Genomic DNA, 144,179 nt, shown 5'->3' with positions numbered 1-144,179 from the left:
AGCGAGAATTTTCAGTTTCAACTGCAAAAGTGTAAACACGTCGGCTAACTGTATAAGACGACTGTGTGTATCAGCGGATACAATAGCTCTGCAAGAAACATGGTTGATGCCCCACGACTTAACATACAATACATTTGATGTGAGGATTTTGTGTATACTGGGACTTCGGCGGTGGATGCTTCGGGTGGAATACTGCGAGGTAGGCCTTAGGGTGCTTACATAAAGAAACAGGTTTCCGGTACAGAACAAAGAAAGAAACAGGTTGTTTACCTGTTTCAACTTACCTGTTTCTTTATAAGTGAGTGAATACGATTGTATTCAAATATTATACCTGCACTGATCGGTACCTACCCGTACAGGTTTGTCTGTACCAGAAACCTGTTTCTTGATGTAAGCACCCTTACGGAGGAGTGTTGTACAGTTTTACAGTGTAACGTCTAACAGCCATACAAGTTGAACTGTCTAACAGAAAGTTGCTTGTTTTTTCGGTTTATATGCCTAATAATTGCGTTGATAACATTGTTCAGTTCACTGATTGTTTGAGCGAAATAAATGCCATTATAGAAAACTGTGATAGTCAAGAGATTATAATGCTCACATAAATGAATTATTTTGTTGAAGTTTTGTGAGGAACAGTACTGGGCGTGCCGATGCGGTATTTTTATCTAGCGATACTTATACATTTGTTAGTGAAGCACACGAGTGTAATCGATGGCTCGACCATTGCGTTGTTACTAAGTCTGCCCTTCAAACGATATCTAGTGTGGAAGTACTGTATGGCACGTATTGCTCGGATCACTTTCCGATTAAGCTGGAATGTGATTGTAATTTGATTAAAACGAATGTTGTTACCTAGTAAGACTGATAGTAAAATAAGATGGGGAGAACGAGACCCAGTGCAGATTAAGTTAAAAGAAAAAATATGTAACTCACGGTTCTCTAAGATAGATTTCCCGTCAGAATTTATTAATTCGCAACATTTCGTATTAACATACTTCTTACGAATTGTCAGTACTTTAGAAACAAGAGCTTATTTAAAATTAAACTATTAATAGTTTTTAAGTTCTCTAGTAATCAGTTATATTGATTTCCTTATATACTTAATTATATACTCGCCTTAAAGACTGTTTTATGTACTCCCCTTATGTACTCCCCCTTATATACTCCCATTATGTACTCCCCTTATGTACTCCCATTATGTACTCCCCTTATATACTCCCATTATGTACTCCCCTTATGTACTCCCCTTATGTACTCCCCCTTATATACTCCCATTATGTACTCCCATTATGTACTCCCCTTATATACTCCCATTATGTACTCCCCTTATGTACTCCTCCTTATATACTCCCATTATGTACTCCCCTTATGTACTCCCATATTGTAATCCTTTGTTCTATAATACTTTGGTCACATCGCACGGAAAGACGGGGGAAACCTCGAGAGGCTAATCGTGACCGGCAAAGTGGATAGGAAAAGGCCTCGCGGTCGCAGCCCCATACGTTGGTCCGACCAGAACCGCACTGCTCTTGACTCCACGGTGCACAGTGCCCTTCACACCGCCTGACACAGAAACAGATGGAAGAATACCATACGTTCGAAGGTGGACACAGGGAGGTCACGACCCTCAGCATTGAGGAATTACGACGCAAGGAGGGTTGTAATCCTTTATCTTCTCTAATCTATAAATTTCCTTACGTACTCCCCTTATGAACTTTCTTATGTATCCACGAAGAAGGATGAATAAGTAGTGATGCAGCGGGTCTAAGCTCTTTAGCTGCCGCAGTGTAATCTGAATGGCCCTTCAAATGTTAGTTCGTTGAACTTTTCAGCTGTTAAGTTACTTGGTGCTGAGTTCAATGAAGATCGACAAATGTATAGAAATAATGTACATATTAAGTATAACTTTTCTGGTTGATTTTTACACCTTCTGTCCGAAAAACCCAAATATTTTACGGAACCCTATTTTTTTCCAAAATAAAATTTAGCCTATGTTACTCGTGGATAATGTAGCTTTCGAATGGTCAAAGAATTTTTAAAAACGGTCCAGTAGTTTTTGAGCCTATTCATTACAACCAAACAAACAAACAAACAAACAAACAAAGTTTTCCTCTTTACAATATATAAGTGTAGAAAAGGCTTCTGGGACTCCCGGAAACCACGTACACCCAGCCTACGCTTTGCTACGTGTCTGGCTACGAAGCTACGAAAGTTTTGCATCGTAGTCGCGTAGTCCAACCAACAATGTTTGAGCGATATGTAAATCACTTTACTCACACACGAATGATTCAATTGCACCTATTTCTATTTTTACTAAGAGATAATAAACTTGCAGCTACAATATTTGGTTGCACAATCTGTGGCTCTTTTCATCCATTTTGTGCAATCTAAACAGTTTATTTCCTACAAATATTTGCGTTAAAGCTTGAAGATGGCACCTTTTATTATTTAAACCAATTCACTTTCAAAGTAGTAAAACTTCTAATAAGCTTGTTATTTACACACATAATAGTTACGTGATTGCTATAAGAAAAATATATTGAATTTCGAATAAGATGATTCTCCTCAAAGTAGTCAAATATGAAATACTCGCTTCATCCAGTAAAAAATAGACAATTGCGTCAAAAATTTAAATAACAAACGTCGTAAAAGTAGGTATAACAAATTAACAAAAATAGAATGGCATTTTATCAGCGTCATTAAGTGTAAGTAGATATACAGGCAGATAACCTTTTTAATTTATACTGGCATCGAATTATAACTCATCGGGGGAGTGAATTATTTAATTCGGGATGAGGGCACTCCTGTCGAGCAGCTTATGTCTGTGCTTATGTACTTTTATTATATATTGTATGTATTTGGTACGTCGACTTTCAACTTGAACCTCTTAGTGCGTCATGTGAGCCTAGTGCTTCAAATATTGCAACGCCTGAATGGATCAATAGTTTCACTCGAGCACGTGGTATTCAGTGTTTGTTTCCATGACGACGCTGCACCTAACTTCAAGTTATTCATAACAATTGAAATATTTTCATCAGTTCAGGGGAAGTTTCATACTTTTTCGGAGAAATTAATAATAATATCTTTTAGGCATGTAATTATGTCTTACATTCTAAATAATTTTATCACATTTCTGTTAAAAAACATGACTAACCATCTAAAGAAAGTGGAATGAAATATTTTAACTTTAAAGGCTTAAAGAGATTTTCCAAAGCACTTACAAAACGCAGATCGTATTGAACTTTCAAGCGACAGACCACAGAGTTTAATGTTACATGGCTTACGCTAGTACTTATTGCTTTTAGGCTGACGAACTTTTTTGATGCGATCTCTTTAGGTTTATAGGATCCTGGTATTCTGCCACGTATTTTAGCCCACGTCACGACTTTACGCAGGCGCTCTGAGTACGAAACCACGTGCTTTATTTAAAGTTGGCACGTAAACAATGTGAAAACAGTATGTAATTGATGAGCAGCCAATTCTTCGTTTTATGAATACGAATGACTTTTTTTAGGTAAACTTCAGTAATTACAATGATTATCAGAAATACGATAATTTTATGTTACAATTATAAGTATTTTACTTGATATTTTTAAGCGTTTATTGCAAAATCTCCCGTTTTAGGTATGCATGATTGTCTGTAAAAAAGCGGATGCTTTTAAAAGGTAAAAAAAAAACAAATTTAATAATAGTTGAAAACATATTTTTTATATTTTTAAATGTTTTTTTTTTTATTTTTATATTTAATATTTAAAAATGTAATTTATATGTTGAAAAATAAATAAATGATAAGGAAAATGGTTAAAAACGCTCTCTTATTCTTGCGAACAAATAAATAAAATATTTTTTCAAGTTTTTTTGAAAACCTACGCACACCTTCTTTTTGTACATTAAGCTTGGCGTTTCGTTTTTATTTGTAGGATCCACAGAATTAAGTAAAAACTTTGTCTTATTTATATCAAATCTGTTTTGTAGTCCAGGAGAGCTTTCGCAGGAGCTAGTCGCCTTTGTAGTTTCTCGCGGTACTAGGCACTCATGAATTAATAGGAGTAGTAGCTTCGATAGTGCATATAACTGGAAATTGTAGTTGGTACGATATATGTTTTCCCCATTTCCCCATACATTCAGGTGGTGTTCGAAGGATGTGTTGCTAGAAGTACTGCCTTCTCGTATTCACTAAAGCAATTTTCACGAGTCTAGATAGAGATAGTGATAAAACCTCACACAGGCTGCCGCCACCCCCCACGTCATAGACTAGCTACCTACAGAAGTGAATTTTTCCTCCTAATGTTTTTTTAAAAATGGACTAGCGACCCGCCCCGGCTTCGTAATGCTATTTTTATGTACATTATTATACATATAAACCTTCCTCTTCAATCACTCTATCTATTTAAAAAAACGCATGAAAAGCGGTCGCGTAGTTTTGAAGATTTGAGCGTACAAAGGGACAGAAAATGTGACGTTGTTTCATACTATGTAGTAATGAGTTTCGTTTAGCTAAATGGGGTACTCGTCCTTTAGGGATTGTTCACACCAAACGTATTGTCCGCCGCTGACTGTGAGTATACTCACTGTCTGCCCCAGTGTGAACGTCGACTCAATCTGCAGTACCCGTACTCACCAAGCCGACAATAAGCTATAGCGTACGATGCGCTACATGTGTGAACAAAAGAATAGGCTCGTGTAGATTCACACTAGATGCGTACGCTGAGCGGCTGACTATTCTACACATAAAAGAGCTCAGTATTTGAACCCCCCAATCTTCATTAACAGATGCTATGTCTTCCCAAGCGCATCTTCGTAAGTTTCTATCACTAAATTCTTCTGAATTCGCATTCCAAATACATTCTCTAGAATGTACTTCTGCAATAAACTTTTCGGTGTCGAACATCGCGAGGTGTCACGTGTCACGTCTGTCCTCATTAAAGTTTGTTTCTCGAGTGTATTGCGGCCGAGGCGCGCGGCGGTGCGGGCGCGGCGGAGCGGCGCTATTCGGCAACTGCGTCCGCGTAGCCAATCCGCGTCCGCCGTGCATAGTCGCGTAGTAAAATAATCGGCCACTGAGAGTCAGCGACAACTGACGACGTAATAGCGTATAGTCGGTTCGGTGTGAACGACAATTTCAATATATATGGAAAAGCAATAAACTGCGTAACGCGCGCTCACAGTCAGCGGCCGACAATACGTTTGGTCTGAACGATGCCTTATAACCTAGACAAGGGTTTAAGGATGTCAAAAAAATATTTTGGTTGTAGAATAAATGCCCTGTTGTAAATGAGGTACTAAACAATAGACAAACTGTTGTATACAGTTTTGTTGGACATTTTGTACTTTTTAGAATATATAATGTACCTTCTAATAAACAATGCATAAATAATAAAATAATAAAATAATGTATGCATAACTACGACATTCAGTGATATACCTTCATTTAAAAGGTTTGACGTTGAGTTTGTAAGTAGAAAACATAAAAAAAAATATTCAACCCTTGAAGACATGAAATCATAGTCGTGTCTACTCTAACCCCTAATCTATGAAAATGGCTTTCGGGGAAAACTTGTACCAGTATTACCAATAAGTTAAAGTTTTCCAATTTTAAAGCAATTTACATAATGTTTGTTAAAAACGGAAAACAAAGTTTTGAGGGTTGATTTTTTAGCTGGAACTAAAAGCTGCGTGGTTAACGAATATTAATCTTTCATAAATAATCATCAGCACCTCGCGTGTGGTTACTACAGTGAGGTGTAAAGAAAATCTATACAAAATAAGAATATTATAATTTATGCCGAATGATGTTGGGTTTAGGTCATAACGAGCCGAGAATTATGATCCTCAACTTTTACCCAGTTTTTAGAAGACATGTAGGAAAACACCAATTAATATTGGCAATACAGATGACGTGATTGGTTGTAGCTCTCCCCTAGACCATAGCTCACTACAGACGTCCTTGTCGCTCCAGTACTAATATACATAAAAGACATTTTGAAATTTTAACCTTCGAGTAAATCTTAATTTCAAAATCTACAACAAAATAAAAATATATGAAAAATCCTTGTTCGATAAATCTACCACATGGTTATCTTAGATTGTGTGTAGAGGGAGTGAATTTCGCAGGAAAAAATATTAAAATTGAAATCCTGAATCGCGCAATCAGTGTTTTCCTGAGAGTTCGAGTGAAGGCAAATTTCAGGTCATGCTGTCGGAGGTCCGTAGCTTCTCAGGAAGCGGTTCTGTCGTTAGACCGTTATGAATGTAGCGACATAAAGTTACTGGTACTTCGTATGCGATCATCGACATACGCTGTTAAAAAAAAATATAAAAATGCAAAAAAAGAGATTCGTCTCGCCCCCACTGCAGAAGCTGATTTGACCTCTTTTGCCACTTTTGCATTTATTTGTTAAAGTTTACCTGAGTAATTTTTATCAATTTTGTTACATTTTTTATTTTTTTTGGTGATTATGAATACAACACAGAGCTTATTTGAAATTCGTTACGATTAAGGACTAGGTTCAGCGGTGGCAATTGACTGATGATGATGATGATGACGATGATTAACGACGTATGTAAACAAGAAACTTTTATAATTTGAATATGGACAACTTGGAAAGTGAAGTAGTTCATTGATATTAGAATAATAATAAAAGGTGCCATCTTTAAGCTCTGCCGCAAACAATTGTAGGCCGTGTGCTGTCTAGGTTCCACAAATTGATGAAGAGAGCCACAGATGGCGTGACCAGGTATATTGTACCCGCAAGTTTAATATCAATTGGTGTAAATATAAATAGGCGCAATTTAGAAAAATTCAAATTATTTTTAAAATCGTAAAAATGGGTCTCTTCTTGTAAAACAGAGCAACTTACCAAACTTAGTTTTGCTGTTTAAATGTTTTGAAGCGATTTAGATATTTTAATTTTTACAATTAAAAACAAAAAGGGGACTTAATATCCCTGCGTTACTAAATGTAGGCAAACCAAGAATGTAGTGCTCGAACATTCTTGGTTTGCCTACGCGACTACGACGCAAAGTTTTCGTAGCGTCGTAGCCCGATTTCGTAGCATAGCGTAGGCTGGGAGCAGTGCATAGTTTCCGAATAAACTGAAATCTGCGGTTGCTATGGATACGCCTGGCGTGCGAAGTACTAGAGCTACATGAACCAGAAGTGGTTCATTTGAAAACTTAACTATAAAAGCGGTTCAGTCGTTTATACATATAGAGGGTGGCCCATCCATAGGCGTCCAAAAGAAAAATTTAGAAGCTCTATGCTATGGGGTATCCGAATCACCCCCATGTATGTTCTGCGATTTTATGTACTTTTTTGCTAACACCTGAAAAAAAGCAGTTTGACTAAACATTCTAGAACTTACATAAAATTTTATCTGAAGTTCTAAATTACTGTTGGTGTTCAGTAGCAAAAAATGTTAAGGGCTTAAAAAAAATTAATAAGCGGTGCCAAAGATTTCTAAGCAGAACTCAGATAAAATGTTATGTCAATGTCACTATTATGACACTCGTCAATGTCAATATGCGTACATTCGGCACAAAAAATATATAGAGAATTTCAGTCTCGACCTCACTGCAGAAAATCCTTTGGCTACTTTAAAAATTAGTTTTGAAAAGTTAAACAAACAAAGTTGTTCATTAATTTTGTTAGATTTGGGTTTTCTGCTTTAGAACCTCTATGCATAACACAATGCAGAACTTATTTGAAAAAAAAAAAACAATTTTCCTTGTAGTGATCAGGACACGATTAGAACCGTGTGTAAGTCATAATATTTTATAATGTGGCAACTACAAAAACAAAGTAGTTTATTGCTTGCTCTTAAAATAAAATATTTTGGCGCGACTAACACGTGCTAATTTTAATTAAATATTAAACACAAAAGGGGACTTAATATCCTTGAGTTACTAAGTTCAATAGGCATGGCGAATGAAAAAAAATAATAAGTCAGTTTTTTACATCACCTTAAAATAATGGACGGGTATTTTTTCCTTTCTCCCACAATTAACAACGAAGATACAATACGATTGAATTTTGTGTTAAGTCACTTCTAAGTAAACATTTTAGACGTGACGTCATGAGACCCCATTTTGCTGTGTCATATCTTAGTAAATATTTAATGTTTTGTTGAAATGAAAAATACGTGTTTAATATTTTTGCCAATCCAAAATGTGGATTAAGTAATTCGTTCTATTTTATATTTTAACCTAGTCGTCACGCCTATTTTCCACACTCAAACATTCTTGGTTTGCCTACGCGACTACGACGCGACACTTTCGTAGCTGCGTAGCCAGCTGCGTAGCAATCCGTAAGCTGGGAGTCCGGTTTTCGAATAAGCTGAAATCTGCGGTTGCTATGGATACGCCTGGCGTGCGAAGTACTAGAGCTACATGAATGAAAAGTAGTTCACTTTAAAGAAGAACCTAACTAGCATTGTAAATATTGTGTTTTTTATATAACGAAATAAAATTAACTGATATGTTTTTTTCATAACTCATTATTTATTTCAAAGATATTAACGATATGAACTAAAAAGCGTCATAAAAATCATCCCAATCGCTGTCGACCGGGAGCGTAAGAGGCTGGCAGCTAAATTAAAATGATTTATCATCATCTCCCGAGCCTTTTCCCAACTATGTTGGGGTCGGCTTAAAGTCTAACCGGATGCGGCCAGCGTTTTACAAGGAGTGACTGCCTATAGTTAACCCCTTGGGTAACTGAACTGAAATGAATAATTATAAAAAAAAAAACTGATTTAAAAACATACTGATTAAATGAGATCACTAACTTAATAGTTTAATTTATTTGCATTATTCATAGCAGTTCGGAAAAAAAGATAGAAAATAAAATCAAAGATTTCAAATCAAATCAAAGTTTTTCACTATAATGGAATTCAAAACTTGAAATAATATAATGAACACACTCATTTAACATCATTATACAGTACGCGGTTTTGGCACTTTAAACAAAAGAATACAAATATTTGGAGCAATAAAACAACTACAACATTTACTCAATTTATAGTAGTAGTCCAGGAGTTTCAACCAAATCTCCTACACCTACAATCTTTCGTTCTACCAGGGGAGCATGAATTCAAAGAATTATTCCCATCCACCTTGACACAACAAATTGTACTATGTAAGTACACATAGATGAATAGACTTTCCCAGCTTGATTCAAAAGATGTACTGCCTAAATTAGTGCCTTCCTGTTCTGGTTAATGGGGATGCTGTGACACGAGAAAGAGGGAGATAGGTTTCCCGCTGTTTTAGGACTTTCCTGAGCTTTTGTTACTGTTAAGAACTTTTAATGAAAATGTGTTTGTACACATCGATTTAATAGACTTTCCCAGTTTGATTCGAAAGATGTACTGCCTAAATTAGTGCCTTCTGTTCTGGTCAAAGGGGATGCTGTGAGACGAGAAAGAGGTAGATAGGTTTCCCGCGTTTTTATTATGTTCCCGCTCTTTTAGGACTTTCCCGCGCTTTTGCTACTAATACAAACTTTTTAATTAAATGTTTTCAAGCTTTGTAGTTGATTCACCTTTTTAATTAACAGTGTGTATTATACATACATTTCTATATGAATAACGATTTAAGGAATAAATTAAAATCCAGAAAGTTAAGAAGAATATAATACGTGAAAATATAGCCATTGAAAAGTTATAGCACATTTTTGATATTGCTACGGTTGCTTAGCTTTCGTAGCCGTTTGCTACGCCGTAGCTATCGAGAAGTCTATTTTAAGATTGAGAGCTCTCAGGGGAGTTCTTTCATTTTGTCAACAGCACCAAAATATAAAAACGTGTATCTCATTTAGTATGCTAAAATAAATCTCAGATAATCGAGTTACTAAGTAGGTACACACAAACAATTCGCTACAATGTACATAATATACAAATTAATATACAATTTGCTATACATATACATGATGTTGTAATGTCTTTTTTTCATAAAACTACATTGTTAAAATACATCGAACAATGCTTGTCGTCGAAAAGCAGCGTTCGATATTTCATCGACACAAACACTAGGACGACAGGAATGGCAAGGATCTAGGGAACGTTATGAACTCTGTACTTTTTCGATATTTTCAAAGCAGGCGATGAATAATTTAGAAAATAAAGGGCAAAGGTGGGTTTGTTGTATGCGCCTATATTGATTATTAAAATAATAATATGTTATTTAAGAAAACGTAAAGTTTATCTGCTTTTCAACTTAAAAACAGTCCACTTCGAGTGTATTTGGGAGTGGCGTAACTACATTAGAGTTATGGTATCCTAGTATAGGTGCCGGCTAATAAAATGGCCGACATGATGACACGAAGACATAATACATATGTAGTGAGTGTTTCTTGAATAGAATAAGACAAGAGAGAAATTAAATCAAAATACCGTACAATACAATTGCTAAAAAAACTTTTTGGAAGTCGATTTTTTTTTTGTAAAAAGTTTTTTATTTTTGGCTTTTCAGTGACAAGCCATTACCATTACCTACTTAATCCGTTCAAGCTCAAGCTCTATTGAAGTTAAAACTTCATTAAATCTATTAAAATAAACCTTTTTGCAAAAAAAGCGGGCACCTACGCGAAATCTTGGTTTTATGGAGTTCACGTGTATTTCAAAGGGTTTTAATGAATGTAGTATGTTACTACCATCCAAAGGGCTAGCCAGGCATGCGTGAGAGTGTATTCTAAATTTGAATTTTGTAGAATTGCTAAGAAACTTTTTAAACGTTGTTTTAGACTAATTCCTGGTAGAAAGTTCGTGGGCGTTTTGAAAAGTTTTTGACGAGTTTTTCAGAAAAGTGATAATGCAATTTTAATTAATGATAACTATACCTTTTTGAAACATCAATTTTTTTTTAAACTATGCATATTTGATAAAATTTTCACCCGCTGTAAATGGTCTATGCTGATGATTGACGGCAATGTTAAGGTATTTTTGTGTAAAGCGTTCTATTGTTTAGATATTGTAGCCACGCGGCTTAAAATATCCCTTCCTTATAAATAAACACAATTTAGAGAGTATCAGTACTTTGGGCTGCAACAAAACCAAATTTAATAAACAAAACCAAAATAGCGGAATGCCACATACACTTCAATCGTAATTGAGTCGGGATTGGATCTCAGTTGAACGTGAATCGTATGTCGCTTAAGTAAAATTAGGAGAATCGGGCCCCAGTTTTCGATTCTAGTCCCCGACCATTTTGATAATATATCTATAAGTTAGATGAATCCACGATTACAATACACTTTCAATAATAGATTACGATAAATATTATTATTAAATATTAAATTAAATAGTGGAATATTAGATTCCATACACAGCATAAATAACCGAAGACCAATAAGTTTACAGCAATTTACGTACAAATACTGACACGATGTTGGTAATATAAAAACTTTGTTGTGAGGGTAAAGGAGATTGGGCAAGAATGTATGAAGTTTGGTCCAAATGTCCACCACGAACGAGACCTATATAATTAAATAGTCCACTTAATTTAGACTAACTTTTACTAAGAAAGTAAAAAAAAAAACAATGCCAAAAAAAAATTATAGCCAAAAATGTATTCTTCATTTTCGGTAGTTTTTGTATGTTATCATTATTATTTTTTATTTTATTCCACTTCCATTTCCGCATTTTATCTAAAACTAAGATGAGTAAGACACATTTGTTTATAAACAGCCCATATTTTTTTGCCCGATGGATGTACGAATCACTAACCAATAGAGGCGCCAGAAGTGCTTGAATATACTCAGCGGTTCCTGGATCTAAGAAAGTTCGATGTAACTGGTGGTGTCTGCTCTCTAATAATGAGCAATTCTATTTGTCAGAAGTTACAGAAGTATGAAAATCGAACATCACGAAAAGTAATTGAAAAAATGAAATTGAAAAAATCTATAAAATGTTTTATTTGATTTGGCTATAACTTTTTTCTGGCATTATATTTTTTTTTACTTTCATAACAAAACATGTTCTATATTTAATGGGCTATCTAGCCATATACGTCTCGTTCGTGGTGGACATTTGGACCGGAATTGCCCATTGTCCTTTATAACTAATACAATGCATCATCCAACGAACAGCAATGGAAAAATACAGTGGTGCAAGAGAGACAAATATATGATTAGCATAATTTACTTTAAAGTGAACTGTGCGACAGGCAAAACAAAAAGCATGCGGTAACCAATAACAAAAGCGAAGTGTTAACGCGCCTAATGAGCCAGGGGTGCTGAACCCGTTACAAAGTATTTTGATTGAAAATGTTAAATTAGAAAATATTATGTGTAAATATGTTTTATTCAATTTTTCATATTATTAATAAACTTTTTATTAATAATATGAAAAAAATAAAATAAATAATGTTAATAAACTTGAAACTAATTACATTACTATATTAAATGTGATATTTTATTAACAATGAAGGAATTAGAAATTTCATTTTTTCTAACGTGAATTTTACTAAACTTAACCCAAACTATTATATTATTTCTTTACAAAGAAGATGGATCAAAATTGCCCCACGTCCTATAACAATGTGACGTATCTCAAAAAAAAGATAAAAATCTTTAAAAAAATATGGCATACTCTCTAATTTATTTTTTTTACACCTTCATATGAAAAAAATGCTTTAAAAATTGTTCAGGCGCCGTTATGAAAACATCGTTCATAGGACTATTTATGGACTATTTTACTAAATTATTTTTTTGTTGGATAGGGTATACCTCACAGGTGGTCCCATAATCGTCAGGTCAGGATCTGATGATGGAAACCCTGAGAAATCCAGGGCAACTTTTGAAAGTTGTAGCCATGCGCAGGATAAAAACTTGACTATAAGGTGTATGTCTTATAACACTATGCAACAGTATAGATTTGGAGCTGACCTGATGATGGAGACGAAAGAAGGTCGAGGGAACTCGACAACCAAATATGTAAACTACCTCCTGTTTGTGCTTATATTGTTTGTATTGAATAGACCTTTGCAACAGTGAAGGTTTGAAGCTGATTTGATGATGGAGACCAGATAAGGGCGAGGGAACTTGACAGCTGAATATGTGAACTACCTCGTGTTTGCGCTTATATTATTCGTATTGATGAGAACTTTCCACTTATGCGGATAGTGACAATTGTGCTTGTCACTGAAAATCCAAAAAAAAACTTTTTACAATAAAATAAAACCGACTCCCAAAATCACTGAAAAGTAAAAAAAAAACTATTCTTAGGAGCATCGGCCTAGAAGTCGGTGGGAAAATAAACTTAGGTACGTCCATTAGACACCGACTTCTGAGGTAGTTCACATATTTTATTGTCGAGTTCCCTCGACCTTCTCTGGTCTCCATCATCGGGTCAGCTCCAAACCTTCACTGTTGCAAAGGTCTATTCAATACAAACAATATAAGCCCTAACACGAAGTAGTTTACATATTCGGTTGTCGAGTTCCCTCGACCTTCTTTCGTCTCCATCATCAGGTCAGCTCCAAATCTTCACTGTTGCATAGTGTTATAAGACATACACCTTATAGTCAAGTTTTTATCCTGCGCATGGCTACAACTTTCAAAAGTTGCCCTGGATTTCTCAGGGTTCCCATCATCAGATCCTGACCTGACGATTATGGGACCACCTGTGAGGTATACCCTATCAAACAAAAAAATAATTTAGTAAAATAGTCCATAAATAGTCCTATGAACGATGTTTTCATAACAGCGCCTGAACAATTTTTAAAGCATTTTTTTCATATGAAGGTGTAAAAAAAATAAATTAGAGAGTATGCCATATTTTTTTTAATATTTTTATCTTTTTTTTGAGATACGTCACATTGTTATAGGACGTGGGGCAATTTTGTATGGATTGTGATCCATCTTCTTTGTCTAGTTTTATTCAGCAAACGTTTAGATTCAGCAGTCAAATGGTCATTAACAAATATTTTACCGGTGGAATCTTGGAAGTCCAGATCTTCAGCTTTTATTATCTTCATTTTCCGTGCAGATGCTATGAATTCTTCCTTCACATATCCTTACTAATATTATAAATCGGAAAGTGAGTTTGTTTGTTTGTTTGTTTGTTTGTTCCGCTTTCACGCCGTAACTACTGAACCGATTGCTTTGAAATTTTGCAGACGTAAAGTTAGAAGTCCGGATTAAATAATAGGGTACTTTTTATCCCGAAAAAAATAGATATTCCCGAGGGAAAACAAAAATATTGTTTGCTTGATGGATGGATTGTAGATGGCGCTGTGTGTCGTTTAAAACAAGGTAATATATTGCAAACGAATATAAACATGTAAATTTAGAAGCTAAATGATACGATAATGAATCCCCGAAAATGAGGAATTCCCGAGGGATGATGTACAATTTGTTTAATCGTCTAAACTGTTTTTTTTTACATCTACTTATATATTGCAAACGAATATGAACATATAAATTTAGAAGCTAAATGATACGATAATGAATCCTCGAAAATGAGGAATTCCCGAGGGATGACGTACGATTTGTTTTATCGTCTTAACTGTTTTTTTTACATCTACTTATCCTGAATTAACTATAATTCAACGAATTACTAATTGGTATAAGTATTAGTTAAGTTATTTCGTTCTTGAGGTATGCGATAGATGGCGCTGGGTGTTTTTAAAACGTGGTAACGATGTGTTTTTAAAATACATAAGAAGTGGAATGATAGCTTTTTAAAACGTGGTGACGTTGTTTTTTTTAAGATACGTAAGAAGTGCAATGATATCTCGCGCTTTAACCTGTAGCTCATTGTTCAATCGCGAGCTTCCCGATAGCTCGATAGATGGCGTTGTGCTTTTCTGTATCGTGGTGTTAAGGTTCGCCGCGAATTAGTCTGTTTTGAAATCAGTGGGGCCCAGTAGCGCCAGGGCCAGCCGCGGCTGCGGGTTGTTCGAAAGAGGTACCGCGGCCCTGGTATATAAAAGGCCTAGGATGGAACACGACGATTTTAGTCAGTAAGAGTCTGACACTCCCTCACCGCTGCTAACCCACAGCGGGAGGGGTGAACCGAATTCCACGCGGGCGAAGCCGCGGGCGGAAAGCTAGTCTGTTAATAAAACTCACAATAAAAGACTTCTCCTTCGAGTTGTACGTAGGTATCCTAGATATATAATTTATTTGGGTCTTTGGAAAATTATAACCCACTGTCATGCTGATCTTTTTAACAATTTGAAAGAGGTTCTCATCTTTTTTCTGAGGCACACCCTTTCATCATCATCATCATCATCATCATCATCTCAGCCATAGGACGTCTGAACATAGGCCTCCCCCTTTGATCTCCACAGATACCTGTTGGAGGCGACCTGCATCCATCGTCTTCCGGCGACCTTTATAAGGTCGTCTGTCCACCTTTATCTCAACATTATTAAGGCGCGATCTCTGCTCACTATTAAAAACTTGAGTCTGTAATTCACCGACAGCTGAGTCCAGTAAAATTTTGGTCTCAACAGTACTCAGTTTGCCTGCGATTTCTGCCACCTGAGCATTAGAAAAATCAAGCGAAGCTTTGAGGTCTAGGATCTTATCCTTTATATCCTTAATATTCTCAAGAAGGGAGATCAGTTAACTTGAGCTTTATTTCTTGAACTTCTCTTAATATGCTCTCTAAGGATACCTACCTGTTCCTTGCCAAAAGCCGGGGCAGGTGAAGTAGGTCTGCACGATGAACATTTCCAGGCCCTTACGATCAGCACCCAACCTCTTCCAGCCAGATTCACACATGTAGAACATTGAGCGCCGATGGAGAAATCACAGTTGCATAGTGCACATTTATTCATTGTGAACGCAAAAAGGTTGACGATCCCTGACAACTTTGTAGAAACGTGCTACTTAGACGAGTGTCCACACAGTGACACAGAACTGTTATAAAAATCTCTAATCACCTTCTAAGCAACATTTTGACTAATCACTAGCCCCCTTACTTTAAAAAAATCTGTAATCACCTTGTTAGCAACATTTTAACTAATCACTACTTAAAGTCTTAAGTAGTGATTAATTGTTAGTTAAGACATGCTTAAGCAACGTTTATAAATAAGAATTTTCTTAAACAGCCCTTAAGTATTACTTATTATTTAATTCAAGTTTATAAGTAAGGCTGTTAATGTTAAACTACAAAACTAAAGTTAAATTGCATGCTGTAATGTTTTTCGCCCATCAAAAGATGTCGTTACTAGGTGGGGGGCGTGGCTTCCTGAATCACGCTATTAAGGCCTTGCCAAATAGCAGCCTTGCATATACCAGGACTGCATAAACCCAATGCGGTAGTTTGATGCTTTGGGGAAGTAGTACTATGAAGTTATGACTTAATATTTCTTGTCAAAATTTCAGGAATAAATTATATAAACTTGACTTTATTTTGATTTTAATTAACCTTGTTCTACCCTTAAAAGTTTTTTGAATAAAGAAATAATTTTTAAGCATTTCAAAGTAAGGTGGAAACTTTCATGACCCTTTGAAAATAGTAGTAGGCTCGTACGTTTGAAGGACGAAAATCCTATCGAGAATCGAAAATATTTTATTTTCGACATCAGTTTTTAAGTGGATTTTAATTTTATGCAACAAAAAAAAAAATAAATGTTGCTTACAAAATCGTAAACGGAGGTTTGTACGCGAAAAGGCTTTAAGTAGGTCATACGTTAGTACCATTTCCCGCCGCATTGACCTGTATATCAGGGGTATGCGTAGGGCGCTGCTGTCACACATTGCACTGTCATGGACGATACAGATTGCGTATTTGGTTACAGTTAGCATGTGGCACATTAGCTCAGCCCGGATAGAGCGTCACTCCGTGGTTCGAGAGTGGAGGTCGTGGGTTCAAGTCCCTCATCTGTCACTTATCATTTTACTCTTTCTTCAAAGAAAAATACTTTATTCATCTTATTTCTGAGCTTAAATCGGAAAAAGTTTGAATAAAAACGAAATTTTCTTAAAGAAAAGTTAATATGTGCCCGAGGAAGCATAGTAAAACTAATTACTTAGAAGACGTGTTAGATGGTGTAGATTATTCCATTTTCAATCGTTTCTATACACATATACAGCCTTACTTATAAACGTGAATTAAATAATAAGTAATACTTAAGGGCCGTTTACGAAAATTCTTACTTATAAACGTTGCTTAAGAATGTCTTACAGTTACAGTTACAGTTACAGCCTTTTTATCGTCCCACTGCTGGGCACAGGCCTCCTCTCACACGGAGAAGGATTGAGCATTAATCACCACGCTTGCTCAATGCGGGTTGGTGATTTCAGACTACACAGTCCAGGTTTCCTCAAGATGTTTTCCTTCACTTTTTTATCAGCCATTGGTGTCTAAGATATACTTAGAAAGTACATACAAACTTAGAAAAGTTACATTGGTACTTGCCTGACCTGGATTCGAACCCGAATGTCTTAACTAACATTTAATCACTACTTAAGACATAAGGTAGTGATTAGTTAAAATGTTGCTTAGAAAAACTTGCAATGAAATATATCCAAACTATCTAAATCCAAATCCAAACTGTCTAAAATTCTAAACTATCATAAATGCGAAAGTAACTCTGTCTGTCCTTTCTTCACGAATTAACAACTGAATCGATTTGTGTGAATGATTGATCTCGATTATTAGTAACTACTGTAGTTAGTTTGTTAAATAAAATTGTTAGTCTATGTTCGTTTTAACTTTTAAATGAATAAGATTTAAGTCGTTTCTTTTACATTATTTAGTTTTAAGCTTGGCTATTATAGAGGATAGGTTGTAATATATATATTTTTAAATTGTTATAAGTTCGTAATTCGTATCTTTTTTAAATTCTTTAGTTTTTGTAATGGTGATGAAATTAATTACAACCATACCTCGCATTAAATTACACACCGAGTACTACCAACTGTACTAGAACCAAATGGCTTGGCACGCGACGACGACGGTAAGAGACCAGACGGCATGTCTTTATTCCCTTGGAAGATGGGTAGGCCTTTAGTATGGGACGCAACCTGCGTCGTTACTCTTGCGCCATCCCACCTTCCAAGTTCTGCGTGCTGTGCTGCTGCTGCCGCTGCGGCCGCGGAGAACCTCAAGTGGCGGAAATATAGTGGCCTTGTCGGCAACTATATTTTCGAATCGTTTGGGGTTGAAACCCTCGGGTCGTGGGGTCCGAATGCGCACACCCTATTTAAAGATCTATCTAGGCGGCTAGTTGACGCTTTTCGTGACCAAAAGACTGGCTATTATATATACCTCTGACAAAGGATCAGCATGGCCATCCAACGAGGTAATGCTGCCAGCCTCTTGGGTACGCTCCCAGTTGACAGCGATGGGGATGAATTTTTTGACGCTTTTTAGATATAGTGTTTTTTTTTACTAGGATAGTTTTTTTTTATCCGTCATTAGACCTGTCGTCCTGTATGGATCGGAGTCTTGGGCATTGAAAAAGAGGGATGAGAAGAGAGTGCATGTAGCAGAAATGAGAATGCTGAGATGGATGTGTGGTGTTACAAGAATGGATAAAGTGAGGAATGATTACATTAGAGGAAGTCTGAAAGTAGCGCCAGTTACAGAAAAGATGAGAAGTAGAAGATTGTCGTGGTATGGACATGTAATGAGGAGGGATGATACGCATGCAACAAAGTGTGTGCTAAGTATGAATGTAGATGGATGGAGAGGAAGAGGAAGACCTAAGAAAAGATGGATGGATTGCCCGAAAGATGATATGAATAGGAAGGGAGTGAGTGTCAGTATGACGAGTGACAGGGGAAAATGGAAGAAAATGACATACTGCGCCGACCCCAAGTAAAATTTGGGAACAGGGCAGGAGAAAGAAAGAAGAGTTTTTTTTTGTGTTATAAATATCTATGTATATAACTATGTAAATAAACAATAAGTACTACGGCAATGAAAAAATCCCCCCCTAATCAGATACAGTATTAAAACAGCCTGAAAACTCGGTAATGCAACAGTAAAACCCTCAAATAATACTAGGACATCATAAACTGATAGAACTTGTCTGAAAGGTTCAAAAGTTTGCTGATGGAATTGAGGCCATCTATGTTCACATTGCTGCCACAGCTTGAGCTGTTGTGGAATACAAAAACAGGTCTTTGCAGAGGTAAAAAATAGATGGCAACATTTTAAATTATGCAATGTCAGTCGGCAATTTTCCATCAATGGAGCCTTAAAAAATTACCAGGATTTCATAAGCAAGAGGAAGTGATATGGGGAAAGAAGGCCATCTGTGTCAATTCCTCAAAACTTTCAATTATAGTTACTTCACCAATTGCGAAACTGTTGTATGGGACGCTGATAGGTGGCATTATTTTAAGTTATACGTATTGGCTAGTCATTTTCCATCAAAACGACCCTAAAATGTTACCAGGACTGCATAAGCGAATTGAAGTAGTCTGAAACAAGCAAGGACATCTGTGTATCAATCGGAACATCACGCAGCTTCAATAAGTCGCAGTACGTAACTTGTTTTTAGAAACGCTTGTAAGTTTTGTTGCAGATGGAAAATAGATGGCATCATTTTTAATTATGCAGTCATTTTGCCGGGTCATTTTACATCAATAGGACACTGAAATGATACTAGGACTTCATAGGCAGGTAGGAGATTGAAGAAACTTGAGACTTCTATGCAAATCCATTGAACATCAACTAGTCTTCATGTACTCGTCTTTGCAACTGCAACCACTTGAAACCAGCCCAAGTGCCCACAGACTCTTTCGGCAATCAGCAAGAGGTTAGTGGAGTCCACTAGAGACCAAAAGGCTGGCTTATACTTTGGTCGAAGAATATGCATTGCCACTCAGGGTGGCAATGCAGCCAGCCTTTTTTGCACGATCCCCGCTGACAGCGATGCGGATCAGATTTTTGATGCTTAGTTTTTATTTTTGTAAATATGTAGTTTAGATAGGATAATTATTATCAGGTAGCAGGTTTTTTATTCGAATATATTTTTTTTTAATTTTAATTGTAAAAATAATTAATGTATAAATAAATCATCTTAATGTTAGCACTATTTTCACAGGAAACCTCTTTAATTAAGCTCAAAGCCACTTTAATGGAATTTCATGATTAGCTACCTATTTACTATTGTTTTTGTGCTACAGATACATAAATAACCAACATTTTATTATTAAACATATTAACGAGTATAATATCAAGAGATGGCGTTGCTGGTACAATTGCTGCCCTCTGAATCTCGCAAGTTTTGCCGAACGACAGTACCAGGAGTGAATAAACGCGAGGTGCTTCATCTGAATCCAACTTTACGTTCTCACAAAACTTTTAAATTAGTTCATACTAAAGTAACATTGTTAATGTAAACAAGTTATTTATGATAAAAGATTAATCATGGTTTAAAACCTACAGCAACAAACATTGTTTATGAAAATTTATAGTTAAAAAAACTGAAAGACACGATTTTAACACGCATATTATTTTTTTTTATGGCACTCTGCCGCAATTAACGGCAATTTCTGCCAGAGACTCGCATGAGAGAGACACGCATATTTGTTTAGTTGATAAATTGGATTGACATTTCTTAGCTAGTTTTGTATTGTCATCAGAAAATTGATATGAATATTGATTGTTCAGAACGTGTGCAAAATTTCATCCTAATTAAGTAAAGACCGGGAAGTGGGTCAAATAAAGATTCCAAGATTTCCTTACATACATAGTAATAAGTGAAGCTCATTTAAGCATGTTAAAAAACAAGACCAAGACCGGTCTCACAATGTTTTCCATAATAGTGAAGGTAATAATTATACGGCTACGGCGTAGTACACTTACGTAGCATTATGCTACGAGTTTACGAGTAATCTTATATATAAAATTCATGTGTCACAATGTTAGTTACCTTACTCCTCCGAAACGGCTTAACTGATTTTCATCAAATTTTGCTGGCTATTTTTAACTGATAATTACTTAACCTAGAAATAATTTATACAGCAAAACAACGTTTAAAAGGTCAGCTAGTACTAGTATATATTATTCGTAGCTTAGGACTACTGATAATATTTGTAACTGTGCGTATTTTTGTGTGTGTGGTTCTATAGTTCGGCCATTCAGAGAATGCGTTCCTGACACGTCGCGATTGAACTGACGACGTAACTTTGCAATGGCGTTGCAGTTACGATAAAAATATTTTTGCTGGTTGTTTACCGTTTTAACAATTGAGGAGCATTAAAACAACATTATTATATCAATAATCAATGAATGTTATAATTTTGTGCCAAACTGAGTGTCAAATAACTTGGTAAACAATATTTTTCTAAATCTATACTGCGCTATTACAAGGTTATGTCAGCGGTTTATATTTTGTAGTGCTGTGCTAAAAATAACAGGCAAGTATCGTAATCTGTTCTTATACAGTTATAATATAAAATAATACGTTTTGATTTTCTTTTTAAGAATTGGAAAATAATGGACTATAAGACTTAATTATAACTTTTATGAAATATAAAAATAAAACTATGACCAAACCGCATTTTTATACTTAGATTAAAAATGGTAACCCCAAATGGCGTTATGGGCCGCCATTTTGTGACGCTAAAACAGTCGTCCGTTGTCGTTTCGTGCGCATAGACCACGTTTTTCAAGTGTTTTCGATCTGTTTTTATTTGATTACCCGGCTTTTGTTAGACCGAGATATCAGGATTGATTCTGTTATTGATAATAATATAATTATACATGTAGGCGAAGATGATGATGAAGACACCACCTCCTCAAGCAAATCGGAGTCTGATTAATATTCTGTTCGCACATTCAATTCAATGTACTTGTAACAAAGAATAAATAAAACAATTTTATTATATGAATATTACCTTTTTTTGGTTTCCACTTAAATAACTAAAATATAAAACAAATGATTCCGCCAATTTAAAACGAAAATAATCTTAAAATAATGCGGCGGTTCATTTTGAAGGAACGGTAACGAACTCAGTGTTATGTTGTGCCCATCACTAGTCGTGACTAACTGATAGGTGTCAGGAACGCATTCTCTGAACGGCCGAAGTATAATAACATAAAACTTACATATAATAAAATGATAAATACGGTATGTATGTATTTTGGAAATTCTATATTGCCCACGCAGACGAAGTCGCGGGCAACAGCTAGTTTAATATAAAAATCGAACAAGTAAGAGCAAACTTCCAAGGGGCTATTCCTACGTGGTTTATTTATCCCGCTTATCTCGGCACCACCACTAATACAGTAGTTAACAAGAACCATGACATCTTTATTACATGTGAAAAATAATGTTTAAAACAGACAGAAAATAATGTTACAGACTTACTTTTGGCCAAAGCTTATGTCAATAAGTAGTGGCCCGCCTAAAGTAATAGACATGATGACAAATTTTTAAATTCCTTTGTATGATGTAGGCATACGTCTATTTTATATGAAAAATTATTAATTTTAAGAAAATGCGAAGTTTTTTTATCAAATAATTGCATTTTTCTCTGTCCGCTTTGAATCCGGCGCAAAAACGCTTGTCAGTGTCATGTCGTCACTTGTGACGTCACGACTAAAATTACAAGACGCAAGTAAACAACGCTCGTGCAATAATTAAGTTTTTTGTGTTATTACATATGAATTCGAAAGTGCATAGGTTTTGTGGGGTCCCCCAGTGTAAGAACACATCCAAAACAACTCCTGATAAGTTATTTGTGTACGTTCCTCACAATAAAAATATACGAAACAAGTGGCTTAAACTTGCAAGGCGAGATTCAAAAGCAATATTGCCCAGTGTACAACTTTATTTTTGTGAAGATCACTTTGATGTAAGTCATTACATAGTTCTCTAGATTCTAACATAGAAGTTTTTTTAATTAAACTAGTATACTTACATGGAAGTTTTAACATTTCTAAATTCAGCTGAACAAAAATCTTTATGTGATGCCAAAAACTCTCCCAGCATTATGATATCAATTCTAGGCAAATTAGCGCTGTTTGCCTTGATAAATCCGGGCTCCATAACTCGTGTTATAAACAATTAATTAATTAAAAACAAAGATCGCAGTGGAAGTTCACAATAACGAAATGTGACGTTCGCGCGCTTTCGCGCGAGTTGTTTTGAGAGATGACGTCACGAGCTCTGATTGGTGTTCAAGATATCATGGCGGATTGCCTTATTTCGTAATTTTATTTTATAAAAATACATATTAATCACATTATTAATAAAGAAAACAATGCGCGTTTTATATTCCAAGCTTCAAGTTTAATTTAATAAATATATTATTTTAATGATTTTTGATTACTGTCATCATGCCTATTGATTGAATTTCAAGTTCCCTGCATTTTATGTGCTTTCGGCAAAGTAAGTTTCCAAAACAGCTTTCCTGCGGAGTTGTATCCTGACAAATATAAACCAATTAAGTCTGCCTATCAGCATATATATTTTCCTGTGTTATATTGTGTATTTTCATTGAAGTGATTGTAAAATGTTGCTAACTTTTTAGAGGTTTGAATATAAATTGAATTGAAAAAGTTTTCAGTCACTTCTTGTTTTCCAGTCATTAATGGTTTTGACTCATTAGGGACCGTTCAGACAGACCGGCTCGGAGAGGAAAGCAAATTCTTAATACGTTGAAAATGGAGTACTTAGTATTTGTAGTAAGGTTTATTTTTGCATGTGCATTGATTTTGTCATTAAAAATGCTCGAAGGCACTTGATGTGAAATAATAAGTCTTTTTCTCGGTCATGCAGACGTTTTTCTCATATTGCTTCTATATTCTGGCTATAGCCGATCGGAGCCGATCGGCTGAAACCCTTTATCATTTTTTACTGTCACCGTTAGAACATTTTTTCCCCCTCAAGATATAGAGTTACCCGGATAATGGCGTTATGTAAAAACCAGGTTGAAAACTCCGTAATAAGCCATCGGTAAAACCCTTAAACCTTACTAGGACTGCATGAACTGAAAGAGCTTGACTGAAAGGTTCAGAAGTTAGCTGATGGAATTAGGGTCATCTATGATCGCTCCTGGCATGTCGACACTCGCATTGCTGCCACAGCTTAAGCTGTTGAGGAATACAAAACCAAGTCTTTGCAAAGGTAAAAAATAGATGTCATCATTTTAAATTATGCAATGCCAGTCAGCAATTTTCCCTCAATTGAACCCCAAAATATTACCAGGATCTCATAAACAAGAAGAAGTGATGTGAGGAAAGAAAGGCCATCTGTGTTAATTCTTCAAAACTTTCAATCTAAGTTACTTCACCAACTGCGAAACTGTTGCATGGGACGCTGATAGGTGGCATTATTTTAAATTATACGAAGTGGCTAGTCATTTTCCATCAAAACGACCCTAAAATGTTACCAGGAGTGCATAAGCGGATCGAAGTAGTCTGAAACAAGCAAAGACATCTGGGTATCAATCTGAACATCACGCAGCTTCAATAAGTTGCAGTACGTAACTTGGGTTTAGGAAGGCTTGTAAGTTTTGGTACCAATAGAAAGTAGATGGCATCATTTTCATTTATACACTGGTTGATGTTGAAGAACCGTGTTTGACCGATGCCTGGAAAATGGCTAGTCCCAATACGGATATGCCCGGCAACCGCGCGCTGCTATCAGAGACAATGGGACGGGCCGATCTGTAGCACTATACGGAATAATCTATTAAATAAGGGTGGTAGTGCTGCTGAGCGAGCCCGTTTATTGGCTGTAGGACAGTGGGAGTCGGGTCTCTGGTTACAGGCGACGGTTAGATGACACAACGTTCCGCATCGCTAGATGCCTACGGTTAGGTGCTCCTCCCTGTGTTACTGCGGATAGCTGCCATTGCGGTGAAGCTGTCGACTGCTTCGGGCACCATGGTCTATCGTGCTGCAGAAGTGCAGGTGCACGGCATGCCAGCATTAACGACATTATCGTTCATCCGTCGTGCTCTTTTGACTGGTACGTGACTGGACTGGTACGTGACGATGGAAAGAGGCCTGATGGTATGACGTTGTTGCCATTGAAGTTGACGCGCATCGACACCCGAGCACCATCGCATTTTCCCTGCACGACAGGTCATGCTGGTGCGGCTGCTGCTTCTGCAGAGGCCACCAAGTGGCGCAAATATAGTAACCTTATTGGGAACTATTCTTTCGAGCCGTTTGGGGTCGAGTACGAGGCCATGGGGCCCGAGTTCTCGCGTGCTGTACAAGGACATAGCAAAAAGGCTTGTCGATATTTCACGTGACCAGACGGCTGGCTTGTTTTTTGGACAAAGATTGCCATATTGCCATTCAACTTGGCAATGCGGTCAGTATTCTGGGCACCTTGCCGGGGGACAGCAATGCGGAGGAGTACTTCGACGCCTAACGCTTAGCTGTTTTTTTGATTCGTTTTATTATTTTTATTCTAGTTTGTAGATCTTTAGTTGTAGATAATAATTTTAAGTTTTGTAAATAAAGTTTAGATAGATAAATTATACAGTCATTTTGTCCGGTCATTTTACATCAAATGAAATTATACTAGGAACTCCATACATAGTAATCTCGCTAAACGCTACTCTTACGCGTATAATCAAATGGACCGGCCTTCGAAAACAGCGGTGCAGGAGCGGCGCGGGAGCGGGCAACGAGCGGTGCGCTCCAGTCAAGCGGTGACCGCCCGCGTTGCGCGTCTGCATTGTAGGTACCTATAGTGTTGTACATTTTTTTGTGACGTATCAAAATGTCTTCGGACGTGCAAGAGCTACCTAATTATTTTGTCAATCTTTGAGAGCACGCCCATATGGAACAGCAAAGATGTGAACCATAAAAATATAACAATAATTAACCAATTATGGGAAGAAATAAATCTTCTTTTGCCCACAATAAATCGAGCGTTAGGAATTAAGAATCAAAAAAATGTCGCCGTTTTTCAGACATTTCGTTCGCGAATAAAAACAAATATCTCGACAACACAACCACGAATACAACACTTCACCGCTAAAGTGCCGCGCGATCTGCCCGCTATTTTGGAGAACAGGTAGGGCGTATTCAGATAACACGCGCCGATCACGCACAGCACCCGTGCACGCGTTCTGCCCGCCTTAAATCCGCACACGCGCTGCATCTGCCTCGCACACGCCTCGCGCCCACATAAACTACTAGTGACTGAACTACTTCGTTCACTAGGCATAGTGGCTTCCAGGTATCACAACGCGTACGCGGGGAGGGTGCAGAGCGCGGGCAGGGCGATTGCAGGGTTGGCGCGTGTAGACCTCGTTAAAGGCAATTCGAGATCTATTGATGCATTATAAGGCTCAAATTCTTATTTAACAAAGGATGATGGGCAATTTTGTATGAACCCTGGCCTGATAACCAATAAAGTTCTAATGTATATTAGATTATTGCTTATACCAAACAGGTACTGAAATAAAACAGTTCAGGTCAAGAATCGACAGTACAGTCGGGCACAAAAGATTTAATTTATACTTTTTGCACCATTTTTTTTTGTAAAAATAAAATCCATAGTAGAAAAATTCATTGTATGATATATTTTCGTCAACTTATCACTTATTTAAATAAGCCTAGGGTAGACTATCGATTAAAATCGGTCTTAACTAGGCATAATTGTTTTAATATCAAAACAAAACATAAAAACTTTTACTTACACCACCGTATATTATTTCCATTATTGGAGATAGCATTTCCTCGTTCTGCGGCACCAGGATAGTCGGCCCTGGGTTGTCGAATTATTAGAAAAGTAGCGACCCACCCACTTCGCACGAGAAAGCAGTATTTACTCACTATTTAACGGATGTTATTACACATACAAACCTTCCTCTTCAATCACTCTATCTTTACGTAGCTATTCCACCACTGAAAGATTTTTCAAATCAGTTCAGTCAAGTTCGTAGCCCATTTAATGCAAATACTTGTCGTGAGTACTTGCACAGGCATCATCTAATGGCCAGGATAAAACATCTTGCTTTGAAATATAATCCTGTGGAGTTAGAGGTGTGCTGGCATCAATCTATCATGACCAATGACTGTCGACTGTCCTGGCTAACAAGCCTGATGTGCCATATGATGAGAACTCTGTGAAATCTGACAAACAACTTAAATAATTTTATTCTACTGATTAAACCGGACTTGACCACCCGTTTGGTTACTATTTGTGCATCACTATTTAGTATAAGACAAAGTCGCTTTTTCAGTCCTTATATCCCTATGTCCCTATGAAAGCTTAACTCTTCCAAACTACGCAACGGATTTTGATGCAGTTTTTTAATATATTATTCTATTCAAGAAGATAGGTTTTCCTTTTATACCATACGTGCCAAAGTAGTTTAATTCACTAGGCAGTCGTAGGCTTACAGGACTGATATCTCTTTTCCCCAGTGGTTAACAATGTTCCACCCATAACAAAAATTGAAGTTTAAGGTATAAGCTATCATTTGATGTGCAAATGAATATTATTGGCTATGCCGGTTAAAGTCACTGGAACAGCGGAATAGTTTCACCTTACGTTGTGAATACTAACTGTTATTATTATTTTTTTTATATGGACACATGCACCTTCTGTGACACGTCCTGACTGATATTGACAATAATATAATGCACTTAACAGCCCTCCCATACAAAATGAAGTGGTTCAAGTCCATGGGCTGTCCTATGCTATCAAATGTCATATCTTCGTTCTTCGGTGGCTTACAATATTTTGCCCATAATAAAAAATGAAGCTTATGACATAAGCTATCATTTGATGTGCAAATGGTTTTTATTGGATATAACGGTTAGACTCACCGGAATGGCGGAATACGTACACCATACGTTGTAAATACTACCTGCTAAATAATCTTTTTTTTCAATAAACTTGGAAAATATGGGCACAGACACCTTGTGTGATATGTCCTGACTAATATGTACAGTAATATAATGCACTTAAACATCGCTCCCATACAAAATGAAGTGGTTCAAGTCCATAGGCTGTCCTATGCTATCAAGTGTCATATCTTCGTTCTCCGGTGGTTTACAAGGTTTTGCCCATAACAAAAAATAAAGCTTAAGGTATAAGCTATCATTTGATATGCAAATGGTTTTCATTGGTTATGTCGGTTAGACTCACCAGAACGGCGGAATACGTACACCATACGTTGTAAATACTACTAATAATCTTTTTTTTTTCAATATTCTTGGAAAATATGGGCACAGACACCTTCTGTGACCCGTTCTGACAGTTATTGACAATAATAATGCACTTAAACATCCCTCCCATACGCAATGAAGTGGTTCAAGTCCATGGGCTGCCCTATGCTATCAGGTGTTATATCTTCGTTCTCCGGTGGTTTACAAGGTTTTGCCCATAACAAAAAATGAAGCTTACGGTATAAGCTATCATTTGATATGCGAATGGTTTTTATTGGATATACCGGCCAATTTTACCCATCATCCTTTCAATGCGAGTTGGACGCGGATGGCGTGCGCTGAGCGTGCGCGTGTCGTGTGAACGCGCCCGTATTGCGTAGCCCGCCCCGTTGCCGCGCCGCCGCCGCTGTCGCCCCGCTGCCCGCAAAATTCGAGGCAGAGGCCAGGAGTTCATCATGCACCAGGACAGCATTAATAAATACATGGAGTAAATCGGATGGACACGGGTGAAACCGCGTGAAACAGCTAGTTTTAAATTATGTAGAGGTTTGCATCAAAGGGACTATAAAATATCATTCTTAATGTCACCACTGCAACAAAAAAAAACCGGAAATATATAGATAAAAAAACAGGTTAAAAACTCCGGAAAAGCCATCGGTAAAACCCTTACATCTTACTAGGACTGCATGAATTGAAAGAGCTTGGCTGATAGGTTCAGAAGTTAGCTGATGGAATTGGGGCCATCTATGTTCACATTACTGCCACAGCTTAAGCTGTTGAGGAATACAAAACCAGGTCTTTGCAGAGGTAAAAAATAGATGGCAACATTTTAAATTATGCAATGTCAGTCAGCAATTTTCCATCAATTGAACCCCAAAATATTACCAGGATATCATAACCAAGAAGAAGTGACATGAGGAAAGAAAGGCCATCTATGTTAATTCTTCAAAACTTTCAATAGAAGTTCCTACACCTATAATAATTGCGAAACTGTTGTATGGGACGCTGATAGGTGGCATTATTTTAAATTATACGAATTCGCTAGTAATTTTCCATCAAAACGACCCTAAAATGTTACCAGGACTGCATACGCAAATGGAGGTAGTCTAAAACAAGCAAGGACATCTGTGTATCAATCTGAACATCACGCAGCTTCAATGACTGCAGTACGTAACTTGGGTTTAGAAAGGCTTTGTAAGTTTTGGTTCAGACAGAAAGTAAGTAGATGGCGAAGATGGCGTTATTTTAAATAATGTAGAAGTTTGCATCAAAAGGACTACAAAATTTTACCAGGACTGCATGATGGGGTAAGAGGTGTTTATGGAAATTGGGGCCATCTATGTTGCCACGTGAAGATCACGCAGCCTTGCAAGTTGCAACCAAACCAGCCGCGAATGTTGCGTTATTTTTGCATTTATCGTGAACAGTTACTATTATAGAGATGGCATTATTTTCAATAACGCATTAGTCAGTCGGTCATAAAAGGTACTTAAATAAGGCCGTATACAGAAAGCTAGCTGGAAAAAGCTGGAAACTTATAAGCGCTTATCGGTGCTTGACAGTGCTGGTAACCCGCGTAGGAAAATACATGAACACGCGCCGATAAGCGCTTATAAGTTTGCGGCTTTTGTCGGCGCCGGTCATAAGTTTCAGCTTCTTCCAGCTTTCTTTCTGCATACGGCCTAAGGTTATGTTATTTAAAAGATAGCTTTAAAGTTTCTGGAATCGTAAGATATCATCAAGTGTTTATTCCAGTAACAATACCTGCAAGAGATTTATACTTGTACCAAATTAGAACGCTTGGCTACAAACACATTACGAAGCATTCTAGGAAAATACATGCACATTCAAAAATGTACGCTAGACACAATAATTTAAAATTTACATCCTGAAAATACTTTTTGGCCTACTGTTAGATTTTCAGTTACGAAATGATAGCTATTGCATGGGACATCGCTGAAATCCAACAGTGCTGATAGTTTCATACGCAGATACACTAACTAAGGAACTAGGGCAACTAGGGTCATCCGTGTACATATCAGCCTACAAAAAGACTTCAGATACGAAATGGAGAGTCTAAAAAAGTTGCTCCATCTCTGCATTAACATAAACTGTCGCAACCCGTGATTTAATGCGTAAACTCAAGTCCTTCCTGTAAGTTAGAATATTTTTGAAAATTAAAAGTTTTTTTTTTATTCAGCGAGGCTAAAATTGTAAATCCCCACCTCGCCGTAATTCTTAAATGCTACTAGGACTGCAGAAGCTTGTAAGAGTAGTCACACGAGATTAATGCCATTTTTGTAGCCCCTGGAATATTACGCAGCTTTCATTAAATCCAAAACTAAATAATTTGCAACATCTTACGTGAAACACTGTCTGTTACTTTCTTTTACATTGAACGAGAGTATGTAGATGGCATTATTGTAAATTATGCAACGTTAGTAGGTGATTTTCAAATAAAATTAGGTAAACCAAGTTAGATTTCGAAGTTTTAAAGAATTCATAATGAGCACACACATCAGAACAACTGTTTCTGTAGTAGATTTTCGTTACGAAAAGTATAGAAATAAAGACAAACTTATTTAGTTAATTATTTATTTATTACTCGGATAAAACACCACAGGAAAGCTTTGTTGGACCCTAATTTTGCCTCTCGTCGATTATATTTGGCCGAAGCCTTATTTTGCTCTCACTCGCAGTAAAACATTAAATGAATGATAAGGAATCTAATCGAAGGAATCTAATCGATCGCAATTTAAAATGCTAGCTACATGTCCTGAGAATTTTCTGGCTGTTTCTAAGACTTATTAAGTTTTTTTTCCTGCATATTTGGTTTTGAATATCAAATAAGTTCACGTTAGTTACGTGTGCCACACATAGTTATAAATAATATGAGTAATCGTAGCATGATGCTACGCCAGATGTACTACGCCGTAGCATTCAGAATGTACCAGCAATATGGCGAGCATTGTAGGTATGACAGACGTTGTTTTCGCAAATCGTAATTTCAATCAAGCTGTAATTTGGTTTTGCTTTTTGAGAAACAAAGTATTTGTCTCTTTAGACTTGATTCCATTATTGTTTATTCACACTGTTACTTTTGTATGAGCTTATTCAAAAGTTTATGAGATCGAAAAGTGGAGTATTGACGAATTACCTCGCATTTATTTAGTCCTTTATACATTTATGAAAAAAAAAAATGATTACAAAATCTTTTTTGGCATTTTCACAATGAAAATGAAATTTTCAAAACAAAAGGAGGGTCAAAGCAGCTTCTGCAGTGGAGTTGAGATGGAGACATCTCGTATGTTATTGTAGTATTCTCTTTTAACTGCGTATGTAGGTAGGCTCATACGTATAGTACAACAGTGGGTGCCGCTACACATATAACGGTCTAACGACGAAACAGCTTCCTGAGGAGCTACGGACCCCCGACTGTAACATCTGAAATTCGAGATCATACGATAACTCGAGAAAACTTTGATTGCGCGATGCACGTTTTCAACTACAAATATTTTTTACTCAGTCATTAATTTGAATATTTCAAATGTAACATAACAGTATGTGAGGTTTGAGAGTCAAGATTTTTTTAGATATTTTTATTTAATTATTTATTTTGAAATTAAGATTTACTTGAAGGTTTAAATTTTGAATATTTCGTTATGAATATTCGCACAGGAGTGATAAGGACGTCTGTAGTATGCTATGTTCACAGAGAGAGCTTCAGCCAATCACATCAACTGTGTTGCCAATGCAAAGTTTGAAAACTCCTCTTGTGGTCAGAATCCAAGAAACAGATTGCGTGACAAATTCATATTCAAAATATCAATACACAAATGTTTAATTCGCAGTAAACTTGTAGCGATTATTTATTATTGGGTAAACCAATGTATCTGTGTTTTATTTTATATTTGTATTTGCGATTCTGTTTGAAGTTTTATATTACTTTACACGATAGGTCACTAATACACATTGCCTTTATCTTCTTTAACATTCATATATCTATCTATTTAGATATAAAAATAAATCCCTGTATCCCTTGGTACCACCATAGCGCGTGAACGGCTGTATCGATAAAGCTACAAATTGGAGGGTTACCTATAGAAATTTTTTGTCACCATCCAGCTACGGGAAACAGTTCTCTCAGAACGCAGGTGAAACCGCGGGCGAAAGCTAGTTAATTATAATATATCTTAAAAATTGGGACCTTTCGTAGATTGGTATCACTGGCTTATGTCAATCGTGGCAGCCATTTTCTATATGCGCAAAGACTAGTTAACGGACAGATAGGATAACTTCGTTTATTTCCAAATGAGTGAGCAGCGTTTTCAATAATATTTTCCGTCACGAAGGCGGTAGTTGTTTGTTAACATGAATACTAACTATTATACTATATATTTATTGTAGCTCAAAACTAATACAAAATTAAACTATACATGTATTCGTTTTCGGAATTAATCCGGAGTTTAAAGTAACTTTCGCTTCTGCGTTGTATTACTCTAGGTATTTCAAAGGCGTGGCGTCAGCTTCGAAAATTTGGGGTTGATTGATAATAGGGATAGGATGCTGAGAACGGAAACTTGTGTCTATCTCTGTCTAGATTCATGCATATTGAATTTCAGAAAGAGGAAAGCTGTAGTGTTGGCAATACATGCATCATTAAAATCAACCTGTAGCTACCGGTATTGATATTGATGTATTGATGTACAAACCTCCTGGAGCTTATGGTGCTCTAGTACCGTGGATCAGCAACGGTGCCTAACTTCAGTTATCGTGGTTTGGTTTGGTAGTCAGGCATACGTGCGAAATCTTTCAAAACGGTATTAAAATCTGTACTAATCTTTAAAAACCATAAAATTGATTGTGTCTATTTGCACATTGCTCCGAAGCTAATGATCCTTTTGGAGGATTTCTTTCACTGTTGGGAAGATAAAATCTGGGGACGTAGGCTTATATTTTACCCCGATTTTTTATAATTCTTCACTATTCTAGTCTGAATATAACGTAGAGTCTAGAAAAATAACGTAAAACACGAAATTAGTACGCCCCCAGTGCATTATGTACATTTAGCGTTCGTCCTAATCAATTTTAATACGAGACTAGTTCAAGGCCAGTGTTGTTTAAATCGTACTTATTCCGGTTCATCTTTGGGCGAATCAGATGCCTTTGAAGTTTCTCACACTACTAGGGGTACATAAATTATAAGAGCATTTTGATTGAGTATATATTGTACATAAACAATAGTCAAGTATGTATGTATATGTACTCGTTGCAATTGGCACCAAAAGCTTTACATACAAAATTACGACAATTTGCTGGAACGACAAAACTTTGTAGTAGCTGAGTTGCTCGTGAATTTATTTTTAACACGATATACCTACCCAAGTAGCACAAAACTGTTGCTTAAGAGCTTTAGAGCCAATCCGATTATTACTAAAGGTGCCAAGCTTAAGCGCCAGAGCGTGCTCTACAGACCTTATGCAGCAGCTTTGCAGCCAAAGGGGCACAACTTTTTGCAGTCTATAGTTCCATTAGAACTTCATAGTAGAGGCATAAAAGCGATACAGGAGCGGCAACTAATAATTAACACCATACTAAAGCTCTTATGGCGATGATTGAATGAATGACAAATTTAGCTGAATGACGAAAACTTCACTGATCGTTCATCTTGTCTCTCATTTATAAAATATATTTGTTGTTCCTGAGTCAGACATTACTGAAAACAAATAAATATTAAGTGAAGGTAAGTGTTTTTGAGCTATATTTTGTATTTTATGGTAAGTAGCTACAAACGCAGATCAGTTTATCGTGAATATAGTTGATATTGTTGAAGTATTTTTAACGCGCCTCGATAATTACCTCAGAATATCGTAAAATATATACATTATTATTATATAAATATTTTTGTATCACATACCTACACGATATTGAAATTACATACTGGACTACATTCGTTTTTAGTAAGTTGCTTGTTCGATATTTAGATACATTTAACTACAAATGCGATAAAAACCTATTAATTTCTCGATTACTAATAAATAATTATCTTGTAAACATGGCGTCCATTGAAAGCAGCTTTAAGTTGCAACTTCAACCTTAAAAACTCCTCTCTGCGCGTCATAGCGCTAAGTTTCACTCTTCTGAAGGTCCAAGTAATATCTGTACCACTATTGCAGTTCAAGTCTGCACTGTGATATTGCAGATATCAAACCACACTATTAATGGCTACTTGTTTAGAGATCCGTAGAAGTCGTTGGAAACTCTATAATACGATGATATATTATTCTTAATTGTTTAACACTTAATTACTATGTGTTACCTTGTTTTCAGAGTACCGTTCAAAATAATTCAAACTTATAATGCACAACAAAATAAACAAGAACTTTGCATCTGTCCATCTAAATGGGAAAAACGGAGTGTTTCACTATACTTGAGAGTAAATAAATGGAGCTACTGATTTTTTTTATATTCTTGAATAAATACATATTTTCTGTTATAAGTTTTTTTTTATTTCAAAACACTACTTATTTTTCCTCTGTAACTGATTCGTTATCAGTAATTGAGAAAACAAAATCTACGGGACCCTTGATTGTGTTTGTGAATAAAATAACAGAATGTATCCAAATGAGCAGGCAATGTCTATTAACCTCCTGCTTCTATTGTGGAGCCTTAATGTGGCTATAAGTAGAACAGACGTTCAAATTCCTACTTAAGCCTGCACAAAAGAACAAATCACTTCTGCAATGGAACCTTTAGTGGCAGAAAAGTGATAAATATATCTTTTATACAGTTCCGTTAAAAAGTCTACAATTAGAGTCTTTATGCAGTTCTAACGCGTACATCAGCGGCAATAGAAACTTTTTTGCAGCTTTAACCTTTAACATAATTGTTTGAACTCTCTTTTAAAGATGTAGGCTGCAAATGGGTTGTAGAATGATCTCTTGTAAAACCTAGAGTGACATTTGGTTCAGTTTCTGCTGCCTTAAGTGATATTTACAGCTATGAGCAGCTACGGAAGCTATAGTAGAACTTAAAGTTACTTTCGGAACCCCTAAAGCACTACTGTACAGCTAACAGTTGCAAAATAGGCTGCCATTTCCACCAGTGTGCTAGTTGCGTAATTATATAAGACAACGATTTTAAAATAAATCAAAACGTGACTCAAATTACATAACTTTAGAGCAGGCAAAAAAATCACAGGACCATAAATATGTACACATGCGTTAGTTGAACGACCAGTGACAGGATCGGTTCAATATTCTTTCACCAGAACTACTAGCTCAGCAGAGACGCTAAGATGTACTTTTAAAGGACGATTTTATTACATTTTAATAGCTGTAGGTATGTGCAGGCAGGGTGCTGGAATTTATTTAAAGATACTGGTACTAGGATGTAATAAAACGTGATGGGTTACACTTCTGTGTGAAAGTGAAAGTCTTTCACACTTCACATTGGGGAACGGGAAGTTTTTTAAATAAAAGTATTGCTGTATGCAATACATGTAGCTCCCGTCCATTGTAGCTCTCCTACAACTTTTTCATTAAAAAAAGTTTTTTTTTTTTTAATAAGCAAGGCAAAAATGAACGATCCCCACCTCGCCGGAATCCTAAAATAATACTAGGACTGCATAAGCTCGTAGGAGTAGTTAAACAACATTAATTCCACCTGTGTGGCCGCTAGATTACATAGCCTGCATCATATCCAAAAATGAGATAATTTGCAACTTGTGAAGTGAAACACTGTGTCTTTTACATTAAACAAGAATATGTAGATGGTATTAATTATTTCAAATTAAGCAATATCAGTCGGTTATTTTCTATCAATAGGCCGTTTAAATGTGCGTATAACATCTAAGTTGGTTTCAAATAAGGAACTTAAAATAAATAATACGAATTTATTTCAAGTAATAATAATACGAACATCGTGGTGGCCTATTGGGTAAAGGACCAACCTCTCAAGTATGAGGGCGCGGGTTCGATCCCAGGTCAGGCAAGTACCAATGCAACTTTTCTAAGTTTGTATGTACTTTCTAAGTATATCTTAGACACCATTGGCTGTGTTTCGGATGGCACGTTAAACTGTAGGTCCCGGCTGTCATTAAACATCCTTGGCAGTCGTTACGGGTAGTCAGAAGCCAGTAAGTCTGACACCAGTCTAACCAAGGGGTATCGGGTTGCCCGGGTAACTGGGTTGAGGAGGTCAGATAGGCAGTCGCTTCTTGTAAAGCACTGGTACTCAGCTGAATCCGGTTAGACTGGAAGCCGACCCCAACATGATTGGGAAAAAGGCTCGGAGGATGATAATAATAATACGAAGAATGAAACGAGGTAGACATTATTACATTCGTATTTTAAAAGAAATCAAAATGTACCCACAACATAACTGTTATAGGTATTCCATTTCTAGGAGAATATGAATACAGACACACAGACATAATCGGAAAATAACACTTCGGGAAAACTGTGTTGAGCCCATAAAACTCAGTAATTGAAATTCAGTCGAATACATTTGGCAGGACACTAAAGAAATCAGATTCACAGACATACTTTGCCCTCACTTTTAGTCAAACTCGAAATAAATGATTAGAAATCTACCGCAACATGAAAATGCCTAGCTACCTACCACATGTTCTGAGACTGTTCTAAGACTGGCAGTTTCTAAGACGCAGAAATATCATCCTTACGAGTTTGCTGTTACATGTTTGATCATCATCATCTCCCTGTTGGGGTCGGCTTCCAGTCTAACCTGATTCAGCTGAGTACCAGTGTACAAGGAGCGACTACCTATCTGACCTCCTCAACCCAGTTACCCGGGCGACCTGTTACGTGTTTGATATTTACATCAAAAAGTTTTATGTAATTCAAGCCCACTTACTTATAAATAATATGAGTAATTGTAGCATACTGCATAATGATTGCTTCGCGATACGTGAGTGTTATTATTATTATCATGACCCTTATTGTGAACACAGTTTATTGAGTACAGTTTCAGAGACTAGTTTCTTTGTCTCATAAACAAATTCGTTGAAAATTGTATTTCCAATCTTACCATAGAGCTTTAAATTGGTCTTGTTTTTTAATAAACAATGTATCATTAATTTTATCGTCCCACTGCTGGGGGCACAGGCTTCCTCTCACAAGGAGAAATATCATAAATATCATAAATAGCTTCATAAATATCATAATCATCATAAATAGCTTGTTTATACATTAATGGTGTAACTTTTGTATCATCCAATTTAAAAGTTACTGAGAACGTTAGTAGGTTGGATTCTGATGAACCGCCTCGCGTTTATTCAATCCTGGTACTTTCGTTTGGCGGAACTAGCGCGATTCAGAGGGGCAGCAATTGTACCAGTGACGCCATCTCTTGTTATTAAGTTGATTTAAAGAAAAATATTAAAATGTTGTTTTTATACAATTTCTGATTCTGAACGATCCATATTTAATCAAACAAGTGAAAACTTCAATATACTTAACGAAGAGGACAAGACATTCAATAATTAAGTTAGCTTAATTAAAACTAAAATAAATATATTTTGTATAATTATAAATTTTCCGGGAAAAGGAAAAATTACATTCGCTGAACATGTTTTTTCAAAATGACTAATGAATGCCAAGATTGAAGATGCCTGAAGTCATAAATTTGTAAAACTAAAGTTGTGCATTGCTATCACGCACGCTACCTCTCATTTCATCGCATTTTTGGCATTTCGTCAATGGAACCCTAAAATATTACCAGGATCGCATAAGGAAGAGGAAGAGATATGAGGAAAATAGGCCATCCCCGTTCCGACTCGAATACTATCAATATCACCATGCCTATCACATCAACTGTGTTGCCAATCTAAAGTTTAAAACCTCCTATTATTGTAACGAGATCAAAGAAGCAGATTGAATGTAAAATTCATATTTATAATATCAATGCGTAAACAATAATGTAAATAAAATACGTAGTAATCTTGGATCATTAATATAACTTTGTATAAGTATTCCATAATAGGCATAGGTAAAAGTAATCAGTCCCCTAAAATAATGGACACGTATTTTTTATTTTCTCTCACAAATAAGATATAACAACGACGGAGATTATAACACGATTGAATTTTGTGTTATGCCACTTCTGAGTAAAAATTTGACACAAACGTGACGTCACGAGCCCCCACTCTCAATCTTTGTTGCGTTATATCTTAGTAAGTATTTAATGTTTTGTTAAAAAAAATTGGTGCCTGACATGTTTGGCTAATCTAAAATGCGGACTAATTAGATTCACAATTTTTTAACCCTGTCAACATGTTTTTTTGTCTTAAGTATTATTTTACTTTGAAGGATATATCAAACAAATCAAACAAACATAGTCTTGTATTTTCTTTAACATATATGTGACTAGCTTTCGCCCGCGGCTTCGCCCGCGTAGAGTTCGATTATATCGCGTTTCCAAGAGAATTCTTCAGAAGTCAGGGATAAAAACTATCCTATGTTCTTTCTCAAGGTCAACTCTGTACCAAATTTTATTGAAATCAGTTCAGTGGTTTAGACGTGAAAGCGTAACAGACAGACAGATAGGTTACTTTCGCATTTGTAATATTAGTAGGGAAGTAGGGATAAATAAAATATTTCCTTACAAATTGGGACCATTTATTGACTGGTATTACTGGCTTATGTCAATTGCGGCAGCCATTTTCTGCGTGCGCAAAGACTAGTTGACGGATAGAAATTATAAATTAATTTGTTTTGAAATAATAATTTTTGTAACCTAGGTTGTAGTTGTGTACTGGCTTGAATACTGACTACCATTGGTTTTTATGCAATTTTATTTTATTTATTAGGGAAAACAAACAATTACACACTTAACATAATCAAACAAAATGGTTAAGAAGTATACGTCAGTGAGCAACTAACTACGTTATATTTATATTTAGTGTAGTCCAAAACATATTCAAAATAATAAAGTGCGGGAAAAATAATAAACTTGACTTAACAGACATTGCGACTAGAAAAAAACATGTACTTTTCGGAATTAAGCGACAGTTTTAAGTTACTTTCACTTCTGCGTTATTACTCTACTTCAAAGAGGTGGCGTCAACTTCGAAAATTTTGGTTGATTTATAGCATGGATGGGAAACTTACGCCTATCTCTGTCTAGATTCATGCGTATTGCATTTGATAAAGAGGAAAGTTGTAGTTTTGGCAATACATGAACCGTTAAAATCAGCCTGTAGATACCAGTACTAATACAGTATGGAGTGCTTGAAATACAAACTTCCTGGACATTTATGATTCTCTAGTACCGTGGGAGAGCATAGTTGCCTGACCTTTTTCAAAGTGGTATTAAAATCCTTAGTATACAATGAAGTAAGAATTGATTGTTTCGTATGATTGCTCATGTAGCTCTGAAATTTTTGGATAAATTCTTTCACTATTCGAAGCTCAATGGCTGGAGTAGGTATAATAGGTATTTTAACCAATTTTATACTTTTTTAGTATTTAAGTGTGATTATTACAGAATTCTCATACACGCATTGGCTTATAAGATTGCTTCGCCGCAGTGCTACGCGGTAATGCTACGCCGTAGTACTACTGTTGTGTGTTTTGGTTTCAAACTTTACTTTTCTGGAAAATGTGATTTTAGTGATAGAACACTGATCATGAGCATTGAAATGAACATTAGTAGTCCAGTGAATTACATTTAATGTTCATCCTTCACACAAGACAGGTGCAAGGCCCAGTAGTCTTGTACTTATTCCGGGTTATCTTTGGGCGAATCAGATGCCTTTCAAGTTTCTCACACTACTAGGACAGCATAACTTATAAGAGTATATTGATCGAGCGTACATTGCACATAAACAATAGCCATGTATGTATATGTAGTCTTTGCAATTGGCGCCAAAAGTTTTACATAAGAATTACGACATATAGCTGGAACGAGAGAGCTCTGTAGTAGCCAGGTCTTATTGATATTATTTTAGTAGTTAAATGGAAATAAAAATGTCTGCTACACTACATATAAATAATTATTTTATGCGACATTTGGACTTAATTGATTACTTTTGTTCGTTCCCATTGAAGAAAAACTGTTTTTTATCCGAACATTTATTTAAAACGAATGAATCAAAAACGATGTAAATCAGTCCATGTGATTTCGTTCTCGAGTTTTAACCCACACCACACATTTATTTTATAGATTGTTGAGTTACTAATGTTACTTGTCCTGTTCATCACGAAGAATTATTATCCTTTTGGGAAGCTTTTAATTAGTGTTGTTAAACTTTGAAAGTTAAACTTGATAAAGTATTTCATAGCTGCTACGTAAATGCGACGGAAGAATAATTGCTTCGATTTTATGCAAACCTGGTAATCGCTGATGCCTTTTGAAAAGATTGAAATACCGCGATTCAGAAACACACGAGTTAGTAATAACGCCATCTCGACGGCTCCTAAGTATACTGAGTCAACTAACAAATTTTGCGAATTGCACTTTTTTGTGTATTAACACAAATAACAATAACAATATTGTAAATACACAAAAAAGTGCAATTCGCAAAATTTGTTAGTTGACTCAGTATACTTAGGAGCCGTCGATCTGTTGATACGGATTCGAATGATAATAAAATCAGCATTTTTATTTCAAAACCGGTAATGAAACCTAATTATTTCATGGAAATTAATAATTTTAAGATAAGTCTTTAATAAGAAAAAAAAAACATAGACATGAATCAATCCTGCCATCAGAGTAAAATATAAAAAGATATGAACATTTATCATTTATCAAATCTACCCAATTTTTCAAGAGCAGCAGAAAAAAAATTACAATCACAAAATACATGAAACGAGCAGCGACAGGATCGGTTCAATAATCGGCCACCAGAACTACTAGCTCAGCAGAGATGCTAAGATATATTTTTGATGTACGAATTTATTGCCTTTAATAGCTGTAGATATGTATGCAGGCAGGGTGCAGGACTCTATTTATAGAAACTGGTACTAGGATATAATAAAACATGATGAGTTGTACTTGTATGTAAAAGTGAAAGTCACACATCACATTGGGAATACGAAGTTTTCCAAATAAAAGTACATATTGTTATTGTGATGTACTTGTTGTCTACGTGTCTTTGGATATTGATAGATGGTAATGTTATTCTTGTATTTTGAATTGCTTAGCTTGCAATACCTAAGTTGCGACGAGGATTAATTTAACTAAGCCAAATCGCATAATATTTTTTTAGTAACGGAGTTCAAAGTGATTTTGGGAAACTTCACCTTGTATGTGGAATGATTGGAAATATTTTTGGCTACCAAGTTTAATAGCGGTGATGGGCTACGAAGCAAACGAATTACTTAGCAATCCAGCGAGCCCCGAGCCGAGCAAAAAAACACATGTGACAGCTGTAAAAATTATGACGGATCGCCTTAAAAAAACATCTTTCCACTTTAAACTTTAGTTGAATCTACCCCTCTATTAAGTACTAAGTCTTGGCAGTAATTATTTAACAGGAAATTCCCAATTTTATTTTTAAACGACTTCTTTGTAGTACAGCTACATACTTTATATGTATGTCGAACAGTATATTATTAAAAAAGGGTCGGAAACAAGAGTTTTCTTTTCAGACATCTTTCTACGCAGAAGTTATTTCAAGTAGGTAATCAAACAGTTTTATGTTTTTGACGTATGTTATATAAAAAAATATTTCTTAATCTTAAATTGATAGCTCCGGCAATTACATCAACTATGTATGTTTCCAAATCCCGCAATAATGCAAAATGACCGTCCTAGATTATATAACGCCATCTACGCGTTTTTGTTAAATCTAGAAATTATGTCAGATCGTGTTCCACGAAACAATTTGCAAATTGTTTCAGTTACAACTTGATGAGAACTACGTAATACTCTAGAGGCAATACCAGATGGCCTTACTTGCGTTTGACTACTCCTAGAAGTTTATGAAGTCCTAGTAAGATGTTAGGGTCCTTCGGGTACAAAATGACCGACCGACTTGATAAAACTTAAAATAACGCCCATCTACATACTTTTGTTCTATGTTAAAGTTACATGTTTCACGTAACAATAAGTTGCAAATTACTTCGTCTGAGATTTGTTGAAAGCTGCATCATTTTCTAGGGCAAATTCAGATAGATGGCCTTACTTTAGTTTGACTACTCCTCCTAGCTTATGGAATCCTAGTATCAGTTTAGGATTCCGGCGCGGTGGGGATTATCCATTTTTATAGGCTTAAAAAAATGCCGACTATTTTTCTAGAAATGCAAAACTTATAGAAATTAGCTTCAACCAAAGCTTTCAAAGCAACAAATCACATTACGCAACTTAAATAAAGAAATGAAGCAATTTTTTTCAGTCATAGTTGAGTATGTGTTATTATTCTACAGGTTATCAAACTTCGATAATTTCGTAACGAATAGTATAATAAAGAATTAAACGAATAAAACATCTAAAGTTTTTTGTCAACAGTCTGTCCTATTCATTTCTAGAGTAATTTGGGCCGGACGTGGGGCTAAATGGATCATCATCATCATCATCATCATCAGCCTATCGCAGTCCACTGCTGAACATAGGCCTCTCCAAGTGCACGCCACTGAGATCTATTTTCGGCTAAATGGATGACTGACATTATATCATAAGAAATAACGGCATCTTCACCGTGTCATGCAACAAGTTTAAAATAGTTGCAGTACTCTTTGCCAGGTGCCCAGCAATTGTATTTATTTTTACAAGGAAAATGATAGGAAAGCCAAAAGGAAGGTCAAAGCAGCTTCTGCAGTGGGGTTGAGATGGAGACATCTCGTATGTTATTGTAGTATTCTCTTTTAACTGCGTATGTAGGTAGGCTCATACGTATAGTACAACAGTGGGTGCCGCTACACATATAACGGTCTAACGACGAAACAGCTTCCTGAGGAGCTACGGACCCCCCGACTGTAACATCTGAAATTCGAGATCATACGATAACTCGAGAAAACTTTGATTGCCGATGCACGTTTTCAACTACAAATATTTTTTACTCAGTCATTAATTTGAATATTTCAAATGTAACATAACAGTATGTGAAGTCAAGATTTTTTTAGATATTTTTATTTAATTATTTATTTTAAAATTAAGATTTACTTGAAGGTTTAAATTTTGAATATTTCGTTATGAATATTCGCACAGGAGTGATAAGGACGTCTGTAGTATGCTATGTTCACAGAGAGAGCTTCAGCCAATCACATCAACTGTGTTGCCAATGCAAAGTTTAAAAACTCCTCTTGTGGTCAGAATCCAAGAAACAGATTGCGTGCCAAATTCATATTCAAAATATCAATACACAAATGTTTAATTCGCAGTAAACTTGTAGCGATTATTTATTATTGGGTAAACCAATGTATCTGTGTTTTATTTTATATTTGTATTTGCGATTCTGTTTGAAGTTTTATATTACTTTACACGATAGGTCACTAATACACATTGCCTTTTTCTTTAACATTCATATATCTATCTATTTAGATATAAAAATAAATCCCTGTATCCCTTGGTACCACCATAAAGCTTGTGGCACATTATAGCAGCACCGCAACAGCACGGCTCCACACCAGCATTTAAGTTGTCATTCAATTTAGAGCATTAAATCGTGTATATTATAATATATTTTGTAATGTCAATATGAAAAAGCCAACGGCGAGCAGTCAGCGAGCTTGCCGCTTCCACACAACTCGACTCGCCGCCCGCGTGCTGACCTCATGCGTACAGCGCGCCGACTCCGAGCCGGCAGCGAAACAACTTCATTACGCCGTGTTCAATCATAACATCAATCATAATCGTCTTAAAATAATATTGAGTTTGCTGTGACAGCAAGCTTACACCTCGCGGCCGGCGCGCGGCCGGCGCGCGGCCGGCGCGCGCCGGCGAGCGGACAGCGAGTGGTTGGCGCGCTGTCCGCTCGCCGTAGTCTTAATTCGAGGCGACGCCGTGCTGCAGCCGTGCTGTTGCGGTGCTGCTATAATGTGCCACAAGCTTTATCGTCTTAAAATAATATTGAGTTTGCTGTGACAGCAAGCTTACACCTTGCGGCCGGCGCGCGGCCGGCGCGCCGACCGCCGTAGTCTTAATTCGAGGCGACGCCGTGCTGCAGCCGTGCTGTTGCGGTGTTGCTATAATGTGCCACAAGCTTAACGCGTGAACGGTTGTATCGATAAAGTTACAAATAACAGGGTTACCTATAGAAAGTTTTTGTCACCATCCAGTTACGGGAAGCAGTTCTTTCGGAACGCAGGTGAAACCGCGGACGAAAGCTAGTTAATTATAATATATCTCAAAAATTGGGACCTTTCATAGACTGGTATCACTGGCTTATGTCAATCGTGGCAGCCATTTTCTATAGGCTAGTAATAAAAGCTCCGACAAAAAAATAAGAATTGCCCTTACTCAAAATACTAAAGCTACTGACTAAAATACTGACTTTCCGACTACTTTTCTCCGAATAAAAATTATGAAATGACCGAATGAGATACTAAAGTCTTCGAAAAATAAACATCACTGTTTGTTGCTATAATACTTTTCTACCAGTATAAATTACGTTTTACTGAAAACTATGCCTTGTAATTTTTAATCTTTACTTGCCTACTATTAATTCATAAATTACCTTTCATATTTCATAGACTTGGTGCCATTTTAACTTAACATTATACTGAAAATATTATTCTCAGTGGTTAAACACTACTTTTAAAAAATATAAAAATGTACTTGTAATAAAACTTTTACTTGCTTCATATATCATGAATTTTACTTACTACGGGTATGCTTCGATATCGGTACTTATTTCAGGTTAAGGAAAAAGTTAGAATTAAAGTAGTATTTACGTTTTAATCTAAAACCAAGTAGATTTGGTTTCCTAGAATATTTTTAACCGACTTCCCAAAAAAGAGGAGGTTCTCAATTCGGCCGGTATGTTTTTTTTTCTATGTACCTACATCGATTACGCCGAGGTTTATGGACCGATTTACGTGATTTTTTGTTCGACGCGGAATAGCTGCCAGATGGTCCCAAAGTCATCAGGTCAGGATCTGATGATGGAAACCCTGAGAAATCAAGGGCAACCTTCGAAAGTTGTAGGCATTTGATCAACACCCAACTTTCAAACAGCTCAAACAGCCGAACGCGACCCGAACCCGATCGCGTGTGCCAAACTGTTGAGGTATTTTCATTATTATTGAGAGTTAAAAAATAAATTTAATAACCAACAATAGAAATCATAACAGTTCATGCAAGTTGTAAAAATATGATTATTTTGTCAAAACCTCTGTTGTCGGTAACTTAGTAATTTTGTCGGAAGTTCAGTATTCTAGTCGGAACTTTAGTTTTAATACTCGAAGATCTAATTTTTTTTAGGAGAAAAAGTTATTTGAACGTGCTCATATTTGTAGTTAAAATTGATATTTTTTGTCGTTTATGTTTTGGATTTTTTGTCGGTAATTCATTATAACGCTGGTTAATAAGAATAATAGTCGGCCACAGATCGCTGGAGATTAATTTGTTTTTCGGAACCATTATTATTATCCTTTTCTATATGCCCAAAGACTAGTTAACGGACAGAGAGGATAACTTCGTTTATTTCTAAATGAATGAGCTGCGTTTTAAATAATATTTTCTGTCTAGTAGGCGGTAGTTGTTTGTTAACATTTATACTAACAACTATTGCCTTTGATGATGGTTATATTTATTGTAGTTCAAAACTTATACAAAATTAAAATATACATGTATTCGTTTTCGGAATTAATCAGGAGTTTAAAGTAACTTTCGCTTCTGCGTTGTATTACTCTAGGTATTTCAAAGGCGTGGCGCCAGCTTCGAAAATTTGGGGTTGATTGATAGTAGGGATAGGATGCTGAGAACGGAAACTCATGTCTATCTCTGTCTAGATTCATTCATATTGCATTTAAGAAAGAGGAAAGCTGTAGTTTTGGCAATATATGCATCATTAAAATCAACCTGTAGATACCGGTATTGATATTGATGTATTGAGTGCTCGAAATACAAACCTCCTGGAGCTTATGGTACTCTAGTACCGTGGAACAGCAACGGTGCCTAACTTCAGTTATCTCGATTTGGCTCGTGCATTAATTCGCACGTGTTCTTTGAAAGCAGTATTGTAAATCTATACTGATATTTAAAGAGGAAACAACAGACTTTTTCGGTAATTTGCGCACGTGTGGGCGTGGGTGGGTCTGAATCTATGATCCCTTCGGAAAAGTTCTTTTACTTTTAGGAGGCCAAAATTCCCTATATTTTACGATAATTTAATTATTTTTTATTATATTAATTGTCCAATCCAATAAACGCATCGGCTAAGATGATTGCTACGCCGTTATCCTACATCGTAGCATTTTGGTAGATTTTAAGACTTTACTTCTTTGGAAAGTGTGATTTTATTCATTGAACATTGGTCATAAATATTAAAATCAACAATGGAAGGCCGGTAAATTATATTTAGCGATCGTCCTTGAAACATAATGAAAAAGTCAATTTTAATACGGGACAGGTTCCAAGGCCAAAACTTTTTTGAATCGTACTTATTCTGCGGTTCATATTTGGGAGAATTATATGCCTTTGAAGCTTCTAGTACTACTAGGAGTGCATAATTTGCAAGAGTTCTTTGAACGAGCGTATATTGTAAATAAACAATAGTCAAGTAACACCTTGTTACGTTTTAAGGGAAACCGCGTCTAGATAATGGCTTTTCTTAAAAAAAATATGGCACTATTTCGATTTATGAAAAATGTGACAGCGAATTTTAGTTAAAGTTTTATTTTTGCATTAACTGTGAACTACAGATGATACTAATTACAGATGGAATTATTTTTAAGAACGCATCAGTCAGTCAGTCATTTACAGTTCTTTCAACAAAAAGTTGTATCTAGCCGATTGATTCGTAGATCTTTGTAATTTTTTTGATGGCGTATAACAGATGAATTTCAGAAATAAATTGAAACGATCCCCACTGCGCCCGAATCCTAAAATAATACTAGGACGGCCTGCCGGGGCTGCGGGTTGTTCGAAAGAGATACCGCGGCCCTGGTACATAAAAGGCCTATGACGGAACACGACGATTTTAGCATAAGCTTGTAGGAGTACGAAGTGACATTAATGCTACCTGTGTGGCCACTAAAATATTACATAGCTTGCATCAAAAAAAGCTTGCTTAAAATGACGTTTAAAAGTGACTTGCAAAATAAACGATTTGATTTCAAATCCAAGAACGAAATAATTTGGCAATTGTGACGTGAAATACTGTTAAGAGTATGTTGATAGCATTCTTGTAAATTGTGCAATGTCAGTCTTAATTGTTTCTAAATGAATGGACTGCATGTTTAATAATGTTTTCTTTCATGTAGGCTGTAGATGTTATTCAATATGAATACTAACTACTATTGCTTTTTATGAGAGTTATATTTTTATAGTTCAAAACGCATACAAAATTAAAAAGTTCGGGAAATTGCCAAACATGACTTAACAGACATTGCGACTAGAGAAAAAGCTTGTACATGTGTATATCAGTTATTTTTCCGAATTAATCGCGAGATTTAAGTTACTGTCGCTTCCGCGTTATATTTCTTTATTTCAAAGAGCGTCTCATTTGGCGTCAACTGCATAACTTTGTAATTGATTTATAGCAAAGATGGGAAACTTAGGCCTATCTCTGTCTAGATTCATACGTATTGCATTTGAGAAAGAGGAAAGCTGTAGTTTTGGCAATACATGTATCGTTAAAATCAGCCTGTAGATACCGATATTATTATTGATGTATGAAGTGTTCGAAATACAAACTTCCTGGAGCTTATGTTGCTCTAGTACCGTGAAAGAGCAAAGGTGCCTAACCTCAGTAAGCATTCTCAAGAAATCTTTCAAAGCGGTATTGATTCGTTTATTTGCTCATGTTAATTTGAAATGCAATAAAACTCCTTTTGGAAAAAATCTTTCACTGTTAGCACAAGCTCCTATCAACATAGACATTTTACCCGATTTTATACTTTTATAATTATTTTAGTTAATAGTGTAAATCATTACAGAATTCTAATATACTCGCATCGGCTTATACGATTGCTACGCCGTAGTACTACGTGGTTATGCTACGCCGTAGTACTTTTTTAGGGTTCCGTAGCCAAAATGGCAAAAACGGAACCCTTATAGTTTCGTCATGTCCGTCTGTCCGTCTGTCCGTCTGTCCGTCTGTCACAGCCGATTTACTCGGAAACTATAAGTACTACAGTGATGAAATTTGATGGGAATATGTGTTGTATGAACCGCTACAAAAATATGACACTAAATAGTAAAAAAAAGAATTGGGGGTGGGGCCCCCCATACATGTAACTGAGGGATGAAATTTTTTTTTTCGATGTACATACCCGTGTGGGGTATCAATGGAAAGGTCTTTTAAAATGATATAAAGTTTTCTAAAAAACATTTTTCTTAAAGTGAACGGTTTTTGAGATATCAGCTCTCAAAGTCGTAAAAAGTATGTCCCCCCCCCCTCTATTTTTATAACTACGGGGTATAAAATTCTAAAAAAAATAGAGGTGATGCATGCTAATTAACTCTTTCAACGATTTTTGGTTTGATCAAAGTATCTCTTATAGTTTTTGAGATAGGTTGATTTAACTGTAATTTACGGAACCCTTCGTGCACGAGTCCGACTCGCACTTGGCCGGTTTTTAAAATGTGATTTTAGTGATAGAAGACTGATCGAGCATTGAAATCAACATTAGTAGGTCAGTGAATTACATTTATCGTTCGTCCTTCATACGAGGCAGGTTCAACAAGGCCAGTCTTGTTTAAATCGTGCATTTAATTATAGTTCGGCCATTCAGAGAATGCGTTCCTGACACGTCGCGATTGAACTGACTGAATTATAACATTCATTGATTATTGATATAATAATGTTGTTTTAATGCTCCTCAATTGTTAAAACGGTAAACAACCAGCAAAAATATTTTTATCGTAACTGCAACGCCATTGCAAAGTTACGTCGTCAGTTCAATCGCGACGTGTCAGGAACGCATTCTCTGAATGGCCGAACTATAGCTCATCATTGAGTGAATCATATTTCTTTAAAGTTTCTTACACTACTAGGAGTGCATAAACTACAACAGTATGATGATCGAGCATATATTGGGAACAAACTACAGCCAAGTATGTACATGTAGTCGTTGCATTTGGCGCCAAAAGCTAGTAGCCATTATTTACTGTTAGTGTTAAGTTAATCTATATAAATAAAAATGAATTGTTGTTCGTTAGTCTGATTAAAACTCGAGAACGGCTGGGCCGATTGAGCTGATTTTGGTTTTAAAATGTTTGTCGTAGTCCAGGGTAGGTCTAAACGGTGAGCAAATAAGAAAAAAATCGAAAATAAAAAAAGTATTGTGTAAAATATGCCTCCAATAATTAGGCGGTACGAAGTTCGCCGGGTCAGCTAGTTTGAAATAAAAATGGCTACTATATTCTATACTAGCTGGTGCCCGCGACTTCGTCTGCGCAGGTTTAGTATTTCGAACAATATGTTTACAAATTGTAGCCTATGTGTTATTCTGATGTATAAGCTATATTATTGTAAAGTTTCATTAAAATCCATTCAGTAGTTTTTGCGTGAAAGAGTAACAAACATCCATACATCCATACATACAAACTTTCGCGTTTATAATATTAGTAGGATGTAACTAAGTGTTGCATGCGACTTATGGGCTTAATTATAAGAGCTTTTTTGAGACAACTTCAATGGAGTGGTGACACAAAACCGACGATTATCCCTGTATTAACCCAAGGAAAATTCCCGGTTCTGTGCTAAACTATTGATAACTATGGAGGAAAACTACTTGAGCTTTTGTGATGGGATGTTAGTGGATTAGAATATGGGAAAATATGGGATATTGTACCTGCTGATGACAAAATATTTGATACATGTAAAAATGGCAGGTGGAGACTCGCCACCTCACTTACTAGGCCCCCGGGAATCAGTCACTGAGTAGCAACAAGGGGGCAAAACGAGTTACGTAGTAAGAGTTAGAATGATATAAAAGCAGTATTTGATTTAAAAACAGGCAATGCAACTTAATGATAGACATACATACTGTTCTTCCGTGTTTTGGTGGCTGTCATTTGTACATCTTTAGCAGTCATTACGGATAGTCAGAAGCCAGGCAGTCTGACCACTAGTCTTACCAAGGGTAACAGCTATGGCTGCAATGAGGCCGACTAAAAAGTTTGATTGGATCCACGATTACTTTCAGAATAAACTGTCGGCCATCCATCGGGATAACTATAGGCCGACAGTTTAATCTGCAGTGGGAGGACTCTCTTAGTACCTATAAAAATATTTTATTATATTCATTTATATATTTAATTTTAACGACGTCAAAAATCATCAAATGACCCGTCCCGCTGTGGGTTAGCAGCGGCGAGGGAGTGTCAGACTCTTCGTACCAAACAGTATAATTAAGAACTGTAAAAAAATCATCATCTCACGAGCCGTTTTCCCAACTATGTTGGGATCGGCTTCCAGTCCAACCGGATGTGGCTGATTATCAGTGTTTTACTAGGAGCGACTGCCTATCTGACCTCCTCAACCCAGTTACCCGGGCAGCCCAATACTTTGGTTAGACTGGTGTCAAACTTACTGGCTGAGTACCCAACGACTGCCAAGGATGTTCAATGACAGCTGGGACCTACAGTTTAACGTGCCATCCGAAACACAGTCATTGGTGTCTAAGATATACTTAGAAAGTATATATACAAACTTAGAAAAGTTGCTTTGGTACTTGCCTGGTACTACCAGGAATCGAACACACGCTACGCACTCATACTAGGGAGGTTGGTTCGGTGGGTTCTTTACCCACTAGGCCACGTAGAAATAAAATATTTATGTTAAATATTTTTTCAACAGACTGTCCTATTCATTTCTAGAGTAATTTAGGCCACTAGGACGTGGGGCTAAATGGATGACTGGCATTATATGTATAACTAGCCTTTTTCCCGCGGTTTCACCCGCGCCCCGTGAAAACTACTGCCCGTGCCGGGATAAAATAAAGCCTATTTTACTCTTGAAGAGTGTAGCATTACAACAACGAAAGAATTTTTTAAATCGGTGTAGTAATTTTTAAATTTATCTATTACTAGCCGTTTTCCCGCGGTTTTACCCGCGTCCCGTGGTAACTACTGCCCGTACCGGGATAAAATATAGCCTATGTTACTCGTGGATAATGTAGCTTTCGAATGGTGAAAGAATTAAAAAAAAACGGTCCAGTAGTTTTTGAGCCTATTCATTACAACCAAACAAACAAAGTTTTCCTCTTTATAATATTAGTATAGATGAAAAATAATGGCATCTTCACCATGTCATGCAAAAAATAAGAACTCTTTGCTGGCTATATGATACATATGTCTGGGGGTACATAGATGCTCAGCACTTCATTTGTATGCATATTGCATACCAAACATTTTGTTATAGGAAAAACTCAAATCTTTTATTAAGTTGCTTTTTCATATGAATAGTAACTTCGTTTGCCTTTTATGATAGTTATACTAATATAGCCATAATATTAATACAAACGTGATCCGTAAAAGTGGTTTTATTTAAACGCCTAATATTCGCGAAGTTTCAGAAATCAACATGATAGTTATATTTATTGTTGTATAGTTTTGGACTTAATTAATGAAAAACCGGCCAAGTGCGACTCGGACTCACGTAGGGATCCGTACTTTCCATAATTATAATACATTCCATATTCTGTGAATATTTCAAGGATCTACCTGTTGCCGTTATCGATATTGAGCAAAAATTAGCAAAAAAATCACGTTTGTTGTATTGGAGCCCCCCAAAATATTTATTTTATTCTAATTTTCAGTATTTGATGTTATAGCGGCAACAGAAATACATCATCTGTGAAAATTTCAACTCTCTATCACAGTTCGTGAGATACAGCCTGGTGACAGGCGGACGGACGGACAGAGGAGCGAAAACAATAGGGTTCGTTTTACCCTTTGGGCACGGAACCCTAAAATGGACATGAGTGGAATCATCCCTCAGAATAAAATCTGAAAATGAATTTTATTTACATTTATAGCCGATCCCAACATAGTTGGCAAAAAGGCTCGGGAGATGACTATGATTTAGAACTAATCAATGAAAAATTATTTTAAAAATATAATTTAAAACGAATTCGCACAGTTTTCGATACTATTATAATACTTGGATGAAACGAGCAGTGATAGGATCGGTACAATAATCGGCCACCCGAACTACTAGCTCAGCAGAGATGCAGAGATGTATTTTTGACGCACCTATTTATTAAAACTGTAGGTATGTACGCAGGATACCGGAATTTATTCATAGAAACTGGTACTAGGATATAATGAAACGTGATGGGTTGCACTTATTTGTGAAAGTGAAAGTAACACACCACGTTGGCAATGTGAAGTTTTTTTTTTCATAGAGGAATTTTTGTATAAATAAACAAAAAAGTTCCTGAATTAATGAAAAAGCGTTTAGTCTTACAACGACATTAAACCTTGATGCCAGATGTCCTTCAGACATGATCATCATTTGTGAAATTCATAATCGTCGTTTACTATGTTTGACTGATTCTAAGTTTTTGCCAACCCTAGTTCGTAGTTAGCACTTTTCATTTATGCAAGCCTAGTAGTGTAATAAGAAGGTAATAACATGAAAAGCAATAATGAGCTTTGTTCATGAAGCCCTGTTACTACTACTACTTTCTAGTAGTTTATCTATGAATGTAGTTTTTTAATTCATAGTTACTAGGCGGCACGCGCGAAATTACCTACTTAAGGCATCGTTCACACCAAACGTATTGTCCGCCGCTGACTGTGAGCGCGCGTTACGCAGTTTATTGCTTTTCCATATATATTGAAATTGTCGTTCACACCGAACCGACTATACGCTGTTACGTCGTCTGTTGTAGCTGACTCTCAGTAGCCGATTATTTTACTACGCGACTATGCACGGCGGACGCGGATTGGCTACGCGGACGCAGTTGCCGAATAGCGCCGCTCCGCCGCGTACGCACCGCCGCTCCGCCGCGTCCGCACCGCCGCGCAGTGATGCCAGATTGGGGGGATTCCCCTCAAATTTGGGGGTATTTTCTGCCCACGGGGGATTTTTTGGGGGGAACAATCCTTTGGGGGGATCAGCGGGAAACTACACAAGAAACTGTAAGAATTTTCACTGTACATGAAATATTTTTATTGAGCCTAAGTTACTATGGACGTCTGACATTGTTCTTTTCGCAATTGTTTAAACGTGATTGATTTGATTATAATAAATAAGTGTTGATTACAGTACAAGTTGTTTTCCTCTTACCTTAAAGTAATTGTCAATCTTTCTTCTGGCTGAATAGCACGTCGATAATTAGTGTCCCTTTTATATTCTATATATAGTCCTTTTATAGCTTCTCACCTTCTCAAATTATGAGAATTTCTCCAGGTTATAATTATTATATAATACTTCCAACCCACTTATACGAATATAATTTATATTAATTTCCAAATGTTGTTCATTGTTGATATTATACTATTTAATTGTTTTTTTTCTTCTTGTTGACTTTTTCACTTGCTGTCATCTGTCATTGTCAAAACCTATATTACTATGGTCAAACCCGTATTATATGTATTATCTGTGGTCAAATATTACACTGTCAATCTCCTCTTCCGAAAACACACTATGCATCCACCCACTACACAAGTTCACATTTGTTCACATCACAACACAAATCACAATATTCATGCAAAGTTAAGTAGGTATTTTTTATTTATTTATTTTATACATTAGTTCCACCGGTTGACGTCATCGCGGTAGCACCGGCTATCGCTGAAAACCAGCGCTGGGACTCTATCTCGTTTCGGGTCGCAGCATTATGCTGAGCGAGGGCCGTATTGCGCGCTTTAGGACGCATATTTTCCCTTAAATTTGTGTTATGTTCTTTTTATCTTTTTATCCATATTATGCTCATCTTGTTAGGGGCATTTATGCGTCCTATATTTTGCGCAATTAAACTGTTTTTCTTTCTTCTTTCTTTCTTCTTTTCTTTCTTTCATATAAACTTATACGTATTAAAGATAGTAACTCATCGAATGTTTTTACTGTCATACGAAAATATTTCTTGAACTTATTTGGATAAAGTCTATATTCGAAATATAAAGTATGAAATTGACCAAGAAAACATCTCTTCAAATTTAAGGGATGTACCCACAATCTCTTCTTTTTATTATTTTCGTCTTCCTCTAGAGCTTCGCAAATGGCAACTATCTGAATGCGCATCATTTAATTGAAATATCAGTAAACGTCCGATTTTTTTTAAAAATACACTAGTTTTATCGTATGGGAACCACGAGTGATCTCAGAGATCGTTTATAAAATACTACGAGCAACTTCAAATACTGAGCTCTTTTATGTGTAGAATAGTCGGCCGCTCAGCGTACGCATCTAGTGTGAACCTACACGAGCGTATTCTTTTGTTCACACATGTAGCGCATCGTACGCTATAGCCTATTGTCGGCTTGGTGAGTACGCGTACTGCAGATTGAGTCGACGTTCACACTGAGGCCGACTGTGAGTATACTCACAGTCAGCGGCGGACAATACGTTTGGTGTGAACAATCCCTAAAATTATTTGTGATAGGGAATAAATAAGTTATTGTATTAGTTTTTATATTTTTGGACTGCCTAAAGATAAAATTAAATTTTAGTGAGGTTCGAGAAAAAAAATCTTGATTAACAAATCGAGCGAAGCATTATCACAATGGAATGGAAATGAAATAGATTCATTTAATTTCTCAGCAATAAATAATAACGACGAGCATATTAATTATTGGTTTCTGTTAACACATTTACACACCAACATATTCCTGAAAGTAACTATGTAAATTAAATCCTTTCTTGCTATCGCGTACGTCCCTAAACACTTTGCATATACCCGTCGCAGGCGTGCATGTAGATTAGGATCCAGTGCTGATGTGTGCACTAATACTTCCAAAAACCTGGAATGTAACGACCTTCTAGCACTCATAGTATCCTAGTGAGGCGAATCTATTTATAGATTTCGCTGCCATGGCACCAACTAACCTTAGAAATCTTGATTTTAAGACGTGACTTCTTTTTTTCGTTATTTGTATAGTTTTCTTCGTATAAACTTGTACTCGTAAAATAGTTTTAAAATCTTGCAAAAAGAGTTTTAACCGCTAGAATAATGTAATCCTTAAAGTCATATAATATGATATCGTCATTGTTTAAAAAAAAAATACAGTGGTTAAAACTGCAACCCCACCCCCATACAAAAATGAGGTTTTACATCTTATCATGTAAAGGGAACAAAGTAGACATAATTTTCTTATATTTTGATTGTTGATCTTTTCAATCTCCTTATGTTGTCCTTTCACAATTCGTACCTCTTTTACTTTAAAATAATACAATTTTAAATCGCATACCGAACAAACTTCAGTGCAAGGAATTCGGATCGAATACTTTTTCCATGAAGCACTAGGATTACATAATTGCAAGGGCGTTTACAGTCTGAAAGATCATCTTTATATATTAATACATATATGGGACGAGGATGCACCCCGATCGTTGTTTATAGACTACGTAACTGGGGGACCATAGGTGAGCAAGAGCTTTAAGAGTTCTTTCATCAAAAAGGAACAAGTATTTTTAGGGTTACGTACTCAAAGGGTAAGACTCACCCACTATTACCGCGCGAGTTAACCCGCACTTGGCTATTTTTTTCTCTTATTGTGTGACTAGAAATATAGAATCTAGAAAATAAAGAAAACAGTATGAATCTGAGAAATGGGTTATTTCAATCATTGTAACACCAAACCCAAGTATAAAATGTTTTATTTTATACTTATTTTAAAAGTAATTGCCATCCAACGTGGCAATGCTGCCAGCCTCTTGGGTACACTCCCGGTGGGCAGCGATGAGGAGGAGTTTTTTGATGCAATTTTTTAAATATTTATATTTATTGTAAGTGTACCTATATTATTAGGTAATAAGTTAGAAAGTTAATAAGTTAGTTGTAAGTTGTATATCTATTCATTATTAAGATCATGTAAAAAGTTATTTGTAAATAAATCTAGTACTTATAAAACAAAGTCGCTTTCTTTGTCCCTATATCCATTATGTATGCTTAAATCTTTAAAACTACGCAATACATTTTGCTGCGGTTTCTTTAATAGATTCGTGTTATTAAAGAGGAAGGTTTATATGCATTGCCTGCAAGTTTTGCATCCGTGCGAAGCCGAGGCGGGTTGCTAGTTATGATATAATTTGAGAGTTGCAACGACCAGCGTGATTTTTATGGCCGTTTTACAAATAATGATACGGAACACTTTGTGCGCAAGTCGGACTAGCACTCGGCCGGTATTCATATGAAATCGATTGGTTCCTGTAGTAAGTGAAAGTAGGATGGCAGTGACGTAATGCGCAGCAAGGAGAATCAGGATGCGCAACTGAGGTCTTATTATAAGGAGTTCAGAAACATTGAAGCAGTATGGTTGTGTGATTTTGTTCGGATGCATCATTTGATCATAAAACCGTATAGTAAGAATTTCGTTGGATATCTTGGGAAGGATGTATGTATTTTTCACTAACCATACAATGAATTTTTCCGTCTAATTGCAAGAAAGGAAATGTTGGTTTTGACAAACTTTGCAACGTAATGGAAAAGCTTTAAATAAATTAAAAGATTTATTTAAGTATAATTATATACTTTAGCACATACTCTTAAGTGTAGATGTAAAACTTTAAATATTATATGCGCCTGCGTAAGAATTCCCTCCAAATTGCTTATACCAGGAGCCCACGAAGCATCGTGACGTCAGCAATGGATTCACATAGTTATAAGTACCTACATATGTACAATGTACAATTGCATAAAGTATTCTTAGTGCAACACACATGCAAACTACACGCACACGTATTCACAAAAATGTTGTGAAATGTACATTCAATGTACCTTCAATGTACCCCAGACAACGTAGCCTAGCGTAGCGCAGGGATAACTAAAACTGTCAGTAACATTAAGTCCAAGAACTTTGCAATAGGCCTATCGAACTAAAAAAAGTTTTTGCAACCCAACTACTAGGATAGCATAAACGCGCAGAGGAAGCATTTCGATTAACCGATGTGATATGACGTCATAGATGACATGGCGAAAAGTGGGGACGCAACCTATGGATGGTATAAATAATGATAATTATACGCTTGTTCAATACATTTGTGCCTTATGTCAATTAAATAAACGGCAAAATGAGGTATTCAAAATCATATAAATATCAATATGTATGGATATATGATACTATCAAAACAAGCGGAGAGCATGAACAGTAAAGATAAATCATAATAATTCTAGGTATCAATTTGGCTTTCTTTCATGATATTAAAACTAATCTGCTTTTTAAATCCACTATTTATGTTTCTGGCGTCCACATCTCTTTACTATTAAAAAACGTGTATGAACAAAAAAGCAATTTGGCAAAGTATAATATAAGTAGATAGTTTCACCCACATGGGTTTTATTGTTGCAGAGTTTTCTATTAGGGCGCTTATTTAGTGCCATTTAATTCATTCATTTACTGTTATCGTTTATGTATTTTTAAATCTTCAATTATCAATAAAAATAGATATCCTCCAGCTTCGGGAACAGGGTCCAAGCTAGATGGTTAGGGCCCCAGAGACATTTAATAAATCATTGTTTGTGTGTTTCACCATAATCTGCCCAGCCTGTTCCCAAGCAGGTTCTACACTGAGTGCAAAACATTCTACGATTATACATAAATATGAAAGTAAAATATAACCAATCACAAAGTAATAGCTTCTATGCTCTATGAGACCCTAGTATGTCAGAGGTTGCAATATATGGATATGTGATACATTTCTTGCTGCTATTTTCATGTCAAACAGGCAATGGAGAAAGAACACTTGCTTTGGTAGGTTGCATGCACATTTTTTACGCTGATGTACAAACCCAGGGCAGGACCAAGAACGCAAAACCAAGAACGCAAAACCAAGAACGCAAAACCAAAATAAAAGGATTGTTTTTTGAAAAAAATCGTATAAAACATACCCCTCCTCAGCCATTGCACAGAACATTAAAATAAAATCTACTGTTATATTCATCTCAATTGCAAGAATCAATTAGATAATATTTATTTCAGGCCAAAAGAAAACAAACATAAATTATTTAAGAAAAAAATAAAATTAAAAAGCCGCAACCCTCTAAATCACTATCCCACCACGACTTTGCATGGCTGTTGCACGACAGCTAACCAACAATATAGTACAATAACGGGGTGGTAGATTCAACATCCTGATATTCATTTTATCCTGGTGCATCAATTCTATTTATAGATTTTGATGCTCTAGCAACCCCTATAATGGGTACATACAGTCGATGCAACAGGTAACCTATTCTTGCATACGGAAATGAAAGGGAAATTGAGTGAGATCTGACGTCATGATAAATCGATGCTTCGGATACCTCAAGGGTCCTATGAAGTCCTTGTACATGCTGGTCTATGGCGCATGTCATATTTTGTGATTGCGCAAAGCAAAACTTCACTCATGAGTTGTGCGCGCCAAATATTAAACGGAGGTTGAGTTGTTCTACTGCACGGTGGACCGACGAGTTAGGCAAGGTGGTGTTGTCTACCCACTAAGTCTGCGTTCAGAAGAAGACAGCAGGCAATTTATGCTGATTTTGGATCTTTTTTTACTATCATGACTCGCGTTTTTTTTCCGCTAGATCTTCAAGATATTTTATGATCAAAAGAGACATGCAGAATGCATGCAACCTTTTCAATATGAAATTAAAAATGGAACCTGACAGCAAAATGGTACTAAATTGGAAATCTTTAATGATCATGGCAGTCTTTTCTTTTCCTTTTCCTATTATCGTGGGCGATGAAGACTTTATGCTCGTCCTCATACTGCATCATTTGTCAGACGATAAATTCGAGAACTCGTTATCGTTTGTCCAAAGCGTACCAAAGCGTACGTGAAAAGAATTTCTTGACATTACGGCCTTAAAACCAGCCCTTTAATCATCATCATCATCATCAGCCTATGGCAATCCACGGCTGGACATGGCACGTTGGAGTGATGACTTGCGCAAGACGGTTGGCAGGAGCTGGATGCGAGAAGCCGAAAATCGATCTCAGTGGCGTGCACTTGGAGAGGCCTATGTCCCTTTAGTGAAATAGGGAAAATACTTCAATATCGCTCGAGGAAGTGCGATTTTCATAAAATGTCAAGTAGCATAATACAGGGTGTGTCGTTAACAATCACATTAAATCCTATCGCATATACTTAATGATATTCTATGGCGAATTGTAAAAAAAATAATCCATTCGTTAGTGTTAACGCACACGTTAACACGCACGCACATGCAGACACACATGCATCTCAAGCAGAGGGGAGCGGGCGGCGTGGCGGGGCAGCGACGGCTCGCGCGCCCTCCAAACACACCTTACGACAACGCGAGCAAGAACGGACGGGATTGCGAATTTAATTAGTGCTAATAGCCTACTTAAGAAAACCTATTAAACCAAGAAATACAGTCCACTCTTTTATTCCATCTGGGCCTATCTATGGTCCTTCGAAGTAATTAGTCAAGTTAAAAGCAAAAACGTCTCGCGATCGCAAGCCACGCCACCACAAAAGCGGCCGGAAATCAGCTGGAGGTCAAATAGAAGGCGTCGCATCAACGAATTCAACCTACCAGCATCTGGAAGCAGAGCTACATCACAGCAACAAGCAGTGCTGGCCACATCATCAGTCGCTAAGGACGAACAAAGGGTTTGGTAGCAGCGGTTTCGTGAGTTCGACCAATTCATTCTTTCAAAATCATTCAAAGTCATCTCATATTCAGTGAACTTGCTTAATTGCCATCTATTCCCAATTCCAAACATCAATTCAGCTATCATTAGTCCATATTTACACTCAATTTTTCACATAAGCAATTATTGCATCAGATTTTTTTCTCACCTACCCTACACTTTTTTTTTTCTCAATTTTCTTGTAGTTGTTTTTTAAAAAGAAGTTTGATCCCATCATCAATTGTTACTTTTAATAATTGCATCGCTTTCTAATGCATTTATTTCTTATTTTCCCCAACAGCATACATCACCTTGTTCTCAGCGTAACGAGTTAACACCACGTTCTCTGAGGGTAATCTGGTAAGGTTACGTGATCGTCGCGCGGTCCATGCCACACCCCCAATCAAATTTAAGTATTCATTTCATTTAAGTTCGTTACTTTTATCAAATTTCAGTAATAATGACTGACCCTAAATCAGCTCAAACTTTAAATAATCCCAACGAATGTGACATTCCTCACCTCAATACATACAAAAAGAGGAGATCCAGTCATAAAGGCAAGGTCACGGTTTTTAAAAATTATCTCGAGTCATTAAAATCCAAAAAGCCATTGTCTGATTTAGATATTATTCAATTACGCAATCGACTAGAGTCCTACAAGTATCTTGCAAACGAGTTCGATAAAAATCAAACCCTCATCGACGACATTACTGGGGTTTCAGATGAACAGCTGAGGGAGCGGGAGCAATTTGAAATGGATTATCAATCTCAACTTGCGCTCGGCATCCATCTGCTGCGAGAAAATGAAACTGCTGGCGTCGACGGGTCTGTACCAACTCCAAGTGAGGGTAACACAACCAAAGCATTCATTAAATTACCCACCATTGACCTTCCACACTTCTCAGGAGATTATCACAATTGGCTCGAATACAGGGACACTTTTGAATCACTGATACACAACAACAAATCAATAGATAGTATTCAAAAGTTTCATTATTTGCGTGCATCTCTGCAAGGTGAAGCTTCCGATGTTATTAAATCGTTAGAAATGTCATCAAACAATTACAGGGTAGCTTGGGAACTGATCACAGAAAGATATAATAACACACATCAGCTGATATACAATCATCTTCACGCATTATTCAACATACAAAACATTGAAAAAGAATCAGCAACATCACTCAGACACTTACTAGATACAGTAAATAAAAATCTCAGAGCACTTAATACACTAGGCGAACCCACAGTAGATTCAATGTTGATTTATCTTATTACCTCCAAATTAGATATCACAACACTCAGATATTGGAAAGAATCAATCAATAACGACACAGTAGAAAAGCCCACACTTCAAAATTTAAAGACATATCTCAGTGATCGTTTCATGCTTTTACAAAATCTCGAAGACACAAAAACCACACAACAAACCGATTCAAAATCGCATTCATTAAAATCAGATGCTAAAGATAAACAATCTCGCATTTCTTGTCCCCTATGTAAAGGTCATCATTTTCTATTCGGTTGTTCACAATTCAAACAAATGACTGTGGAAAAGAGAATAGAGAAGGTTTCCAAGTTTTCCAACTTCTGTGCTAACTGTTTGCATAACGGTCATGAAACAAAGTCATGCCGTGGAGGAGCATGTAAATATTGTCAACAGAAACACAACACAATGCTACACATACATAAGGGACCGACCAAAGACACTGTGCACACAACACTCGCTAGTAACAGTAGCTCACAATCACAACACGCATCAGTATTACTTTCCACTGCCTTAGTTCATGTCATCGCTAGTGATGGAACACCACACTTAGCCAGGGTTTTGCTGGACAGTGGAAGTACCTCCTGTTACATTACAAACAGTCTGAGTAAAAAGCTTAATCTTACATTCGAACCCATACACGGCACAGTTTCAGGCATAAATCAGCAGCAAACAAACATTTTTTATCGCACAAAAATTCAGATAAAATCATTACATGGTTCATTCACAACTAACTTATCATGTTTGGTACTTGATACAATAGCACAGTCATTACCTTACATGCGCATCAATACACAAGGTTTGAATATACCTAAACATTTAAAACTAGCCGACCCTCAGTTCTATGAACCCGCAGCAGTTGACATATTGCTAGGTGCAGACATATTTTGGCAAATAATTAGCAGCGGTCACATTCGATTAGGCAAAAACCAGCCTACTTTACAAGAAACTGAACTAGGCTGGCTAGTTTCCGGTTGCACAACAAACACCGACAAGCAAGCAAACAGTTGTTTTTTCAATAACAACAACTCAGATCAGTTATCACGCTTCTGGGAGCTAGATAGTTTAACTAATACACAAGTAGACGATCCTTCCGACTCAGATGCATGCGAGATAATTTTCACTCAAACAACTACAAGACAAAGTGATGGTAGATTCGTTGTCACTATTCCATTTAAAAAGTCACCTGATTGTTTAGGTGACTCCTATTTTCAAGCAAAAAGACGGTTTTATTCCATAGAAAACCGCATGAATTCAAATCCCACATACAAACAACAGTACTCAAACTTCATAACAGAGTACATACAGCTAGGTCACATGTTTTTAAACAAACACTCACATCAAAATACATACATTAAATCAGAACATAAAACATCAAACCTACAGTCAGGTACCAGCACGAACACAAACACACAGCACTCACCAGTATACTACCTTCCACATCACGGTATTGTACGCGAGACCAGCACTACTACAAAATTCAGAGTAGTATTTGATGGTTCCGCAAAGACGTCCTCAAAACTATCACTCAACGACATTCAGTTAGTAGGACCTGTCGTCCAAGACGATCTTGTTTCTATACTCATACGATTTCGACAACATAAGTATATAATATCATCAGATATTGAGAAAATGTTTCGCCAGGTGATGCTGATGGAGCATCAGCGCCCAACACAACAAATCATATGGCGATACAATCCTACGGAACCTCTGCAAACATATACGCTCAACACTGTCACATATGGCACGGCATCGGCGCCGTATTTAGCAACACGCTGCATAAAACAAATAGGCTTAGATTGTAAAAACACACAGAATCATTCAGACAGCTATGATCACAAAATTGTCTCCGAGGTCATCTTGCATGATTTTTATTGTGATGATCTTTTGACAGGAACCGATGATGAGTCATTACTCTTTGAAATCGCCAAAGGCGTCTTTCTTGAATTAAAAAAATATCAATTTCCACTTAGAAAATGGCAGTCTAACTGTCAAACTGTTCTACAACATCTGGGTTTCAATGATTCAAATGACACAACATTCAATCTTAGCTCAAATGATCCATCTAAAACACTAGGCATTTATTGGAACATTAACAAAGACACAATTTCATACACAGTACATTCAGAATTTGTATCACAAAAACAAATCACAAAACGCACAATCTTATCCACCATAGGTCATATTTTCGACCCACTGGGACTTATTAGCCCTTGCATACTCGAAGCTAAGCTAATTATGCAACAGATGTGGACACACAACGTCAGCTGGGACGATGAAATACCGGTTTCAATACAACAACAATGGGCAAAGTTCGTAGAATCGTTATCTTTTATAAATCATTTATCTATTCCTCGGCGAGCATTTCATGACTCATCGCGCGATTACATTGAACTGCATATTTTTTGCGACGCCTCACAACAGGCATACGGTGCATGCGCATATATACGTACTTATACATCAGATGGCAGTATCAGTGTTCAACTGTTAGTTGCCAAGGGACGGGTGGCTCCTTTAAAAGCACTTACCATACCGCGACTGGAATTATGTGCCGCGTTTACCGGTGTTAATTTAAGTAATAAGATATTGAACTCCGTTCGCAACAAAAATTGTAAGTGTTATTATTGGAGTGACTCAATAATTGTTTTATCTTGGATAAACTCACCTACACATAAATTACAAACATTCGTAAAACACAAAGTCACGGACATTCTCAAACATACTGAACCACAGACATGGTACTATGTACCAACTAAACAAAACCCAGCTGATATTATTACTAAATGTACCAATGCACAACAATTACTCCATACACCTTTATGGTTTTCAGGACCTGACTTTTTAAGGAATGATGATAAACACAGCTGGCCTCAACAACCAGGGCATCTCAGCGTATCTGACCTTCCAGAAGTCCGGTCTCAAACACATCTCACGCACAAACATGTGACTGATAACAATTCATTCATTTACAAATATTCTAATTTTAACAAACTTACACGAATCGTAGCTTACATTCTTCGGTTCATTCATTACTGCAAACACAAACAATCAAATCAAATCAACATTAAAAAACGCCAACAGATGCGCAGAGGTGACGTCATGCCCTTATCTACTAGCGAACTTAATTCAGCTAGATACCAATTAGCGAAGTTAGTGCAACTAGATTTATTTTTTGAGGAATATCAGTTATTATTACATAACAAACAATTACCTACATCACATAAGTTAAATTCACTTAATCCTTTCATAGGGGATGGTAACCTCATTCGTGTGGGCGGAAGGTTAGCTCAATCGCCATACAATTACGATAGAAAATTTCCTATCCTATTGCATTCAGCTCATTACATAACTCAAATCATATTCTCAACATATCACATCACACTTCTACATGCTGGCCCACAATTGTTATTGTCTCACATACGTCAAACATTCTGGCCAATTTCCGGTAGAAACTTGGCTAGAAAAACTACACAATCATGTGTTACATGCAAACGGTTTAAAGGTAAAACTGTAACACCTATCATGGGGCAATTACCTGAACAGAGATTGCATGCAAATTTTGTATTCAGTGACGTAGGTGTCGACTACGCAGGGCCAATTATGATCAACAACCGTAAGGGGCGTGGAAGTGTACTTGTTAAATCATACATCTGCATTTTCATCTGTTTTGCCGTGAAAGCTGTGCATTTGGAATTGGTTACAGATCTAACGACAGAATCTTACATAGCAGCAATTAACAGGTTTATTTCTCGCAGAGGTAAACCAAATAATATTTATTCAGACAATGGAAAAAATCTGGTAGGTGCCGCTCGTGTGGTCACCAACTTTCTTAGAAATCACGGTGAGTCAATTTACAGTTGCGCTGCAGAACAAGGTGTAAACTTTCATTTCATTCCTCCATATTCACCCCACTTCGGGGGCCTATGGGAAAGCACCGTTAAATCAGTAAAACATCATCTCAAAAGAGTACTAGGGATGGCACACCTCACATATGAAGAAATGTACACGTTGCTAGTTCAAATAGAAGGCATCCTCAATTCAAGGCCTCTCACACCTCTTTCATCCGATCCAAATGATCTCTCCGCTCTCACTCCCTTTCATTTTCTAATTGGTCGTACTCTAACTGTTCTACCTCATCCACAGATGTCCGACTGCGACACGGCACGGCTGCCGCGTCATCACCGAATCGAACTTCTACGCCAACATTTTTGGAGACGCTTTAATAAGGAATATATTTCTCAGTTGCACCAACGAACGCGCTGGCAACGCTCACGCGGCGCGCTCACAGAGGGCTCATTGGTCATCGTGAAAGATGAGGCGCTACCGGTGGCTCAGTGGCCATTGGGACGTATCGTGAAGCTGTATCCGGGACATGACGGAGAAGCTCGAGTGGCGGACATCAAAGTAAAGACCGGGACAATCAGACGGGCCTTTCATAAAATATGCCCATTACTGGATGAACCATCGGACTGATCATGAAATATCATACATCATCATCACCTGGGCTGGCCTTTCCTTGGTCGCCCGGGAATATGTTAACGCACACGTTAACACGCACGCACATGCAGACACACATGCATCTCAAGCAGAGGGGAGCGGGCGGCGTGGCGGGGCAGCGACGGCTCGCGCGCCCTCCAAACACACCTTACGACAACGCGAGCAAGAACGGACGGGATTGCGAATTTAATTAGTGCTAATAGCCTACTTAAGAAAACCTATTAAACCAAGAAATACAGTCCACTCTTTTATTCCATCTGGGCCTATCTAGTTAGTTTAGCCACAGGAGTCATTTTTCGTTTTTATAATTTACAACATCATGTGTAAAGCAGAGATCAAGCTGTCAGTTTTCAAGGGAGAATTTCAGTTGTTTGTAATGACTGACTTTTATGTGGTGTTCTAATTTTCGCACTTTTTTATTCTATTTACTTTGTTTGAAAAAATCATTTTTTTTATTTTTACGTAATTTTCTTTTTTCTTTGTGTTAATCGACATATATTAAACAGTATATTAACGCATTTCATTTAATGTGATTATGAACGACACACCCGATATAAGGAAGTCCGTACTTTACGTGTATAACAAGCAGATTACATACCTATATTTCAAAAGCGAAGCCTTTGCCATAAAATACTAGGACAACAGAGATAGAAGGTGCATCCAACAAAATGACGTCATAATAATATTGGATTTACCTATGTAAAATGGGCTGACTACCAATCGTTATTTATAGAGTCTAACACTAGGGTATCATACTCATGCAGGTACTCTCATAGATGTCAGGTTCTCAAAAAAACGAAGCATTACACCCTATGCAAAATAGCCCATGAGAAATAGGGATGGCGATATGCAAGCGCAAATGCTGCCTCACTCTCATGTTCAGAATCCTTGTGATGGGAAAGATGATACACATGCACAGTTCAACAATTATGCGCCTGCGTATAACGTACCTGTCATGTACCAGGGCGGCAGGACTTACGATGACGTATTCTAACGTCACCGATCGAACGCAATCAGTGACGAAACAATACAATACTGCTCACATAAGTAAGATGCGATCCTCTCATAGAATAAACATGTGTGTGGAATTGTAATTGATTTTAGTTTTATACCGTATCTAGATAACAGACCAATATTAAAGAAGATTTAGATGATAGCAGCAAGATTCACCATAGCGAATAATTTTTAAAGTATTTTAGAACACAATTTTACCCACGCGATCGTAGCCGTGTTTTGAGTAATATCGTAGTAATAGTGTAGGCATGTCGCACTGAAGTTATGCCTTAGCTAGTAACCACTTAGTTTGGGATGTTATATTTATTTATTTATCTATTAAAGGGTTGAGTGTCATAAAGAAGGATATGATAAGCTGCGAACTCGAAGAGGAAGATGTCCAGGATAGAGCGAAGTGGAAGAAGAAGATACGGAAAGCGGACCCCGTCACAAGACGGGATAAACGCTAAGAAGAAGAAGAAGATCTATTAAAGGGTTTACCAAAAGCTTCTGTGTAGATGAAACTTAGAGTACAATTTCTATTAATACTAGGACTTACACAGTCGCCAATTACTGGTTAACCAACATACGCAAATTAATGAAAGTATTTTAATTATAACTAGAAAATAACACAAATAAATAAAAACGATTCTTATTAAAATTAGAAAAAATAACTAAACTTGTTACAATCACAACTTGTTATATTGCAAACTGAGTTGCAAATGTACTTATTCAAATTTTATATTCACTGAGCAAGGTCTTTCAATATTTTACTTTGGTTTTGGTTAACCGGGATCGAATCCTCTACGTGCACCGCACCATCACTACTTGCGGTCCACGCCTGTTTCAATCCTCTGGCTGGAGGCCTACTCCCAAAAAATATGATTGTAGTTTCAATCAATTATTAGTTGTCAATTCAAAAATCGTTAAAATGATGAGCTATAAAGTCTTGATTAGTCTATTACGATACACCTTTTTAATTTTTGTTTATTCGTGGCAATAATCATCAAATGACCCCTCTCCCGCTGTGAAATTACTGACTAATGAATGAATTTTACTGACTAATGTACCAGGACCGCGATAACTCTTTCGAACAATCCTGCAGCTCCGGCGGATTACGATACACCTAAGTACCACTTTAGTCTTAGCGACCACGTGCCATTAGCCAGGTCCACGTGGACTGGCTTTAAATGCGCCTGCGTGAAACTACGTAGGCAATGTGCCACGATTCTGGATACTAGGAGATCATAAAGGATACCTAGTTTCAAATGTGTTATTTACAATCACAAGGTAACAAGTGCTGTTTTAAACTGAGATTTAATGTAACTTTTTAGGTAAGGGCACGTATTTTGATAGTATATATTTATATGAAACTTTGGTTTTACAAAAAAGTCTAACTATAAGTTTACTGAAAAAAAAAACGCTTAAATAAATTGCACACCTTATTAAGTCACTTTTGTGTTGGTTTTTTAGCTAATATTCAGTTTGATCAAACCAAGATTATTAAAATATACATGATAATCGCCTACTTTATAATAAGTCATAAGCTTTCAATTCTATAGGTATATTTAGAAATAATTCAATTTAATGTATTAATTTCTTAAATGCGCGTTATATTTGATTAAATATTGAAACCTGCAAATTATCATGTACACAAATTGTTACTGAAACTTCAATAGAAAATACAATATACACCTACCTATCTTGATATAGTAAAATCGAATCCTTTGCCATAAAATACTAGGACCTCAAAGGAATGAAGAGGTGCATTTAGTGACGTATGTATCCTGGATGTATATGGAATATTGTATATACTGCATCGTAATCGCTGTTTACTAGGAAAACATAGGATGGATGTAGTTATGGATGTTCCAAAAACCTTTATAGAAAAAAAGAAGTTACTTTGCTTTTGAAGGTTATTAAAAATATATAAAATTCGTTTTCAGTCCAATTTTACACTTATGATAATATTCCGAGAAATAATCCACTTTCACAGTCTCACCTATAAGCGGTAAGACATATTAAAGAACATCATAATAACTTTGTGCAAATTACAATCCACAACTTTTAAATAGGAAACAATTAGGTTCTTTAACTGTCAACATTTGAACGATTAACCCCTAATTGACATTTCTGTTTGAACGTTTTATGCCCATTTTCACCAACAGTCTCTTAACGTTTCGCTAACTAAGTGTTACTTAGAATAAGGGCTCCCCCTTACATACTTAAAGGTTATAAGGGACACTTAAACTTTGGTGAAAACGAAATTCGTATTCAGTGCTCCCTAAATGCTCTTAGCGGATTCCTTAATTTAGGTATTTGTTGATGAAAATGGACATTAGTCAATTCCTGCCAAGTTACATTCTTTACCTAGTATATCTTTCAGTACTTTTTAAATCCCTCGTTATTACCTCAAAATCTGTATATTATATTTTAAAATAAACGAAATCTATATTTACATTAATAAAAAAAAACTTACAAAGGGCGGTTTTTTATTAGTTAAAATATTTTTTTTTAATAAAAGTAACTTAGAAAACCATGAAAATGAACACACGTGGTTTGATAGCTACTGCGCTTGCGTGAAAGCGGGCAGCCATTGCCGATTTGACTTCAAGTACTAGGAGACCATATCACGTCAAAAGGTTACTTTACAACAACTGTTTTATCAAAACGTCATAAATACGGCGATCGTGTTGTCCTGAATGAATCTTTATGGAAAGCATTTTAGAGTTGGTTGTAACTCACATGTCAATTGTATTTCAGTACGAAATATGTAAGCCAATTCCTTTAAAACTTGGGTGACACGAGTTATTGCTATGATTTATCTTAAATCTCTTAGAAATAATGACAGAACTGTAGCATTTCATAACTTAAACTTGTTTTATAATAAAGTTTTAAATAGTATTCCATAAGAATAATTTAATATTCCAAATCCAATCACACACTTTTATACAAATGAGATATTTTTTGCGTTGAACGTATCGTAGCGACAAACTTTCGTAGCATCGCGTGCGACCGCGTAGCTGCCGTAGCGCATAGTTGTGTAATAAAAGGTCCCGGAAGTTTGTCTAGTTTTTCTTTTAGGTGTGAAAATGTTAATTCATAATTTAATTAATTAAAAAATAATAACGATGTACACAAACTTCATTGACAAAACCCCTTCCAGGTGGTAAGTTGTGGGGTGAGTTAGGTTCGATCTTGCTGCTTTGTCTACCACATGCTGTAGATAGTAATGTCTGATGCACTCGCACCTATCTCAATGGGCGCTATTGCGGTGACAAGGCAAAAGCTATTGCTCCTATACTGATACCCTTCACTCTTGGGCACCAGGTAATCTTGCCATCACCTTCTTTCATGCAAATGTAAGCCTCGAGAGGCAGGAACGACGAAAGTTATCCTGAATTTCAGCACATTCAGTACATGGCACATTAGCGCAGTTGGTTAGAGCATCGTGCTAATAACGCGGGGGTCGGGGGTTCGAGTCCCTCATGTGCCAAATATCTTTTGCATATTTATTATTTTTTCTCTAATGAGACCCCTTTCGAGCCTTGCGTCGCATCTAGTCGCATAGAAAAGAACTGAGTAAGGTTTTTTTACATAAGCACTTTTTTCATAAGCTGAAAAAAAGCTACAAATCTTTCAGTTACCATGTTTAAAAAGAGCAGTAGAACAACCGACAATCCATTCGCTTTTTAAAGAGCTCAGTGATCTTGTTAGCTTGCTAATGCCTACGTTGCAGCGATATTATTCAGACATGTATAATACACAATTTACAACTAAATAGATAATTCGTTTCCTAAATATGTAAGTGTAGACAGATGAGCTACATTCTCTTGATGCTCTTTTCATTTAAGTCCTGTAATTTGACTTCATGACTATATGCTACTATCACATCACGATATTTACATTACAATTATACATATGTATAATAATACGATATAATAACTTTATTGATCCTCAGTTACATTTACAGATTTTACTTAAGGCTAAATGAATTATTAAGTAGTGTAACACTGTAACTACTCTATGGGAGACATTTTCATCAAATGTGTGGTCCCCAAACTAGGCGCTACCTGTATCTTGGGGACCTGGGTTGTCATTACGACTTTTTTCAACTAAGTATTAACATTTTATTTGGATTTGGCACTCTAACTCTTCTACCATATCATAAGTAAATTTGGGGATGGATGTTTATTCCTAAGCTAATTTAATTTGGTGCAAAACAGTCCATCTTTTAAAAAGTAGGTATCTGTTTCAAATCTACGAACGCAAATATTCAAAAATGCAAAGAAAACCACTCCTCCCCCTCTCCCGAGACTTGAAAGGATTCCAAGCCAAGGAGTACTAGCAGTACATAAACTAATAGGAGCTCAACTGCATCCGACAATAACAGATAGTTGAATAGTTGTAGTTTTGTGATCGGATCCGCACTATTTACATTCGTGTCAGCACAAGGACGACATAAATAAAAAGCGGTGTTCTGTAAAAACTTTATCATGCGTGCAATAACTCAAACTGATAGTGGTAACGAAAGATTTTTGAGGACTGATTAAGTTTCATTTACATTTAAATCTACTAGTTATAATGTAGCATAAATATTTTTGAAACTTTTCTAGAGTCCCGATTAATACCTTATTTTTCATACAATGAATTTGAAAAAATAATGATTTCGGGATAAAACTTTCCACAATTAAGTTAATTCTTTGGAGACTTAGCATCGTCAAGCGCGGAAGAGGTGGTCAGATAATTTGACAATATTATCGCGGCCCAAGAAAGGTTGTTTTCAACCGATCCTTTGATGGTGATAAGGATGAAAACCTGATATTTAAACAGACATCGGCTAAAATGATGATATTCATGAAATTGTTTTTCTTAAAGGGTATGCATGTATGTCGTATAGTATAAGTTTGATTTAAAAGCCCTTTATAAACGCACATTTATACCACTGCGTTCATTGATGATGAATTAAGACTTGAGTATTTCGGGTTAGGCATAGTGCCGTGTAGTCTGTAGTACACAATTTAGGTACAGGGATAGATTAACAAATGCTCCTCCTACGGGATGTCGTCCTGGTAACCGAAATGTCTATGAAAAACTGTGCGTTGCTTATACCTACATAATATTACGGGCCCATGTACATATACTATTGTTTAACTAATCAGGAGGAGCAATTTACAAGGATATTTTATTGTTGTATTTTATTGAATAGTATTTCACATGTTTCATGATGATGATGATTACGGGCCCATGTACATATACTATTGTTTAACTAATCAGGAGGAGCAATTTACAAGGATATTTTATTGTTGTATTTTATTGAATAGTATTTCACATGTTTTATAATGGTATTTTAATCATATATTATCAAATTAATATTTTTAAAAAAGGTCATTATCATATTAAAATAATAATAAAAAGTTGCGTCAAACTTTATTGAATAAATAGTAATTTTAGGCAATTTTAATTTATATCCTCCTGGATTTCTGCTACCCCAGTACTTTATCGTTAGAATTACAACGTATGGTTATGTATATTGAAACATTGTACAGAGCAGCGCTTTTTGTTTACCTGTGAGTACGTTACTGGTGTGAGTGTATAAAAGAGTGGGGGTTGAAACTGATAGAAATCTTCCGATCTTTGTCTAGATTATTATTGGTGATATTGGTTAAAACGAGTAGCAATATTTTTGTGAACAAGCTATTTATCGATTTCAGCCAGTTTACATCGGTTGCCATGGAAACCTACGCAAAGAGTTCATAGTGAGTACTACCAGAACTACATGACCCAAAAAGAGCTCTTTCCGGAACAACTGTTTCCTCACTAAGCGCCAAACCAAAAACGTGTATGTATTTGCTTATAATTTTCCGAATTTGCTACCACAGTAGGTATAGTTAAGTAATACATAATTCTTATTAATTTTACATACAGTTCTCATTTTTAAAGCGTGAAGACATACAGACTTTGATGTCTACTTTTATTTAAAGCTAGCTTCCCTAAAAAAGTAGAAAAATTATGAGAAATGACATTCTTGATTGTAAGAACATGACACAGCCCACAAGGGCATTATATTAAAAGCTCATCTCCTTTTATTGCTGCAGCGCTAGTAGTTCAAGTTCACGAATGTCTACCGGCTGGTGACATGACGTCGTAGACGATGATACGTCACGAGTACGACTGTAATACTAGGAAGGCAGGCTGTCTTATCGATTACCATCTCAATGACGTACTGAAAGCAGCATAGCATATAGATAGTCCAAGTGATCTACTATAAACTGTTAACATTAAACCTCTTTCAAAACGCTAACCTAATTCTATGATGAGTATAAATCTATTCAATTAAGGTTTTTAATTTTTACATAACTAGCTTTCGCCCGCGGTTTCACCCACGTTCCTTATCCGGATGGTGTCAAAAACTATCCTAAAACCTTCTCCCGGGTCTAAGTTACCACCCCTCTAATTTTCAGCCAAATCGGTCAAGCCATTTTCATGTTTCTTCGCGAATATTTACGTATACTGGATTTGTTTTCGGCAAGCTTACTTATTTACTGACGTCGCTATCACGAGCGCGTTGATTTTGACTTTCTAATGTCTATGGGGTTCCAGTACCTACATTGAAATGAAAACAATTTTTTTCCTTGGATAGCGGCCTTTTGGCTGTTTGCGTTTACAATTTTGTTCAGCTGGCAAGCTGCATTGACTTTTTATTTACAAAATGTGTAAATAAATAGCAGTCATGCAACATGTAGCGGAGAATGCAAAATAAGCTGGGAACTCCCCCTTTCTCATTTTTCTCCTAAAAAATGAGCGTTCATCAAGCTTGCTGAGTGTTTTTTATTTAATTTTTGCGTACATATTATATTTATACACACATGTACTGTTACCTTTTTAATCATTGACCATATCAGGGTCCTTTTTTAATGAAGAACGAATTAACGTTCTTACTACATTTAAATGGAGTATAATACCACCAACTACATATTATATTTGGAACTACAATCACATAGATTTCCTCTGCATTTATGCAGCTCTAGTGAGAGAACTGAACAGGAACTGTTTGCCAGAATTTAATAGCGCGATTCACAGGTTCAGGCTTCACCTTCAACGCCATCTATTGTTGCAAAAATTGGCCACTAAGTTATATTTTAAAGTGAGAATAAAATGTGAATAGATGGCATTTTAATGCTATCTGATGTGCTTCTTTCGATTTTTTCTGGCAATAGAATAATATTACAAAAGAATTTCCAAAATCGAGAAAACAAATCAAAATGACCGCTTTTACATGTAAATCTTTAATTTCCAATGGGACGAGTAAAATCTCTAGAGGATTCCTGTTTAACTGAAATATTTCCTTTGTGCTATCTCGTGGTACTAGGAAAGCAAAGGCTTGTTGAAGGTGAAAGTTATTTTGATGGCAACAACAACTTATTTAAATGTGTGAGCATCTATCGATAAATGTGTTTTCACGAATTGTTTTGTACGTTATGCTGGTTTAAATATTGAAGTAGGTATGTTGCGATCGACAAACTGTCGTGGCAAGCCTTAAAAATTATATATATAAAATAAATATAAATATATAAAAAAAGTTACGTTAGGAAAGTTGCTTGTTATTCATGAGTAGAATCACGTACCTATATAAGCATCGGTCACTCAACATTTTTTTATATTATATTGATATTTTTATATTGTAACATCCTTAAATCCATTCTTAAATAAAGGCTAGTATTGGAAATGCATGAAACTCTCAAACTCTTCCGAATCATTTCCGTCCGATCTCGATCCTGCCTTTCTTATCCAAAGTGCTAGAGGCTTGTGCCCTTAAACAACTCACTCGTTTTGTTTACGAAAACAAACTTTTGAGCCCATTTCAATCTGGGTTTAGGCCAGGCCATAGCACTTCCTCTGCCCTCCTCAAAGTGACTGGTGATATTAGACACGCCATTCAAGACGCTAACCTGACAGTGTTGGTTTTAGTGGATTTCACAAATGCGTTTAATACCGTCAGTCACGATATCCTTTTATCCATCCTGTCATATCTTATGGTCTCTTCTAAGGCATTGAACTGGTTTTCTTCCTATCTTCGGGAACGCCAGCAGTCGGTTCGGGTAGATGAGGTCTCGTCGACCTGGTGTAATTTGGATGCTGGCGTTCCTCAAGGCGGCATACTCTCACCTCTTTTATTTGCAGTATTTATAAATTTACTTACTCCTGAGCTTCAGTGTTCGTATCACCTCTACGCCGATGACTTGCAGTTATATCGACATACGACAGTTGATGATTTGGCTGACACGCTCGATAAGATCAATACAGACTTGGCGGTTGTGAAAAATTGGGCGGACAGGTTTGGAGTGGCCGTCAACCCTGGGAAATGCCAAGCCATCATTATTGGTGGCTCTAGAACTATTTGCAGGGTAGATACTTCCAGTTTGCCGCCAGTAGTATTTAATGGCATAATAGTACCGTATAGTGGCAATATTAAGAACCTTGGCTTACAAATGGACTCCACACTTAATTGGCAAGCACAAGTCGCAGCTGTCAGCCAAAAAGTCACAAACATACTACGGTTCCTCTACCGCCTGAAAAATTTGCTTCCACCCAGTGTGAAAGCGATGCTTATGCGAACCTTAATCTTCCCCATAATCGACTATGGTGATGTTTGCTACTATGACCTGAATGCAGATCTGCTCAATAAACTTGACCGGCTTCTCAATAATTGCATTCGATTCGTGTTTAATCTTCGCAAGTACGATCATGTGTCAGTGTATCGAACGCAGCGCAGATGGCTGCCTATTAGGCAGCGTCGTGAGGTGAGGGCATTGACTACTCTTTTCTCTATTCTTCACACTCCTACTGCACCTTCTTAATTAACTTCTCATTTCAAATATCTTGGCTCACATCATGACAAAAATTTACGCTCTTTCAAAAATCGCCTTCTACAATGTCCTACAGATCGTTCTGATATCATACACTCTTCCTTCTTTGTTAAATCTATTCTTCTCTGGAATGAGTTACCTCTGGAGATCAGGATGGTAAATAGCCGTCACACCTTCAAACTCAAAGTTCGTGACCACTATCTTGGGAAATTGGCAGGAACATAAACAGTCAGTTTCAAATTAATTTTCTTGATATGTTATTAGTATTGTATGTAGTGTATATATTTATATAGTTATATATTATATATACACATATATATTATTATTAACTTATTTGTGTATTTTAATATATGTAGGTTTATGTCTCATACTAGTTTTTCGGTTTTGTTTGCACCTACCAACACTTTCTCTCCGCCACCCAAAGGTAGACTGGTAGAGAACGCCTTAGGCGTTATGTCCGCCATTGTACTATATGTGCAAGAAGTATTAAATAAATAAATAAATAAATAAATATCATTACTGCGTCCACAAAAGACACATGGCGTCCACTATGATGTGATAAGAAATATTTATAAAATAGTAGAAGCCTCTTGGTGTGATCTTCTTATAATGTTGTGTTCCTGGTACCCTGCAATCATATTGCACATGCGCTAAAATTCTCCAGCTTAAGTCACGCAGTCATAGAATGAAAACGTTAAGCCCTTCTAATGGTTCGCATGTCGAATGAAAATGTACCCTGACTATTTGGCAAATGTTACTGTCAACAGCTTTCAAAGTGGAATCGTTTTGGTTCATAACATAACACAATTTTTTTAGAGTCATCCAGGCACGTATACGGGACGATTAATTGTCAGTTACTTTCTACCTGGGAAATAAATAAAGCGGTTTAACAAAAGCATTTTCTATACGAAAGCTGTCAAAACGTCAAAAATTCTTCAGATATAAGCTATCTGGCGTTTGAAAAAGTCGGCCTAAGTATAATATAAGGTAATGTCGATTTTAAAGTCCAGTGCTCTGAAGCCCAAGTTCATCGACATTAATATAATAATATAATAAATTCATGTTCATAAAACTATTTACTATGAGCTTTCAAGTAAAATCATAGTCAGCAGATGTTTAAAGAAAAACGAACGTTTATGTTGTCAGTGAAAATGGGTATGAGAATCAAAATTATTACGATGTTTCACAATGTTACATCGAAAATTTTTCCAAAACTCAGCAGACAGGTAAACTAGCGCAAGCAAACTTCAGATTAAAGTATAGCCTTTAGATAGTTCACCTATCAGCCACATTAATTAAAACCATTTCGGGTTATCTTCGAATGTATGTTAGTCAGTCAGTGGCTTAACTTAAGTTTAAATATTTTCGAGCAAATATAATTATATTTTTGTTTCTTTCGCATAATACGTTATACATATACCTTAAACAAGGCACACAATTAGACCTCTGGGGTCTGTCTCAGAATGACATGGCCAGCAATTGGATCAACGCGCTCATTATAAGGTCAATGAAGTAATCTTCCGGTTTACATTTTATATTATATTTTTTCTGTTTAGTGAGTCTCTAAAGCCAACATGAATCTGGTTGAGTATAGTAGGTATCAAGAACGAAGCGGTGCGTCTACCATAAAAAAAATTTTTACGTGGCACTTATAGCAATTTTGACGTGTGCTTAATGTATATTTAATCGATTTTTATGTCTTAGTTGTCAAAGTGATTCATGAGGAATGATACTCAGCTCCATATAAACTCCAGGATTTTATGGATTTTCAGGAAAAGCGACATCTTTGCTTGGAGTTCGTGAAGTTCAGGAAATTCAAGAGGATTGAGAAATTACAGCTGTGAGATAGATGGCGTTATCAATAATCATGCATACCTGTTGATTCTACGTAGAAACTTCCTATTTGTTTATGAAATCCTAGTAGATGGTCTTCTAAAATATTTGTCGATATGGATATATATATAGGTATTAATCATTTGTCTAGCCTTTTCCCAACTATGTTGGGGGGTATGCTTTCAGTCTAACCGGATTCAGCTGAGTACCAGTGTTTTTACAAGGAGCGACTGCCTGCCTATCCGACCTTCTCGACCCAGTTACGTAGTTTTTACTTTTAGTAAGACTGGCTTTTAATTACCGTAACGACTGCCAAAGATGTTCAATGACAGCCGGAACCTACAGTTTATCTTGCCCTCCGAAAGACGGTCGTTACCAAAATATACTTGTAAAGTGCAAATAAACTTAGAAAAGTTACATTGGTATCACTGATACTTGAGAAGTTGTTTCTTTACCCATTAATCCACCATATATAGATCCGACTAATATTATCAATGCCAAACTAATTTAGAAACCCATATTATAGTTCTGAAGCTCTGTACGTTAAATGTTCCATGTTGTTCATTTAAACTGGCATATATCCATCGGAATAAACTATAAAAAGAGACTGTCCGCTTTTGAACTAAAATTATACACTGTGCGTGTGCGTGCTTAGTACACTATAATTGGAACATTTGTACTTACTTCTTTATGCAAGGTACTAGCTTCTCATGTTACCAGATTAGGTAATGGCAGCGTCTTGAAACTGTATTGCGTATACTTGTATGCTGAAATAAAGTTTGATTTTAGTATATTCGACACATTTTCGACAAAATAAAATACTTATTATTGAGAAATCCTTACAAATGCTGTGAAAATCCTTGTCTTTTCTTGACTATCCACCGCATTTATTCGTGCAACTGAGGAAAGAAATCTGATATAAAAAAACAAGCTACTTAAATTAGCAAACATATTTGTTTACACACACATATCTATATCTATATCTATATCTATATCTATATATATAAAAATGAAACCCGCTTTCCGTTTTCACGACATAACATGAAAACGGCTTGACCGATTTGGCTGAAAATTAAAGGGGGGAGGTAACTTAGACCCGGGAGAAGGTTTTAGGACTGGTTTTTGTCACCATCCGGGTACGGGACGCGGGTGAAACCGCGGGCGAAAGCTAGTATAACTATAAATAAGATAAGATAAGTACGATTTAAACGAGAAAGACTACTTGCTGGCCTTGAACCTGTCTCATATGAAGGACGAACGTTAAACGTTATGGCCTACAAATGTTTATTTCAATGCTCGCTATCGGTGTTCTATCACTAAAATCACATTTTCAAAGTAAAGTTTGAAACCAAACACACAACAGTAGTACTACGGCGTAGCATTACCGCGTAGCACTACGGCGTAGCAATCTTAGCGTGTATGAGAATTCTGTAATAATCACACTTAAATACTGAAAAAGTATAAAATTGGGTAAATGCCTATAATGCCTATATATATTATTCGTCAGGGATTTGAGCTTCCAACAATGAAAGAATTTTTCGAAATATATATTTAGTTTCAGAGTTACAAGAGCAAATATCGAAACAATCAATTCTTTCTTCATTGTATATACTACAGATTGTAATACCACTTTGAAAAAGGTTAGGCAACTATGCTCTGCCACGGTACTAGAGAATCATAAGAGTCCAGAAGTTTGCATTTCAAGCACTCCATACTATATTAATACTGGTATCTACAGGCTGATTTTAACGGTTCATGTATTACCAAAACTACAGCTTTCCTCTTTATCAAATGCAATATGCACGAATCTAGTCAGAGATAGGCGTAAGTTTCCCATCCATGCTATAAATCAACCCAAATTTTCGAAGTTGGCACCTTTTTAAAGTAGAGTAATAACGCAGAAGTGAAAGTAGCTTAAAACTCCCGCTAAATTCCGAAAAGTAATACCTACATACGTGTTTTTTTTCTAGTCGCCATGTTTGTCAAGTTTATTATTTTTCCCGCACTTTATTATTTTGAATATGTTTTGGGCTACACACTAAATATAACGTAGTTATAGTTCGGCCATTCAGAGAATGCGTTCCTGACACGTCGCGATTGAACTGACGACGTAACTTTGCAATGGCGTTGCAGTTACGATAAAAATATTTTTGCTGGTTGTTTACCGTTTTAACAATTGAGGAGCATTAAAACAACATTATTATATCAATAATCAATGAATGTAGTTACGTCGTCAGTTCAATCGCGACGTGTCAGGAACGCATTCTCTGAATGGCCGAACTATAGTTGCTCACTGATGTATACTTGTTAACCATTTTGTTTGATTATATTAAGTGTGTACTTATTTATTTTCCCTAATAAATAAAATAAAATTACATAAAAAGCAATGGTAGTCAGAATTCAAGCTAATTCATTCATTCATCATTCATCATCAGCCTATAGCAGTCCACTGCTGGACATAGGCCTCTCCAAGTGCAAGCTAATACACAACTTTAAAACAAATGAATTTATAATTTCTGTTCGTCAACTAGTCTTTGCGCACGCAGAGAATGGCTGCCGCGACTGACATAAGCCAGTAATACCAGTCAATAAATGGTCCCAATTTGTAAGGAAATATTTTATTTATTATATGTATATACGTTAAAGAAGATACAAGATTATGTGCATTATATAGTGATCTATCCTGTAAAGTAAAATAATACTTCAGACGAAATAGGCATTATGACAGGGCTAAAAAATAGTAATTCCATTTAGTCCGCATTTTAGATTAGCCAAAAATATCAGGCGCCTTTTTTTTTAACAAAATATTAAATATTTACTAAGATATAACGCAATAAAGATTGAGAGTGGGGGCTTGTGACGTCACGTTTGTATCAAATTTTTACTTAGAAGTGACATAACGCAAAATTCAATCGTGTTATATCTTCGTTGTTGTTGTTTGAGAGAAAATAAAAAAAAACGTGTCCATTATTTTAGGGTTAAGTAAAAGACGAACTAATTACCTTTGCTTTGCCTATGCCTATTATGGAATACTTACACAATGTTTTAATGATTTACATAAGTTTACTACGTATTTTATTTATATTATTGTTTAAACATTTACGCATTGATATTATAAATATGAATTTTACATTCAATCTGCTTCTTTGATCTCGTTACAATAATAGGAGGTTTTAAACTTTGCTTTGGCAACACAGTTCATGTGATAGGTATGGTGATATTGATAGTATTCGAGTCGGAACGGGGATGGCCTATTTTCCTCATATCACTTCCTCTTCCTTATGCGATCCTGGTAATATTTTAGGGTTCCATTGACGAAATGCCAAAAATGCGATGAAATACGAGGTAGCGTGATAGCAATGCACAACTTTAGTTTTACAATCTATGACTTCAGGCATCTTCAATCTTGGCATTCATTAGTCACTTTAAAAAAACATGTTCAGCGAATGTAACTTTTCCTACATCCCGACAATTTATATCTATACTCTATACTAATATTATAAAGAGGAAAACTTTGTTTGTTTGTTTGGTTGTAATGGATAAACTCAAAAACTACTGGACCGATTTTAAATATTCTTTCACCACTTGAAAGCTATATTATCTGCGAGTAACATAGGCTATATTTTATCCCGGTGCGGGCAGTAGCTCCCACGGGACGCGGGTGAAACCGCGGGAAAACGGCTAGTACAAAAATATTTATTTTATTTTTAATTAAGCTAACTTAATTATTTAATATCTTGTCCTCTTCATTAAGTATTGAAGTTTTCACTTGTTTGTTTAAATGGATCGTTTTTGTGGTACAGAAATTGTATAAAAACAGCAACAGCAAGAGATGGCGTTACTGGTACAATTGCTGCCCCTCTGAATCGCGCTGGTTCTGCCAAACGAAAGTACCAACCAGGATTGAATAAACGCGAGGCGGTTCATCGTGTGTATCAGAATGGCGGGTGTAATTTCCAGATTCACCTAATTACAGTTATTTGGTACCTTCTGTATACCTTTACGTACTTCTCTTGAAAATCTGTGTACCTACACCCGTATAATTAAAAATTAGGTACATCCGCCATCCTGATGTCAGAACCGCGGGTGTACTGCAAAAGCTAGTTTTTTATAATGATTCATTGCGCTTTTGTGGGCAATGTGTGTTAAACTGCAATGTACCAAAACTATTCAGAGATTGAATGCATCAGCTGGCTAAATTACACAAATTATACTAGAACTTTATGAAATGTTAGGAGATGATTTAGAGTGCAGCATTCGATTTTTTCTGGCAAAAGAAACATAAGAAAGAAATTTCAATTTTTGTATGGAATTCTAGAACGTCACCCTTCTCAAAATCCTCCTAAAAATTTAAATCTTTATTAACTTCTTCCAATGAAATATCTAGAGGATCTTCTGTCTTCTAGAGGATTTACCTTTGTGCTATCTCGTGGTACTAGGGAACCAAAGGTTTGTTAAAGGTGAAAGTTGTTTTTGCTGCAACCATCATCCATCCTACCGAACTAACCGGATTTTGATTGCAACAACAACCTATTTAAATGCGTGTGTATTTATACATGTACTGTCTCAAATTCGCCCCTCTACAAGCTCCATGGCAATCACACTCACAAATACGACTCCACACACATTCACACATAACACACACACACACACACACACACACACACACACACACACACACACACACACACACACACACACACACACACACACACACACACACACACACACACACACACACACACTGAGTACCAGTGCTTTACAAGAAGCGACTGCCTATCTGACCTCCTCAACCCAGTTACTCGGGCAACCCGATACCCCTTGGTTAGACTGGTGTCAGACTTACTGGCTTCTGACTACCCGTAACGACTGCCAAGGATGTTCAATGACAGCCGGGACCTACAGTTTAACGTGCCATCCGAAACACAGTCCATGGTGTCTAAGATATACTTAGAAAGTACATACAAACTTAGAAAAGTTGCATTGGTACTTGCCTGACCTGGGATCGAACCCGCGCCCTCATACTTGAGAGGTTGGTCCTTTACCCACTCGGCCACCACGACTTTAATTTCATTGCCATTGCCAAACATTATTGTAATTTTTTTTGATGAATAAATAATTTTGAATTTTTACTCGGTTAAATATTAAGGTTACGATAGAAAAACTGTCGTGGCAAGCCTCAAATAGTTTTAAATGAAATTATGAGAGCGGGAAAATAAAGACTTGATATATAACATGTAACTTAATTAACGCACATTCTGAAATTAGTTTGTTCAGAATCGTTTACTGAATCGATTTATATCATTTTTAATATAGGTAATTTTTTATCCCAAAAATAATTAAAACTATGGAAATTATTGTCATATTAACCCTGTACAGTCAAAACAAATTCAAATAGACCGTAACTCAAAGTAATAAGATTTCGTGTATTGTCGGCTTTTTCCGTAGTTTCGTTATGTTGTGTCGAGTCGAGCGGCGCGCGGCGCGATATTTGCGTGCGTAGTAGTATGACCAAAAAGTTCTCCAAGAATTGGTATAACTAATTTAGTAAATAATAATGCATATACATGTTAAGTTAAAAATTCAGTGTATGTATTATGATTATAACATAATATTCTAATTAGGGTGTTTGAGGGTGTGCGTGAATTACGTTACATGTTGTATAATTAGTGACAAATTTTTTTATGTATTCTAGCTTTAATAGACTTCGTGGTATACTAAAAAAATCTCCTTAGATAGCCTAGTACAAAAAAATGTATAGCTCTCAACAGAGTGCTTAGTGCGAGTTTTCGTGAATTTTTTTACGGACTCACGTGAGAGCGCGTATACTAAGATTTGTATGCAGTGTTGCCAACTTAGTGGATTTTCCACTAATACTGGTGGTTTAAGTCCCCTATTTAGTGGCGAAATGTTGAAAGTACTGCGGGTCAAGTAGCGAAATGTAAGTTTTGTGGTACAACTTTAAGGAGTTACTATGGAGATTTGAAGTCTCACGGAATGTCAAAAAAGCATCTACAAAACAAAAAGGTGAACGACTACTATATAATTATATTAAGTACTCATTCATTGGTCAAATGCGTAACTAAACAATTTGTGAAACTACTACGCCGATTATAATTTGTGAAGGATTCGGATCGGGTCGGATGAATTGCTAAACAGATGTAATGCTTTGTCTGTTTTAATTTTCTATCGTTGCCGAGTTACATCTTTGGATGATTAAATTGTTTTAGGTTACAATAAAATATAAACAATATTTTTTTAGTGGTGAATTTGGTGATTTTAAGTGTGGGATAAATTTTTGTTAGTGGTTTTCTGGTGGTTTTAAAAGTTGACTCTGGTGGTAAGCTTCTACAACTGTTGGCAACACTGTTTGTATGGAACAAAAACAGGTTCCAATTTTTGACACTAGGTGGAGCTGTTTTTGTTCCATACAAATCTTAGTATACGCGCTCTCATGTGAGTCCGTAAAAAAATTCACGAAAACTCGCACTAAGCACTCAGTACCGTGGTCTCCACTATAATGTGATAGAAAAGTATTTATAACACAGTGCAAGTCTTAGTGCGATATTCTTATGATGTTGTGTTCGTGGTACCCTGCAACCATTTTGCACATGCGCTAAAATACACCAGCATAAGAGCGCTTACTAAAAAAACAGGTTTCCGGTACAGACAAATCTATACAGGCCAGTACCGATCGATACATTCTTGACTCACATTAAGAAACTGGTGAATCTGCCCTTAGGGCTCCCTCCCGCACACGGGCCATTGGCCACAACCACAAAACGCCGCCACTGGCATATCTCCTGTAATTTTCATACATTTTATATGGTCTCGCACACGGTTGGCGCCGGTGGAAGCCACAGCAGCTTGCTTCTTGTGGCCCGCACTGGCCACTAAACTTCGACATAAAATTCTTAGTCCGAGTGCATTGTAATACTGCATGCCTGGGTTAAAAAAAATAGCAACCACCGACAGCAAAGTGTCGACTGTCATGCCTCTTGTGGCAGCGTTTGCGGCTGTCGCGTGTCGCCCGTGTGCGGCAACACATAGTTGTCCTTAACTGCTCAAACCGCTCAAACCCTTGTAGCTTGTATGGTTCAGGTACCGACAGACAAGTTCCAACAAGTTCTTTATAAGAGAGTGAATAGACAATACTGAAATATTATACCCACGCCGATCGGTACAGACCCGCAAAGATTTGTCTGTTTCGGAAACCTGCTTCTTTATGAAAGTACCCTAAATCAAGTAAATTCAGAATATGAAAACATCAAACCGTTGTAATGATCGTTCTGATGGTTCGGATGTCGAATTTACTCTAACTAGTTGGCAAATAAGACTATCAACAGCTTTCAAAGTGAAATAATTATGTTTAGTTCACAACATACATAGGTAACACAATATTTTTATAACCGTCCAGACACCTGTACGAAGATTTTTAAACTATCAGTTAACTTCATTATGAGGAATAAATATAGCGGTTTCACATATCCTACTAATATTATAAACCCTACTCGTCCTACTAATATTATAAATTGAAAGTTTGTGAGAATGTATGTTTGTTATTCTTTCACGCAAAAACGGCTAGATCGCTTGTTTAAAACTGGTATGTAGGTAGGTGATACCCTGGATTAACACATAGGCTAATTTTAATCAACACACCACGCGAGCAAAGCCGCGAGTGGATGGTAGTATATACAAAAGTTATCTGGCGATTGAAAAGTCGGCTCTAAGAATAATAATAAGAAACGTCGGCATTTTAATGGCTAGTTGTTCTGAGGCCCAAGTTCATCTTCTTATATAAAATCTTGTGTCTTGTCTGCCTGCATCATTGGATGCGGAGACTTGAAATTTGGAAGAAATAATTTAGGCCACATTTTAGGATCTCTCGATCCGAAAAAGATTAAGGTGTAGTTGCAGAATCAAACTATTTGTGTCCTAAAATTGCCATTTTTAGATTATGTTCTAGCGCCAGCTAATGTTACTGCGCTAAAAGCCTAACTCTATGTTATCATTGACGTCGTCATCATTAATGTGCTTAAATAGCTAGTAAATTTTAGAAAATTGAGGAAATACAGAGATAGATGGCGTTATCGATAATCATGCATACCTGTTGATCCTACCAAGAAACTTCCTATTTGTTTATGAAATCCTAGTAGATGGTCTTCTTAAATATTTCTTGATATGGATAGATATGTAGATATCAATCATTTGCCTAGCCTTTTCCCAACTATGTTGGGGTATGCTTTCAGTCTAACCGGATACAGCTGAGTACCAGTATTTTTCAAGGAATGCACATACATATGTATAATTGATAATGATGCCATCTATTTTCTATCTGTACCAACACTTACAAAGTCTTTCTAAGCCCAAGTTACGAACTGCAACTTATCGAAGCTGCGTGATGTTCAGATGGATACACAGATGTCCTTGCTTGTTTCAGACTACTTCCATCCGCTTATGCACTCCTGGTAACATTTTAGGGTCGTTTTGATGGAAAATGACTAGCCACTTCGTATAATTTAAAATAATGCCACCTATCAGCGTCCCATGCAACAGTTTCGCAGTTGGTGAAGTAACTATAATTGAAAGTTTTGAGGAATTAACACAGATGGCCTTCTATCATCATATCACTTCTTCTTGCTTATGAGACCCTGGTAATATTTTGGGGCTCCATTGATGGGAAATTGTCGACTGACATTGCATAATTGAAAATGTTGCCATCTATTTTCTATCTGCAACAAAACTTAGAAGCGTTTCTAAAAACAAGTTACGTACTACAACTTATTGAAGCTGCACGATGTTATGATTGTTAAACAGATGTCTTTGCTTGTTTTAGACTACTTCCATCCGCTTATGCACTCCTGGTAACATTTTGGGGTCGTTTTGATGGAAAATGACTAGCCAATTCGTATAATTTAAATACTGCCACCTATCAGCGTCCCATGCAACAGTTTCGCAATTGGTGAAATTACTATAATTGAAAGTTTTGAGAAATTAACACAGATGGCCTTCTTTCCCCATAACATTTCTTCTTGCTTATGAGATCCTGGTAATATTTTGGGGCTCCATTGATGGGAAATTGCCGACTGACATTGCATAATTGAAAATGTTGCCATCTATTTTTTACCTCTGCAAAGACTTGGTTATGTATTCCACAACAGCTTAAGCTGTGGCAGCAATGTGAACATAGATGGCCTTAATTCCATCAGCTAACTTCTGAACCTTTCAGGCAAGTTCTATCAGTTTATGATGTCCTAGTATTACTTGAGGGTTTTACTGTTGCATTACCGAGTTTTCAGGCTGTTTTGATACTATCTAATCGATCTAATCGGGAGGATTTTTTTTATTGCAGTGGTGACAGCAACTATTTATAATGTACAACAAAAGTTACTTGTGACTAAAGCCAACACGTGACTGAAAACTTTTTCAATTCAAATCAAATTCAGACGTAATGAATATATGAATTAACTTCTAAGCGAGCGTCATTTTACAATTACAATTTACTGTGAAACCGTAAAAAAAAAAGATTTCAGGGAGGCTATTACTTGTTCGCTTTTTACATCAAACTTTTGTTTTGTAATTAGAGTCAGACACACACTGTTACAAATATTATCAGTAATCGCTACGAATAATATTAGGGTACTCTCAAACTCGTAGCATTCTGCTACGCAATGTACTACGCCGTAGCACGCAGTGTGTACTGCGAGATCTGTTATAATTATTATCGTCACCATTATTGAAAACATGGTTATGATCTTTTCGCTATAGGCTTGAAATGATCATTGATCTTTTATCATAAACAGTCTTAACATTCAGAAGTTTAATTAAACACCTAGTTATAGTAGTACAGTTGAATCCGTTTATAATGACATCAAAGGGTTAAGGGACCTTACAAACCCGTCATAGCGTGTAAGCGGACGTCATACTAAGCAATTCGTAGGAAAAAAAACATTTTGTCACTGCGTACATATTTATTTAACTAGACAAAGACATAAGAGAGATAATATATAAATAATATGCAATAAGTACACGCGTTTGTACGTCTTTTCTCTGAATTAAAACAAGTTATCGGACATCGCATTACTCTCCCGATTATTGTTGAAGAGAATTTTATATGAAAATAAAACTTCGTAGTTTAATTACGTCATAATAAACGGTTGGTAAATTTAGGCGGAGTCGTAATAAACGGATTCTACTGTATTACATGCTCATTCCGTATGGAAATTTATAAATCACTAAACCTAAAAACATGTTCTATTTTACAGTTAGCGGTCGCCCGCGACTTCGTCCGCGTGCATCTTTTTTATCGTAAGTGGGCTATCTGCAAAATTTTAAGGCCACCCAAGTAATTGGAACATTTGTACTTACTTCTTTATACAGGTTCCCATTTCCTCATGTTCCCAGATTAATGCCATCTTCTTGATTTCTTGGTTCGTATCTTGTACACTGAAATAAAGTTTGATTTTAATATCATATTTTCAACAAACTAAAATACCTACTTATTATGTGAGAAAACCTAAAGGTGCGAAAATTTATAAAAAATATCTTGACTATCCCAACGTCTTCATTGGTGGAACTCCGAAAAAAATCTGTCGTCAAAAAACAAGGTAATTATTATTAGAAAACATATTTATTTACACACCCATAATTTTCTTATATTTTCCATTGCGCTTTTGTGGGGCAACAGAGGTAGTGTGTAAACAAGTCGGTGAGTCAATGCATAAAGCTGACTATATAAATTACACAAATTATACTAGGACTTTATGAAATGTTAGGAGGTGACTTAAGGATGCAAGGACATCTATACTAGGAATATAATAACATAAAGAACAGTAGACTAGTATTGTTACGGTTTCAGTTTATTTCAGCATAAAAACCCTGTTTTTGCAACTGCCTCCTTTCACAGATGGCGCTAAAAATAGGCTGTATATAGTTCTCTTTTTGATCACCCATTACCTCCTGTTTGTATCTGAATTTCTAGTAATGTAATTAAGCAGTAAGTAATATTTATTGGATTGTTTGAGTTTATTTTAATTCGGTATTTCGTTCTTGATATCTACACAAATATAATATATGTATATGAATTCATGATACCAGGATTTTATAGATACGTAGGAGGTTCCAGAAGTCATGACGTCATGAAGTAGTTAGTTAGACGCTGCGTAGTGCGCATGCGTCATAGACAGATCATTTATGACGTCACCGGTTGCATCCTATCAGTTTCACTTCCAGAAATATGAAACCGTCTGTACGTTTATTATTTTATTTTTATCAATTAATTTCAGTTGTAAGCATCCCATTCTATTACTTTCTGATATCCCCCACACCGATTTATACCTAAACACTCACGTTTTTTAACAGTGTACCTTATCCACCATGCAGTTGAAACGGTGATAGCGAGAGAATCAAAGCTACTACCAAAGTTAAAAAAAAGACAAACTATGACTTGATAGTTATATCTGGCGAATAAATAAGGGTGTCGTGAATAAGTTTCTAATAAATACCAACTCATCTGAAACGAAGTTTACAGGATGCCATTTAACCAGATAATTGGATAGACATCTAACAAACGTGGACTGATGCTGGACAGAGTCCTCTCAAGTTTCGCCACTTTGCTCAATTTCAGCAAGCCGCATCCACTGCGTCCCGGTGACGGTCGTGTGAGGAGGACAAGTAGGCCAAAAAATTTGCATTGTGTGGCACCCAATGAAGACACCTATTTCCAGAAGTAGCGAAACTTTTCCGGTCATTTGGGTGTCGGCCGTGTAATTCTTTCAGTTTCCATCTTCTGTGTGTTTTGCTCTATCTATTGTGTCTGTGTTGTCGTGTTCTCTAAGGTTTATTGGTGTATAATGTTTATCTATTTCTATTATGGTTTTATGTAATTGACGGCTGTTTCTTTTATGAATGAAGAATTGTTTGAGATTTACTATTTGCCTCTTATAAAGGTGTGATATTTCTATTAATCCCATCCTTCTTGCGTGATATTATTACTCTTTCTATTGTCGGTTTGGGACGATGATATCTATGCTGTGTTAGGATGGTCCTTAATTTAATTTCAAGTGAGTTTAATTCTGATTTAGACTATTTTATTACGCCAAAAGAATATGTAAGTATAGAGATCTCATATGTATTTATGGATTTAAACAGGTTTTTACTTGCTAAGTGCATTTTGCATAATGAATGGATTCTATAGATTATAATCTCTATCACTTCTTATTATTATTCATCTTAATAAACTATTTTATAAGAATAATATAAAATAACGAGCAATCGAGCATATCCGCAGGATGCTAGTGAAGCCTCGGGACATGGCACGATAGAGATAACACGTGACGTTTTCTGTTGCATCATTGACGCACTGGGGGTAGATCGATAATTATGACGACACAAGCGCGGCGTTGAATCAACTCTTCAACTTTATGAAACCCTAGTGAAGTTATATTGAATAAGCCGTTTATTTTTAATTGCCTGATTTAATTTTGATTTAATTTAAATAGTTTAATCAAAAGTCTTCGGCGTGCAGCAACCTGCAGTTAAGAAAAAATCTGCTCATAAAGGTCTCAAACCTACGACCTCAGTATCCGATACTAATGGAAGGTTTAATCGCCTAAGTGAACTGAACAAATGCGTCTTTAAAAATTAAAAAAGTACCTTGATTGTCAAAAGTAAAATTTGTTTTATATCTAACTTTATGGGCTGACTCCAGATGCTTCTTAAAATTTGGAAAACCGAATAAACGAAGCTAAGAAACTTTGTGATCAATTAAGTACTAATTAATACTAAAGAAAAATTGAACGAAATATTTCCTCTTTATGATGATGAAAATTATATAGTTAAGACACTGCATGTATCTATTTACAAATAAAAAATCCCATTACCAGGAAAACATGGACAGGAAGATCTTATTTCTACGGGTTCTGTTCTAGTGGGCTCACTATATATATACTAAACGGGATCAATATTTTGAATTGTATGTACTAGTACCGCATAGATGCAAGGATCTCTGTATGACGTAGCCTACATGACTACATAGATTGTATTCATTTAATAATACATATATCATGTAGGTGGAAAACTACTAGTGAATCATGAACATGGAAGGAGTGGACTTTTTTATACAAGGTACTTTTTCTTTTCTCAAAGATTTCCTAATTAGTCATAGAGCAAAAGAAGATGATTGCTAGCTTTCAATACAAACCGTACAAGGACTTGCAGATTTGCATTTTCTGAGTACACGTATAGTACACATAAATACTTGTATTTTACTATGTGCATTTAATAATAAATAACTTAACTGTATGTATGATGAATTTATTATGTCTTGTATTATTGCATGAAAACAGCATTGTAGTATCTTGAAACTTTCTCACATTACTAGGAAAGCATAAATCAACCACGATGCATTGTGAATCAATACACATATACATGTGATGGTTTGTTTTACATTTAATTGAAATGTACTCTAACATTGGTCAAAACAGTTGATATTACCTTGGCGAATGGATAATAAGTAGGGTCAGTACAGATATAGACTAGTACCTATTGACAACCACGGCCAATATTCTACTTACTATGGAATTTGACTTTATTTATTTATTTATTCAGGCCAACCAACAACATATTTACAAGACAAGTATAGTTGCTTACTTTCATACGTATGTGTTTACAGTGTAAATATGTCACTTATAGGTATGCACAACATTTACAATAAGTTACAGAGAATAATACTTATTTATGACATTACTCCATTCAATTTTGACTCTACTTGTATAAAGCTAATGTCAAAATTTTTACCTCTCTAGTAGGAAAATCGACCGATAGATACAATATTGGGAGTGTAGGAAACAGAAACAATCATGCATGTCGTTATTTTTATCTTCCCAATAATTTTGTATCGTTTCTGAATTTCAAAATTAGTAGGAAAAAAACAGCGGCTTCGTAAAGTGACTTAATCTTATCATATTAGCATAAGGACGGGGAAGGAAAACGTAACAATTTGTTTAATATTGCTCGTTGAAACTAAACTAAATATTAATGTACCCAATCTTAATCCAGGACTACTTCTATGTTAAATTAAAGAAAGAGTAATTTATTAACTTGCAGCATGCTTTGTAACTTTATTGCTAAGTAATAGATGTCAGTAGTAGTCGATTCATTTGACCATAGCATTCTGAAAGGCTTTTGATATTGTATGAGAGCCTAGTATTCAAAATACTGAAACATTAGAAGGGATCAATAGTTAGTTCTTCACAAGCACGAGGTTAGCCACAACCGTTTCCATAGCAACGCAAAGTTGTTACAGAGAAGTACCTTTCCTAATGCAGGTGTGAGCTGAAAAATCTCAATTATAGTTAACTTAAAATTAAACATGTACTAAACAATTTAATCTGCAATTCGATAAAAATTTGAATCATACTACGCGTAGCTGTCATGTTGGCTACGCCGTAGCAAAAGTTAGCTACGCCTTAGCAAATGCTCGACTAACTCGTTTTTGTATTTTTTTAATTTATTGCAATTACTTAAAAAATTAACAAAATATAAATTAAAAGAAAAATATGCTATGATAATAGATGGTACAATATGATGTCAACAATGCCATTTATAAATAAAAGTTCTGACTAAGCATCTTCTGGTTTTATCAAGATCACCGTTCTAAAGATCGCTGTTTTTAAGCAAGGCAACTGAAAGTTTTGTAGCTTTTTTTCAGCTTATGTAAAAAGTGCATTGGGAAACAAAACATTTCAGCTAGTACTTTCCTATGCGAGTGGGTGCTTACACATAGCTCGAAGACGGTCGCATTAGAGAAAAAACGGAATCATGCAAAAGATATTTGGCACATGAGGGACTCGAACCCCCGACCTCCGCGTTATTAGCACGATGCTCTAACCAACTGCGCTAATGTGCCATGTACTGAATGTGCTGAAATTCAGGATAACTTTCGTCGTTCCTGCCTCTCGAGGTTCACATTTGCATGAAAGAAGGTGATAGCTAGATTATCTGGTGCCCAAGAGTGAAGGGTATAAGTATAGGAGCAATAGCTTCTGCCTTGTCACCGCAATAGCACCCATTGAGACATGTGCGAGTGCATCAGGCATTACTATCTACGGCATGTGGTAGACAAAGCAGCAAGATCGAACCTCTAACTCATCCCACGACTTGCCACCTGGAAGGAGTTTAGTGAATGAAATTTGTGTACATCGTCATTATATTTTAAACATTATTTATTAATTGTGAAATTATGTTATTTATACTTTCATATTTTCACACTCAAAAGCAAAACGAAAGTAAATTTCAGGAGTTGTTCGTGCTTAGACTTTTATAACACAGCGATGCGGTCGCACGCGATCCTACGAAAGTTTGTTGCTGCGTTAAACATAATCATTGCGTTCAACCAAAAAAGATAAGCTGATTTTGATTTTTTTAAAAGTTTGTATCTATGTATGTATATGTTATTCTTGTACCACGAGTTCCAGCCAATATCCCATTATTTTCCCACTAGAGTTTGAAGTATTAACTTATCGGCCTAAAACTACATAGTGCGCTGGATGAGTTATTGTTTAAAATTTTACTACAGAGTAAGTTAAGATTATGTAATACTACATTTTTATATTGTTTTCTAAAAATCTTACAAAAATAATAACTTGCGTCACCCAAGTTTCAAAGGATTTGGCTTAACATTTTTTTTTTAATTACGGCTCAAATTTCACTGAATATCAATGAAACAAACATATTATAATAATAAATACTATTTGTGTCACCACTCCATTAAAGTTGTCTCAAAAAGGCTTCATCGTGTTGGCTTCGGCCCCACGTTCGCCTGGCAAAAATCCGGGAATAATAGTATGTTTTTATCACAGACAGGACTATTGTAGGCAATAACCCTGATATAGTGCTGATAGATCGATTAGCGCGCCGCGCGATGATAATAATCGATGTCGCCGTTCCGCATGACGAGAATCTCGTGAAGGGTGAGAAAGAGAAACAAATAAAGTATGTTGACTTAGCGCACGAGGTTGTCGCCATGTGGAATGTCGATATGGCTGACGTTGTGCCGATTGTCGTTACGGCCAATGGTCTGATAACCAAGAGCCTCGATGAACACCTTATGAGGCTCTCGTTAGGCGGCTGGATCGAGGGACTGATTCAGAAGACAGTACTCCTTGATACGGCGCGTATTGTGAGGAGGTTTCTGTCTCTGGGACCCTAACCACCGGTACCTTGGACCCTGTGCCCGATATCGGTGGCTATCTATTTTTATATATTTTTAAATGTTTTTAATTTAATATTTAAACATGTAAAAAATATGTTGAGTAATCAATAAATGAACTACAATACTATAATATGATATCCACACACAGTACGAGCAAAACATCTACAAATAAAACTTCTGCCTTTTGCATTTGTTGACTTGAGCATCTACAAGCTCGTCTGTTTACACTTAGAGTTAGGAAACGACTTATCTCTTGAAATAATTAGTGTCTGCACGGACAGCTTAAGCTGCTAAGTTTGGAATGGATTGATGGTGAAATGTTGGACTGCTTTTTTCAACTCGGAAACTGAAAGTTTTGTAACTTTTTTAACTTATGAAAAAAGTGTATTGTGAAACAAAACTTTATTTAGTATTTTTTTATTCGACTAGGTGCTTACACAGCGCTTGAAGTATATCTCATTAGAGAAAAAAAATATAATAATGCAAAAGATTTTGGTACATGAGGGACTCGAACCCCCGACCCCCGCGTTATTAGCACGATGCTCTAACCAACTGCGCTAATGTACCATGTACTGAATGTGCTGAAATTCAGGATAACTTTCGTCAATTTTACCCCCATCCCTCGACAACTGATTGCAAGAAGGTGATAGATAGATTGCATAATGTATATGTGAAAGAGTAACCAATAGAAAACAATTGGTCCGGCTGCTGTGCCGCTTCAATAACGTGAGATGCATCAGCTCTCAACTGCCTGTGATAGAGAGGGAAGTAAATACTCCCCTCCACCGCACAAAGATAAGTAAATACAGATTAGCCCCGAATGCAAAATGTTAATGAATTGCTTTATAGACTAATAACAAAAAAACCTGAAGGTTTACAACTTAAGCTAAATGTTGAATAAACCTAACTATAATCCAAGATTAATTCTATGCTAAACTTAAGAAGAGTAATTTATTATCATACAAAAATAGTAGCACTTAGTAACTTTTATTTCCAAATCACAGATGTCAGTAGTAGTCGATTCGTTTGACCATAACATTCTGAAAGGCTCTTGATATTCTATGGAAGCCTAGTATTCAAAATACTGGAACGTTGGAGGGGATCAATAGTTATTTACAAGCACGTGGTTAGCCACAACAGTTTCCATAGCAACGCAAAGTGAAGCTGCTGCAGTGAAGTGTTAAGCAAGCGTTAGCCTTTCTGGTGCAGCTGTTAACTGAAAAATCTCAGTCACAGTTTACTATGAATTTAAAATGTAATATACAATCTTATCTGCAATCGGAAAAAAATGGAATAATGAATTATTGAGCTACGCTCGCACTTATAGCTATAATATTTGCTACGCCGTAGCAATAATGTAAGCTACGCCGTGGCAAACGCTTAGGTATTTCGAAGTGTAGTCTTTTAAGCTATCAAAATTATGTTGCCATCTATTTTTTTGATATTATATTTAATATATATATATTTTTTTAATATGTTGTGATATAAATAAATTAATTTACTTTAATTGCTCAATATGTTATCAAGAATGCCATCAACCATCTATATATATAAAAATGAAACCCGCTTTCCGTTGTCACGACATAACATGAAAACGGCTTGACCGATTTGACTGAAAATTAGAGGGGAGGTAACTTAGACCCGGTTTTAGGATAGTTTTTGTCACCATCTGGCTACGGGACGCGGGTGAAACCGCGGGCGAAAGCTAGTCTTCAAATAAAACTTCTGCCTTTTGCATTTCTTGACTTAACCGTCTATATTATGTGGCTCTTCTGTCTACAATTAGAGTTAGGAAACGGTATACTTGATATTGGTGAAAATTGTGTGTGTAAAGACAACTTAATTATATTATCAAACCAAGGATCTCTGTTCTAAATGGAATACTGGTGATGTTTTCTGTTGTTTTTTTGAAATAACACAAAGCTTTACAACTTTTTTCAGCTTATGTAAAAAAGTGCGTGGGGAAACAAAACAATTTAGTTAGTCTTTTCTTTGCGACTGTGTGCTTACACGGGGCTCCAAGAAGGTCTCATTACCTAGAGAAAAAAATGTAATTATGCAAAAGATATTTGGTACATGAGGGACTCGAACCCCCGACCGACGTTATTAGCACGATGCTCTAACCAACTGCGCTAATGTACCATGTACTGATTGTGCTGAAATTCAGGATAACTTTAGTCAGTTTTACCCCCATCCCTCGGCAACTGATTGCAAGAAGGTGATAGATATATTGCATAATGTATATGTGGGAGAGTAACCAATAGAAAACAATTGGTTCGGCTGCTGTGCCGCTTCAATAACGTGAGATGCATCAGCTCTCAACTGCCTGTGATAGAGAGGGAAGCAAATACTCCCCTCCACCGCACATCGCATGAAGAGTTTATCAACTAAAACCGTTAAGTAAGCAATTTAGTATTTCATTTTTTTTTTTACAAATGATTTAAGCCCCTATGCAGGTTATTCCGAAAACTAAAATGTTTGTAAATTGCTTTATAGATAAAATAAAAAAACAAAACAAAAAATTGCTAGCACCAGAGTTGACTAAAATTCAAGGTTTACAACTTAAGCTAAATATTGAATAAATCTAATTATGATCCAGGATTAATCCTATGCTAAACATAAGAAGACTAATTTATTATCATACAACAACAGTAGCACTTAGTAATTTTATTTCAAAGTAACAGATGTCAGTAGTAGTCGATTCGTTTGACCATGACATTCTAAAAGGCTCCTGATGCTGTATGAGAGCCTAGTATTCAAACTACTGAAACGTTGGAAGGGATCATTAGGTATTTACAAGCACGTGGTTAGCCACAAGTTTCCATAGCAACGCAAAGTTGCTGCAGTGAAGTTTTAACTAAGCGTAAGACTTTCTGATGCAACTGTTAACTAAAAAATCTCAGTCACAGTTTACTATGAACTTAAAATATAATATACAATCTTATCTGCAATCGTAAAAAATTGGAATGATAAATTTATTGCTATGCTCGCACCAGTCAGTAGCTGTTAGCTGCTACGCCGTAGCAATAATGTAAGCTACGCCGTAGCACACGCTTTGCTATTTAGTCGTCTTAGAATGAAAACCTCGGAAATGCATTTTTTCTCAATATTTTTTTATTGCATTTCTTGGAAGATAATCGCAAAAAATATGGAATACTAATCCTTATCCTGAAAAATGCATTTTTTCTCAATATTTTTTTATTGCATTTCTTGGACGATAATCGTAAAAAATATCGAATACCAATCCTTATCCTGAAAAGTTATCTCTTGCACTTACGAGGTTTTCACTCTAAGGCGTCGATTTCGAAATAACCTATTAAAATTATGTTATAATGAACTGAATATCAATGGAAGAAAAACATGATATAATAATAAATCGGTCACTGAACCCGATCGGTGGCCATCTATTTTTTATATGTTTATTTTTATATTTAATACAAAACAAAGTTTGAAAATATGTTGTGATATAAATAAATTAATTTACTTTAATCGGTCAATATGTTATCAAGAATGCCATCAACCATCTTCAAATAGAACTTCTGCTTGTTGCATTTTTTAACTTGACCATCTATATTATATAACTCTTATGTCTACAACTAGAGTTAGGAAACGGTGTACGTGATATTGGTGAAAATTGTGTGTAAAGACAGCTAAATTATATTATCAAACCAAAGATCTCTGTTCCATAAGTTCTGAATGAAATACTGGTGATATTTTCTGTTGTTTTTTTGAAAAAAAGTAGTTCTTATGTAAAAAAGTGCAATGGGAAACAAAACAATTTAGTTAGTCTTTGCTTTGCGACTGTGTGCTTACACGGGGCTCCAAGAAGGTCGCATTACCTAGAGAAAAAAATGTAATTATGCAAAAGATATTTGGTACATGAGGGACTCGAACCCCCGACCCCCGCGTTATTAGCACGATGCTCTAACCAACTGCGCTAATGTACCATGTACTGAATGTGCTGAAATTCAGGATAACTTTCGTCAGTTTTACCCCCATCCCTCGACAACTAATTGCAAGAAGGTGATAGATAGATTGCATAATGTATATGTGGGAGAGTAACCAATAGAAAACAATTGGTCCGGCTGCTGTGCCGTTTCAATAACGTGAGATGCATCAGCTATCAACTGCCTGTGATAGAGAGGGAAGTAAATACTCCCCTCCACCTCACACTTCTTGAAGGGGTTCAACTAAAGAGGTTTAGCAAGCAACGAGCTTATGAATCATTGTGTTTAAAAAAAAATATTCCAAATACATATTATTCTGAAAGGTAAAATATTTACGAATTACTTTGTAGATCAATAACAAAAAATTGAAAGCCAGCACCAGATATAACAAGTTGAATAAACTTTGATTTAAAGTTTACAACTTTTGCTGTGGTGACGATGGCAGATAGGAGGCGTGGCTTCTTGAATGGCGCCATCAGGAATCGCCAATAGCATTATTACACAGACCAGGCTTGCATAAATACAGAAGAAATCTTTTACAACTCAGTTTGGTGAAAGTTAACTAAGTTATTCGAATTTAAGAAATCTTTGGCAGTTGTTACGGGTAGTCTGAAACCAGAAAGTCTGACACTACTATCTACTACTAGTATCGATTTGCAAGGTTAACTGGGTTGAAGAATTCACATAGGCAGCACCTCCTTGTGTAACACTGGTAGCCAGTTGCATACGGCTAGACTCGAAGCAGACCAATAAAATTATAAGTTTATTTTATTGTTTACCTGGTCTACCATAAAAAATACCTGCCAGTATTAACGTGAATAATGCTTTAGAACTCATTCTCGTTGCATAATAATATGAAGCCTATATGTTATTCTGATGTATAATCTGTATTATTAGCAAGTTTCTTCAAAATCCATTCAGCAATTGGAGCGTAAAGACGTAACTAACTTACACACAGGTGCAAACTCTCAGTGTTTCCCCATTGTCATAGAGGCGTCATATAATTAAATTAACAATAGGGGCGCGTTTTTGCTGATGGTTTTTTTTTCTAGGATTCACAGATAGAGAAAAAGCTAGAATGAGCAGTTTTCCCATTAACACAGTGGCACCAATTCCCGACAAAGCATCTGCTATCGCAAGTTTTCCTCATAGTCTTACGTTAGTAAATATCTGCGACCTTTACGTTTTTCTGGTACTTTTTGTTGCAAACATTGTTGCTTCCATGGCGCGAGTCAGAAAACTCTGCCTGTTTCATTCAGTAGCGACATCTGTTGAGAATTTAAAATATTCAGTTAAAATGCTTTTATGCTTTTAAAGTAAAATATAAATTATTTTATTGATATTTTGAAATGGATTCACTGGGAAAAAATCTAGCAGATATGCTAAAAAAATAAGTTTCTACAATCGGAAGAATGCTTTGGCGATACCCGTGCCCTCGACAATAGGTAATAGAAGAAGGCAACACTGGGTGGGTTTTTAGCCGGTAAGAGCCCGGCACACCCCCTCCACCGACCCCAGGTGGAGGGAAGTCCATGAGGATTTTCCCCCTGCCAAAAAAAAAGTTTCTACAATCAACCTTCTACTTATTTCACTTCCTCATTTTCTTTTCAGTCGAACATTATAAAAATTAATTATTTAATTGAAAGCAAACTATGTAATTCATTTCGTGCATCCATGAACATACAATATTCTGGAAAAATAATTAATTTCAATAACATCTTTGGGTGCAGCCTATTTCTTTTGATTTTCTCATACTACTAGGAGCACATGAACAACACAGAGTTATAATAACTTGTGGATCGTACTAACTATAATATTCGTATTATTGTGTGACTGAAATAACAACTTCGACTGTAGTGGATAGGTGGCGTTGTAAAAAAAGCTTGTACTTAAAAATATATATGATAATATAATATATGTTTTCTTTCACCTCCAATAAAGCTAAATTAAAAAAAAAAAACTCCTACAGCTCATTCACCAACACCAACACCGAAAGTATTTTTTATGGTAAGAGTTGAAATGTCTAATAGCTTTTAAAACTGTAATTTATTTAAAGCTTTAGACATCTATTACAAAGATATTGGATGCCTTATATATAATAACACGACTGATGGAAATAAAAGACTGCATCCATAGTTGGTGTTCTATGGTAGAGTCCCACGTTCAGCAGTGGACGGCAAGTGCCTGACATGATGATGATAACTGTTAAAGATTATTTTGTTTTTATCTACATCAGTGTTTGAATAAAAGTCAGGAGCTTTTTTGGGTATCTCAGATGACCCCCTCTACACAAATTCTCTAAACTTCATAGTGTGCATCTTGCTGATAAAATAATTGAAAGCCTGAGATCCGTTAGAATTGAGCAAAGAAATAAATAATAGCAAGAGTTATTTTTCCTTTGGATAACTTTCCTTTGACTTGAGGGTTTTCACGTGGTTTTACCCGTGTCCGGTGGAAACTACGCCCGTCATCATCATCATCATGATCATCTTCCTGTTCCCAAGACATTTGGGGTCGGTGCAACATGTCTTTCTTCCATACCTCTCTGTCAGACGTCATACCTACATCCACTCCTTTCTGCTTCATGTCGTCTTTCAGGCAATCAATCCATCTTTTTCTCGGTCTACCTCTGCCACTGGGAATTACGCCCGTACTGGGATAAATATAGCCAGCGTCACTCGGGAAGAGTGTAATTTTCCAGCAGTAAAATTGTTTTTCAAAAAAACAAAACTCTTTAACTATAAACTTTAACTCTTCATTGCAATAGTAGAGACTTGTATTGCAGTTTAGATAAAGATCAAACTCTTGTTATTTATGTTTGCCTTGTACAAATTGGCGCTAAAGCATAGCTATGCATTTCTATCTAAAGCAGGAATACTGCACTGGGTGCTCTGTCCTTGTCAGAACATCTCTTTCACCACATTGTTGAGAGCGAGAGCTACACTTATACTATGGTCATGATGTGTATGTACTACTCTCAGCTATAACAACAGTTACCATAGCAACAAAACGCCCCCAATTTACTAGGACAATATAACTAGTAAAGAGTACCTTTGAAACTAATTCAGGACTACTTTGGGAGTTGGGACTCAGAGAAAAAATTACCAGTTTTCTACAAAGGATCTAAAAGTTTAATAATGAGTTATATTTATGCTAACGATGAAGATTATTCATCAAATGGATTTTCATTCATTCCTCAAACAGAGCGTTATTCAAAGGTCAAAAGTTTTTATTTTAAACTAGCTTACCCGGCGAACTTCGTACCGCCTAATTATTGGAGGCATATTTAGTAAGTCACAAGCACAATACTTTTTTTTATTTTCGCAATTATTCCTTATTTGCTCACCGTTTAGACCTACCCTGGACTACGACAAACATTTTAAAACCAAAATCAGCTCAATCGGCCCAGCCGTTCTCGAGTTTTAATCAGACTAACGAACAACAATTCATTTTTATTTATATAGATAGATAGATAGATAGGCCTTTGCAGGCTCTCATGAAACGTCACATTACTTGCGCGGTTCCAAAAAGTTGGTATCATGGACAAGAGAAGGCAGGACACTTATATCGGGTGTGTTGTTCACAATCACATTAAATGAAATGCGTTAATATACTGGTTAATATATTATGTCGATTAACACAAAGAAAAAATAAAAATACGTAAACATAAAAAAAAGAATTTTTCAAACAAAGTAAATAGATTAAAAATGTGCGAAAATTAGAACACCATATAAAAGTCAGTCATTACAAACAACTGAAATTCTCCCTTGAAAACTGACAGCTGTTAAGTGGTCAAAACATTCGATAGTCCTAAGTTATGTCTGCTTTACACATGTCATGATGTTGTAAATTATGAAAATGAAAAATGACTCGGCTAAACCACAAAATGAATTAGGTTAATTTTTTTACAATTCGCCATAGAATATGATGAAGTATATGTGATAGGATTCAATGTGATTAGGAACGGTTTGTCGTTCCTAATCACATTATTTATTTTAAGCACTATCTTGAGAACGAGTATAATTATTTCATAATTTTTAAATAAATAATTTCACTTTAGTTCGATAGATAAAAGGTCAGATAGGCAGTCGCTTCTTGTAAAGCACTGGTACTCAGCTGAATTCGGTTAGACTGGAAGCCGACCCCAACATGATTGGGAAAAGGCTCGGAGGATGATGAGTTCGATAGATAAAAATAAGATAGTTAATCGTTACCTAAAAAGAAAGGTTAATATGAGCCAGCGTGATATTTGTACGCATAGATTGAGACTACATAGTCCAGGAGCTGGGATGAAATAAACGGCATTGAACAGCCTTGCACTACTAGGGTTTCATAGATTTCAAGGGGTGCGTTCATCTCACAGCACAGTATAGATAGGTGCGTATGCAAACTTACTAGTTATTTTAACGATGCACTGACCAAACTATTGTTTTCCTTCACTTCTTAGTGATTGATGTTCAGTCTAGACAGAGAAAAACATACACAACCAACAATACAAATATTCTGGCTTTCACCCACCCCTTCTGACACACTCTTTTGCAAAAATAAACGGGCACACCAAACTTGGTTTAAAGGAATTAAATTTTGTTTTAATAGGTTTTTAGTAACATGAATGTATAGCGTCTAGAGAGCTAGAGTGGCGTACGTAAGAGTGTATTCCAAAAAGAGAATAACAAGAAAATCATTTTAAATTTGATGACTGAAAAATGCGATGTGTCAACAATTTTGGCCAGCAGTGTACAAAATAATAAAGTTTCGTGTGGTAGCAGAGTAGAAGATGGTACTGCTAGACATGTACCATTTCATTTTTGGTCATAACATATCAACATGTGTGATAAGTTTGAGTGTACATCGAGAATTTCTACTTTGTTTCAATATACAGCAGTGTATATCCTATGACATATGCTACCCTAGTAGTTAGAAGACTGAAATTCTTGAACTTTGTTCATTGCCGGCCATGTACGCCGAAGTTGTCTATGCATTATGTTTAGTTTTTTACTTTGTTTTTTTTTTTTTTTTTTTTTATTAATAACAATAAATAATCTTTTTTAAAATAAATTAATATGTAGTTTTAAAAATACTAAAAAACACAATTTTTAAAATGCAGGTTACAGTCATTGACAGACATTTCAAACAAGTCTGAACACACCGCGCGGCTTTGACTTATGGCTGGTTTACACAGTACGAGTTAGCGTGCGAGTCAGCCTGCCGAGTAGCTGCACTGCAATAACTCGCACTGTTTGGACGTCACTTACGAGTAACTCGCAAGTGCGAGTTGGACAGTAGCTCGCATCCGAGTTACATCAACATTTTTTGTTTTCACTCGCCTGCTCGCCCGGCAGCAACTCGCACATGACAGCGACTCGTGCATCGCTCGCATCGTTTGGACGCGTTCGGCAGTAGCTCGCCAGTGCCAGCAGGGCAGTTATGAGTGAAACCCGTGTTTTTTTGTGTGCTACGCCTGTGAACTAAATCGAGTTCGAAATGGCTGCGGATAGATGGTCTTCTGACAATAATATTTCATTTATGAAACATGTTCACTCGACATCGCAACACGACGTACTGGGCAGTAGCTAGGTGTCGTGTAGACAGCAAAGGCAAGCCGAGCTACTGGCGTACGAGTAGACAAACCGAGTAGCTGTCTACTGGCCAGGCAGCAGCTCGCACAGTGTAAACGAGCTTTTACAACCGAACTTCCTAAAGATGGCAATTTTCATGACACTATGTACGATCCTTCGAAGGTGGTTTTATGGTGGAAGTAAGCCACCTTAGATTTCATAACATGCTTTGCTAATTAGCAATTGTTATATGGAATGGCTAACTGAAGCCGAAGCAACATGTTTTGGGTATAGCCTATACCCCCTCAAAGATACATCAACGTATTTTGGGTATGGCTCCTTACGATTTATGACTTTCTAGTAATATTTTGGCACCCTGCCCTCTGATAGTATGGTAGACTTCCGTCAGTGGTAACTGTCATGCACCTTAACTCAATAGTAATGAGTACGATTTTCCCATAAAACTGTTGCCACTGACCTGAAGTCGACTGTACCTACACATTACAAGTATAGGCTGGTGTCATATTCAGCAAAAAAATACTTGAAAAATGTATCAATATTTTACAAAATATGAAAAGTTGATTGATGGTGTGAATGGTTTCTGGTTATTGATTTCCAAGGAGAATTTACAGGGCCAAACCAAAATGCTGTGTTTTTTCCCATCTCGGCAACACTTTTTTATAATAAAGAAACACAGATGTGACGTAGTATTTGCATGAAACTTTTAAACTTATGCTGTCCCAATAGAAAGCAGGTAGAATCAGCATGGCGATCGCAGAAGATTAAAAATAGTTCTTGCCCATTCTCTAATTGTAGTAGTCATAGCTCAACGTTAGATATAGTGCAGTAAGTAACTGCGTATCCGAGCGTAGCAAAGGCAATCTTCTGAAATAAACATCTGCCGGTTGCCATGGATACGCATTGCACGATAGCTACCAGGATCCCAAGAGTAGCGAGGAGTTCCAAGGGGCCTTTAGAAGCAGCCTCAACAGTGACATCTTCCCATTTTTCCATGAATTTGATGTGTTGTTGAGTTCACTTATTGGGGGGTGTTTGAGTGACTCTAATAAACAACTGCGAGTACGTCTCATCTCAGATAGATGGTTCTTTTATCAATGCAATCAAGCAGAAATATGAATACCAAGGGTTGTTTCACTGGGTAATATAAGTCAGGTTGGCCGAGTGGTCTAAGGCGCCAGATTTAAGCTCTGGTTCCCGAGAGGGAGCGTGGGTTCGAACCCCACACCTGACAGTTTTGTGAATTCTGTTGCAAGCATAATTCAGAAAATTTTGTTTAAATTTTTTTAATCATTTTGTTTACACATCTCATGGCTAAAAACTAAAGATTTGAGAATGTGTTTGTGTCTTCTTCAAACTCATACGGCTTTTTAATTCAGTATGAAAGAAGCTGTTTTAGAAAGTTTTGCCCTTAGCGGCTAAAACCGCGTGAGCAAATTAGTTGTTACATAAATCAAACATAAGTTCTAAAGCTCGAGCTAGCAGTCACAATCGCGCCTGAACATGTTGTTTATTACGCAATTTTGTATTTAATGCACTAATTACTTCTGTATCGTGCATTTTCTTAAATGGAAGCCATGAACAGACATGGCTGCGAACTGCCAGGTCAAGAACAGTTCATGTCTAGAACTGAGCCAGAAACCGAGTCGCCCACAGAGAAGTGGTCTACAGAAATAGTTAATATTTTTTATTTTTTTATTTTTCATTAGTTAGGAAGGACAGAGAAATTATTCATTACTAAAAGATACAAATCTAACCTATGTAAATATGAACCTCCATGATTATTCCTATGTACGGAAACGTTCCGAGCCAAACTAGTCCAAGAGCTGTGATGAAATAAATGTCATTGAACAGCCTTGCACTACGGGTTTCATAGATTTCGAGCGGAGCATTCATCTCACAGCACAGTATGGATAGGTGCGTATGCAAACTTATTCGTTATGTTAACGATATACTGAGCAAAGTATTGTTTTCCTTCACTTCCCATTGATTGACGATCAGTCTAGACAGAGAAAGACCTATACAGCCAACGACACTAATATCCTGGCTTTCACCCACCCCTTCTGCCACACTCTTCTATACACTTTCTTGCAAAAAACGCGCACTTAAGAAAAACTTGGTTTAATGGACTTAAAAGGTTGTTTTAATAGGTTGTTATAGTTCGGCCATTCAGAGAATGCGTTCCTGACACGTCGCGATTGAACTGACGACGTAACTTTGCAATGGCGTTGCAGTTACGATAAAAATATTTTTGCTGGTTGTTTACCGTTTTAACAATTGAGGAGCATTAAAACAACATTATTATATCAATAATCAATGAATGTTATTACGTCGTCAGTTCAATCGCGACGTGTCAGGAACGCATTCTCTGAATGGCCGAACTATAGTGACTGGAATATATCATAGCCTTTAAAAGGTTAGAGTGGTGTGCGTTAGTCTTCATTCCAAATTTGAATTTCAGAATTTAAATGCGTGGACTGCAAAATGCGATGCGTCAACAATTTTGGCCCGTATTGTACAAAATAATAAAGTTTATAGTTCGGCCATTCAGAGAATGCGTTCCTGACACGTCGCGATTGAACTGACGACGTAACTTTGCAATGGCGTTGCAGTTACGATAAAAATATTTTTGCTGGTTGTTTACCGTTTTAACAATTGAGGAGCATTAAAACAACATTATTATATCAATAATCAATGAATGTTATAATTTTGTGCCAAACTGAGTGTCAAATAACTTGGTAAACAATATTTTTCTAAATCTATACTGCGCTATTACAAGGTTATGTCAGCGGTTTATATTTTGTAGTGCTGTGCTAAAAATAACAGGCAAGTATCGTAATCTGTTCTTATACAGTTATAATATAAAATAATACGTTTTGATTTTCTTTTTAAGAATTGGAAAATAATGGACTATAAGACTTAATTATAACTTTTATGAAAAATAAAAATAAAACTATGACCAAACCGCATTTTTATACTTAGATTAAAAATGGTAACCCCAAATGGAGTTATGGGCCGCCATTTTGTGACGCTAAAACAGTCGTCCGTTGTCGTTTCGTGCGCATAGACCACGTTTTTCAAGTGTTTTCGATCTGTTTTTATTTGATTACCCGGCTTTTGTTAGACCGAGATATCAGGATTGATTCTGTTATTGATAATAATATAATTATACATGTAGGCGAAGATGATGATGAAGACACCACCTCCTCAAGCAAATCGGAGTCTGATTAATATTCTGTTCGCACATTCAATTCAATGTACTTGTAACAAAGAATAAATAAAACAATTTTATTATATGAATATTACCTTTTTTTGGTTTCCACTTAAATAACTAAAATATAAAACAAATGATTCCGCCAATTTAAAACGAAAATAATCTTAAAATAATGCGGCGGTTCATTTTGAAGGAACGGTAACGAACTCAGTGTTATGTTGTGCCCATCACTAGTCGTGACTAACTGATAGGTGTCAGGAACGCATTCTCTGAACGGCCGAAGTAGTTCGGCCATTCAGAGAATGCGTTCCTGACACGTCGCGATTGAACTGACGACGTAACTTTGCAATGGCGTTGCAGTTACGATAAAAATATTTTTGCTGGTTGTTTACCGTTTTAACAATTGAGGAGCATTAAAACAACATTATTATATCAATAATCAATGAATGTTATAATTTTGTGCCAAACTGAGTGTCAAATAACTTGGTAAACAATATTTTTCTAAATCTATACTGCGCTATTACAAGGTTATGTCAGCGGTTTATATTTTGTAGTGCTGTGCTAAAAATAACAGGCAAGTATCGTAATCTGTTCTTATACAGTTATAATATAAAATAATACGTTTTGATTTTCTTTTTAAGAATTGGAAAATAATGGACTATAAGACTTAATTATAACTTTTATGAAAAATAAAAATAAAACTATGACCAAACCGCATTTTTATACTTAGATTAAAAATGGTAACCCCAAATGGAGTTATGGGCCGCCATTTTGTGACGCTAAAACAGTCGTCCGTTGTCGTTTCGTGCGCATAGACCACGTTTTTCAAGTGTTTTCGATCTGTTTTTATTTGATTACCCGGCTTTTGTTAGACCGAGATATCAGGATTGATTCTGTTATTGATAATAATATAATTATACATGTAGGCGAAGATGATGATGAAGACACCACCTCCTCAAGCAAATCGGAGTCTGATTAATATTCTGTTCGCACATTCAATTCAATGTACTTGTAACAAAGAATAAATAAAACAATTTTATTATATGAATATTACCTTTTTTTGGTTTCCACTTAAATAACTAAAATATAAAACAAATGATTCCGCCAATTTAAAACGAAAATAATCTTAAAATAATGCGGCGGTTCATTTTGAAGGAACGGTAACGAACTCAGTGTTATGTTGTGCCCATCACTAGTCGTGACTAACTGATAGGTGTCAGGAACGCATTCTCTGAACGGCCGAAGTATAGTAAGGTAGCAGATTAAAAGATGGTACTGCTAGACATACACTATTTCATTTTTGGTCATAACGTATGACAAGTGTGATAAGTTTGGGTATACCATTGCGAGTTTCTACTTGGTTTAAATAAACAGCGGTGTATATCCTGTGATATATGCTACCCTAGTAGTTAGAAGACTGATTTTCTTGAACTTTGTGCATTGCCGGTCATGTATGTCGTATCCAGATATTTATATGGATTGTTTTAACATTGACTTTTATCTGGTAATTGTTACAAAAGGTATCTTAAAATAAATTAATAGTTTAAAAATATAGACAAGGAAGACAGCTTTTATAAATTTACTCAAAAATCATTAAAAGACTTTTCCAACAAGTCCAAACACACCGCGCCGCTTTGATTTAGCCACGAGCTCAACAGAACTACGTAAAGTTGGCAATTTTCATGACGCTACGATCCTTGGCAGGTGGTTAAAGTAGTCACCTTAGATTCCATTTCATAGTGAGTTTCAAAGTGTGTTAAAATATCAATCAGTATTTCGGGAATTTTCATAAGGCTAACTGAACCTGAAGCAAGTAGCCTCCCTCTCCCCCTTCCCCCCCTCAAAGGTACATTAATATGTTTTGGGTATAGCTCCTGACGATTTATGACTTTCTGGTGATATTTTGGCACCCTGCCCTCTGATAGTATCTACATTACAAGTATAGGCTGACATCTAGTGTCTTAATATTTAATATTTAGTCAAAAACGCAAAAAATATTAATATTTTGTCAAGGTTTTGAATATTTACTTTACGGGACCGAAACAAAATGCTGTGTTAATTCCTCTCGACGACAAGTTATTGTGTATAGAAACTGCTTTTTTTCATAATCATTGGCAAAACAGTTTGACGTAGTATTGGCAAAAAACTCTTCTCAACTTATGCTGCCCCAGTAAAAAGCGGGAGAAAACAGCATGACGTATACAGAAGATTTGAGCAGTAAACAACTCTGTATAAAGTCGTGGTGGATTAAATTCCACGCCAGGCAAGTAGCAATTCATATTTTTTTATACTTCGGCCGTTCAGAGAATGCGTTCCTGACACCTATCAGTTAGTCACGACTAGTGATGGGCACAACATAACACTGAGTTCGTTACCGTTCCTTCAAAATGAACCGCCGCATTATTTTAAGATTATTTTCGTTTTAAATTGGCGGAATCATTTGTTTTATATTTTAGTTATTTAAGTGGAAACCAAAAAAAGGTAATATTCATATAATAAAATTGTTTTATTTATTCTTTGTTACAAGTACATTGAATTGAATGTGCGAACAGAATATTAATCAGACTCCGATTTGCTTGAGGAGGTGGTGTCTTCATCATCATCTTCGCCTACATGTATAATTATATTATTATCAATAACAGAATCAATCCTGATATCTCGGTCTAACAAAAGCCGGGTAATCAAATAAAAACAGATCGAAAACACTTGAAAAACGTGGTCTATGCGCACGAAACGACAACTGACGACTGTTTTAGCGTCACAAAATGGCGGCCCATAACGCCATTTGGGGTTACCATTTTTAATCTAAGTATAAAAATGCGGTTTGGTCATAGTTTTATTTTTATATTTCATAAAAGTTATAATTAAGTCTTATAGTCCATTATTTTCCAATTCTTAAAAAGAAAATCAAAACGTATTATTTTATATTATAACTGTATAAGAACAGATTACGATACTTGCCTGTTATTTTTAGCACAGCACTACAAAATATAAACCGCTGACATAACCTTGTAATAGCGCAGTATAGATTTAGAAAAATATTGTTTACCAAGTTATTTGACACTCAGTTTGGCACAAAATTATAACATTCATTGATTATTGATATAATAATGTTGTTTTAATGCTCCTCAATTGTTAAAACGGTAAACAACCAGCAAAAATATTTTTATCGTAACTGCAACGCCATTGCAAAGTTACGTCGTCAGTTCAATCGCGACGTGTCAGGAACGCATTCTCTGAATGGCCGAACTATAATTATATGTATTTACAGAAGACAACACATCAAACTACCTCAAGGTGCCAAATCTCCTCAACAGATTTTCAACCTCATCATCCCACGTTTGGTAAAATTTGAGATTCAGATTCAGATTTGGGTGGGTTGGCCTGGCCTTCTGTAAGTTGCTTGTTTTACACATGATGTTGTAAATTATAAAAACGAAAAATGAATCATGTGGTTAAACCACTGAATGGATTAGGTTATTTCTTTTACAATTCGCCATAGAATATCATTAAGTATATGCAATAGGATTTAATGTGATTGTGAACGACACCCCCTGTATACAATTTTGCATTTTTTATAACCACTTCTGTAACTGTAACTAATTATTAGTCATGGCTTAACGTAAGATATTTATTTCGCAGTCACTGTGTACCGTAAGTAAGGCCGTTTTGCTGTTGAAGTAAAGTTCTGCCGGTTGCCATGGATACGCATTGCGCGATAGGTACCAGGGTCCCAAGAGTTACGAGGAGTTCTAGGGGGCCTTTAGAAGCAGCCTCAACAGTGGTGGCATCTGATGTTGTCTTCCAAAATTAATGTGGATAGCGACATCTCTCTAATTTTCTATAAATTTGCTGTGTTGCACAGTTCACTTATTGTTCACTTATTGTTGATGGTGTTTGGCTGACTCTAATTAACAGTAGTGAGAGCGTTTCATCTCAGTTGATAGATGTTTTTTTCATCAATAAAATGAATTTGAAACAGGAATACCAAGGGTTGTTTCACTGGGTAATATAAGTCAGGTTGGCCGAGTGGTCTAAGGCGCCAGATTTAAGCTCTGGTTCCCGAGAGGGAGCGTGGGTTCGAACCCCACACCTGACAGTTTTTCGAATTGTGCGTCGGAGCATAATTCCGAAAAATGTTGTATTTTTTTTTGCATCACTTGTTTACCAATCACATGATGAAAGGCGAAATGTTTAAGTACGCGTTTGTTGCTTCTTCAGATGCAAACAGCTGATATAATTCATTGTGAAAGAAGCTGACCTCTTGAACTAACACATAAGCCACTTGTTGTTACATAAATGAAAAACGAGCCTGAACATGCTGTGTATCAAACAATTTTGTACTGCAGGCATTAATTACTCTTATATCGTGCATTTTCCTAAATAGAAACCATGAACAGACTTGACCGCAAAACTTCCAGCTCAAGAACAGTCAGATCTTGACTCAGACTGCCGTTTACAGAAACGAGAGATATTCCTTGTGAAATATGTAGCTCACTGAATAAGGTTTGTTTTCCTGACTTACATAAGTATAAATCGCCTAGTATAAATCGGTTGATGAAAGATAACACAAGTAATAAAACTGGTTTGGTATTTTCATTGCGGAGCTAAGCGGCAACTAAAAAGCATTTATCAACTAGAAAATCATAACGTGAATGAAAAGAGATCAAACCTTCAACTTATCTAAGTATGACACTTCAGTCCTGAAACCTTTGGATGGAGTGATGATAATAAGATATTTTTTTCATTTTAAGTTACTGAACTAAGAATAAAATATCCTATTTTAGAAAATTTGCCTTCGTGGAAGGTTAGAGTATTGATAAAAACTGGTTAAGGTAAACGCGGGTGAAGTCGTCATGCCCCAATAGTCGTCAATTAATCTAAAAACTTTTATTTATTTTTTCTATTGAACTTAAATTGGGCTGGTTTATATGTCAACATATTGTTGATAACATATTGCACAATTGAAATGACAATATGGGGTTTTAACAGTCATGGTATCGGAGATATGTTAGTCGAAACGTGTGTGCCCTAACAAAATCGTTTTTTCGTGAAGTTCAGCTGTCAAAAGTGAAGCTCAGCACGTGGTTTTGTGTTTTGATTTACATGACTCCAGTGGTGTCTGTGGTATGTTTCTTTGTTTAATTAGATAGTTAAGTTTATTTGCTGACGATATGCAATTTGGAATACTTTTAACATAGAAGATATATTTTTTTAATGTGACATCTATTGGTACTTTGAAACTCCCATTTGACCCAAAACTCGTCAATTTTAGAATTATTATGACGACTACTGGGACATGCTCAATAGTTGCACCTAAACTCGTCATAATGAGGATATTTTGTGTTTTACAGTACAAAATGCGAATAAATAACTATATTATTATTCTTTATTGCACACATAAATACAGAGAGACACACTGAATACAGAGAGATAATGTACAATGGCGAGCTTAACCCAGTGTTGGGTTCTCTTCCGGCCAACCTTAGAGTGAAAGAGTGATTTGATGGGTGTGAAGAGTGAACTAATATCGGGACTTTTACAAAATTGTTAACTCTCTAGGACAAACATATTTAAGGTTTAGATTACAATTGTTGATAATACTGTGTTTGACTTGACTGTTCTTACACTATGCTTTTTGTTCGAAATAGCTGCATGTCGTCACGCGTATTGTACCGCGTCTCCCTAACGTGTCTTCGCCTGTATAAAAATTATGTCATTCAACTAGCTAACTGTTTTGATTCAAAAAAATATTAAAATCAGTTTTAAAACTAAGATGACATAGCTTCCAGCGCTGTCACTTCTTTGCTTGTCGTATTCAATATTGATGGGTAAAGAGTAATCTTAAGTAAAAATTTTTTATTTAAAATTGTATGTACCTAGTGATTGCATCGTAGTCATTTTAATAGCAGATCATGACTGTAAGAAACTACAAGCAAGAGTGCCTTTTAAAAGTCATAGAAGCTATTTAGAGTAGAATAATGAAATTCTAAACCGCCGAGGAATGCCGGCTTAGAATTGCGTTCCCCCAAATCATCCCGCGGGTGTCGTAAGAGGCGACTAAGGGACAAACTGGTAACGGCGGAGCAGGGGGTGCTAAGAATCCCCGGAAGAGATCCAGCTACCCACCCCCACGACGGCTGGCCCTGGTAACACACAACATACGCACATTGAGGACTGATTAAAGGATCTGCGAGCTGGAAAAGGAGTTGAGAAAGTTACATTGGGACATTATAGGGTTATGCGAAGTCCGTAGAGAGGGAGAGGACACCGTAACCCTGCAGTCTGGTTACTTGCTCTACTACCTGGAGGGCAACCAATAGTCCCAAGGTGGTGTCGGGTTTCTCGTTCACAAGTCCCTCGTGAGCAACATAACAACCATCGACAGTGTGTCGAACAGGGTGGTGTACCTAATACTGAGAATATCCGATAGATATTCGCTGAAGGTCATTCAGGTATACGCACCGACCTCGTCACACTCCGATGATGAGGTGGAGACTATGTATGAGGACGTAAGTAGAGCCATACATAGTTCCAAAACCCACTTGATTTGACTTTAATGCTAAGTTAGGAAAGAAAAGCGGTGATGAGTTGAGAGAGGGGCAATTTGGGTATGGGCAACGGAACCCTAGAAGACAGAGGCTGGCCGACTTTCTGGAGAAAAAGGGACTCTTCATGATGAACTCTTTCTTCCAGAAGCCTCACAGGAAATGGACCTGGTTAAGTCCCGATGGTTTCACGAGAAACGAGATAGACTTCTTCATGACCGACAAGAAACGGGTATTCAGCGACGTCTCTGTGATTAATAGGGTAAAAACCGGTAGGGATCACCGAATCGTAAGAGCCTCGCTGAATATTAATGTTAAACTTGAAAGGTCCAGTCTGATGAAGTCTACACTCCGACCTACTCGGTCCCATATTCAAAACCCAGAAAGCTTTCAACTCAAGCTCTCTAACCGCTTGGCTTGCCTTGAGAACCTAGCATCAGTGGACGAGATCAACAACGGGCTAGTGGAAACTGTCCGCACGGTAGGGTCTAAGTTTTTTAGACCCTGCCGTAAAGATAGACCTCAAAAACTGACCGACCAAACCTTAAACCTCATGACTGAACGACGCTTGCTACAGTTGCAGTCTTCCAGCGACGCGAAGTCATATAGGCAGCTCAATAGACGAATATCTAAGTCCTTGCGACACGATCTGCGTCTCTTTAATACAAATCGTGTTAAAGAGACCATACAGCGAAACCAAGGCAGGACGCCTTCAAGCTCCTGGAATGGGATGGACTTGGCATCAACATCAACGGCGAATACATCACTCACCTTCGGTTTACACCTTCGGTCCGACATACCTCAGTGCCTCAAGACAAAAGTCTTCAATCAATGTGTGTTACCAGTGCTGACTTACGGCACCGAACCGTGGTCTCTCACTATCGGCCTCATCTCAAAGCTCAAAGTCGCTCAACGAGCTATGGAGAGGGCTATGCTGGGGGTTTCTCTAGCTAGGTGATCGAATCCGAAATGAGGAGATCCATAGACGAACTAAAGTCACCGCTATAGCCCACCGGATCAGCAAGTTGAAGTGGCATATTTCTCGCAGAGCAGATGGCCGATGGGGTCGAAAAGAGCTGGAGTGGTGACCACGGAATAGTAAGCGCACGCAGTGTCCACCAACAAGGTGGACAGACGACCTTATAAAGGTCGCCGGAAGACGCTGGATGCAGGTCGCCTACAACAGGTATCTGTGGAGATACAAGGGGGAGGCCTATGTTCAGCAGTGGACGTCCTATGGCTGAGATGATGATAAATGAATGTGGCGTTTATTTTTTGTGAAAACTGATTATTTTATTTTACAATTTAAATATTTTAATAGTAATTAATTTACTCGTGCCACATATGCATATGACTGCACGGTTATTATGATTAAGAAATATAACATATAGGTACATATTTTATAGACTGATTTTGTGATTCCAAGCGTTTGATAGTTAGGAATATAAATTAAAAGGCAATCATGTATCTGTTTTATTGAATACCTGATCTTCTAACAGATTATGACCTGCTATTCTAAATAGGGATTTGATTTTCTATATATCTACCTAGCGTTTCTAATGGTGTCTACACACCAAAGCCGCAGATGCCGGCGGCACAGCCCGGCGGCCCAACCCGCCGGCCGTATTTTGTACAATCATGCGGCATGAGGCTCAAGTATGCTTAACAAATTCAACCACAAAAAAAATTACATAACTTGAGCTTTATGTTCAAGAGCAGAGAGTTTACGTTAGCATTAAAAGTTGACGAGTACTGGGAATATTTGACGAGTATCCGTACAAATCAGACGACTATTGGTACAAATCGGCCTTTTTTTACTTTTGCCTTAATAAGTATATAAACCCATCAAAATGATTAAAAAAACATTAGTTACTTAGAATAACGAATAAATACTCTATCACGTCATGAAAAAATTTTCATTTTCTATTGAATATTTAACACACAGTAGCGCTTCAAAGTCAGTGATTTCCGAAATCCGACGACTATTGGTACGTTTACCTTAAGTGCGAGTCGACTCGCGCACGAAGGGTTCCGTACCATTATTTATAAAACCGCATCTACCTGTTGCCGTTATCGATATCGAGCAAAAATGAGCAAAAACATCACGTTTGTTGTGTGGGAGCCCAAAATATTGATTTTATTCTAGTTTTCAGTATTTGTTGTTATAGCGGCAACAGAAATACATCATCTGTGTAAAATTTCCACTCTCTAACTATCACGGTTCATGAGATACAGGCTGGTGACAGACGAATGGACGGACAGAGGACCCGTTTTACCCTTTGGGTACGGAACCCTAATAAGATGGAAGGTAAAAGTATTTTAATGAAATGTTCTTGGGGTTAGTAATCTACCACTTTCTTTATCGGGTTTCTGCCAATACCACACGAAAGCTAAATGATTACACCAATTTTGAGAGTATGTATACTTTTGAGAAAATTAGCTAAGTATACGATGTCATACTACTTGATAATGTTTTGATTTCTTTTACTATAGTAGGTATTTGAGTTTGAACCTCTCGAGTATGAGGGCGCGGGTTCGATTCCAGGTCAGGCAAGTACCAATGTATCTTTTCTAAGTTTGTATGTACTTTCTAAGTATATCTTAGATACCAATGACTGTGTTTCGGATGGCACGTTAAACTGTAGGTCCCGGCTGACATTGAACATCCTTGGCAGTCGTTACGGGTAGTCAGAAGCCAGTAAGTCTGACACCAGTCTAACCAAGGGTTATTGGGTTGCCCAGGTAACTGAGTTGAGGGATCAGAAAAGGCAGTCGCTCCTCGTAAAGCTCTGGTACACAGCTACATCCGTTTAGACTGGAAGCCGACCACAACATAGTTTGGGAAAAAGGCTCGGAGGAAGGAGGTATTTGAGTTTGAATTTCCCTCCAAGAGCACTTAAGTTAGTAACTAGTCTCTTGGTCATTATGAGTGCCTAGTGCTCTTTACTTGTAATGGATCAATACTAGCTCTCTGACCCAAATGACAGCGCACACTTTCAGTCAAGTAAAGAAGTCAGAGTTTACTTCAGATGCAGTTATCGTAAACATTGTAGGTATATGAAACATGGTAAATAAAATATGTACATTATTACTATCACAATAGTGGAATGTTAATGTTTGCTTATTAAAATAAGTCCAGTTGGGGTAGCTTGACCTCCTGTACAGTACCTAATAAAAAATTAAAGTTTAAAAGAAAAACCACTTTGTAACTTTAGCTCCTTTTGTTTCTGGTCTCCTAGTAATCTGGCTCGTATTTCAGCCCACCATATTTTTCACGCAGGCGCATTCGACACTAAACCACGTGTGGTAATTAATATTACACACATATTGTGGTACATAAATGACAGTATTTTTTAAGGAGTTTTTTTTTATCTAACAGTAAATAATAATCGGTGAGTAGAAAATACACCACAAAATTATTATAATATTGTGCATGGATTTATATCAAAATCATGGTTTGTCGCTTGGTTTATGACCGTCAATAATTACAAAACCAAGAACTCGGGGTTTCAAAATATATTTAAACACAACCTTACCAGCCACAGACCAGAAAAAAGAAAAGAACATTTTGTGTACTAGGATAACATGGAAACCTAAGCAATCAACACTGTGACGTCCTATCTATGACATCACCGATCGATTCCTATCAGCTGTGTTTTTGTTAGCTCTTACTAAATAATTATGATGTTATGTGCTACGTATGTATGTATATTATCAGTATAATGTTTTATAAGAAGAACATAAAAGTAAAATTATTTATTTTATTCAGTCCCCGGTACTACTTATATGAGGCGTTTAATTTTACTCAAATTATTATTTTTTGGTGTGCGTTTTTGAATTACTGTTTCGTTTTATAAATTGTTTATGAAACATTTAAGACTTTCTTAGTTCGTCAGTACTTACTTATTTTTTGAAGTTATAATGTCCATTTCATCTTCCTACAAAAATTTCTCGTTCTTTTCGGGGCCCGCGGGACGATGCACGTAGTTATTACTGGAAAATGTAAAGTTATTATTAATGTAAATGAATAGAAAGTTGTGCAAGTATTCTAATTATGTCTTTAGTATCAAGAAACCCATCCATCCATATTTTGTTTGATCGACATTTACATTCAAAACCAAAATATCATGTCGATGAACGCCAGAACTGACGTAAATCATGTTGATAAATAACAATCATAGAAAGATTGGAATATGAAACTAAACCTTACCCTTTGAGCATGTTATATTTCATCTTTGTAGGAAGGGCATCATGTGTTCCGAGTTAATGATCTGGAAAAATTAAGTAATGGGTCAGTTTTCACGAATACCTTAAAAATTGCGACAGCTTATCTAAAAAAAAAAAAAACATCTAGCCTTTTCCCCAACTATATATTTTTTGTAATAAAAGCTATCCTGTGTCCTTTCTTAAGTTCCAAACTATGTCTGTACCAAATTTCACACAAATCGGTTCAGTAGTTTAGGCGTGAAGAACAGACAGACAGACAGAGTTACTTTCGCATTTATACTATTAGTTTGGATGGATTTTTTATCTGTCTATAATCATTATTATTTACTATATAAAAAAATGTGATCAAAAATAGTCAATTCATTCAATATGTTCATATTCATGCACATGCTATTATCTCGTTTTGTTCATATCATTTTGTTCAGGTGCTTATAAAATTTTGCTAAAAAAGGAATGATTGTATCCCATGTAATATTTTAAACATACACTTAATGGTCTCATCATGTTACGCAGTTGAAAACTGACACAAATCTGTGTTATCTCCAGAATGCATTTTTTATTGAGTAACGTTAGTGCTACAATATTTATTTGAGCATTACCAAATAACTCCAAATGCATCTCATGATTCGCAGTGCTACAGAAGTCGGCACAGCCTCTTCTAACTGCTGACAGATGATCTGAAGACACTGAAAATAATAATGTCATATTTATGCCTTTTATTAACTTTTTGTATAGAAGAGCTAATGACTAAGATAAAACTGCGCGGATTGATTAATCGTAAGGCTAAGCAGCACCAGATGCGATTGATGTCTTCGGAAAGCGCAAAAAATTAGGGGGTTCCTGTCATTGCAACATTGTTGGCAGTCAAAATCAAAAATCGTTTATTAAATAACGCCCACCCTTTACCGCGTCCTGTATGTTATTACTGACAACATGTGTCTGTCTGTCTTATAAAAAAAATACAAATCTCAATGCAAAATTATGTCATTCATCATGTACTTGATAAAGGAAAGATAACGTTAGGCAGGCTATCACGTTGTTTGGTTGCCCTGGTGAGTGGATTGCGGAGGTCAGATAGGCAGTCGCTCTATGTATGTAAAACACTGGTTCCCTGCATCTGGTTTGACTGGAAGACGACTCTCATCATCACATTAGATACTAATATAGTGAAACAATATTTTAGCAGAAGGTCGGTGGGTACTTAGGGGTGTTTGACATTTAGATAGTGGTTAAAAATAGTTACTGGTACAGATTACATTCACGTGTAGGTATTCTGTTTCTACTTAAAATTTGCATACCGATTAAACAAATGAGATATGCTGTCCTTAATGTAACGCAACCAAAATACCTGTAATATCGTGTCTCTGCAAACAAAGATTCTTATTCCTTTTGTTTACCTAAGATAACTTGCAGGTAAAATTATAGTAATTAATAATGAAATGAATAATTTATGACGAAGAAACCTAAAAACTTGGTCTTTCAGGCTGTATACAAAATAAGCAGTGGGAAGCCGGCGCTGGTCTGTTCTTCAATCTGCTTGCTTCATGTAACTGTTGCCAGAATGACCTAGCTGCCAGCTTTCTTTCTATACAAGCCCTAGCGGCTACTCAAAATATTCTATATATCGATGGATTTACTTACTGCAGATAGACTTTTGACATTAACATCATAAAAACAATATCAATTTCCTATCTCTAGTAGACAAAAATATAGATAGATAGAATATTGGGAACGGCTGTAAAGGAACATCTGACGTCACAGGAGATCAATATCGTTGCGTTAAATTACTAGCACTGCAGAAATGCAAGGATGCGGTTGGAGTGACGTAGAGTGACGTAGTAAGTATAATTATCATCATCTACATTATACGCCATATAATGAATCTGTAGTGAAGTTTTGTAAATTGAAAATATTGAGAAACTTTTGTAAATTAATATTATTAGAATATAAATTATTAATTAGACTGGAAGCCGATCCCAACATAGTTGGGAAAAGGCTCGGAGCATGATGATGAATTAATAAATTTATATTCAACTAGCTTTTGCCCGCGGCTTCGCTCCCGTCAACTGACTTCTCTACTTTACCCTGTTTTTTTTTTTCATAAGAACCTTCTCCTGACAATAACAAACACAACAAAAAAAGAATTAGCCAAATTGGTCCAGGCGTTGTTGAGTAATGCGCTTACCAACACATTTTGCGATTCATTTTTATATTATAGATAAAAAACAGGTTTTATAAATGCAGAAAAAATTCAGCTTTTTCGTTTAACCATTACCATCACAACCGCTTGAAACCAAAGCATGGTCAAAGTTCAACACAAGACTTTTCAAACAAGTCTAAACACAGCTTTGATACGATGTCCCAGTGTGTGTGATCAGTTTGATAGTACCATTAACCATATTATTGTACTGTCATCAAAATTACATACATCTGCCAATAATTTTCATGACGCTAAGATCTTTGGAAGATGGTTAAATTAGTTACCTTAAATTCCTTTATACTTTAGTTACATTCAGGTCGACCTAATAAAAACTTTTTAACTTATCTATGAAATCGCGGAAAAACGGCTAGTTAAGAATTAGTCAATAAGTTAGTTAGCAAATTGCCTACAAATTGATGAAACATGGTTTTAATTAGTGGCAAATAATCGGTGCCTAAATGTTTTTTGTTCCAGGGATAATTTGAAACCTTGTGATATATTTTTTTTATTTATCCACATAGATATAGATAGTTCAACTCAGATTTGCGCGCGGCCCTATGTGTGCGTCGGCTTGTAAATATACAACTTTCATTCGTGTGACAGTGACGTCGTCCGAGCATGACGTGTTCTCATCGCTTTTTGTTATGGGTACAGTCGTTTACGAAAATGTCTAGTTCTTCACGGAGAAAATGTTTTAAGGAGTCAGGTAGCGTTTCAAAAAAATGAAACAACATTCAAAGCTTTTTATTATTACATTTTACAGTTTATAATTATTTTCTCATACGGCTTTTCAAATTGACATTGACAGTATCTAAGAAATAAATGAAGTGAAATATCTAAGATGAATTAAATACTCCTTACATATTTTCTAGCTCGGGGTACGCGGACAATAAATAAATGTGTGGACTAAGAATGTAAAAGACCTATAATTTAGTATAATAATGGAAACAAAATGTGTGGGGAATTTTAAAAAATTATATTGCTTCGCATAATGTCGACCAAAATAAGACGGAAATAATGAAACTCATAAATGAACGTTTAAGTCAAATTGATGAAGGGATGTTGGGTAATACTTGTCGACATGTACAAAAGAAAAAAGAAGAATACTATAGACATTTTGACATGGAGTCAGAATTTATAATTAACATTGGTGAAAGTAGCGAATCCGAAAATTCATCATTTGATTTTTCAAGTAGCGATACAGAATCATTATAAATAAATAAACTAAATTACGTAATAACTGTACTTTAAACAGCCGTATACAACCCCTAAATAACTGTATTTGTACCCGACTGTACCTCTTGTCACGCACACAAAGTCACTGTGTATGTACAAGGGTTACCCACACATAGGGCCGCGCGCACGACTGAGTTGAACTTACTATACATAAAATTTGTTTGCCTAAAAAATAAGTTAGATACATTGATTTGGTGTAGGTAACTATATATAGTAGCAGACATTATTTTCTTGGATCGGCGGTCCCCAAACTTGGCTAAGCCTGTGTCTTGCGAGCCTTGTTTGTTAGATGAGTATTTCGATTAAATAGCTTCGTTAAGCTTTTACCCAATTATTTTGCATTTTTTATTATTAATTTAATCATTTCAAGGCAAATTATCAGTTGCATATTTATTATTTGAATTTTTTATATATAAACTATATTCAAACATCGTAGATAATAAACATTGTTTGCAGTTTCTTTATTTAATACGCAATCCGCCTGTCGTGTAGGCAATATTCCGCACGTCAGGTCCGAATCTCATTTTATCCGCATGAGTACTAGGGCGGCATAATTACCAGGAGGGTAAGTTAAATATAAGGTTACCAAAATTGACCACTAGAGTGCGCCCCACTATAAGTTTCACGGAAAAAGATTGAGCTACATTTTTGCATCTGATACATTTGCAGCACATGAATTTTGCACCAGCATAATAGATGTCGTTAATCTTACTGTCCAGAAAAATAGGGTGTAAATAGATTGATTTTTCCCTTTATGGTAACTAATCGACGCATATTTGATTATTAAACACGTGAATCCACCTATAATTAAAAACATCTTTTCAAAATAAACTTTTTTTTTTTTATCAATGTATTTTATGTATTAGCAAAACAAACACAGTTCAAAATTGTAACCTTTATTTTATTGTGATTAAACCAATGAGAATAAAAAAAATAAGTTTCTTTGGGAAAGTTGTTTGTAATCATGGATAGGATCACGTGTTGAAGTATCAGTCACTAATTAAAGTCAACCTACATATTCTGTTATGAAGATATTTAACTTAAAATATGAAAGTGAAGCAAACGCAATGCCTAGTTTATAAGGTCTTGCTACATTTTAACTACCTATACATATGATGAACTTTATTCTTGAAAAAAACGATGATCATAAGAAGCTATATGTCATAAAACTTTTGCCAGATTAAGTTAATTCAGAGACAAAATACAGTCGCCAAATATTTTACGATTGAAAACTATTGCAGTGGCCGCTAAGCAAGATCGCTATCAGGTAATCGCAATGCAGGTGCCAAACATTATCTATACTTACTCCCCTATCAAGCGCATACTCATCTGAAATATTTATCTAAACTACTTACGTCCAACATGCCTATCATACAAGAAATACGACTGTGGATTGCATTTGTGTTCTGTACCAAACAAAGAGGTTAGGCTTGCTTTTCTTGTGCTCAAGCATCAAGACGAAATTTTGTTACCAAGTATTTATCTGAACTGTAGGTATTTTATATTCACAAAATAGCACATTTGGCACAAAACACAGTGGCACACAGTCACATATTATGTAAAATAAAATCGTAGATCAGGCCCACAGGACTGATACAGCCGGGGGACCTAGATCTACTGAAAGACTTTTGGGGTGACTAGCTTTCTAGGTGCCATGCGCGCCTGGTGGATAAAACAGGCACTGGACTGACACTGTTTTATCTACATCCGCCTTCCCTTAAGAGTTCGATTCAGTGCTACAATTTATGAGCTCCCTTTAGTATCATAAATTGTCTGCGAGAATTTGTTACGGATCAATTTGTGAATAACAGTGTTTCTGTAAGTTTTGTCGTAATGGAAGGTGGTTGTGAAGGTAAATATTAAAATATTTTCAATATTTCGAGTAGAAATTTATAGTTGTCGTAAAGTGAGGCTGCACTGAACTAATCAATTTTGCATTAGTTAGAAAATGTCATTATTGATTTTTGGTGCGTAAATGGTGTTAAAGAAAAAAGGAAAAAAAAAACATTATAATGAATATATAATAAAATAATGTGTCCTATTGTACATACTGATGTTTAAAACGAGATACGATTAATATTTTAATCTATAATGTCGCATGCAATAGGGAAGAAAGCCGACGACATCTGCAAGACCAGTTTTCATTCACTTTACCGATTTTAATGGTTACATTGTTACCCATAATACTGAGGTACTGCCATAATAGATATCCTTTATGGATACCCAACCCTAACTCGCCATCTTGAATATGATCGCAGTTCATCAAACCACTCATACCCTTTTAATACGAATACATTAATTTACTAAGAAAAACATTGGATAATGAATGAAACTAGTTCGAAGTATTAATTTCATCATCGATGTGTTTCAGATGAAGACGAGGCGGATTCTCGGTGTCTACTGAAAATTAGTGCTGGTTGGTGCATCTTTAAAAACCTAGGATAATAAACATCAAAAGTAGTTAGGGTGGTGGCAGCCGGTTTTACTTGAGTGCATTTGAGACCTTCAGAGATAATTATATCCCTGAACCGTAAGTATACATTTTTATTATGATAAATTAAGTGATACCAACGGTACCAATTTAAAGATAAATTTTGGGTTTACATACACACTATACCACTACAAACTATACGAATAAATACACTATACCAAAAAAGAAGATGAAGTGATAGGGAAAGTTGGATTCAAAAACATAACACTGACGTGACTGCCGATAGTGGTAATAATATCACTATAAACAAGTATATTGTGGTTATTAAAAAAAAGGCGTATGCAATGTTATTACGACCGGATTTTAGGCTGGGATGATCTGGCAAACAAACAATTATTTTTATACAGATCACTAAAACGGATTACTATAGCTCTGTAGATTAGAATTCCCGCTTTTTTGTGTAAAGGTCTTGCAATATGATTAAAAACGAGTCTGTAATCTTCATCATCAACGCAGTTCTAAACCTCCATCTTTTGAAAGTGTTATAAGAAACTGATTCTCATCAACTCATTCTCGATGCACGTCTATAAATTTAACAGTCCCTTTTTTTCATATGACTTTATAAAAACAATACAAAAGATGAATAACTTTTTTCGAAAGTTTGTTAAAATAATGCGACATTATTTTCAAAAACCCTAATGTATGCCGTTCACTTGATTTCAGAATACCTGTCTGCTGCCTGCCTACTACTACCTGCTACCTGTGTAGCGAGTATCATCATTCATCATCACCCATCATCATCATCATCATCATCAGTTTCAGTCTACTGGCTGAAGAAAGCCTGACCACCAACGGCTGCGAAGGTAACTGTCCTGTTACAATACCTTTACGAAATAATTTAGAATTTTACGCTCATCTAAAGACATGTGTCAAATCTTGCATAGCGAGAATACTACAAAACCACTGAGTTACCCGTTGTCTTCATATATTACTCATAATTGGAATGGTGAATGAAAAAAGTAATTAGACCGTCTTTTAGATAACCCTAAAATAATGAACACGTATTTTTACGCAAAAAAAACACCTACGAACATACAGCACCATTACATTTTGTGTTCGTCACTACAAATTTTGCATAAATGGTACAATAAAACAAACGTGTCTATTCTGTTTACATTACATTATAATACTCGATGAAACTACCATACGAAACTTCGATAAAGTCGACAATATTAATAGTTTGTACCGCTATTCAACAACAGACGGCACTGTGCCGTGACGTCATTTTTCTACCTCGCGGTTTTAAGATTCTCCGTCAATATAATAAACCTATGCAGATTATTATGCAATAGATTTTTTTCTCTGGACACGATTGTTTTATACTCTTGCGAGATATTTTTGGAACGTTGTACACGTGTCCAATATTTTTTGGTAACCTAAAATACGGACCAATTAGAATCACTATTATTAACCTTGTCATCACGTATATTTTACTTATAAGGTTCAAATCATTTATTCTCAAAAAGACACTGTCACAATGAGAATACAATTCAACACTTAAGCTTTGGTTTCCTAGGAAAGCGGTGCCGTCATGTAACGGCCGTAATACAGCGGTGAACGACGTTACTAGAACGTTGTCTATGTAAACAAAATGGGGCGGTTTCCTAGAGAGCGGTAACTGACGCCGTAACTTCAAAAAGCGGTGCCGCCATTTGCATGACGGCCGTCTTGACGGTGTCAGATAGTTTGGTGAACGTTTTATTGAAAGCGGTGAAGCTTTTTTAATACGTATTTGTGTTTTTTTTTTGGAACAACGTCAAATATGAGTTCCAACTCTTGGAGCAGCGAGGACGACGAAATTTAAATAGATTTTGTTCGTAACCACGAAGCAATAAATAATATAAAAAGTAAAGATTTTAGAAAAAGTCAACTAAAACAGAATTGGTGTCGTGAAATTTGAGAAATATTAAATAAAACAGGTTAGTAAGTATAACACAACTAACAAAAAGTTTATGACGGTGTGTTAAAACGGCCGTGGAACTTTCCACATGTCATCACCGTAAAGACGACCGTCTATTTGCGTCCGTAATATTACGGCCGCTATATGACGGCACCGCTTTCCTAGGAAACCCAAGCTTTAGCATTTCTATAGTACTGTATAACAAATTATACGTAATACCTACCGGTTATTTTCTATGATTGATATTAAATAAGTTTTTATTTCAATAACTTCTAAATAATTACAATTTTTACGGTTGGGAATGCCCTTTTAAGAAAATATAATTTCTTGTGGCAGATATTATATTAATATTATCTGCCATAAAGTAAGCAAAAATTGGTATTTTTTATACGTCCAGCAAACACTGTGCGAAAGCTCAGCGATTTTTATTATTTTTGAAATTAATCTACCAATTAGCTTTTTACTCCTAGGCATTATTAGGTTCTTAGGTTGCTTTATTAGGTAGGTTGGGTTATTAGGTAGGCATTATTAGGTTGCTTGCAAAGTTGTAGATCTATTACAATGGATGCGAAGGGTTAAATCATTAGTTTGTGATTATTTAAAAAAATAAAAATAGCTTCCGCCCGCGACTTCGTCCGCGTGGAATAGTTACTTTAGGCTAACGCTGACTTTAATTTGCGACGGTTATAGTGAGCTAACCTTAAAAGATAGACATATGCTGTCGTGCACTTTTTTTTTATAACTTTTAAAGGGGAACAATTCCGTCAGACATGATTTTTGCGAAACTTTAACCGTTTACGCAGCGTAAGCTCTCTCAATAGGAAAATGTGCGCCGCTTCTTTTGGTCTTAACGTGATAATATATAGCCTATAGCCTTTCTCGATAGATGGGCTATCTAACACTGAAAGAATTCAAATCGGACCAGTAATTCCTGAGATTAGCGCGTTCAAGCAATAAACAAAAACAAACTTTTCAGCTTTATAATATTAGTATAGATTTACTCAAGATGACGTTAGAGCTAAGCGTCCACAGGCCCGCATCGCACGTATCGGACGTATCGCATTATATCACAGCTATATGTATCTGAGTCGTCCATACGATGCGGATCAGTGGACGCCGTTGTATGAATTGTTTGCCTTGTATAAGGCAAAGTAAAATCCGTTACGTGCGATGCGTCCGATACGTGCGATGCGTGCCTGTGGACGCTTACCTGAAGTGCGAAATACGTAATGAATCATCACTGGGCGTTTTATTAACATAAATCATTTTAAAAGTATATCGAGGTGACATTGAAATTGAACAATAAGTTTTTTTATTAGATTGACCTGTGTGTAAATAATGATATGTAACAGGTTTAACCATCTTCCAAGCTTCGAAGCCTCATGAAAATTGGTAGCTGTATAAAGAAAGAAAGACTGAAGCTTCATGATAGATCATCGTACCATAGCTGTTTTGACTTAGAAAAGTCTTGTAATAATCTTCGACCACAATTAGGTATCAAGGTGTTATGATGAAGTCGAATGTGTTGCTTTTTATACTTCGTCATAGTGTAACGTAATACCTACTAACTACCTCTAGCGGTGACACCCGAGGGAACTAAGGAGATTGGGCAAGAATGTATGAGATTTGGTCCAAATGTCCACCACGAACGAGACCTATATAATTAAATAGTCCACTTAATTTAGAGTAACTTTTACTAAGAAAGTTAAAAAAAAACAATGCCAAAAAAAAGTTAGAGCCAAAAATGTATTCTTTATTTTCGGTAGTTTTTGTATGTTATCATTATTATTTTTTATTTTATTCCACTTCCATTTCCGCACTTTATCTAAAACTAAGATGAGTAAGACACATTTGTATATAAACAGCCCATATTTTTTGCCCGATGGATGTACGAATCACTAACCAATTGAGGCGCCAGAAGTGCTTGAATATACTCAGCGGTTCCTGGATCTAAGAAAGTTCGATGTAACTGGTGGTGTCTTCTTTGTAATAATTAACAATTCTATTTTGTCAGAAGTTACAGAAAGTACGAAAATCGAACATCACGAAAAGTAATTGAAAAAATTAAATTGAAAAATCTATAAAATATTGTATTTGATTTTGCTATAACTTTTTTCTGGCATTATATTTTTTTTACTTTCATAACAAAAAATGTTCTACATTTAACGGGCTATCTAGCCATATAGGTCTCGTTCGTGGTGGACATTTGGACCGGAATCGCCCATTGTCCTTTCCAGCCCCAGATAAAAGCCTATATGTACTCGAACGTATACGCTACATCAGTACCAAGTTTCATCAAAATCTATCCAGCAGTTTTTGCGTGAAAGCGGAACAAACATCCGTATTAAGATTAAACAGTCCTTTGTATTTACATCCACAGCTCACCAGGGGACCAGCTCATCATCAGCTGATCATCCTGGTGGAGTCATCATTGCGGGAAGGTGACGTCGGCGTCTCGTAGGCCGACGGTCAACATCTACAGCTGTCAGCTTCGGGAAGCCTTTTTTAATTTAGGTAAACCGTCAGCAACAATACATATTACAAAACAAAGTCTTTCACCGCTACCGTTTCTTTGAATGGCATTTTGCAGTGCAGCCTAGAAGGCTGTTTACTGGTCAACCGGGCAACTGTTTGTCTGCTTGCGATGAGCTCATAAATTATTGCACGGATTTTATTGTGGTATAACATAAAGATATTCATCATCTCCCGAGCCTTTTCCCAACTATGTTGGGGTCGGCTTCCAGTCTAACCGGATTTAGCTGAGTACCAGTGCTTTACAAGAAGCGATTGACTATCTGACCTCCTCAACCCAGTTTTCCGGATAACCTGCTACCCCTTGGTTAGATTGGCGTCAGAGTTACTGGCTTCTGACAAGGATGTTCAATGAAAGCCGGGACCTACAGTTTAACGTGCCATCCGAAACACAGTCATTGGTGTCTAAGATATACTTAGAAAGTACATACAAACTTGCACAAGTTGCATTGGTACTTGCTTGATCTGGAATCGAACCCACGCCCTCATACTCGAGAGGTTGGCTCTTTACCCACTAGGCCACCACGACTTCTTCTTTACCCACTAGGCCACCACTACTTCTTCTTTACCCACTAGGCCACCACGACTTCTCTTTACCCATTAGGACTTCTTAATATCCCTACTAATATTATAAATGCGAAAGTTACTCTGTCTGTTACGCTTTCACGTCTAAACCACTGAACTGATTTTAATAAAATTTGGTACAGAGATAGAGTTGACCTTGAGAAAGAACATAGGATAGTTTTTATCCCGGACTTTTGAAGAGTTCTCTTAGTTATGCGATATAACCGAAAACTCGACGAGGGCGAAGCCGCGGACGGAAGCTAGTAAACTATAAATAACATAAAGATACTATTTTGCAAAAAAAACGGGCACATTTGCGAAATCTTAGGTTTGAGGACTTTATGTATATTTCAAAGGTTTTAATGACTAGAATATGTATCATCAGGCTTAAAAAGTGTTAGCCAGGCATGCCTAAGAGTATATTCCGAATCTATAAAAATTCATGAATTGCTAAGTAAGTGACGAAATCCTCTCTCTAACCTCTGGACTAATCCCCTTTGCAAAGTTCATCGACAATTTGTTTCTTTTTTTTTTTCAGAAAACTTACAATGTAGTTTCAATAACGGACTGGTGTCCCTTTTTACATTTTTTTTATAACATCGAAACATTTTTGAAAAACTATGCCCATTTTGTACAATTTTCTTCTGTACTAAATGGTCTATTACCTATACTATGCTGATGATGGATGCTAAGGTTCTATGGTAAGATACCCACGCGGTTTAAAATATCCCTTTCTAATAAATAGAGACGATGTAGAGGAAGATCAGTACCTAGGGCTGTGACAAAACCAATTTAAAGTAATGCCTCTCACAACTCGTCTCATATTTGACATAAAAAAAACCGGGCAAGTGCGAGTCGGACTCGCTCACAAAAGGTTCCGTGCCATTATTTATAAAACGGACAAAAAAATCACGTTTGTTGTATGGGAGCCCCCCTAAATATTTATTTAATTCTAGTTTTCAGTATTTTTATTCTGAGAAAATTTAAGCACCCTAACTATCACGGTTCATGAGATACAGCCTGGTGACAGACAGACGGACGGACGGACGGACCGACGGACAGAGGAGCGAAAACAATAGTTCCCGTTTTACCCTTTGGGTACGGAACCCTAAAAAAACAAAACTAGTGATTAAATTCAAAACTAATCATACGAATATTGAGGATAGATAAAGCTATCCAAAAAGTTAAATTATTGCCATGTTGAACGCCACATTCAAGATATACTAAGCTGAAAGGGAATTATGATTTAAAAATTATTTCCCAGTTTTAGGAAAGGTCAAGTAGCTCAGTATTGCTTTTATTAAAGGAGAACATAAATAAAATCTCCGAGAAATGAAGACTCGCTTTTTGAACACTCAAAATCATGGATTGACAGAGCTCTACAGAGTCTATAGACTCTACAGGGTTCCCGAAGACTCACGGTTGGTTTATCAATTAGTGATTACGACATCTAAAGGTACGCTCCTCACAGTCTTTTCTGTATTTTGCATTCTATCCCGATGTTTTTAAATGACAAAATCTGTAAGTGAGTAAAGTTGTGATCAGCACCGCCAACTTAAAATTTGTTTTCGGTTCTATCACTTGTCTAAATCGTGTTCATTTATGAGAAAAGGCCATTTTAAACCGCGAGAGCAACATAAGCAGGAGAATGGTTCATACAAAAATATAGAAACATCGAACAATTCCAATTAAATCATTAGTGTAGTATAGACCATTCAGTACAGAAGAAAATTTTACCAAATGTGCATAGTTTATCAAAAATGTTACGATGTTACTAAAAGGTTCACCAGACAGTCATTGAAAATATATTTTAAGTTTTCTGAAAAAAAAAAAATTCAAAAGGCCGATGAACTTTCAAACTTCAAAATTCTAACTTATTGTTATGCTAGTAAAATGTTTCCAAGTTATCTAATATTAGTTTCCGCCCGCGGCTTCACAGTTTTCAGTGATACGAATAGTTGTCACTATCCGCATAACTGAAAAGTTCTCATCAATACGAATAATATAAGCCCAAACACGAGCTAGACTTCAGAAGGTCGAGGTCCCTCGACCTTCTCTGGTCTTCATCATCAAGTCAGCTCCAGACCTTCACTGTTGAATAGTGCTATCAGGCAAACACCTGAGTATCAAGTTTTTACCCTATGTATTCGTACAACTCTTCCATCATCAGATCCTGACCTGATGACAATGGGACCACCTGGGAAGTATACGCTATCAAACTAAACAAGAATCATCAAATCGATTAATGAATGGCTGAGTAATCGCGTAACAAACATAAAAAAGGGAGGCATTGACTACCTCCGCTTTTTGGGAAGTCGGTTAAAAAACTACCCTATGTTATTTCTCAAGGTTAATTATATCTTTGTACCAAATTTAATTAAAATCCTTTAGTGGTTTAGACTTGTAAACGTTACAGACGGACGTACAGAGTTACTTTCACATTTATAATATTAGTAGAGATTCAAGTCATAAGATTACTTTGAAACATACACAAGGTACATAAAAATAATGCTCGTTTTTTTGCATTACAGTGTTTTACAGCAGTAAGTGTAAAACAGGCGCACGTAACAAACACATCTTTTCTTTTGTTTGTTTGTACCCTGAACGTTCTGAAACTGCTGTATCGATTTAAATTCTTACACTGCTGGAAAGCAACACTATTTCCCATGGCTTTATTTTATCAGGTTACGGACTGTAGTTGAAGTCGAGTGAAATCTCATCATCAGAACAATCTCGTGCAGAATTACACGCCTGTCTAGGGAATATAAAGCTCGTTTTTAGGGTTCCGTACCCAAAGGTTAAATCGGGACCCTATTGTGTTCGCTCTTCTGTCCCTCTGTCCGTCCATCTCTGTCACCAGGCTGTATCTCATGAACCGTGATTGTTCGAGAGCTGAAATTTTCACAGATGATGTATTTCTGTTGCCGCCATAACAACAAATACTGAAAACTAAAATAGAATAAATATTTTGGGAGGCTCCCATACAACAAAAGTGTTTTTTTGCTCTTTAAATAATGGTACGGAACCCTTCTTGCGGGAGTCCGACTCGCATTTGGCCGGTTTTTATTTATATGATGAGCAAATTATACCTAATTCAATGCAAAACTTCTCCAGACGTCAAGTCTTGTGTGCAGGTGCGTAACTACCACGAACAAGAGAGACTAACTACGTGTAATCTTTTTACAGATGCCGTTGCGGACAAATGTATGCTTCGCACTCGACTAGCATCATCATCCGCAGCGTCAAGACTATCTACTGTTAAACAAAGGCTTCCCCCAACAATTTGCCTGCCTCCAGCGCTATTAAGCAGGCTTTATACAACGTGTAACGTTTAATGCGCAAAACTTCAAACACCACAAACGATCTCTAAATCAACCATCCGAATTCTGAAGGAAAATCAGAGATTTCGTGAGCTCAACAGCTCATAACACCTTTCCAACTGGTTGGTTCTGCAGGCAATTGACATCATTACCTGCGCCTGTGCGCGTCGATACGACGCTTTTGGCGAATTCGTTCGCGAACGTGGTGCAGACTCTGCTCATTGTTCTTTTGAATCTATATCTAGCTTTTGCGCATTAAAGTTACACGTTGTATAGATCGTCCGACCACCTTCAAGCTGCGAAATCGAATATTTTATCTAATAAGAGCAGAGCGCGTCGCGCCACGCTTAGTGTAGTGTTTCGTAGTTGCAAATATATTTCGTAGTTTCTATGAATTTTACCTTTCACTTGCTAACGCAAATTATGTATTTCAAAATCAGTGGATTCTGGCTAATATTACAATTGCGAATGTGTGTTTGTATAAACATCAAGTTTGGCAAAGTTTGAAACGTTTTCTGAAAGTAAATCTTTTAGTCGCTTCTTTAGGAAACAATTGTAAGCTTTTTGAAATTATATCACTTAATATTCATGCTATGCTATAATAAAATAAATGACTTACTAATTCATGACTGTTGTTTTATTTGCCATATTTTTTAAGAAGTAGTAATACCTACAAATATTTATTTAATAATGATATTTCATCAATAGATGACTGAGAATAAGAACTTATTACAAGTAAAACTCAAAATACATGAAAGAAAACTATAGTAGGCATGACGAATAAAACAGTAATTAGTCAGTTCATTAGATAACCCTTATAATAACAGATACACATTTTTTTATTTTCTCTCACAGACCAATAACAACTAGAATAACAGACGTTTCACTAATTTTATATAAAAGAAACGTCACAACGCCTTTATGTTACCTTGGTGAATTTTTTACGTTTTGATAGTATAAAATAAATACGTGTCCAATATTTTTTGGTAACCTAAAAGGCGGACTAAATCGAATCTCAATTTTTTAAACCTGTCGTCACGCCAAACAACACAATTGTTGTTTGAACCCTAAAAAATATAAATCATAACTCACATAATATCATATTAAAATGTCACAACATTCTAAACCTAGATAGATTGTTTTGTTCTTGTTGATTTTTAATTGGTGTGCATAAATCTAACAATCTCTATCTAAACCCCGACACCAAAACGATAAGGTGCCAAAGTTTGACGTGTTTCTGTACTATCGTAATTCCCGAACGAATAATCGATTTATAATTTGAAAGTTTAAAATGTTTTGTGTAGATGGCGTAGTTTACACATTTGTTTTACTTTAGCAACAAAAATGACCTATAATTTAAAAATCAAGGTGTCGACCGTAAAGTTAAGAAGAGTTTGGCGCGGTCGGCCTTTGAATGGGTGGACTTCTTGCCATGACAAATTCCTCCGAGTTTCTGAAGGCACATTGAATTTACCTGGCTGTTATTACATCTTTGGCGATTATTACGAGTAGCCCGGGTTTCAGGAGGAGGTCAGGTAGGCAGTTGTACCCTGTAAAATACTGGCACGCAATGATGGCGTAGCATGCCAGTCCGTTGCCCGGGACTGGAGACAATTTTACCGACCTCGACTTTAGGCATTAAGCATTTTTTTAGTTTGAAGACTAAAAAAAATGTTTCGTTTTTCTTTTTTGTAGTTTTGTTGAATATGAAGAAATAAATTGCGTACTTTAAAAGCGCGAGTAGAGCGAGTGCAATTTTTTTTGCCCGCATGCTACTGTGGCGGACTAAAACCTGTACAGTCGGAACTTTTTGTGTGTGTGTTATGTTTTATATTTTATTAATTTTTCTCCTTCAAAAAATAAACTGACAGATGACAATACTTTTACAATCTTGATGAAGCATTTTTATTTAGTTAGAATCCTGCGTAGCATGCTTATGAGCATCTCGCTTAGATGCTACATTGGTGACCCCGACGTGATGAGGCGCAGCACGAAATCACAAGAGCTGACACTACTAACACCAATACGACATCTGGGGCGAAAATAACGAGAAGCGGGCGTCGAGTAAAGTTCCCCGATTTTTATCGACCGTAGTCACGGTCTGGCCGGGGGGAACATGTGGCGGACTAAAACCTGTACAGTCGGAACTTTTTGTGTGTGTGTTATGTTTTATATTTTATTAATTTTTCTCCTTCAAAAAATAAACTGACAGATGACAATACTTTTACAATCTTGATGAAGCATTTTTATTTAGTTAGAATCCTGCGTAGCATGCTTATGAGCATCTCGCTTAGATGCTACATTACCATTACCCCAGCGCCCGCTAAATATTGAAAGGTTGCGAGAAGTATGTAGTACATGAAGTATTTAGAGTAGTTCATAACAAAGTTCATTAGGAAATGGAGAATTTTTTTCTCTTATTTAACAGCCTCAAACTCAAAAAACAGTCAAATTCAGTAAAAGTAATTTACAGCATACTGAGCTATTTTGCTACGTTTATAGTCGAAAAAGGAAGTCGAGTAGAAAAATCAAAATATTTAAGATAGCACGAGCGAAGTGAGCGGATTTTTTTTTTAGTTAAGGTGAAATTAAGAAACAATGTCATTATAGTTCGGCCATTCAGAGAATGCGTTCCTGACACGTCGCGATTGAACTGACGACGTAACTACATTCATTGATTATTGATATAATAATGTTGTTTTAATGCTCCTCAATTGTTAAAACGGTAAACAACCAGCAAAAATATTTTTATCGTAACTGCAACGCCATTGCAAAGTTACGTCGTCAGTTCAATCGCGACGTGTCAGGAACGCATTCTCTGAATGGCCGAACTATAACAAAGAGGATTTAAAAAGTAAAGATAATCATAGTAAAAAAAGCAAGAGGCGAGCGAAGCAAGCGCGATTTTTTTTATGTTTGAGGAATCAAAAAGCAAACTTATTTTAAAATATAAATTGAACAACGAGCCACCACGAAAGTGCAAGTGATTTTTTTTCGAAGTTTAGAACAATTAAAGATAAATAGTATTAATTAAAAAATATATTTATTTGGGATTGCAAAAAGTGAAAATAATGTAATATACACCATTTATAGTTCGGCCATTCAGAGAATGCGTTCCTGACACGTCGCGATTGAACTGACGACGTAATAACATTCATTGATTATTGATATAATAATGTTGTTTTAATGCTCCTCAATTGTTAAAACGGTAAACAACCAGCAAAAATATTTTTATCGTAAGTGCAACGCCATTGCAAAGTTACGTCGTCAGTTCAATCGCGACGTGTCAGGAACGCATTCTCTGAATGGCCGAACTATAACTACAACGTTGTCTTTGTAGTTTAATAACCACAATCAACCGGGAAATTGCCACCCATTGGCCACATCGGAGATTTGACAGCTGAAAATGGTTCGGTTATCGTTATAATTATGCTATATTCAAAGGTTGCAACTCAATGTACTTTTATATTTTTTATACATTTTTATAAAATAATTAGAAAAAAAAATGTTCCAATTAATTAATTATGTAATATTAATTCGACTCTAATGTTCAAAAATATATTTTATGCGATTAAAATAATTTAATTTATAAAAGATTTAATATTTATTTTAAAATTTATTTTTGAAGTAAAACCACTTGAAAAAAAGATAAATTGATTAAAAATATTATTTTAACCATTTAATTCACATAATCGTAAATAAAACCGTTAAAAGCACCAACAGGTGCATATTTCATAAAAAAGTAAGTGCATATAAAAAAAGTTAAAATAATTTTTCGCCAAAAAGAATTACTAAAAAAACCCTCAAACTAGGCCTGTATCTTGAGGATTGAGGATTTATAAAGCAATTTTTAAATTTTATTTTTTTGCACTAAATTATTGTAATTATTTTTAATTTACACATTTTAAAAATACAGCACAATACAGTTACAAAGAAAAATACTCATACACCCATTTCATATTTAATTTTGAATAGTGTTTATGAAACAGCACGGCGAGCTTGGCCGTCCCGGCCGAGCTCGCAGAGCCGTCTGAATCCCAAACTGCGTTCGCATTAGAACGTAGGTACCACATACATACAGCACATAGCACACTAGAGTAGTGGGGGACACAGGCACTGTATGCAACGTCATTCGATATCCTTTTATCTTTTAAAAAGTCGAATATCAAAATGATCACAACCAAAATAATTTACTGAATTTTTCTTCTAATATTTAATTCGTTGAAAGCTGATTCGAATGTTAAATGAATTTGCTTGTCGCTGTAAATAAGTTGTTATTGTTTTCCGGTGACAAAACACAGTCAAAACACAAGCTAATATCATCAAAACTAATATTGAAAGTATACATTAAAAATATAATCTGAGTAACTGTAATCATTTTATTTTGCTGAATTAATTAATTTAGATCCTCGATATATTTATTTTGTCGTTTCTTAAAACTGTGAGAACATGTCATTTGAACCTCCACTTTATTAATTACAGCTTAAAACTGTCTTAAGTTGAATTAAATATTCGTATATTATATTAATAGAAAAATAATTGACCAAATTACGGATTTCAGTTTAGTGTTTTAAGATAAAAATTAAGGCTTCTAAAAAAATAAGTACAGCACATGAGTTTTGGTACATGCGCAGTGCAGCCTCACAGTACATTCGGAGTATCGAGGAGAATTCCGGTTTATTGACCGCTGACATCAACATACGTATACATACAAAAGGGATGAAAAATGTTGTCATCTTTGCGATCGATATATCAACAGAGGAGCCATGTTGTTGCTCATTAACGAAGCCAAAAAACGAACATGATACACTTAGTTACCATATAAAACATGATAGAATTTTTACAAAAATATTGGGTGATTTTCAGAAGACAGGAGGGACTTTTTATTTTATCGCCATCATGATAATTATTTCTATGCAAAAGACAAAAGTAATTGGATAGTATTTTGTAGTGCTCCTATCATAACGATAAAATTGACCTTATTTAGCAGATATTTAGATATCGTCTACCTTTGTTTAGTCCTAAATTATTTGAAACGTCAGAACATTACATTCAAATGATGAAATAGTCTTGATAGATTTAGCTGTTCAAAATACGACCAAGAATATTGTGTAGCAAAATATACGCAGATTACCTGCTACGTTGATTACTGAATAAAAAATATTATGCTGTTACTGCAGCATGTTAAATTGATGGTTCGTATAATTAATTAAAGGTGGTGGGTCAGACCGATCACCGCAGTCATTCTGTAGTCATAGCAATAACAATTACTTTCGCAATGTGTTTAATAATAAAAGTTTATGGAGCATTAATATGGAAGATGAGAGGAACCAAATATATTAATGTTAAAGAAATTCTATTAAGAATTGACACGGTTACGAAACAATTATTGTTTCTCTGCAAATCATATTTACAAGCTAAATTGATAAGGTGAACGACAGCTACGACTTCGTAGCGTGTAGTCTCTTCGTAGCGTGTAGCCTAGATAAGACAAATCGTAGTAATTTCGTAGCAGCTAAGTAGGTATTCCTTAGTGAGACAGGGTAATCCGACAGAGGGTCGGGTTATAATGTGTAAAGGCACCTAACACTCAGGTGACAGTGAGATTTATTGCAGGCCCATAGAATAATATGCTTCAAATAAATTAATTGGCTTTATATTTGATACATTATTTAATAACTATATTATGTATAAGATAGTATATTGAGGGCATTAAAATTAAATGGATATTGAATAAAAACAAACAAATATTTTATAACCATTTATTTAAGAAGTAATACACGGTTACAGGACAGAATACACTGATATACACAAAACTTAAAAAGTAGATTGTTTAAAATACATCGATCACATGATTTTAAAATTATAAACATTCACTTAAGTAATATCACCTTTTAACATTAAAGTAAAGAATGAAACGAACATATAGTTTATCATTGTTATAAAGAACATTATATCTTGTATACGTAAATATCGATGAATTCCAGGCTTACAACTACACCATTCCAGAAGATCAGAGATCCCATAGCAAATACATCAGGAAAATAAAACCTCATATTGTTAAGTAATTCTTCGGGCTGACCCCTCTTAATTTTAGCGTAACGGTGCAAAAATTGTAACATGCCCATTTTGGGTGTAGAGTAAAGATATCAACAATTACACAATAGAAAATTGAAGATCCAAAAGGATGCGAGTCAAAAAGTATAAGTTAATACAATGATATCAAAATACGCAGCTTCTTTCTCGTATTCAGAGGGTTGTTTGAAGAGACAGTAGTACAGAGAAGCCGATTGCCGCGATTCTTCTGTTTGATCTGCGAATCACTCTGCTCCGTCTCGACGGTATCAGATTTGCCCAAAAATGGATGTCTTCAAATCGCAACAATCTTCAATCGATCTTTTGGTTTTAATAATTTTTTCTTGAAGTTTTTGCACTCTTAATTATGTTTCAAGAAAAAACGAAGAAAATATTTGACGATTGTTGAAAAAGCTGCGTAATTCTAGAAAGTTATTGATCAGTTTTTCTTTGTGCGTAGAAGTTTTGTAGAGGAATAGGTGCGTGATCCGTGTAGAGAAGTAGCTCAGCTCTGTAGCTCGCTGCACCAGCAAACTAGGTGTATACTCTCAAGCTTCACGATCACAAGTTATAATACAATTACATCTTCTGTTTTATATTATACGACCTTGTTACGAGTACCTCGTTATGGCGAGATGACAAGTGACCGGCGCGCGCTGCACCGACAGAAGTTACCAATGCTAAAAATCTCGATAGAATCAAAAGATCGTATCTCGAACGTAAAGCTGGTTTTAGACGAGTTGTAACTTTGTTATTTCTATTCCGGTTTCATTACAAATTAAAATTATGAATGCTAAAGCTATGTTTAGTGGAAATATAATTATTGCTAGATTTGCTACAATTTACGTGGTGTAAATACTTGGATGATTTACGAGTTTACGCGTTAACGGTGACCTCCAGCAACGCATTTCCATAAATCACGTCCGGGTCGTTAGTCGAATATATTAGTGTTGCTCTCATTGAGGGCGGAAGTATGAATTATTCATTCGATTCTTCACATCTCGTTTTAATAAGTTTTTTGTATTACAATTTGATATGCATAATGTATCCTGTGAAGTCAGTAGGAAGCCGAGGTATTCAATATACCTCATTAATTATTTGCCCAAAGCAAGTTAAGGGATTTTTATCGATAATGATAATATTTCGATAGTCCACAACAATACCGGCAGAAACACTTATTGACCAACGGGAGGCTTTTTAATGTTTGTATTATATTGTATCAGTAAAATAGGCCTTACAAACTTTTTACATACTTTTCATTCTGTTCAACCCTTGTGGAGCTTTCAATCAAAATTTATGAAGAAGATAATTTGTTTTACTTAAATCGATATACATAATTTACTTTAGTGTTGTGTTTTTCTTCTCACTTTGTTGTTTTTATTTCTTTTGGTTTGCCGGAGTAATAAATAGTTGTGCAGAATTTATTGTACTATGAACTTATTCACATCGTACAATGTGTAACTGATTTGAATAATATTATACCTATATATAAATTTATTTTGATAAGATCTTTAAGACTTGTAATATAGCAATATAAGAGTAAAATTACAGATGTATATACATATAAAGAGGACAACGAGGACAATTTTTCAAGTTCATTAAATACTTAATACTGTAGTCCAAAAGTTTTCGTTGCAATATAAGCCGCGGTTTTCGTTTCGTAGATCTTAATCTCGAATTCATAGCTATAGCGGCAATCTTTTATTACTTAAACCACTGATTAAAATATATTTTATCAATTGAAACAATGAAGAATTCTTCGGTAAATAAGAAAAAGTCAAGTTCGTGTATCTAGTCCATGTATCTAGGTTAGCCCGTGGAAACTTTAGCGGGAGATTTGAAAATTTCATTAACTCAAGGTTTTGTCCTTAAATATGGCATCTTGTATTATTCACTACTGCTATTCTTTACTTAGTTTTGATTAATTAAGAACACTGGACTATTACGAGTTTACATTTAACTTGAAACAATTCTGATATTTCATGTAGGCGTGTGTTATCGAATTTACCAACAAACTACTTCATAACTTAACCTTAATTATAGAGTAATTTTTAGTTAAAGTGGATTTTACGAAGCAGGAAAATGTTACGGGCATTGTAAAGTGGCTCTTTTGATTTTCAGATGTCGAGTGTTAATTTATGACAGGGCAGTGTGAAAACTGCCTTGCCGAACTATAAAATAAGTTGGTGTATCCATAGGCGCCTTTAAATTGCACATGCGCAAAGCATAGAATCGATAATACAGAGATTTGGTAATGGTAGGTGAGCTGTTCGGACCACGAATTGAATTGGCTCCAGTCAAAATTTACGGCTACAAGATTAGCAAATTGATGTCAGGTTAGTGAATTCAAAAATGTATCATGCTTCATTTTAATGTATGCTCCGTTCCCGCAGATAGATTGGGACACAGCTCCATAGTATATGAGACGAGCATCTATACAACTTGGCGATGTGCCCATTCATCGCTGCTCGCAACAAGTTACTGCTTTTATGTATTGTAGGAACTCGCTTTTTTAATGAATGAGCAATCTATTCCTTATATTTTACATAAAATAATATACGGAGGACATTAACAAATGCGGTGTTAAGTGAAACCATAATGATGACGTCATACTGTAATTACTTTTGTTAATGATATAATCTTGGCATTAGAAGCTCAAACAATATTTTATCGCTAACACCCCTAGCCTATTAAAAGCCGTGTGAATCTTGTCTCTTAAGCCTACTCGGCCATCGTCAATTCTGCTCGTATCTAGGTCAGTGGGCACAAACATACATGTACTCATATAGGCAGAAACGTTGTGAAAATTGTATTGTAGGTGATTAAGAGTGAACTTTAAAGACCGTTGGGTAATAAAACGTCCTCTTTGAGATAAAATATGATACAGAACATTATAAAATACTTAAACATTTTTAATTGTCATTACAGGCATGGAGGTCGACGTTGTGAAGAAAAAGGGGAAAAAGAAGCGCAATTCTCATAAGCATAAACGTAACGGCACCAAGCGTATTCGTGTCGAGAGTGAGCTTGCCAAGGCACTGAAAGCTCTTGTGTTGGAGAACAAAGGCAAGCCGAAACAAAAGCCGAAAAAGAAGCCAAAACAAAAGGTGGACAAGCCAGCACGTGCGGTCGTGAAGCCCGTCCCACCGCGTCATGTGAACCACGGCATCTGTCACATCAAATGCCGTCACACTGCTTAAATGTTCTGTGTTCCTGGTGTTCTGTGGTACGTCCTCAACTTGTTGTGTTTTTGTAGACTAGTTACAATTGTCTGTTCTATATAATCTTTACCGTCAATCATTGTTAAAACCTTTGGAAGAAATTTGTAATCTTTGCTAAGTATTCTTTACTTTATTGGGTAAATTGTTCATTGTTTGATAATTCCGTAGGTTTCTTATCGATTATACAAAAGTATTCTAAAGTAATTATCACCCCAAATTTTATAAATGTTATTCTGTTTGAATTTGTTGAAAATACTTAGGTAAAATTAGAACCAAAGTTACCTACTGTTAGTTATATCTTTATATTATTTGTTATCATGTGGACTGGTTTAGGCTGTGGATTTGTATTTTTATACTTAATTTTAACCCAGATATGTCTCTATTTATACAGCTCTATCGCTATTGTTTTTAAATGTGCTTGCTATATTGTCACATGCATATCTATCTATTTGTTTCACGTTGTTCAGATATCGTGACAATAAAAACTACTTCTTTGTCTCTATTTTCATTTATCTCCAAATAAGACTACCTCAATAAATCTTGTTGTAAGAGTGTACTTACAAAGTAAGTATTGTACACGGCATTTAATAGCCTTTCTCAGTTCTCTTTTTTTATTCCATTCAAGTGGAAATCATTACTGGCATCAATGTTTTATAACAACCATTAGTGGCACACACCTACAGTTAATGTGATACACATGGTGATGTAGATAATGGACATAAACAGGAGATACACAGCCAGGTAATCAACGCTGAATACTTTAGCTTTTACATACTTTTACATTACTTATTTTATTTTTCATATTACTCAAGTTTCGCTATCTGTCATATACTAAACAGTGTATTCTTAGGTCATTGTCATTAGCCAGTAAGTCTGACACCAGTCTAACCAAGGGGTATCGGGTTGCCCAGGTAACTGGGTTGAGGAGGTCAGATAGGCAGTCGCTTCTTGTAAAGCATTGGTACTCAGCTGAATCCGGTTAGACTGGAAGCCGACCCCAACATGATTGGGAAAAAGGCTCGGAGGATGATGTATTCTTAGGTCATTAAATTCTTTATAAATTGTCCAGCTCATAAGACAAGAAGGAAAACAAAACAATAAGGTGTAGACACTGCTGAATTCTAGCAGGCCTGCTATGGGAGAGGTAAAATAAATCCGTAAGATAACTATGTTTTTGTTCATCATAAACAATTATATATGACTTTCAATCATACTTAAATACATAATTAATAAATGGTAACTTTCAGTTAGTGGATGATTTCAGCTATATCTGAAATACTTTCATTCTGCAATACAAGCAAATTGTAAAAACAATAAGTTCTTCCAAAAAGTCTCTCGATAGGGTCATATCACCATGCTAAATAGTGAACGGGAGTCGCAGCACATTTCTTATCATCGGCGTATCAATATTTTGATAGCGAATAGTAATGGTAGTAAAAAGCTTAAAACCTAACACCAACCTAACCTAAAACTAGTCTAGTACTTGTACAGTCGTCCCTGCTGGACCTATCGAAAATTATTAAGTTTTATTTCGCCGATGCATTCATTGAAGCTAATAGTAGCCAGCCCTTCTTGTGACACATACTATATTCAATCCACCAAAACATATACCGCTGTCCATTCCACACGCTCATATCTTTTGTGTTAGAAAGAGCAATTATAGGCGAGTGAAAGGGAAAGTAAATCGAGTATTCAGGTCAAAACGCTTCAAAAGAAAAAAAAAAACTAGAGCACTCTTTGGTTCTGTGACATGCCAGAACAAAAAAATATAATGTCCTCCAAGGCTTTGATTTACAGAGATGCTACCAAAATAAAGTGGTACTAACTAAAATACATGAAATTGTGGACAACGAAACAATTGACCACACACGTGGAGAACAAAATAACAAGCGGAGATTTCATAACGAAAAATGTCCTAAGAAAGTTGCACGCCAAAATGCAGGTATTCGGCAGACGAGGAATGATACATCTCCACCCTTAAATGCCATTTACGGGACCCGGCCATCATTTTCAAAATTAAATTACCAAACAATGAAGACCAATCTTGGTTTTTCATTTGAGAAGGAACCCGAATGCCTCGTTAGGTCTAGTAACAAATCATGCCGTCACGCTTATTGCCCTTTACCGTAACCTACAAGAAAGCGCCTGACCTACGTTTCCTATGGCATCTCCGCTATCTTTCCTCCCTCCGTGGCCACACATTTATCATACTTTCTTTATATTTTTTTATTTATGCGGATATTTTTTATCAATGACATAAATATTTTAAACAAATTGGCTTAAAATCTAATAATCACTCCCGAAATGAAGTCTGAAATAATGCGCTTATTGTATTATTTACAAATAAAACTTAAATGGCGAAACGGCACGAGATGTAGTCATATTTTTATTGAGTTTTCAATTATTAAGGTTTGCATGACGATCATTATGTAAACTTTACGCAGAAAGTGAAAAACCGAAATGACCTGCAAAATAATAATAAACAAATGTCACAGCTTCAATCTGTAAGATTTCTTAATAAAATTAAAAGTATTCTTAAAACAAAAACACACAAGCTCAAAGGCTCGAGTAACTTGATATAAGTAATTTTAACTTCTTATCTATGGTAACATTACAAATGTGTCATCTCTTTCACTTTCCCTATTCGTCTTTCATGTTTTGTGTATTCTAGGTTAACTTGATTTTAAAGATGACACTTTGAGCTACCTGCGTTTGACGGATGCGATGACTCCGTAAAATTGTTGGGTTACACTGTATACGCCGTTCAATATCTACAGGTAGCTAAGTGGTTGGTAGTAGTAAACAGCACTTCCGCTGTGCAAGTACTTAGTGAAAAAAAATCTGCGTTGTTTTAACCAAATATTAAGTAAAAATGTCGCACGATCACAACTACAATAAGGAAGAAACTCCCTCTGGTTATATAGATTACGATCAACCTTCAACGAGCAAGCAAACAGGCGTGAAGAGGAAGTGCCCGGCAGATTGGCTGTACGAGATCACAGCACAACACTTCAGATTATGTGATCGTCCAGTTACAATAATAGACACCATAACCATATTATCATCCGATGAAGAAGATGAAAACGAGAAAAATAATGCCACTAAAATGAATAAAGTTACGGGAAATAATAACAGTAACAAAGCGTCAGATGCAGCTGACACTGAACAAGGAGCCAAAAGCAATTCAAATCCTGAAGATGTTCATAATAAAGGGAAAAATGCTGCAAAAGACGAGACAACAGGGAATGAAGGAACATCCGTGGCGAACGCTGGAGAGGAAAAAGATGATGTGGAGGAAAATACAGCAGGGAATGAAGGACCATCCATGGCAAACGCTGGAGAAGAAAAAGATGATCTGAAGGAAGAAACAACAGTGAATGAAGAACCATCCTTGGAGAACGCTGGAGAAGAAAAAGATGATCTGAAGGAAGAAATAGCAGGGATTGAAGGACCATCCGTGGAGAACGCTGGAGAAGAAAAAGATGATCTGAAGGAAGAAACAACAGTGAATGAAGAACCATCCTTGGAGAA

The 144,179-nt window shown here is 36.1% G+C and overlaps 2 protein-coding genes, 1 long non-coding RNA gene and 6 other non-coding genes across 18 annotated transcripts; 6 read left to right on the top strand and 3 right to left on the bottom strand.

Annotated features, from left to right (window-relative positions):
- Positions 1–59,718: 59,718 nt before the first annotated feature.
- Positions 59,719–65,926, top strand: LOC124645260. Of its 10 annotated transcripts, XR_006986200.1 has the most exons (4): positions 59,719–59,926; positions 60,229–60,287; positions 60,650–60,775; positions 65,335–65,926. XR_006986200.1 is itself a non-coding variant. In XM_047185057.1 (2 exons), the coding sequence occupies exons 1-2, from the start codon at positions 60,388–60,390 to the stop codon at positions 65,498–65,500; spliced, it is 432 nt and encodes a 143-aa protein (XP_047041013.1). In that variant the 5' UTR covers positions 60,294–60,387; the 3' UTR covers positions 65,501–65,926. The 10 variants fall into 10 exon arrangements, 6 of the variants coding, with proteins under 6 accessions (XP_047041013.1, XP_047041010.1, XP_047041012.1 ...); XR_006986198.1 differs by lacking the exon at positions 59,719–59,926 and having other exon boundaries at positions 59,933–60,287; XR_006986199.1 differs by lacking the exons at positions 60,229–60,287; positions 60,650–60,775.
- A 4,177-nt stretch (positions 65,927–70,103) lies between these two features.
- Positions 70,104–70,177, top strand: Trnai-aau. Its single transcript has one exon. It is a non-coding gene; the product is annotated as a tRNA-Ile (tRNA).
- A 22,041-nt stretch (positions 70,178–92,218) lies between these two features.
- Trnai-aau lies at positions 92,219–92,292 on the bottom strand. Its single transcript has one exon. It is a non-coding gene; the product is annotated as a tRNA-Ile (tRNA).
- A 1,798-nt stretch (positions 92,293–94,090) lies between these two features.
- On the bottom strand, positions 94,091–94,164 carry Trnai-aau. Its single transcript has one exon. It is a non-coding gene; the product is annotated as a tRNA-Ile (tRNA).
- Positions 94,165–97,470: 3,306 nt separating this feature from the next.
- Positions 97,471–97,544, bottom strand: Trnai-aau. Its single transcript has one exon. It is a non-coding gene; the product is annotated as a tRNA-Ile (tRNA).
- Positions 97,545–104,270: 6,726 nt separating this feature from the next.
- On the top strand, positions 104,271–104,354 carry Trnal-uaa. The gene has a single exon. It is a non-coding gene; the product is annotated as a tRNA-Leu (tRNA).
- Positions 104,355–110,349: 5,995 nt separating this feature from the next.
- Positions 110,350–110,433, top strand: Trnal-uaa. The gene has a single exon. It is a non-coding gene; the product is annotated as a tRNA-Leu (tRNA).
- Positions 110,434–122,288: 11,855 nt separating this feature from the next.
- On the top strand, positions 122,289–131,978 carry LOC124645264. Its single transcript, XR_006986201.1, has 5 exons — positions 122,289–122,397; positions 122,917–123,075; positions 123,700–123,839; positions 127,317–127,450; positions 131,219–131,978. It is a non-coding gene; the product is annotated as an uncharacterized LOC124645264 (long non-coding RNA).
- A 7,703-nt stretch (positions 131,979–139,681) lies between these two features.
- On the top strand, positions 139,682–141,119 carry LOC124645263. The gene is made up of 2 exons (XM_047185061.1): positions 139,682–139,763; positions 140,356–141,119. The coding sequence occupies exons 1-2, from the start codon at positions 139,682–139,684 to the stop codon at positions 140,625–140,627; spliced, it is 354 nt and encodes a 117-aa protein (XP_047041017.1). The 3' UTR covers positions 140,628–141,119.
- Positions 141,120–144,179: the final 3,060 nt, after the last annotated feature.

This window comes from Helicoverpa zea, chromosome 31, assembly GCF_022581195.2.
Source record: "Helicoverpa zea isolate HzStark_Cry1AcR chromosome 31, ilHelZeax1.1, whole genome shotgun sequence".
In the NCBI taxonomy this organism is placed as follows: domain Eukaryota; kingdom Metazoa; phylum Arthropoda; class Insecta; order Lepidoptera; family Noctuidae; genus Helicoverpa; species Helicoverpa zea.
Note: the sequence above shows the minus strand (reverse complement) of the source record. Positions and strands in the feature narration are given on the sequence as shown.

Bases quoted from the DNA above. Each gene is read 5' to 3' on its own strand.
- LOC124645260 (XM_047185052.1), top strand. From the start codon at position 60,976: ATGTCATCAAACAATTACAGGGTAGCTTGGGAACTGATCACAGAAAGA. The intron at 63,803-65,334 runs GTAAGTGTTATT...CCTCATCCACAG, and splicing joins CTCCGTTCGCAACAAAAATT to ATGTCCGACTGCGACACGGC.
- LOC124645263 (XM_047185061.1), top strand. From the start codon at position 139,682: ATGGTAGGTGAGCTGTTCGGACCACGAATTGAATTGGCTCCAGTCAAA. The intron at 139,764-140,355 runs GTTAGTGAATTC...TTGTCATTACAG, and splicing joins GATTAGCAAATTGATGTCAG to GCATGGAGGTCGACGTTGTG.